Raw genomic sequence first — 144,179 nt, forward strand, 5'->3', positions numbered from 1 at the left:
GGTTTTGCACGTTATGTAAAAAAAAGCTCTAAAAGCTTGTTCATAAAGACGGTAATTAAAGAAACACGTCGGTGTTAAGTGCCTTTTTCACTATCATTTATGAGTTCTAACAATGTGGCTATATGACTGCAATTGAAACAAGTCCAAAAGTTGTTAAATACATAATAAATACCGCAAACTAAACAAAAAAAAATGTCAATGGACACTTTGTGCACGTGTTCAAATATCCTTTCCTTTCGGTAAACGCATACATGCGTCGTGCTTCCACTCTCCCGTGTAGCGAAAACGTGTTTGTTTGGCTCGATACAATAATAGAAGCATGTTTCACACCTGAACTTTGCCGTTCACAGAGAGTAGCACTTGCGTTGTGACCACAGTTAAATCGAATTTCGATTCGCTTGAACACTTCCTGGTCGATTTGTGCTCTCCACGCACCCACTGAGATAGCGCCAGTTGTTTGTAAAACCGCAGTTCAAATTGGCATGGGTCGTCAGATTTCCGTTTTAAAACCTTGTTTTTTATTGAAATAGAAAATAAACGAAGCAGTTGTCACCGTTACCTGGCGACGGATACCCCTTTCCACTTGAATGTTAGAAATGAAGAGTAATAAAACAAAACAAAATATTATACGTAGCATATATACAGTCCTAAATAGGACTGTATATATGGTTACTGCAGATCCGGAACGAGGTCACCTCCACCACCCTCTCAGCTCGTGAAGAAGTTTATGCCTCTTGTCCTCAGCACAGGGACCTCAGCAACCCATTCTCCCCACCCTCATCGATACTGCAGTCAGTTTCCATCTCACGCTGAGGTCAAAGTATCAGTTACGGCATTATTGAAGACAGCTGCTTGTTAAGCCATGCCTGCTAAGCCAGCTGTCCGAGTGAGTTTGAAATTGAGCGTTTAAAACAGTGCAATATAGGCACGAACACATTGCTCTAAAAATGTCAGGATGCTTATATATAACAAAGCGTTGGCTTAGAACTTACGGGCCATACAGCTCACCTCTGTGACTTCGTAATTTCAAGGCGCATGAACCAGCCCCGATGGGTCTCACCCTAATTTCAAACGGCCTGTTTTGAAGCTATTTGCATAAATCTGGTTGATTATTTCCGAATATCAACGAAAACGCCTATAGTTAAGTGTGAAAGCTTCACTAAAGATAAGTGATACTGCCTAATGTGAATTCCGACCAACGTTTACATGACTGCGGTTAAAGTTATTGCTATCCGTACATCAGGCATTGGCAGGGAACGAGTGCTTTAGCGAATAATCCGCTCATTTTCCACACTTTTCTCGCCTTTGTCTGGCCGAATATTTCGAATACAGTTTTTTCTAACCTACAAAGAATAGTGCCGGACTTAGTCGTTAACAATAGGCACCTTCCTTTTACTAGAAAGTGGAGAAAGAGTTTTCCCTTATTGCGACACAAGTAAAACAACATTGGCAGATCCCGCGTACAGTGGGAATGGATGATATGCGAAGCACGGATGTTGAAGGTTGATACGTCGCTTTAAAATCAGTATAACGTTACGAGGCGGAGGTAAATTATGCCGTACAATACATGTCATGATTATCCCATTCGGACGTGTCATTTACCTCCATCATCTATACACATCACCCGATACACAATTTTGTATATGATGAGCAAGCGAAACGGCCGCAAGCGTGCTACGAGCGTAGCATTAGTGATGTTAACCATGACACGCATACCATGATTACCATGTTTGTACCTGTCACTTACACTCGCCGCCCATTCACGTCGCGTAATACCAAATTTGGTATTTGTGGAGCTAGCGAAACGGCCGCGAGCACGTCATGAGCGTGGTGTGTTGTAAGGTTCTTACATGGCACGCGTGTCATGATTATCATGTTTGCACCAATCCAAAGCTTTCGTCATCTACTCACGATACGTAACATCAAATTTGGTACATGTAGAACTAGCGAAATGGCCCAATATATTCTGACGTAACTTTGACGCGCGCGCATGCTGGGCGCAGCGACGCTACGCAAGCAACAGACGTGACCGGCGCGACCAGCGTCCGTCGACTCAACCCGGCGGCAACCGGTGCGAAATGCAGCATGCTACATTTTTCGCCGATGACGTTACCCAGCAATACCCAGACAGCACTGCGTCACAGAACACCTGACTGCGTCTACCTCTCCTCGTGATGGAGGGACGCCGGCCCCGCTCAAACACGCATGCGTCAAAGCAACGCAACGGCACGGCGCGCGCCTGCGAGCATATGGCATATGCCACGCCAGGCACCGATCTTGGTGCCTGGCGTGGCATCACCAGCGTGACGCGACGAAACGAACGCCGGTGTACACGCGCGCCGGGTCACGTCGAAGTGTATTGGCGCCTTGAGTGTGGCATGTGCTCATGTTCGTACATCACACGCATCTCATGATTATCATATTTCCACCTACCACATACCTAGAAATCTATTCACGAGACGTAAAAGCAAATTTTGCATTGGTGAAGATAGTGAGACGGCCGCGAGCGCATCATGAGTGGGGCATGTAGTCATGTTCTTACATTACGCGCATGCGATGATTACCATGTCTATTGTATTTCGGGGTGCATGTATTTCGGTGTGCAGTGGTGGAACAACAAAGTTCCAGGCACACGGTCGTGGTCTGTTTCTTACTCAAACAGTATAGTTTTATTCATTTTGTATGTATGTTTCTCGACTATTTGCTCATAACCGACGACACCCATGTCGACACCAGGTTTTTGCGAAACGAGCTGGTTGATTCTATCGTGTAATTCGATGTTTGTTTAACCAATTTATACACTTACTGATGTTCTGTGCTACATTATATATCTGCCGGTAATAAAGCGCCGTGTACAGCATCACCGAGGCAAGTGCTAATGTATCTGGGGCTCTCTTGTTTTTGTTTCTCTGTAGCCTATATGACTTGTTGCTCTCCCATAGTAGAGTACAAATGGCACTCTAAATCACTTACTGCTTGTTCCAGAGATGGTTTGTGCACCATGAAGCAGGGGGTTACTTCTCTTGTATATATAGTAGACAAATAAATACAACGAATCGTGGTTATATTAAGTTCGTCGACATCTCTCAGCTGACCAAACAAATATACCATACATCCGTCTGCTCCTTTGTGATGGAAGATGGTCGCAATAAAGAAATTAAAGCACAAAATCAAATAATGTTTCTCGACGGCGCTCATGTTTGATCAAAGACCATTACACTCTGAAGGCGTGTGTTTTAACCACTCATTTAAGCATTCATACATCCAGAACGGAAGTGAATTCGAGCCGTGAATACGTTGTACAGGTAATACAAAAATATTAACTACAAGCAAAGCTCTGGTATCTAATAAAAGCAAAGCGTCTCTCCTGCTAGCTTTCTTGAGAAGTGAAAACCTACTCATGGGCACAAAAAAAACAGTGATAAAAAAAAAGACAAGAATGGAGGCCACGCGCACAAGTCCGGCTTCTAGTGGTGGGCGGAAATTGGTGTCAAGTGCGAACTCTTCTATTCTTAGAATCTTTAGAACGCTAAACCTAGCAGATGGCGGTGATCTTCGGGCCACGTTTGGAAATCTGTACTCCCTGGCCGGAAATTAACGACTGCGTACAGAGAATGACGTGGGATGGCTATAGTTCATTCGGAAGGTCTTGTCTTGTATTCGAGGACGATAGCCAAACGTTTGTTTGCTGCCCTCCGTAGAGTTGCTTGACATTTTTGACAGCTTTGGTTGTGCGTGTCTTATTACGCGGGCCCATTTAATTTTGACCCTGTTACCAGGCAAAAGGCTTAGGAGCTTTTGTTACTGAAATTTTTATTTTCATTTTGTACGAGCAGTGTTCTACCACATCGAATATGAAAAGATTCATTTCAACTTGATGCGTGTCAGACGATGATAGTGTCGAAAATGGCAAGATATGATAACATTATGAATGGTGATATTTAAGATAGAAAAATGGCAAATTATGCATACGTTTCTCTGCTGGTGCGGGTGTCTGTCGGTGGCAGTGACATCTCACTTGTCCATGAAATTTACCTTTCAGTTCAATACATTCTTTAGGCCACATGAATCATATCTAGCATCTTTAAAAAGCCGTGAATTAGCACAAGAAAATTATCAAAGATAATTTGACGTCACCCACAAATATATATATATATATATATATATATATATATATATATATATATATATATATATATATATATATATATATATAGTCAAGTAGATCCTCCGTGAGCGGTCACAAAGTGGTTTATTTCGGCGTTTCGGCTAATATATATATATATATATATATATATATATATATATATATATATATATATATAAATTCTAACGGGCTAGTAAAAGGCAGAAAAGAGAAGGAGAGGAGAACGAAGGGTCTTGGCAAGATCGCAGTGCGCTGCCGCGAACGACCATCGCTCACCTCTTGCAAATAAAGCATTTCATCACAGCTCGCTGTAACACTATATATATATATATATATATATATATATATATATATATATATATATATATATATATATATATATATATATATATATATATATATATATATATATATATATATATATATATATATATATATATATATATACGTGCACCTGCAACAGCAAGCGTGCGGCGTTTTGACTAGCATATGAGGAGCTATAAACGTCATCCGTCATCCTCGATTCGTAGTCCACGCAATTGAACCATTCATCCAGGGCGATAACAGATACATTCACTCATATCCTGGGTAGTCCCGCGTTGCTTCATTACGTTAGACCCCGAAACGCGCAGTAGCGATTCTAAGACTAGTCTGTTTTGTTGCACTCAAGCGCGTCAGCTTACATCGGACACAACTCAACTCAGTAATAACGCTGATCGTCAAACACGCTTATGCACGCAGCGAGAGGCATTTTTGAGTCAAGGCTTCACATGCGTTAAGCCTCTAAGAGAGTCAGATTTCGGCATGTAACGTGAAATCGCAGCATTCCGTCTTTCTTTCCCTGGAACTTTTTGACATCATCTGCATTTCTTTTTTAACGTTAGGGCCCTGTGTACTTGCACGCGGGTGCTATATTACCAAAAAGATAATAAAACTGTTGTTGCACTCACTGGTATGTAAAAACTACAGACAGTTAATAAATTTGGGAAAGTTACAATTGTTCAACGACCACTGGAATTCATAGCTTCAGATATTTAACGTAGTAGTTAAAAAATTGGATTTTTCGCCGCAATGATAATAAAATGTCTTTCACTGTAAGCTGAGACTTGAAGGAATCCTTGCGTTACTTAGCTAAGCTAAAAACAGTGCGATGAAATTGCATATACATTGGTAAATACTTTGCTGGTAATACATAGCATTTAACCGGAGCATACCAGATAACCTCCTTACAATTGTCTTCTTCTTTGATGAACTTTAGTTGCATTCGCTTCCATGTTCGTGAGAATCGACAGGTAAGTGGCGTAAGCGGAAACATCGTGATTGATGCAACCAGTGACTCCCCATCATGTATCGGAAAAGTAATTAGGAGCCAAAGATAAGAAGCTGGTACTTCGATCCTACGCTATCTTTGTGTACATGATTGATTTCCGTTGTGACGACTATTCGGTTCGCCGTTATACTGAACATTTTGTGCGGCATAGGCCAATAGGCTTTAGAACTGGATGCTATAACTCTAGATAAACTCTTTCCTTTCACTCGTTCTATTATCTCACTCTTTCTGTTTTTCTACCTTATCATTCTTCTCTAGAATATTTGACTCGGTCTTCAAATATGTTTTTATTACTATACTATGGTAACATAAAACAAATGTTATTGCTCTTCGTCATAATTTAGTAACACTTCCAGCTCTTCATATTGGGCTGTCTTTCATTCCACGCTGTCGCCATGCACCGCTGTAGGCACATGAAGCAAAGGCTCTCATGTACTCCCACTGTGTGCGCTATTACACCAACTGGCTATGATTGTGTGTACGTGCTCTCGGTATTCTCATCTTTCCAACTACACCAGGGCGTCAATCGTTGTTCTGTCCTGGGGTCCTTCAGACATTCGCGGCTTCTGGCTGCAGACCCCTAAACCCGTAGCTCGAGAGGCGGCTCTATATGTACCAACGCATTTGCAAAGTCCATAATTGGTAAACTAGACCTTTCTTTCTTTCTTTCTTTCTTTCTTTCTTTCTTTCTTTCTTTCTTTCTTTCTTTCTTTCTTTCTTTCTTTCTTTCTTTCTGTCTGTCTTTCTTTCTTTCTTTCTTTCTCTCTTTCTTTCTTTCTTTCTTTCTTTCCTTCTTACTTCCTTCCTTCTTTCTTTCTTTCTTTCTTTCTTTCTTTCTTTTCTTCTTTCTTTCTTTGCCGTTGTGCAGTTGCGCATCCTCGTGAAAGAGTTTAGTTTTATTAAAGCAAAAACTCTCGTAAGATCGCAACTTCCATTTTGGTGTCGTATTTGTGCGCCGCCACAAGGCGTCCGTAGTTTTTTTTAGTAATTCTATAAAATACCAATTTTAAAAATAGATATGTTCCTATAACTTTTTTAATAGACTCAGGTCAGCATAGGAATGTTTTTTCAAAGACACGCGCTACGTTTTGTCACCAGCCATCGCGCAACGAATGTCCCATAGGCTTAATCTGACATGCACACCTAACATTGCAATTCGGCCATCTCAAAACTTAAGTATTCTGAGACTGCTAAATCCACTGTACTTCAAAATCATCATTCAAAAAATGGCAGCGTTGGGATGGGCAAAACAGCTGCGTATAAAAAAGTGATCGTTTCAAATAACTGAAATATTTTGCAAAGTTCCAGAGGAGCTAAATCAAAGAACGTCATCCTGCATGCACTGGACACGAAAATAAGTTGACGATGGGGATCATCACCAGATAACGTCTAGACGGTGTGAAGGGTGGCAAGACGTTGGTATTTTTATGGTTCCTTATAAGTTAGGGGGCCAACAATAACTGGTCAATTAAATTTGTCTTGACTGGTTGAGATAATTCATTCATTTGACTGAACTAAGGTTGGTCATTTACTGTCAAGTTATGATCAGGAGTCTCGATGCAAGACCGTTGCGACGCGGATTTACAAATGTTTTCTCAGATATGCTTCTTTCAAGCACAAAAAAAAAGGCTTCTTAGCTTCACGGTGACGTACTGCTACCTTGAAGATGGAAAGCTTACACTTCTTCACTACATGCGAAGCGCCTACTTGTGAACGACTGCTGTCGTCATGCTGTGTGATGTAGTCATGGTCTGTCATAAAAGTGCGTATGTGTCGAAACGGGTGAGTCCCAGCACTCGCTACTGATTCACTAAAAATAAGGAAGGCAACAGCTCTAGCCCAATGAGAAGCCGAAGACTTTAGAGTAACAGAAACACCCTTCCTTGCAGGCTATTGAAAATTAAACCAGCCGTACAGGTAAGAAGAACAAAAAGAAAAAGAGCAAGGAGAACAAACAGCATCTTGGGGTAAGCTGCATTCTGACACTCTTTCCCAACGACGTTAGTGGAGAGGAAGCACTCTTCGCTAGATGACTGGTTTCACGTTTGACACCACCATTCCTCCATCAATCATATCCTTTTTCGAAAAACTGCATGTTTAGCCGCTCGGCAAGTTTCATGGTGTCAAGCTGTAACTCCCATCCGGACATACTTCACCCCTCTCCCGTTTTCTTATGGACAGCTACCATAACGCACACGCATACGGCTGTAGAAATTATTTGGACCTTGGCCTGAACAGTATCTTCTGTTAAAGGCGAACAGCTTCTCAAGACTTCTCAGGGGACACTAAACCAGATAAGCGTTTGCAATGGGCAAATATGTGTTTTGCTATATACGGAATAACGTGTTAAATCATTCTCGGTGTAGAGTTAAAAATGCGTTCATGTTTGGTTGAGGCAAAGAAGTTACGCGAAGAAGATGACAAAAAGGGGAACAAAACAGGGTCTGCTCCTTTTTTTTTTGCCATCCTTGTCCCGTGTGCTCTACTTCAATGAAAGAATAACGCCCACATCACTCAAGTTTCTGCTATTATGTACAAATGCACTATATATATATATATATATATATATATATATAACACGAACAAACGAGCCCTTAAATATACACTTCTTTCCTTAATTCATTAACGAGGGTCTCATACTGGCAGACATAGTGCCTTTAGGTTGTATACGAGGGACTATTGGTCAGCTGCCTGCTCGTAATAAGTTCACGTGCTACGTGACGCCAAACAGGCTCAAAAGAGTGTACCACACTCGCCGCCATGGCTAATGGCGCTGACTAACACTCCCATGTTTAAATTCACATACAAACCCAATAAAGTGGCTTGGGGATAGCTGCCGTGGTAGCTCAGTGGTAGAGCATCGAATGCGTCATTCGAAGGTCGCAGGCTCGGATCCTGCCCATGGCAAGTTATCTTTTCACCCACTTTTCTTTCTTCATATTTACCTTACGATTCGGTCTAACATCTTCCCCTAAATTTTCCTTGGTATTATTGTCTTTTATATCTCACTAATTCTGTGTAAAAACGCGAAAAAACGAGCCCTTAAGTATACACTTCTTTCCTTATTATATATATATATATATATATATATATATATATATATATATATATATATATATATATATATATATATATATATATATATATATATATATATATATATATATACATAGTGTATGAGCCTATGGCCCATGCAAAATAGAATTAATCTGTTTAGTGTGCTAGTGTATCATTCTTATACTCCGACAAACCATTACATGCCAGCAGGTCCCTTAGTTCTCCGCAGTAGAAAACATAATTTCAGAGTGGAACTTTCTATAGTTGGTTTATTGCACACGAAAAGGTGCTTCCGAAGAAAATACTTGGAAAATGCCGACATCTTAATGTGTTGGCGCATATTTTTGAATGTATCATTTTATTTATTTGATCTTGAGGTGAAGCCATTGAACGAGAAGTGTTTCTTATAAATGCCAACATAGGGTTTCATGATGTCGCACGAAATCTCGTCAGTCTCGTCGGGTCTCAAAAAATTTCGCAAGATCTTCACTTTACCTTAAAAAACCAAGAGCTATCATATGTACTGCGTGTCCATTCATTCTTAGTCATCTTATTTTATTAACGCTTTTATTATTGCAATATAGAACTTCTACTCCTCCATCAAATGTCAGCCTGTCATGGGGCTTGTTGCCAGTGGAAGTATATTATGTAAGGATAAGAAGGGGCTCCTTCGCACGGCATTGAAAAACTTTTGACATGCGCATTTTTCGAAAGCCAACCTTAATATGACTTCGAAAGTTCGATCGCTCTTCGCCACACGTGGAGTGATGTCAGCTGACAGGCGTGTCTGACGTCATAGACAAAAATGACCACTTGAAGCCTATTGTATGGTCTTGACAGGAGCCATTCTTTGTTACATACCTCCATTGCCGCCATATATTCGCTTTCGGTCTACTGTTACCTTTTGTGTACTACATTCGCTCTCACTGTTACAGACACCTGACCTCTGACACAATGTTGCGCAAAGGTTTTGCGACTTTATATGGATATTTGTTGGAAAAAGACTTGCGTTATATAAAGGTGATTGGGTGCGGCAAAGTTCAGACATTGATTCGAGAAAGCAATTTCATTACTTCGTCACTAATATTATCACGTCACACGCCTCACCTTATATGAATCAGATTTTGTGACGGCATGACTTTGTTCTACTCATTTCATGCATTACTATAAATGAGAATTTCTGATTTATGTGACCATTTTTTTGCTGTATACGAACTGGATCTTTGCGTATTAGCAACACGAGAAGCTGATACGAAGCGCCGATGCTCACGAAGATGCTGGCCCTAGACACTTCTACACAAATCAACTTCAGCGCATGACAACTAAACACAATTGACGTTAACCCGACGTGAAGGCTGTATCAAAGGAGTCCATATGCAATGTTTATAGAATTGCGTAGGCAGCACTGCAACCCGTATCACGAATATTTGCCACTTCACGAATATTTGCGTCTTTTTGAAAAGTAGTTTCGAGACCTGGCATAGCTTTGTTGTAGAATGCTTGGCTTCCACGCAGAATGCTTGGGTTCGATTCCTGCTGGGACCTTGAAATTTATTATTTGCATTCGTCGGGGCATCAATGCTGCATATATGTCCGGTTTCCTTAACGTAGATTTGTTCTATGATTTCGTTGGGTCAACACTACTTATGTCGGGTATTGCTTAGCGCTCACGTGTTAAAACTGTCCATGTGCGTTCTCGTCGTTACTGGGTAGATAATCAGTGTCAACACCTGTGGCACATACCCACATACAAGCTGCACATACCAGACCATGGGTATGTACCACTGTCCGGCGGGAAGTGTTTGACGGTTACGCGACGGGATTGGGAAAATATTCATGTCTTGACCAGCGCGTTATGTTCGTCAAACCATCTTACCCTCCCATGCTAATTTCGGTTCACGCCAAGTTAATGAAGTGGCCATAAGAGCACCCAAACCTAAGCAGATAGATAGATACGCTCAAAGTCATTGAAGTTCGCATTTCAAAGATAGTTTTTCCAAGAGTGCTTATCGATTCACTCTATCCGCAAAGCCATGCCTCAGAGCGTGGTGCAGATACCACTTGCTAGCACAAAGAACCCTGTTGCCTGTCCTGTCAGACAATCATTACACAACACAGGAATCACCTTTGATGAGGATGCACCGGAAGTTTCAAGCTTATATAATGCGAAGCCGTCAGATCTTACCACGGCTGATTGAAAAGCGTCCCTCTCAATTAATACGTTCCCACTTATGAGCCCTGCTTACAATCCTTTCAATTTTTGGATTATTGAAGGACGTTACCTAACACTCTACAGGATTTGAAAGTACTGACTTTGAAAGCATTCGCATGGTGGTGTGGAAAAAATCTCGACATCTGGCGAATGCATCTGTAATAAGTAGTGTGGGCTTCACGTGTTTGTAAGCATGAATTTACGGAGCACCTGTACTGCGTGAGTATGATTTCTTCGAATACCGGCTGCGGCGGCTGCATTTCAGATGGAGGTGCAAATGCTGTAGGCCCGTGTCCTCAGATTCGGGTTCACGTTAAAGAACATCAGGTGGTCAAAATTTCCGGAGCACTCCGCTAATCATATGGTGGTTTAGGGAAGCGAAACCCCAGATATCAACCAATCAATCAGTAGGATTTCTGCGGGATTTAGTTGCAGCAAAGCTATAACATACATTATTGCTTTATATAAGCCTTGTTAGCATGCCTTGTGCTGTTGTTCATTAGAAAATAATGGAAATTTGAGACCTCGTCAAATTGAGCAAGCCAGGTTGAGCTGCATATGAACGTCAAAAAGTAAGGCTACTTCTCATCAAGAGATATACGGAGCCCAATAGATTACAAGATACGTTTGTGCTACTGGAATGACTTGAAGTGCATATGAGAAAGTTTGAAAACAAACAATGAGCTTTGGTGCTTTGTTCACTTCAAGCTAGGGGTTAGTAAAAAATTATTATGCTTGCAGTGAAACGTGATCTTGCAAAGAATCCACGTGATATTTCTGAAGAAACACTAAGACTGCCTTCAAAAGCTTCTCAGACCATTTAAATATTACACGTGCACCTAAATTGGTGTTTGAAATATTCGCTCTGGATTGTATTGCCCAGTTCAGTTTTCTTAGGGCTGCAGGGTGCTCCAACAGTGGTGTTATTTACAGCATTTCTTATTTTTCATCTTGGATCTACTTTTGTTTCTCACTGGCGTATCAGTGTTTGTGACTACGGCTCCATTACTATTCCCACGTTTTTTCATTGTGTATTCCTGCTTTGGACAGTTAATTAACAATAATTGTATTTCAACGAGCCAGAATTACCATAGCCCAGGGAAGTGGAAAGAATTCTTCGCTTCTAAAGAATTACATAACTAAAAGGGGGGGCTTATGTGATTTTAAAATCCTAAATCCCGATGGAAAATTGAGTGAACAGCTTAGCAGGTGACACGGGATTAACCCTTGTCAGACCGGAGTGCACTTACGGGCACTTCAATTTAAGACACTCACATCACCATGTGGGATAACCAATAACTCAACAGTGTCTAAAAAAATATTTGCACAAGCACGCGCATGTTCTTGCATAGTAAAATATCGAGTACTCTAAATCGTTAAATACTCACACGCTTGAATGTTTCGTAAATGCATGATTATCTCGACATATATGCTAACATTGGCTTGTGCAGTGTTCACTTAAAAGTGCTAACTCAGCGTCAAAAAAAACTATGCTGCACTGCGTAAAAATTGAGCGTTGCGAATAGAATTCTGTTGTATCGACAAAGAATCAGATGGTAATTGTAGATTTTAAATTATGAAACACTAAATAACGGAGTAATTATGAATGGATCAGTTCTGTTTTTATTTTGCGCACGAGTTACTTGTCTGATGACTGGATTTTCAAACTTGTTTCAGAATACCTTTTGTCTTCTTGCACATTGTGGAATAGCAGTCATTGTAGACTATGCTATTTATAGTGTGCAATGACTGCCGCCACACAACACAAGATTATAGCAATGCAAACACTCTCGAGTTTGTTAGTTTGACACCCAGGTGGCTAAGTTGCGATGACACTCTAAAAAGTAATATAGCGCACGATCCGCTTAAATTGTGTGCATCTTCAAATCAAGTCGACTTGCCACAGTACAGGCCTTGTACTTTTTATTCTTAATGCACACCACCTTCGGCACGTGGTAAAATGGCTGCTTCGACGAATGCCCCTTCATTACACCTGTACGTATCCTGTGGCCTCGCAATTCACTTCTCGCTCTAGTACGTGGCTCGCGTCCGATCCAGCAATGCATTCCGTCAGCGAGATTTTCCTCGGTAGTTTATTCTTGTTCATTCTAGCACGAGAGAAGCTCCCACCGTGGGCCTCAATTCACTTCGGGAAATCTTCTTTCGCGATACGGTCAGCCTCATTCGATCTCCTCGTTTGAGTGCTCATCTGTCTCGCGCATTTCCACGCTCGCGCTGAGAGCAGACCTCTTCGCCTCCCAACAATCCTGTTTCTCCGTCTATAGGCTGCACACGTGTTCCCGGTAATGGCTGTTCCGAACGTGGTCGTTGGAAGCGGAATATTGCCCTAGAGATGATGCCAAGTGGACCGCACCTTCAATATTCCTATTGGAAACGAATTCCTAGAAATTCTGTATCAGGCTTTTCTTGAGTCACACACACGTTTCCTAGAAACGTTTCATAATCGTAAATGTCCCCTTCATGTTTTTTTCCTACGTAAGTGGCTATAGATGAATAGATCTTTATTTAAAACATTTATTAAGTGTGATCGGGCCTCTACACGTTTCTGACTTTCCTGGTAGAGATCTTTTGGCACGCCCGGTGAGCCAGCCACATGTGCTTATCCGAAACAGTGGTTCAAAGTGTGGCTTCCGACGAGATAAGGAAAAGAGTGGCAGCAGGGAATGGCACCAGGGGCTTCGGGAAGCTGCTCAAACAGTTATAAAATGTTGAAAAGGGCATGGCGTGGTAAAAGAGTGAACGACAGAATTAGGTGAATCCCTTCAAAGATTGCGTTGAATCTGCTTGCTGTCCTCGAGAGGATAGTAAAGGTATAGTGATTATAAGTTCTACGCAACCAACCGTAACTGCATGCACACACGAAGAATGCTGTATGTCCCCCGAAATACGACGGTTGATGATTTACCAGTGACTATTTAGAATGCGGCAGATAACTATGCGACATGAAATTCCTGCTTGTACTTCAAAAGTACATATACCTAGCCAAAGATCTCTTTAACACATCTTATTTTGGTGCTTATAACCCTGAACATCCACTAGCGGGACTATCAAGAAATGCAACCAGCAAGGCTAACTTTTATCATGCCATTAAGTGCCTCCCTCACTCGGTGTTTTTCTCTCTCGCTTAGGCAGGCCTGTTGTGGAAGATGATGATCTTGCTATCACTAAGTCAAAACATAAACTATCCGAGTTTAGCATACAGGATGTTTCGTGAATTGTGTCCAATATTATTTGAAAATTGCAGAAAAGAGGTATCTGAGTGCAACTTGTAACGTTGTCTCTCTTGTGACAGAAGGCGCCTTCAGATACGCGCAAACATAAATTAAGATGGTGAGTATAGAAATAGACACAATTAACTTTATAACCAGTGGTAATAGCCTGTTGAGTCACACGGGAGAATTCAAGCCTTTCCTTCGAATAGTCCATTGCCACTTTGAAACATTGTAGAGGTGGTTACTGGTGATCACTGCCGAGCAATGTAATCTGGCTAATTTAGCAGGTGAAACCGAAACCCACACACCAACTGCGCATCTACAATTCACTTCGCCAACGCCTTCAATGACCCCCCTTTTTACCTCACCGTTATCAACCACCGACCTAGACACCTCACTTTATGGCCGCTTACCGACGCTCGCTGAATATTCTCCCCCAACGCATTTATAATTATAAACTCCGTGAATTACGCCTTAGAGAGCGGAACGTGGGAGCTCGAAAAGTATTTGTTGCCGTTCACGAGTGTATAGGCTAGATCTATGTCATTGATCGCTCGTAAAGGTTGTTTGTACAGCAACTAGGCATCTCACTGGGAATACATCGATCGAATATTTCTACGCTTGTTTGGTTCACTTGTCGGGCTGTCACGTGGAATGGCTAGGTACGCAAGAACAACGTGTATATGCCGCAGTCACATTCGTTAATAACTGTGTCAAGTGTGTATATTACTGTGTTCTGTGCCCATCACACTACTTGCTTTGCGACCGAAGTTCCCCACCTGACACCGCACACCACCTTGCCCTTGCTGAACGAGGTTTTTGTGAAGATACCCGAATCATGCAAGCGCCCGAGTAAAGAGGGCGTTAACATAACGTTTGCCCAACGCGCATCGATACATTTCCGATGAGCAGAGACAGGGGTTGTTCTTGGTAAGTGTAGCGTGAGTTACCGAGCATTCCTACCTAAAAGTAATTTACCAGAGTGAACGTGGAGCACGAAACAAATCTCACTGTAATAAGATAAGTCATCTGATTGACCAGTGACCAGTGCATGGTGCGGTCGAATTGTGAACGAATGTTTCCAATGGGGGGGGGGGGGGGGTTAGAAAAAGTGGGTAACGATTTAGAGTACAGAGTACTCTACTATGGGAGAGCTTAAAGCCGTCCCGCGGAGATTTTGATCCCAATGCGCGAAAATTCTTGCCAGAATTTAACGGTGTATAATTGACATTTTTCTCGCGTGTAGAAGGCACAAAGTTAATTTCTATGACTCCTTGTTGGGCGTCTTTCTTGCTTCCTTTCTTTTTGTAATGTTTAATGTCAGTGATGCTGAAGAGGCCCAAAATCTTTCAGGAGATGAATATTTTGTTCATACAAGGATCTTTTTTTTTAAATTCTGTTTACTATGTTCAGCCAATGCTGCCCATGCTATTTTTATCTAGTAAGATTCCGGAACCAGACCATTCCCAGTCCTCTTCTTCGTCGCCCAGATTTCATCACCCTTATGTGATTCTTGAAAAAATGGCAGCATAACGACGGAGTGAATGATGGGGAGGGGGGCGAAGCATTCGTCCGTCCATTCGTTCTTGCTTCCGTGCGTCCATCCGCCCGTCCGTTCGTGCGTCTGTTCGTGCGTCCGCCCCTGCGTTCATCCATGCATCCGCCCCTGCGTCCGTTCATGCGTCAATCCATGCATCTGTCTGTGTGTCCGTCCGTCTATCTATTCAACACTCAAAGTACCACCATCTCGCATCTTTTCATCATATATTCCCCATATAGAAGCACCACCACCCAGTGGACAATCCAAGAACTAAACGAGAGGTGGCACACGCACACTTTCTTACGGCTTGCGCTTCGGGTCTGCTTCCCACCTTTAACCAACTAGAGTTCATGGTCTATACTAGTTCACTGTATTCATGGGACTGCGGCCCAACGCTCGCTAAACCTTTATAAAACCAAGGAGGCTACGCCCAGCGAGTATAACGTAGCAACCTTTGCCTGTCAGATAGTGCTGAATGTGCATGCCAAAGGCTGCTAATGGGAAATGAAAGACAGGAGAATTCAGCTTTTACTTTCTTACGGCTTGCGCTTCGCATCTACTTCCCACTTTTAACCTACCTCGAGTTCATGGTATATACTAGTTCATTGTATTCATGGTACTGTGGCTCAACGTTCGCTAAACCTTTCTTAAACTAAGGAGGTTACAACAAAGGAGGATTAAGGAGGATCCTCCTTGGTGACACCCAGTGAGTATAACGTAGCAACCCTTTCTTGTTAGATAGTGCTCAATAAACATGCCAATGGCTGCTAATGGGGATCGCAGCATGCGCGTCAACTAAAAGCCGAATGCTCCTGTCTCTCATTCCCCCTTAGCAGCCATTGGAATGTACATTGAGCACTACCTTTTAATGTTCAACAACGCACAGAAAAAACATCTCACCGGCACCACCTTGGAGGTCAAAATGTTACACTTGTTACACACTACAACGGCTACGAGGGACGAACAAGTGTTGTTATAAGGAGTTTCGCCCCTAAAAGATAAGAAGAGAAATGTGAACCCCGTAACTGTCTGCATCAGAGTGCGACACCTCAACAGTAGCTCATAGGGGATGGGGGTGAGGAGGGATTAAAAGGATAGGATTAAAAGGTAAATAGATAGAAGAAGGACAGAGTGAGGCGCAGGGGCAGCGAACGACAGAAAACGACTGAAGTAATGAGGAGACAGGAAAGATGGACATGGTCGCAGCAGTCCAAAGACAGTGCACCACTCAGCGAGAGCTGTTGTCGGCGTCAGGAGATGGCATAGGGCGAGCCAGTCAGCCAGAGCTGCACTGTCGTCGGATATCGCGGGGGCACAACCGGTCGGCACGAAATCGAGAGAGCGAGAGGTTTCATTACTCGTTCGCGCACGCGTGTGGAAACGAAGTATTCGCCGCACAAGTAAGCCAATGAATCAGTTTCGATTTATGATTTGTACTCGGGAACTTTGATGCTGTTAATTTTATTATTATAGGTTTATTATCAGAGAAGCTCATCAGGGACCAAGTTCCATGTTTAAATATCGCGTTGAAATCTCAATGCCTTGCGTCCCCAATTTCTCCAGGGTTTCCTTTGTATTTCGGCATTTTTAGCTGAGCTAAGCTTCCTAATACATCGTATGCTAAGTCCATGACCACCCTCCGAGAATGATGCACGACATCTTCGCCGACTACGGGCTACGCAGTACTTATAAAACGTCGTCGAAATTTATGAAGCCATTACATTTGCTCCGGAAATTCATGATGGCGTCACCACTAGTATTTCGTTTATTCGCGTTTACTCCTTTACCTAACAACTTTTGGCGTATGTGGAATAGTAATTTGGTAACATGAGAAAAAAGCATTTTAACCGGTAGCGTAAACATTCATTTCGCAGAAATTGTGGTGTCGGTGTGCTCTGGTGGGAGCGAGAAATCACCATCCTGTCTGTCACCAGAAAGTTGACATATATGCAAAGAAAATTGAAAAAAAAAAAATAAGGTGCTGATTTCGCGTGTGAATGGAACACAGGTCGTCTGCATAAAAAAGAGTGGTCTTACCACGCATCCACGCTCTTGCTCGGGATTGTTTCGAAAGAAAACCAACAATAATATATGATTTTTATGTAGATGGAATAAATAAATAATATTACAATATACTGAAGGGAAATCTTAAGTCATAAATTTTCGGTTTGAGTGAAAATCGAACCTAGGTCTTCGTGGCAAGTAGGCGTTGTACTATGGATCCACGCCTGCTTCTAAAAAAAGTAAATAGGTTTATGAATGTCATGTAGTGAAAAGAGTCTCTTTAATGCATGTACTATCGTAGGGAAGATGCATTGAATCACGCCAGCCATCAAAAAAATGTCAATTGCAACGAGTGGGTCTCCTAAAGGCCCCCCCATTACAAAGTGCCCAGGTATTTCCTCGTGACCAAGTGCGAAAATATCAATGAAGTGAGCAGCAACGTACTTTCGCCTGTTGTCTTAACGACGCGCAGTGGGTCCCTCACTTATTCGCGAACAGAAGAATTAGGGCGTAGTGGGCACCTAACTAGTCTACTTGCAGTAGGCATTGATTTCATACTCTGACAGCCATTCAGTTCCTCGCAGCGCTGTTGAGGCTTGCATCGAAAACCGAAGACCACCTGACATTGAAAAGGGGATGCGCAGGGCGCCTGATTAGGTTATTACGTTCAACTCTTGAATGAGAAGTTGAAGCATTCTTTCTATTTTAGGGACGATGCTCCTCGTGCTTCTCCCGTATGTAATAGCTGATTCTTGTTATAGTCCTTCGAATGTCCGATGGATGGTGGCACTTGTATATAATGAGTATATAATGATAAATATATGCGAGACGGTGGTACTAGGAGTGTTCACTAGATAGATGGAGGGACGGACATACAGACAGACGGACAGACGGATTGAGGAACATACATAGAGACAGACAGACGTACGGACGGACGGACGGAGGACAGACAGACAGACTAATGGGCGGACATGGTCAGCGAATGATTCACGGTTCGCCGATAAAACCTTTCAAAGCTTCGACCCACTCATCACCAATCACTACGTGAATATGGTGTCATTTTTTTTCTCTTCAGTGTCTCTTTATCGTTATGAAGGATAACTGAGCTTGCTTGAAGGCGGTAGTGTGGCAGGTTACACTTGCGGATCTCATGTACATTAATGCGTTGATCGGATTATCTTGCCAGAAAAACATCTCGATAGTGCAACATGACACAAACAGGAATTCGTGCTGTTTACACGTGGTGGACAACACGTGCTGTAAAGCCAGAATACGAAGATATTCAAGGAAAGAAATGGCAGGCACAAAAGTGAGTGGGAGCATCAAGTCTATCCCAGGAATTATGGACCTCGCTATGGCATGCTGTTGCAAACGTCGACAACAAGAGTACTGCGTTGACCGAAGAGGCGGTCATGCTCTTCAGGTCACTGGACCGCACACGTGCTTCAAGCTTTCTTGAACAAGGACAACAGCGACAAAAAAACCACGTAAGTAGAAGTGACCGCGCAGACTATACAAGGGATATACACACGCTTGGCAGTGTCGAGCAAGTGAACCGACACAATCGTATTATGTGTATAGGCGCACGTGTTCTCAATCGCTGCCCGCCTCGGTGAGTCGAAACTCATGAGCTGTATCAAATTGAAACCTGAGGCCCCATTCTCGAAACAGTGCCCAACTATTGTGTCTGGCCAACAAATTTCGTTTGCGTTCACAGAGAATGCTCTGTTTCTCTCTTTCCAATCTCGGTTCCAATAAATCTTCTTCTCGTCGTTGTTTATTTACAGTATACTTCTGAATTCCCCTTATTCTTGTATCTGGAACGACGATATGTTGTTTTTTGTTTTGCATTTTAGGTAAAAATATTGCTGAAGGGGAGGCAGGGGGCTGCTTAGAACTGTCCTTGCTGGATTTATTACTATAATTCTGTGGTGCATCAGACCTAGCCAAAACCAAGCGAATTCAAAGCTGCTTGGCATCACAAGTGCGTGTTCAAATTTGTATTCGTAGACGTCCCTGAGAAAAAGAAGGAAACTACGTTAGGCCAGGAGTAATAGTGAATGTCTATTTGTTTGCGGACCAAATGCATTACCAACGCATTTTTTTTTGACATTTGAAGACTGAAGGGTGTTTTGACGGGCCAGTTGGTTTATGATACTGAGGGGGGAAACAACATAAAACGGAATGAAGAAGAAAAGACCACACAACACAGTGCACTTGTGTTTTGCGGGTCATTTTCTCTTCGTTCTGTTTTGGTGCTGTTTCCCCCTCGAATGAAGGCTCTTCTCGAGACACGCTTTCCTATTTTTTTTTTGCATAGCAGTAATAACCGTTACCTTTTTTCTTTATGCCCAGGGAGCCCATAGTGTATCGCATCTCCCTTCAACGCTTCCATAGAAGAAAACGGCAGAGTGGCAATGTTGTTAATTTCAACTGCCCTAGTTGGCGCCGATATCTTCCTGCCGGCAATTCTATATACGAAGAACTCGAGGAATATTCTAATATAACCTGGGCTACGCAATTCCGAGTTGCCAAAATTAAAGTGGAAAGGCTCTACTTGAAAGAAAATATAGCTTTGTAGGTGTGAACAATTTACAAAAGAAAAAAGAAATGGTGTTTCTCTAGAGTAACAAATACCCAATGTTTTACGTGAAACACAATATAAACACGTTTTACTATAGACAAGAAGTATTTTATTCAGCTGTCATTATCTATAGAACAAGCCTTTTCACTATGGCAAGGTTTTTAATTTGTGAGTTATCATCCACGCTGCTCGATGAAAAAACTAACTGTTTGAGCAGAATATCAAACTTCCGTGGCATAAAAACTCCTCAGGAGGGTACTTGAACGAGTATTTTTCAACATTACTACTATAGCTCAACCTTCAACCACTACATAAGCGGCATTCCATTGATCTCCAAAGTTTGAAGCTGGCATGAGTCGTGCGAAGCCCTGTGACAAAACCATCGTTTTGGTGGCCTTACTAATGAAGCGTAAAACCTCTTTGGGCTTTCCTTCTCAGTCTGAGATACATTTATGTGAATAAATATGTGCTGTTATTTTTTGGCAGCTACCAGACAGATTCTCCGGAATAAATATGAAATTTTAAATATTAATGGGCACAAAAATGTTGTGCTGGTAATCAATCAATCAATCAATCAATCAATCAATCAATCAATCAATCAATCAATCAATCAATCAACCATTTTATTTCCTTTAGATAAGGTGGAGTACAGGACTAAACGCTCAAGAGCTTGACGAGGTCCTGACCCCGTTCACAAGTTGACAAAGCAGCAGGAATGGCAGTCAATCATGTACAACAAATATGAAATAAACATACAGGTATAACATCACAAAAAATTAATACAAAAAGTTTATGAAAACAGTGCTAAGATAAAAAGAGAGTAGTTCAAATGTATGGTCATGAAGTGGCATGAACATGAAAAGCAATAATAAAAAGGAAAGAATGGGCATAAATTCTGAGAGATGTATCATTGAGTCTGTAGGACAATGATTGTTTCGGTCATAAAAGGTTCTTGGGGTGGGTACAGTTCAAACTTCTTTGTGCCTGGTGAGTCGAACACTTGTGTTTACGCTAAGTTTAGCAAGATGTATTGTGGTATTGGTACAATGTTTGACAAACTCTTTATAGCACAACATCAGCCTGTAGTTGTACAAAAATAAAACTGGAAGAATATCATATTTTAGAAAAAGAAGTTTTGTAGAGGACAGATAGTGTTCAGCCGCAGTATGTCGGTCGTATGGCCCTTTTCTGTAGTAAGTGCAACTTGCGCAAATTCGTCACACCGGTTGTGCACCACACTGAGCTACAGTACTGTAACAAAGATGATACCAGTGCATTGTATATCATAATTTTCACCTTAGTGGGAAGAAGAGATCGCATACGTGCAAGGACACCAGTGGCCGATGACATCTTAGAGTTTAGAAAACATAATGTATGTTTTTGGTGCAGATTAATAATGCCGCATGGTAGAAAATTGTCAGTTATTACCCTCGCACCTACCTTACTCATCACCTTCCCACATTATTCAATTATTCATCCTAGTTAAGAAGATGAATGGCCAGCGCGAGACTGCTCGGTCCTAAAATGTTCGAAAAAAATCATCTTTAGGCCACTTTACGTGAGACGGACAAGGAGTACACATAAATGAGTTCAAGGTCTTATATTGCAGGTTAAGTCGGTTCACTCTTTCAGTTTTAAAACAAACTATTCTAATTGATAGTCTTACTTGTAGAACAATTTTAATGAGCTAAATAAATGTGTTAACTTCAGGTAAAACGATCCTGTCAATTCCTTACTAATGTGTCTGCAATAATAATAATAATAATAATAATAATAATAATAATAATAATAATAATAATAATAATAATAATAATAATAATAATAATAATAATAATAATAATAATAATAATAATAATAATAATAATAATAATAATAATAATAATAATAATAGCAATAATAATAATAATAATAATAATAATAATAATAACAATAATAATATTATACGTTCCAATGCTTTTATGAAGTGCACATTAAAAATAGATTCAAACAAATATATGAACCTATAGCTTTATGCCTCTGTATCATAATTAATATATTCGTTAAATACGCTATGTACTTGACTGCGCACTGCATCGTCAATTACCGCCGTGCCAAGAAAGAGAGAGCTAAAGGAACAATGAAACCCTAAACAAGCTAAGGGAACAATGAAACCCTAAACACAGAGTGTGTACACTAGCTTAAACAATAATGAGTTAAACGTTCTAAAAAAGGCATTTGCAGTTTGAATGTGATCGTGGGTCACTGCTAAACTTTAGCCTTTTACAAGAACAAAATGTCCCGCCTAACTATACCAGATATTCTTATCAATGTGTACATTCACTAATCAGCATTGCTTGCCAGTGCAGTTGTCATTTTCCACTTGTAAAAAGAAGACCGTAGAATACTCGCCAGCTGTTTTGTGGTCTTGAAAGTAGTAAAAGGCCGAGTGGTCAGTAATCTCGAAAGGTTTCTTTCTCTTTTTTTTTTGCATAGTATATTTAGCACTGTCCGGACTGAAATGAGCGTTTTCTATGTCTCAAGTGTCCTTGTGTTGAGTGTATGAAGTGCAATGGCTAAAGGGTGCTGTCTCTTTAATTCGACGTTCGCTCAATTTAGCGTATAGAGATTCGTATAGGGCTCTCTCGACAGCAGAGGTCAGCGTCTTCTGTCGGTCTATTTCGTGCTTTGTTTATATGCGTTTACGTCATGTACATTTTTAGTATCAAGTGAAAACAATTACGTCCTCTCAAATCTTGCTCAATGGAGAGGTCTGGTAAGGAATAGTTAAAATCAAGCTCGGGCTCATAAAGTACGAGTTCGGAGCCTGCTATTTCTGTGACCAACGTATCGTAAGTTTCAGCGAGCCCACTGCCGAACAGGCTCATTTTTCAAAGCTTGAATTTTCGGAACCCGGCGATGTCTCTGAAGAAAAGCAGAGATGACTTTAGCTCCTTCTTTTAAATGCGAAGCATTTCTTAGCAAAGTTTGGCGACTATGAGCGCATCTAATCTATCTATCTATCAATCTATCTATCTATCTATCTATCTATCTATCTATCTATCTATCTATCTATCTATCTATCTATCTATCTATCTATCTATCTATCTAATTTATCTAGCCACCTACGGCTTTTAGCTCTCCTGGCTGTCTGAATAATGGTATCAATACCAAACTTGGTGTAACATAGCATGACTCTATGACGAGCATATTTGACTTGTCATAACATGAAAATTATGATATGTATGTCATGAATGTCATGATTTACTAGTCATAGCCCTTCAGTTCTTGCGGTGGTTTCGTTTGTATCGCATATTGCAAAACTGGTAAGGTATGACATGATTGCATCGCGAACCCAAGCGGCAGACCCTAACATGAAAATTATGACATGCATGTCATGTAACAACATGACTACATGCCACGCTCATGATGCGCTCGCGGCCGTTTCGCTAGCGTCCCATATGTCAAATTTGGTATTACAGTACGTGAATGAATGACGAAGGTATGTGACTCGTGCTAACATGATAATCAAGAGATGCATGTCATGTAACATGACTACATGCCACAATCATGATGCACTGGCTGCCGTTTCACTAGCTTCACTTATACCGAATTTGGTATTACGGGACGTGAATGGATGACGAAGGTATGATACTGGTCCAAACATGATTAACGTGACATGCGTGTCATGTAACTACATCACCACATGCCACACTGATGATGCGCTCGCGGTAATTTCGTTAGCGTCACATATACGAAGTTTGACATCACGGTACGTGAATAGATGACGAAGATATGTGAATGGTGCAAACATTATAACCATGAGATGCGCCTCATGTAACAACTTGACTACATGCCACGCTTATGATGCACTGGCGGCCGTTTCGCTAGCTTCATTTATACCTAATTTGGTATAATGGGACGCCAATTGATGACGAAGGTATGAAACTGGTGCAAACATGATTAACGTGACATGCGTGTCATGTGCAAACATGACTACATGCCACGCTCATGATGCGCTCGCGGTCATTACCTTAGCGTCACATATACAAAATTTGGTATTAAGGTACGTGAATGGACGACATAGGTAAATGACAGATCCAAACATAATAATCACGACATTCATCTTGATTATCACAACTTGACTTTATGCCACTGACTGAACGTGACTACATGCCACACTCCTGATAAGATCGCCGCCATTTTGCTAGCTTCACATATGCCAAATTTGGTATTACGTGACGTCAGTGGATAACGAGGGTATGTGACTGGTGCGAACATGGTAGTCAAGAGATGGTTGTCATGTGAAAACATGACTACATTACCGTCAAGGCGCCAATACATTTTGACGTGACACGGTGCACGTGCTCACTGGCGTTCATTTTGTCGCGTTACGCCGGCGTTACCATGCCAGACGCGTGTCCTGCTATATACTCGCAGGCGCGCGCCGGGCTGCGTTGCTCTTACGCATGAGCGTATCAGCGCGTCCAGCGCCCCTTCGTCCCGAATAGAGGGAGGCGCAGTGTTGTCTGGGCAACGCATCGGCTCAAAATGCAGCATGTCGCATTTCGCGCTTGTTGCCGTCGGACCGCGCCGACGGACGTGGGTCACGCCTGGCGTCAGACTATAGAGTGCTCGCGTTTTGCTAACGTAGCGTCACTGTGCCCAGCGTGCGCGCGCGTCCACGCTACATTGTAGAATACCGGACCCTTCATGATGCGCTCGCAGCCGTTTTGCCAGCTTCACATATACCAAATTTGGTGTTATGTGACATCAATTGATAAAAAAATATATGACTGGTGCAAACATGATAATCCTGACATGCTTGTCATGTAAGAACGTGACATCCCACGCTCATAGCGTGCTTGCGGCCGTTCCGCTAGCTCCACATATACCAAATTTGGTATCATGGGACGTGAATTGATGAAGAAGGTAAACGACACATCCAACCATGATAATCATGACACGGAAGTCATGTTCGGCATAACTTACCTATACCTCGTAATGTTCTGCTGATTTTAAAGTGACATATCAACATTTCTTACTCGTGCTTCCCATATCATCGATTTCCACTGTACGTGGGATCTGCCATTTTTTCAATTGATTTATTTATTGAAGTGTCCGCTACGGATCTGCAATGCAATACGCGTACCTTTGCAGATGGACAGTTTTTTGCCGATGTGGCTGATGATGATTACAATTATGATGGTGGTCAATTGTATATGAGCATCTTGTAATGGGTGGGTTTTATTCCATTCATATGTTGCGCAGTTCACGTGCCGTAATACGCGGTGTGATTCTACTCTATTACAACAAGTTACAGACCTTGTAAACGGGACTCCTGCACTGTAGAGCACCTGTATAGGTCATCTGTACGTGTCATGACGGAAGAAGCTGGTGGAGAGGCTAAAAGGCATCTCAGTGCGAACACTTGCTGAAAATTATAATATCATGACAATGTTAAAGAGTTTGTATTGGAGAAACATTGCTGTGGTGGTATAGGTGGCGTAGTAGTTGTATCTCAACAAGAAGACGACTAAGTGCAAACTCTGAGTGAATGAAAACTCAAGAATGAATGTAAATGACTGAAAAGAAATATTTCCACTCCAATTGAGCATAAAAGACAAGCTTCTGCTTGGCAGGCAGGGGTACTACCTCAGAGCCCCGCCACGGCATCAAAGTACGCACACACACACACACACACACACACACACACACACACACACACACACACACACACACACACACACACACACACACACACACACACACACACACACACACACACACACACACACACACACACACACACACACACACACACACACACACACACACACAAGCACACACACACACACACACACACACACAAACACACACACTTGCTCTGCGCAGACATACATACTAACACAAGTGCGCGCGCGCACACAAGCAAGCGCAAAGCGATGAGCCCAAGCTGTCGTAATAAATGACGGTTGCCTTCAATTTGCGTCTATTGCCTCTTTTGTGTTTTTAAATGCGAAGAATTTCTTAGCGAATTTCTGCGTCTTTGAGCATATCTAACTAGCCGCCTACGACTTTTAGCTCTCCTGGCTGTTTAGATAATGGTATCAACCCAAAACTTGGTATGGCAAACATGACTGTATGAAGAGCATATATGACTAGTCATAACATGAAAATCATGACATGCATGTCATGAATGTAATGATTTACGTTTCATGACCTTGCTGCTATTGCGGTGGTTTCATTCACATGTCATGTTGGAAACTGGTATGGTATGACATGATTGCATGGCGAACACAATCTACGGACCCTAATATGAAAATTATGACATGCGTGTCATGTAACGACATGACTACATGCCACGCTTATGATGTGCTCATAGCCATTTCATTAGCGTCATATATACGAAATTTTGTTACGGTACGTGAATGGATGACGATGGTATGTGACTGGTGCAAACATTATAATCATAAGATGCGTGTAATGTAATAACATGGCTACATGCCACGCTCATGACGCGCTGGCGGCCGTTTCGCTAACGTCATTTATACCGAATTTGGTATAACGGGACGTAAATGGATGACGAAGATACGAGATTGGTGTAAACACGATTAACATGACATGCGTGTCATGTAACAGTATGACTACATGCCACACTCATTATGCCCTCGCATCCAATTCGTTGGCGTCACATGTACGAAATTTGGTATTACAGTACGTGAATGGACGACATAGGTAAGTGACACATCCAAACATGATAATCAGGACATGCGTGTCATAGCAACATGACTACATGCAACACTGATGTTACACTCGCGGCCGTTTCGCTAGCTTCAGATATGCCAAATTTGGTATTGCGTGAAGCCAATGGATGACGAAGGTACGTGACTGGTGCAAACATGATAATCATGAGATGCGTCTCATGTGAGAACATGACTATGTGAGAACATGATGCGTTCATGTGAGAACATGAATGCCGGCGAGCACCGCGTCGCGACGCGGTGCTCGCCGGCATTAATTTTGTCGCGTCACGCTGGCGTTGCCACGCCAGGCACCGGTCCTGCCATATACTCGCTGGCACACGCCACGCTGCGTTGCTTTGACGCATGCGCGTTTCAGCGCGTCCGGCGTTCCTCCGTCACGAAAAGAGGGATATGCAGTGTTGTCTGGGTAACGCATCGGCGTGAAATGCAGCGCCGTTTGCGGTATGGCCGCGCCGACGGACGCTGGCCGCGTCTGGCGTCGGACTGTAGAGTGCTGCGTTTTGCTAACGTAGCGTCGCTGTGCCCAGCGTGCGCGTGTCAATGTTACGTTGGAGTATATTGGGCCCTTCATAGTGCACTCTAGGCCGTCTCGCTAGCCCCACATATACCAAATATGGTGTTACGTGGCGTCAATGGATGACGAAGGTAAATGACTGGTGCAAACTTGAAAATCATGACACGCGTGTCGTGTAGGAACATGACAACATACCACGTTCATAGAGTGCTCGTGGTGGTTTCGCTAGCTTCACATATACTAACTTTGGCATGACGTGACGTGAATAATTGACGAAGGTAAACGGCACATCCAAACATAATAATCAAGACACGGAAGTCGTGTACGGCATAATTTACCTCCTTTCTGTAACTTTGTGGTGATTTTAGAGTGACATATCGACCTTTCTCATTCGTGCCTGGCATATTGATTCCCACTATATGTAGGATCTGCCCATTTGTTTTGTGCGTGTGCCCTTGTAGTAGGGGCAAAACGATATTAGACATATCTTCAACGGTAGGTTAAACTACAGCAGCTCATAATATTCATGTTAAAATTCCAACAAAATATACGGCAGCTCGCTGCCGCAACCAGATGTACAAATAGTCTCGGCATAAACTTTCTGTGAAAAACAAAATCTATAAGAAGGAACAAGAAGAACGGGCACTTGGGCAGTAAAATTCAACAACAAAAAAAAGAAGGTGTGCTATGTAAAAAGCTTGCGATTTCATAAAAAAAAAAGACGGCGTTCAAGTGTGCCTACGCGTTATTAGAATGCATGCGCACATCTGCGCCACCTCCCATCTCACTCCTGTTCTTTTTCTTCTTTTTTTCGCAGGGTCAGCCAATACCGAATTTCACAGTTTGTGGACACAAATGCTGCGCTCATTCATCGGCACTGCTGCAAGAGAAGGTGCAGAATTTTCACGGGTGCAGGTAAGGACGAGAAGCAAAACGAAGTGTAACAAAACCGGCTCGGCTATGCATACCCCCTGATTGGCAAACATATCTGCAAAAGTGCGAAAAAAAAAGTCTTTTGCCTAGTACATGCCACCATCGCCTGCACGTCCCACTCTTTTGAAACTTGAGTTGCAGAAACCCCGTTGCGCAAGGAGGCCGAGTGGAACTTTGTTCACCATATAGAAGAAAAAAGAAAACGTTCACGTGTTCACAATCTGTGAAAGGCGTTGACGCAGAAACACTGCACGGCGTATGCAGGCGCAGTAAAAAGCCAACGATAAGTACGCACGTTTCTGCAAACGTGACTGCATAGCTAGATAGCAACAATACTTCGGTGCCGAGGGCAGGGCATTGCTTGTTTTTTCATTATTTCAAGATTAAATTTTGTCCACACAAACATTATTGTATAACAAGCTCTGTTTTGTTTTATTTCTACAACAGCAGAAACTCTTATTCCTATTTTCGGGCGTTATAGGTACCAAATATAAGACATGACTACAAATATTGCCGCAGTAAGGGCTCTATAGAATAAATTTTAGCCATCCATGGCTTCTTATCGTGGACCCAATTCTGTGCACACGTGCGCTTTCCAATTTCACTCCCTTCGAGATGTGTTCGCCAAGACGGGGAATCGAAGCCGTGTCTTCGGGCTTATCAGCGCCGCACCTTACCAGTAAAGCTGTCATCACGGGCATGATATGAAATGTGAATGTATAAAAAAAAACTGGAAGAAATAAATAAATCAAAAAGCTAGGCCGACTATAAATGAACGATAGAAAATATATTAACGTTAGTCACGTACGAACTTTTGAGATGCTACACGTACTAAATGTTGAAGCAGGAAGCCAATATTATGGCAGTGACGTATTTCTGAAGCAATGTATTTGTTAAGTAATTTGTAAAATTTGTAAAGCAACCAGTAGTATAGAGAACGTAATTACATTAAAAGTGACAGAAGCATGTTTAAGTATGTCAATTAGCGTGACATATCGGACTACCAAGGCACGATCCGTCCGTTAAGAAACATTAAAAAAGAAACACACTTTCTACACTGGCTGCGCTGACTAGTGGCAATCGAAAGTACGGAGGTCAGCTATTTATCACTTCGAAAAGTGATAATGTTTTTGTAATGATATTAAAAAATCGCAAGCTCACTGCTCAAGATGCGTAAGAATTGTATACAATATTTTTAAACGTGCTTATAATGCACGCTTTAATTGTTCTTTTGAAAGCTCTAAGAGAAGCTATCTCTTGGCAGTAATGATTCTCAGTTTATCTGTATGCGCACTGCCCATAGATGGAAAATGCAATGGTTGACGCGGTAACCGCGCTTGAACAGAGCCCAAAAACGCGAAGAGAACGCTTGAAATCAAGCTACAATTCAACCGAGGAGTGCAGCAATTATAATGCGTTGCCATTTAATCTTCAAAATGAAATTTAGTTCGTCAGCGAAAAGTTATCATGTCAAACATCTGCAAGAAAATAGGCTGGTTTCACATTTGCGTGCTCCCTGCATCCGGCTCGTATGTCCTCAAATGCACGTTAGATGCGTGATATATATATCAGTTTTTTTTGACGTCATTCACACCGGAGCCGACGTATTGTATGCAAGAAAAAGACGATGAAATTTTCACGGAAGTTTCTTAACGTTGTCAGATGGTGGACCAGCCTTCGTCAGAGCCCTCTGACATAGAACGTTTTTCCAAAGGGCCAGGCATACTTGCGAAGAGAAGAGACACAAATTAGTGGTTCTCTTGATTTTATTTCCAATGATTTCGTCCGAAAGACTTGTCCACCATGAGAAACCGTTGAAAGTAAAATCATGACAACCACAAAGTTGTGTCAGTTCTCTCTCTCTCTCTCTCTCTCTCTCTCTCTCTCTCTCTCTCTCTCTATATATATATATATATATATATATATATATATATATATATATATATATATATATATATATATATATATATATATATTAAAATAGAGGTGTTGTACGTCGAGAAGGGTTCAGACGTAGCTTGGCAAAATGTCCTTTATCAGGCAGGTCTGGCTAATGGCGAGCGGCGTGCGCGAGCTACTACTGCAGCCACCGATCATCATCGTCTTCTTCGTTGCCAGCAGAGCGTCCGTTACTCAGATTCATTAATTCATTACAATTACTCCCCGCGAAATAAGGAGCCATCCTGGCGACCTATGGACATGTAAACACGGGAGGGTCGTAGCAGGGCTTAAGTCTCGAGACGTGGACAATTTCCTGGCCACGACGACGTTGGTCAGAAGATGGTTCCAGTGGCTCGATGAGGTAATTCACCGGTGACGTTTTTTGTAGCACACGATATGGGCCGTGATACTTGGGGACCAACTTGGTAGAAAGGCCAGGTGTAGCAGAAGGAACATGCAGCCAGACGAGTGAACCTGGATCGTAGGAAGTAGTGTTATTTGATGCGTCATGGTGGTGCTTTTGGCGTCCTTGGTCTTGGGTTGTGAATGATCTTGCCAGTTGGCGGCATTCCTCAGCGTATGTAGCGGCTTGAGACAAAGTCGTGGACTCTGAGGAGTCAGGTTTGTACGAAAGAATGGTGTCCATAGTGCAAGAAGGTTCGCGTCCGTAAAGGAGGAAAAAAGGAGAGAACCCAGTAGTGCTTTGAATGGCGGTATTATAAGCGAACGTGATAAACGGGAGCACTCGGTCCCAATTGGAGTGGTCTGACGAGATATACATAGACAGCATGTCGCCAAGGGTGCGGTTGAAGCGCTCTGTCATTCCATTGGTCTGGGGATGATAGGCGCTTGTAGTGCGGTGAACGACGTGGCACTCACGCAGCAATGCTGTGATGACGTCTGACAAGAATACGCGACCACGATCGCTCAGTAACTCCCGAGGTGCTCCATGACGTAACACGATGTTGTGAAGAACGAAAGTCGCAACGTCTTTTGCTGTAGACGAGGGAAGGGATGAAGTTTCGGCATACCGCGTGAGATGGTCGACGGCAACTATGATCCAGCGGTTACCGTCAGCAGTGTTGGGAAGGGGACCATAGATATCGATGCCGACGCGGTCGAATGGTCGGGATGGGCATGGTAAGGGTAGCAAGGTACCGCTGGCGTGACAAGGGGGAGTTTTTCGTCTCTGGCACGTCGAGCAGGCCCGGACGTATTGTCGTATAAAACGGTACATGCCACGCCAGTAATATCGGAGACGTATGCGAGAATAAGTCTTCAGGAAACCTGCGTGGCCACATTGGGGGTCGTCATGAAACGTGGAACAAATTTCGGATCGCAGATGACGTGGAATCACGAGTAGCCACTGACGTCCACCGGGTGCGTAGTTGCGTCGGTACAGCACGTCGTCGCGAGTGGCGAAGTGCTCCACTTGCCGACGCAACGTGCGAGAAGGGGGGGAAGCCGTCCGCCCAGCCAGGATGTCTAGAATCGAAGCAACCCAAGGGTCCTTGCGTTGCTCAGATGGCATGTCGGCGATGGTGACGGCAGTGGCATCACAGGTTAGACTTTCGCAGCAGTCCGGGTCAGGGGGTAGAGGCGAACAGGATAGGGCGTCTGCGTCCGAATGTTTCCGGCCGGAGCGATAGACCACGCGAATATTATATTCTTGGAGGCGTAATGCCCATCGGGCGAGGCGACCGCTCGGATCCTTCAATGACGACAACCAGCAGAGGGCGTGGTGGTCAGTCACGACGTCAAAAGGGCGCCCGTACACGTAAGGTCGAAATTTTTCTATCGCCCAAATAATGGCAAGGCATTCCTTTTCAGTGACAGAATAGTTGCTTTCGGCCTTGCTAAGAGTTCGGCTTGCGTAGGCAACCACGTACTCTTGGAAGCCGTCTTTCTTTTGTGCAAGAATAGCGCCTAGCCCGACACCACTAGCGTCGGTGTGGATCTCTGTGGGTGCCGATGGGTCGTAGTGTCGCAGAATAGGCGGCGACGTGAGGAGGCGGCGCAGTTCATTGAAAGAGTCGTCACAGGTGGCAGACCAGGCTGAAAGGTCTCTGGAGCCGGCGAGGAGCTTGGTCAAAGGAGCGATGATCGTCGCGAAATTGCGGACGAAGCGCCGGAAGTAAGAGCAAAGGCCTATGAAGCTTCGGAGCTCTTTCATGGTGGTCGGTTTGGGAAACGCTGAAACTGCTGTAAGTTTGGCAGGGTCAGGAAGAATGCCGTCTTTTGAAACCACGTGGCCAAGGATCGTAAGCTTTCGAGCGGCGAAATTGCACTTCTTCAGATTCAGTTGCAGCCCCGCGGCAGAAATACACGCGAGGACTTTCTCGAGGCGGGTTAAATGGGTTGCAAAATCAGCTGAAAATACGACAATATCATCTAAATAACAAAGGCAAACGTTCCATTTGAGGCCTCGAAGGATAGAGTCCATCATCCGCTCGAAAGTAGCTGGCGCGTTGCAGAGGCCGAAGGGCATGACTGTGAATTCGTAAAGCCCGTCGGGCGTGATGAAAGCAGTTTTTTCGCGATCGGCCTCTGCCATGGGTACCTGCCAGTATCCAGAGCGGAGATCTAAAGAAGAGAAAAATTCGGCTCCCTGTAGGCAGTCCAAGGCATCGTCAATGCGTGGCAGCGGATAAACATCCTTGCGCGTGATTCGGTTGAGACGCCGGTAGTCCACGCAAAACCTGATGGATCCGTCCTTCTTCTTCACCAACACAACTGGAGAGGCCCAGGGACTGCTTGACGGTTCTATTATGCTACGTGTCAGCATGTCGTCAACCTGTTCATTGATGGCACGGCGTTCAGTAGTTGACACACGATATGGACGCTGCCGTAATGGCGTCTCTTGACCGGTATCTATACGGTGAACAACAGATGACGCTCGACCTAAGGAAGGCTGATTGTGGTCAAACGAGGCTCGAAAACGCTGTAGGAGCTTGATCAGCTGTTTCTGCTGCCCAGGCGTGAGGTTACAATCGATGGACTTGCGGAATACATCCATAGGTTCATTAGCGTCAGTTGCGGGTGTAATGGCACAAGTCGGTAGAAATGGCTTGTCTGGATAGATCGGGTCTTCGAAAATACAATTTAAGGTCTCGAGGCTTCCCAGACACTCACCGCGTAGCAGGATGTACGGGCAAGCAGAAACGTTGCACGCATAAAGTACCGCCGAACCATTGGAAAAGTTGATGACGGCAAACGGGAGGACGATGGTTCGGTGTTGCACCCTAGCTATAGTTGGTTGGAACAGGAGCGTCGAGTTAGTGGCAGCAGGGGAAAACACAGGCACTAGGACGGCGGACAACGGCGCGATGCGGACGTCAGCTGCGGCAAACACTTTCGAGGGACTGTGGTGGTCGATATCAAGGCACGGATTCGTCAACGTGAGTTCAGCACGAGCGCAGTCGACGAGGGCCTGATGGGTAGAAAGGAAATCCCATCCTAGTATGACGTCGTAAGATGAACGTGGGAGAACAACAGAGTTGACGGCGTACCAAACATCTTGAATAAGAACGCGTGCTGTGCACTGAGCTGTCGGCGCGATGAAATGGGAGGTGGCTGTACGCAGAGCAAGATTCGTAAGCGGCGTTGTAACTTTTCTCAAATCGCGACACAGTTTTTCACTAATTACAGAAACGACGGCGCCTGTGTCGACAAGTGCACGTACAGCAACACCTTCTACTAGCACATCAATTTCGTTGGTCGGACAAAGAGGAGGCCTTAGAAAGTTCGACGACGACGCAGTTCTTGCCTCCGGAACTGCGGCTGTCAGTTTTCCTCTCGAGCGGGGCTCGTGCGCCGAAGCATCGGGGAGACAGATCGGCGACGGGGTGGTAATGACCGGCGAGAATCGACGGGGCGTCGTGGGGACAATGAGTCGGTGATAGAAAAAGATGGTCGCGGGGGATTCTGGGCAGCCTGGTAATTTGCAGAATTCCCATGGTCTGGAGGCTGGAAGTTGCGACGGCGACAGTAGCGTGCTATATGTCCCACGAAACCGCATGCGAAACAGATGGGTCGATTATCCGAGGTGCGCCATGGGTTAACGACAGAAGGTGCAGGGGGCGAAACGGGATGGGGTGCCGTGTATGTAGGCAGCGTCGTAGGGTAGGAGGACCCGGTGCCCCGGTATGCGCCAGAGACAGGTGGGGCTGGGGGTCTAGCAACGACGGCAGCGTAGGTCAGCGGCGTAGGGACAGGTGGCGATGGAGGCAGTGCTTGCGTGACCTGTGTCTCAATGACCTGGCGTAGACGTGGGTCTAACGAGGTCACAGGCGCGGATGCTTCGGCCACAAGAGAAAGCTGACGCGCAACTTCCTCACGAATGAATTGTTTGATTTGGGGCAGTAAGACGGTGTGATCAGCAGCGACGTCATGTACGAGGGCGGAAACTTCAGCCGTATCTTCTGCGGCCCTGCGCGTCGAGACACGCTGCTTACGCAACTCGTCGTACTCCTGACAGAGCTGGACAACATCGGTGACGGTCTGTGGATTCCTGGCGACGAGCATCTGGAAGGTGTCGTCGTCAACTCCTTTGATGATGTGCTTGATTTTGTCGCGTTCGGTTAGAGATTCATCGACGCGCTTGCAAAGGGACAAGACATCTTCAATGTAACTCGTAAAGGTCTCGTCCCTGCGCTGGACTCGACTACGGAGACGCTGTTCCGCGCGAAGCCGGCGCACGGCGGGACGGCCGAAGACCGCGGAGATGGTGGTCTTGAAGGCGGACCAGTTGGTAATTTCGCCTTCGTGGTTCTTGAACCAGAGGCTGGCCACATCATCGAGGTAAAAGCGCACGTTTGTGAGCTGGTCGCAGGCGTTCCACTTGTTGGAAGCGCTTACGATTTCTTACTCGACGAGCCAGTCCTCGACGTCTTGTTCATCGTTGCCGCGAAAAATTGGTGGGTCGCGTTGCCGAGGCGCGCCAGTACAGTAGACTGTCGTTGGTAAGGCAGCTTGAGAAGGGCCAGGAGCAGTCATGGTGAACGGTGAGGGTAGCGTCCGATTGCGAAGTTCCAGGTTGATGGGAACCCCGGCTCCTCCACCACTTAAAATAGAGGTGTTGTACGTCGAGAAGGGTTCAGACGTAGCTTGGCAAAATGTCCTTTATCAGGCAGGTCTGGCTAATGGCGAGCGGCGTGCGCGAGCTACTACTGCAGCCACCGATCATCATCGTCTTCTTCGTTGCCAGCAGAGCGTCCGTTACTCAGATTCATTAATTCATTACAATATATATATATATATATATATATATATATATATATAGGTATGGGATATGGCACAACGGGAGCGTTGTCAACAAGAATAAATATATTTATTTACCAACAGTTTCGGGAGGGGTCCTCCCTTCATCAGGGGATGAGTATAACTCATCCCCTGATGAAGGGAGGACCTTTCCCGAAACTGTTGGGAAATAAATATATTTTTATTACTCCCACTATATATATATATATATATATATATATATATATATATATATATATATATATATATATATATATATATATATATATATATATAAGAAGTGTATACCTAAGGGCTTGTTTTTCTGTGTTTTTACACAATGTTAATGAGATCTAACAGGCAAGAATGCCAAGGAAAGTATAAGGGAAGATGCTAGACCAAATTGGAATGTAAATATGAAAAGTGGGTGAAAAGATAACTTGCCGAGGGCAGGATCATATATATATATATATATATATATATATATATATATATATATATATATATATATATATATATATATATATATATATATATATATATATATATATTGTTATTCAGTAAAGCGGAGCGCGAGACAATCGGTTTTAGGACAGTACTGTAAAGCGAGAAGTAGCCTCGTCTGCGTGGTCAAATTTTACTGCAACATGCGGCATTGTTTTGCGCAAATAATAGTTGAAAGATAAATGACTTGACTTGTAAGCACGGCGCTGCCTAGACTCCACAGGCAGTGTATAAAAAGAAAGTGCACAGAAAGGTGGCGAGAAGTCTCTTCACTGGTCCGTTCATCCGGCATTCATTCTAAACTTATCTGATTATTTATTCAAAATTTTTTTGAAAACGCGTATAAAAGTGCGTTAGGTTCTGATCATATGAGTTAGAATTACCGTGCTGACAATAATTATGATTTGGGCATTACTACCTCAAAAAATTTACTGTATTTTTTTCATTAAACACTTCAGCGTGATTTCATTCTTCAATAAACAAGTTGCTTATTCAATTTAGCTTCTCAATTTCCAACAGCGTAACACAAGCTCAGCTGAGGAGCTGGAATGAAATGGTAGGAAAGAAAGAGCTCGTGACTGTCAGTTACAATTATCTAGCGTAGCGAACATCGACAGCTGGACTACGTAAAGAACATCTAACTAGGCCCTAGACGATAGCAATTAGCAGTAAAATTTGATTTCAAAATATTCTGTCTACTTCGGTGTGCAACATGCGCTCAGTATACACGACAGCAGATTTCATCTCTTCAAGTATACATTTGAACTGTTCCGACTCCATTTCAAACGGAAGCACTGATGGGGCCATTAGTTAACTTCCTATACGTAACTCATACCATTGCCGTGTGGCGAGACAGGTTGCACTCCGTATTTTTAGAGTGCACCTGACTTTCTTCGCGTTCGCTGCATTGCCAGGTCAAGTGAATCGTGGCTGGGTCTCGACCAGTCCACGCTTTCGGCAGCTGCTATTCCGGACATCGTCAAACTCTACCATATTGTCGATTTCGACCCTTTGTCATTTCAGATCGGTCCTTCCGTGGCCACTTTTATTTCGGAGCGCTAACAAAAAAGAAATTGACATCGTCGCACATTTCCTAATGTGTCTGGGATATCTAAGCCCTACCTGATTCAAGCCATAGGCTTTCCTGACTGTCGACAAAGAGATGGCTAAAGCCGCTAAGTAGAAATAAGAGTGGTGTCATGACACTGTGCGTCACTTGGCAATATACATCACCTCCTTTGAGGTAGAAAATTAAAGTGTAATATAGTTCCTTTTTATTTCATTTTTGTACACAGGTTGCCCAAGCTATCTCCAGCCACAGCTTAAAAATACGCTTACTATCCATGTGACATCGTGATCGAGTGCACGGGGCAGGGTATAACTTCAAGCGCCTAACCTATTTTGTTAATGAGAGCTCTAGTTCTCGTTAATATTGTATCTGACAACGAAAAGGAGCCTTTAAATCTACACTTCTTTTTTCGCCTATGTTGAGCTCCTAATTTCTTAGTTAAACAAGCTTAGTGGATAAATTTCTTGAGCAACGATGTTGGGCCAAACTTCCACTGACAAAGTTGTTCATCGATAAACAGAACGTTTGATTCGATGGTTTTTAGGTGTCTGTTTATTAGGCGCTCATATTCTTATGAATACTACAGATGCCCCCGAAATATAAAAAAAAAGATATGCCACGTGAGATACCCGCCATTGCTTCATGAGCTAGAGATGATTCCTAGCGTTTAGCGTACAAATGATGTGCTTTCCTAGTCGTGATTTATGATAGTGAAAGCAGGTGCAGTGGTTATCGCTTGTGTGGCCGCAAGCAACAGGTGCACTATCGCCGAACCACCGCCATCATCGCCGCCCAGCCGCTCATCCATCAAAATGCTACGGGTGTTATTGTGGTTATTTGCACGTGAAGCATTAGACCCTACTAAAATCACTGCGGTGATAAGCGCAAGTGGGCCTACCACGTGATATATATCGGTATTTCAAGCGCATTTGCAATAGGCGGAAAACAATAATATTTAATAAATAGTTCGCAAAAGTGTAATTAGACGTCTTGCAAACCAACCAACAACTTAGCAAATGGAAGTATTGACCAGCTTCGTTGCTTTAATGGTTCAATAACTAACGCTTAATAATTAATCAATTAGGCAGAGAGCTAGAACATTGCTGTGGCTTAGTCCGTAGCATAGTGAGCAACATTAAGTTGGTCGCGTTGTCGGGAACTTTATTGGCGTATTTAAAATATGTACTAAAGTGAGGAAGGCACTTTGTATAGTTGTCTCAGGGAATATAGAAGACACAAAAAACGCCAGGCCTGCGCCCAAGGCGCAGCACAGTCACAGCAAAAGCTAGAAGAGCGGCAATTCAGGGCCTTTTCTAAACACTCATTAGGTAACTGGTGCAAGAACACTTGCTGATGCCCACTACGGCTATAATAAAAAATTTTAGGTTAGGAGGCTCGAATTTACTATGCTATTTTCCGTAATTCCTCTGAGAAGCTTGGTATCCCCTAAACTATTGCGAGGGACTTGGTGCCACTTGTTAATGCAGTGGCTGACGACGATGAGGAATTATGCATGATGTGGGTATGTGCCGCAGTTAATAGAGGAACAAAAACAAGATTTTGTGGTGAGTTGGAGCTTTAGACGACCTAATTATTACGCTATTCGAATTGTGGGATGACTGCTTGTTCTTTCGTTATATTAAAACGCTTTATAAGTCGCATTAACGCGATTGCTTTCCTGACATCAAGCCTTCCTAAGGCAAGTGTGCTAACAAGTCCCAATACAGAAAGAAAAAAGCACTATTGTGGCTCAGTGGTAAAATCCTAGACTGGCACGCAGTGAACCCGCGTTTGAGCCCCACTGTGTCATTAATGCTAGTTTTTTTTTTCTAATATCACGCGTTGTGGGTACGGACACCGGTGGCGGTAGCGGCGGACAAATATGGCACTGCGTGATACCCAAGTTGTGATTTCTTAATAGCTTTCGCTGCAAAATTACAACATTTAAATTCGACACAAGAGAAAAGTAGGTAGGCATTTGCCAACCATTTATTGTCCTTCACAAGACACCTGATACCTGTTTCTCTTCAGTGCGAACCACTGGGCAGCAAGCAAACAAATCACCACGTGACAAAAAAAAAACGGTGTATAATTATGAAGTGGGAGACATACGAACCAAATAAAACAAACTTTCTGAAACTACAAGAGCGTGTCAGAGTCCTCAAATAAAAATGCAACATTATAGTGACTTTCAAGCCTCGGCGGTTTTTTTCTCATCTTCCTTCAGTTCTGATAGATGGCGCCAGCTGGTGAGTCGGCTTTTCTAACCGGCAGCTCGGACCCCGGACGCGTCGCCGTGGCAACGGGCCGGTCTCCGGTCCATCCCGGGACGGGAGAGGGGTCCTGAGCGTATAAGACTTGCACTCGGGTTGAGAGCACTTTTTCTGAACGCGTTCGGGACGAGCGGACGCACCGCACGCGTCTCTATGGAACTTCGGTTTTCCGCTAGACCAGAGTTTCCAGAAAGCGGCACTGAAAGCCGTGCGTCTATGCCAATACTAGCCGAGTTACAAAAGAATCGGTGATTATATTTTTCAGTGAAAAACGTCCCAATCTTCATGCTGTAGAGTATTACCCCGATACTTTGTCTTTTCTCCCTATATGTCACTGCCCACGTTTTTGCGGCATTTGCCGAGTCAGTCTACAACACCACAATGGCACTCGCGCAATGCAGGGCGACTGCCCCACAATTTCCCCATATTTTCAGGCCTTCTAACTTTGCAGTGGCCGAGTAGTTAAATTTTAACTGAGCCGTAGAGTGGCATGAAAGGGACAATATTACGCCTCGGACATTTTTGTCGATTCGCCGGACTCCGGAAATGAGACCAACGAAATAACACAGGTCAAAATTGTCTTCAAGAATTTTGAGGAAGTTTTGGTGATCACTTGTGAGCGTTTGTTGACTGAGACATTTGCAACGCCACGTGTCCGTGGGCCCGTGCACAAGGAGATCGTCACGGTTCTTTGAAGTTCTGACAGGTAAGAGTGTTGTGTTCTTAGAGTGCTGTGTTTTTCTTTCGCCTAATTATATTTTTAAATATCTTGCTACTATCTTACCTTTAGCTGAAACGTTCTGTTCAACTACGCACGTAATATCCTTTAGTTAGCCGTAAGAAAAAAAAAGAAAGTAAAGCTGAAAGTGTTTACTCAAGGGTATCATCGGAAATATGTATACGTGAGACCAGAAGAGCAAAGGACAAGTAATGTTTTATTTTTTTTCGATAGCAGAGTATATATATATATATATATATATATATATATATATATATATATATATATATATATATATATATATATATATATATATGTATATATATATATATATATATTGGCATATTGGCCTGATTGGCCAGTATATACATATATATATTGACTGATTGGCCCATTGTTTTAAAATATTCTTAAAAGGTCCGAAAAAAACAAAAAAACAAGTCATCAGCTGCAATTTACGTAGTGCAAAAAATCTACGTGAATAAGTTTTTGACTCACAATGCTATCATATATATTTAGAAGCTGTTAGTTATCAAAATAAAAAACAAAAAAAACTTTTGAAAAGACAGCCACAAAATGACGAATGTTCTAAATGATAGAGTATTATATTTAATCGAGTTTCCACATATCTGTGTTTCCATTTTTTAGGCTTTGTCTTTGTTAATTGAAAACAAAACTTTTCAAATGAAGTGGTTTCAACGAGGGCAACAAGACAATTCCCATTACAAATCCTAAAGAATTGAAATATTATAGAGAATACATGGTCCATATAAATACTGCTCTTCTTCGCACCCCTTGAACACTAAAAACCCAAGTTTTGCTCACACAGCCACTCCTGAAGGTGTCTATACTATACGAACTTGTCTAATATTTTAATGACATCATCACCCTTAACCATTAAGTTCTGCATGCCAGCCAGCTTTTGGACATGCTTGCTACAAATTGAGATGAAACCAAACTGCTAAGTTTACATGCATATCTTCCTCCTTCGAGAGTATTTATCAGTAAGAGTTTTCGCCCCAGAGATATTACCCTCTTTTCGCTCTCTCTTTTGTCCCCTGTTGTCGTTTGCGCTGATGTGCACTGTTAATCATAATGTAGCAACGCACGCACTCTTACTGTCTTCTAAATACCCATTCCCCTCCTTTCTAGTGGCCGGAAAAAATTGTTATATTTCCTTTTTTATAGACAAAATTTCATTTTGCCAGAGGTGAACCAATAAGCTATTCGCAATTTGACTCTGACTGATTGGCCCGTTGTTTTAAAATACTCTTCGTTTTTGATCAGTTTCCAAGTGTGCTTGCGCGATACACCTTTTTTATGAGACAGTGTTTACTTTACTACGAGTAATAAAACAAAATAAAAAATGTTTATATTGATAACAGTCACACAGTTTTAGTATCTAGGAAGGATCAACCATTATGGCTTATAAAGGAAAAAGTCACAGCTTTGCCGCAAAGACAAAACAATGACCGCGGTAGCAACAAAATGGAAGGTTACGCAAAGAATGGCAAGTAGATCGAAACGTGCCCCGCGTTTCTCACGCACAAATTACGCACAAAACGTAATCGCAGGTACAGATGAACGCGAACAACTTATGACAAATGCCACAGAACCTTCAAAACGTGCATAGCCGCTTGATACCTAGCTGTGTCTCAAGAAGCTTTCTCGGTGGCTTTGTGTACTCGTGCATTTGCTGTCACGTGCAGTTCGCGAATGTGGCAGGCATGATGGCACAAAATCAGTTTCGCCAAAAAGGTGAAGCAATGAATGTGATAACGACAAAGCACAATGTTATACAAAGTGAGGTTGGCGGTAAACTAGTTCAGATTCGATATAGCTCTACAAAACGCTGGTGCAAGAGAACACGGCTGCTCCAGGTACACTCTTGGCACCATTTTTCGTGTCGAGAGTTCAGCCCCTAGAAGCTCCCGCCTGCTGCGGCGCACAAGGCGAGCGGTGACTGTTGCCAAGATAGCGCGGCAATCATAAGCGCCCCCCCCCCCCCCCATCACTGTTCGCCCATGAGACAAGCGCGCGTACAGACGGCCGCGGCCAGACAGGATGTTCGATCCCCAGAAAGACGAGGCTACCGCGTCCTTCCCCGTATATGTATACACATATACATATACGGGAATGATGGCGGCGGTGGCAAAAAACCAGCCGAAACTGTCCATATGATTGCTATCGCAATAATATGAATGGAGGTAATGAACTGGCTTCATACACAAGCTTTAGTTTACTTGTGATATTTTCTGCCTTCTGAAGGCAGAAGAGCCAGATAGAACGCAAAAGAACGCAAAAGAAAAATGCAAAAGGCGCATACATGCAGTAATACCGTAATGGATTGACAAAAGAACGTAGCCGTTCATTGCAGGTTCACATACATTATAGCATTCTTAATTGCGTCTGTCAGAGCCAGGGGTAATGACTAGTGCATGCTTAACAGTGGCCGCTGGAATTTTTAAGCAGTGTGCTTGGCAAACGCGTCAGGTCATGAACCCGAGCAGAGCTAAATGATTGAAGAGAAACTAAGAATGCAGCAAGAAATAGAGAGCGAGAGCCTCGGAATATTAAGGTTGCATGCTGAGGGGCAAATGCGAAATGCAAACACAAAATGCCCAACTGCTCTAAGTATATACCCTTTGCAGCAATCATGATATGAGGTACTGCACCACGTGCGCTGCCCTCTTGATGCATGTGTCAGATCCACAAAACACCCTTTCCCATATGAATCATTGTGACTCCTCATCAGGTGGTTTTTTTTCTCACACTTACATATGGTGAGCGCCTGTGAAGGGGGCGAATAAAGAAGGATATAGTCATTTATTATTGTCACTTTCGTCTGAAAAGGGGTATTCTTGTAGAAACGTTAAACATGCATTTGTGCTCCCGCTGAAGTGAAAGCGAACCATTCGCTTTGCGGAAACGAGCCATAAATCCCGTAAAAAATTTAAGCATGAAAGAAAGGCAAGGATCAGTTCACTCTTTGTAATGATCAGTCTGACAGCTGCATAATCATGGTGCCCAAGACTCGCACAAAGAGTCCTAATGCTGAGCTAAAATGAGTGTTGCACGTATGTATATTGTAACAACGGGGATGACAGAGGCAGCACAGGTCAGTTTAGAAAGCCAAAAACGCTGTTTTTGTTTTTAATTTCAGCAAGGAGGTGACGGCTACTTGAAAGACTTCTGCAGGTTCTCGTTTGCCGTTGTTTATAAGCGAATCTGGTTCGCATGAATTCATTGCGTTAAACCTGGACAATCGATCTTCGCTACCTAAACTGTTATGTGTAGAAAACGATATAATCTGTTTATTCTCTCAGATTCTAGCCAAACAGAAATGGTTCGCTTTATATATTGCGCAATTTGATAGAAGCAAAAATAAATAAAATATGCGGCTTAGTATGGTTAATGCGTAAAAATAAATGAAGTGAACAGCCTTGACCTCGCAGCTGGCTTTGAACATCTATATTTACCGGTGTAGACGTGAAAAAAAGAAATTACACCATATGCGGGCTGCTCCGTGGCTGTCATAGTCGAAACCTTTAGAAAAACACATGCAGTACTGTAACAAGACATACCGTCTTGTCTATTTAATCCCAGTAAAAAAGAGCGACCAAATCGTGACATCGTGATTTCGAATCAAAAGACAAATGGTTGCGTGGTCCACGGCTCACTGCTATGTAGTATGGTATACAAATTTTTCAGCGAAACAGACTCGGTTTTCAAAGAGATTAGAGTGTAAAGAGGTTGTCATAGCACTTACACTAGGAGAGTGAGCTTCCCCTTGCAGAGCTGCTGTAGCGTCATCTTTGTTGTCGCACCTGCTTTGTGGACGCCGTTTCGGTACACTTTATCTTTGTTGGCACGAGGGGTCAAAATGCTCGTTGTGTTCATAAAGGCATCACCACTGAATACCATAAACTTGAAAGCTAACTGTGTGACAAAGCCAAAAAAATATTTCGGGTTGGGGTGACCGTGTATGCCCCGTTCTGTTGCAGGAAGTATATCACGCACACGAATCGTCCAGCGTGATCCGTTTACGCGTCGAGTAAGTAAATAAAAACATGACTGGTACGAAATTTTAAACAATGACTAAAATATGATAGGTGATGAAGCTAAAAAGACTGCGACGTATCACGTTTTTCCCCGCGGCGCAGGGGCAAAACACAGGGCAAGCGCGGAGGCCTTGTTTAAAGCAAAACGATGGCGCAAAGGACGGCGCCTGTAAGCTGTAGAGCTCCTGGGCTGCTTAAAGGCAACAGAATCGATTGACCATGGCGTGATCTCGGCAATCTATCAGGCATTGTCTCACCGAACGCATCTAAAAGCGGGGGCTGTTTACTTCGCAGACGACCTTGAGGAACGGGATGCCTTTTTCCAGATACAGCTTCTGGCTCCCATGTCAGTCGTTTCTACATATCAGTCGTAAGAGAAACAAAAAAAAAAAGAAGCGAAAGTGTTTTCTTTTTTTGTGGGTATTTTGGCCTTTGTTGGCTTTCTTTTTTCCTTCTGCAAGTAAAGTCACTTTTGTGCATATTCTTCAATTATTGAGCCCTGGGAACGTTGTTTACTTGTAATTTTATTTCTTTCATGAGTGCTACCAGTCAGTCATTACTCATCTTCGCCTTTAAAATGCTACTGTTTTTTGTAAAGACGTTCGCAATATCACTTACATCAACTGCGCTTTGTTGAATGGTTCGTATTTCTTTACACATTGTAATGTTCGCAGTTCCTTCGAGTGCGTCTTGAGAATTTTCAAAGGTGTTTCAGAGTTCTAAATTTAAGCGTCATTTCTTTTTATTATCGTGCTGCTGTTCGCATGCTTATCAACAAACTTTTGTTTACCAGTCAAAGTTTCTGAAGCATTTTGTTTCTCTAAAAATATGTTTACTGCAGAAGATAAAATTCTTTACGCATGAAAAACTTTGTGCAATAATGTAACATTTAATGCTTTCTTGTACGTTGGCGACATAGTGATCCCAGAAAAAGGTGTGTATGCAACAAAACGACAACAAATTAATTCACTTAAGTCCTTCTGCTATATTTTGTTTGGTGCACTCGTTTAGTATGTTTCCTCGGCTACTAAATTCTATCACAAAACATGACATCGGAGAACGAATCTATGTTCGCACTATTTATAGAATATGCACATTGCAAGGACACACCTAGACTCCCGTAAATATATTTATGCTATCACTTCACGCAGCATAATTTCGGTTACATAACCGCACCTGTAATCAAAAAAGACCAGGCGTCGAATAACACCCTGAGTGTTTACTCTTGAGCGGCTATGATAATGCACTGCCATAAGGGCAATGATATTACGTACGTAAGCTTTCATCATACCTAATCTTTAAAATAATGTTATGATAGAGACTGCAGGAACACGTCAGATGATAAGATGGAAATAGCAGCAAATGAGAAGCTGTTGTTCCTAAACTAACAACGAGGTTAACACGCGACCTGAAGTATGTGCTGGAATGACCACAATTAAGCAAACAACTAAAACAAGTTTCGGGTTCAACTAAAGTAAACGCATCGTGCTATAGCATTCGCCTCTTTGTTTATACTGTTCCCCAAACCACGTTTTTTACTGACTGTATAGCGTACGGTTTTTGCAGGCTGTTTAGCGTACCGACGTTTAGCGTTGCTGTTTGCAAGCGTTAACATGATGATGAACTCGTCAGAAATATCCCTTCGTTGCCAGTTTGGTCAGTGACGCAAAGGTAACCTCGCCCGACCTTGTTGAAAAAAAAAAAAACAGTCCTCTAGCTGTTGCTTGCGGTTTGGCTGAGTCCCCATGCCTTTCAAACATTTTTTTTTTCATACGAAGACATGGTAAATCAATTAAGTTCAGACGAAGAATGTGTTTACTGTGGCGGTTACAGGGTTTGAAGTTTTAAAGCTGACAAGTTGGAAATATAGACGCTGGTTCACATGTCGGCATTTGCACCACTTGCTTGCCTTCAGTTTATTGTAGTATTTTCGTGTGCCCAGAACGAACTATTCAGTGACATCACGACATAAATACCAGTTAGCGAGCAGCGAATTGAAAGCAGCCTGCATGCCTGACTAAATCATGCTTTATATAAAGAACTGCTGTATTACTCCGAATACGTGGTGTTCGCTTTTCCGCTAATGATTTATTTGAACGATATTCAGCCCAAGCCTTCCCCATAATTCAGGGTATATTTAGAAAGAATATATAATACAGCTACTGACGCTACTGCTGATGCTCCTACTATTGCTGCTAGCGCTTTTACTGCTCACAATCTTGGCAAAAATATTTTAAGTTCACGTGAGTTCTTGGGCTAGCTCCAAGTATAATCACTCGACTGTGGGCCAGAATATACTGATTATTCAAATGTTCCCAGTGTATATGACGCATGATGAAGTAGCAGTAATCATAAGAGAGAACCAAGGAACAACTTTTATCTGCCACATCAATGCTCCAAGCATTGTGCACTTGTTATGGCGCCGATTTTCCCTTGTTTTTGTGTTGAGCCAAACACACGGCCTCTTTCTGAGAGTAGTACATTGACAAGGGGTGATGGTTGTGTTCACCTCTTGCCATTTAGGTACAATAAATCAATGAATTTTTCAATAAACAAACATTTAGTATGTCATTCAATCAGTAGATCAATACATATTAGTGCTTCTTATGAAATGTATAAATGCAAAAAACTGAAGATCAAAAGCAAAAGCTGCGTCAGTAAGACAAAACTTTTATCTAATAGAACGATGAATGGCATTGCACATTAAAGCGGAGTGAAAAAAATTCACAGATCCCACGTACAGTGGGAATCGATCATATGCAAAGCACGAGGCACCAAGGTTTATATGTCATTCTAAAATTAGCACAACGTTAGAAGGCAGATGTAAACAATGCCGTACATCGCTTACAACGTCATCATTATGGTGTTTGCGCGGGGCATTTGTGTTCCTTGTCCACTCACGTCATATAAAACCACATTTGGTATATGTGAAGCTAGCGAAAGGACCACGAGCACGCTACGAGCGTAGCATGCAGTCACTTTTTACACAACACGTATGTCATGACATTGTGTTTGAACGTCTCATTTACCATTGTCGTCTATTCATGTAACGTGATACCAAATTTTGTATATTTAAAGCAAGTGAAATGACCCCAAGCATGCTATGAGTGTGTCTAGTCATGTTTTACATGACACACATTAAGTGATCGTCATATTTGCACCAATCATATACCTTCGCCATCCATTCACGTCACGTAACACCAAACATGGTATACGTGAAGCTAGTGAAACTGCCGCGAGCGCACTATAAGAGTAGCATATTGTCATATTTTACATAACACGCATGTTATGATTACCTTGCTTGGACGTGTCATTTTCGTTAGTCGTTCGTTCGCGTCACGTAACACCAAATTTGTTATATGTGAAGCTAGAAAAACGGCCGCGAGTGCATAATGAACATCCCACGTAGTCATGTTTTACATGGCCCGCATGTCATGGTTATCATGTTTGGACGTGTCATTTTATCTTCGCCAGCAATTCACGTCACGTAATACCAAATGTGGTATATGTGAAGCTAGCAAAACGGCCATCAGCGCATCATGAGCGTGGCATGTAGTCATGTCGCTACATGACCCACATCTCATGATTATCATGTTTGCACCAGTCATACACCTTCGTCAATGTTATGTGAACTAACCCATCGCAAGAGTAGCAAGGCCAAAAAATGAAAATCATGACATTCATAACATACCTGTCATGATTTTCATGTTACGGCTAGTTACTTACGCTCGCCATGCAGTTATGTTATGGCATGCCAGTTTTAATATAAATACCATTATCGAAACGGCCAGGAGAGCGAAACGTCGTAGGCGGCTAGATAGATAGATAGATAGATAGATAGATAGATAGATAGATAGATAGATAGATAGATAGATAGATAGATAGATAGATAGATAGATAGATAGATACGATCAAACTCGCTGAGGTTCTCTAAGAAATGCTTTGCAATTAAGGGTAAATACCTTTTAAGAGTTTAGCAAAAGGACTTTCTAATCATTTACATGTGCGCAATTTCAGGCTTTTAGAAAATTAAGGACGCTGCTGATTAAAAAAACAGAAACATCAATAAAACTTCTTTCTGGCATGCTAAATATATAACGTACTTGTAATTCATTGATAAATTCTTAGCTGGAAGTTTAAAATGCCGCCTTTTCCGCTAACTTATAAACTCTTTAGGAAATAAAAAAATCTTCCATGATAGTTTAAATTGAGAAATGTCAATGAAAGATGCCCCCTTGTGTCACCTGTGAAGACAAATTGTGCAGCAAACCCCCAATTCATAGATGGAACCTTGTCCCCACCATGTCCAAGTCCCTCAACAAAATGCTGCCACAACATCGAAGTCAAAGAAACCGATAACGGTTCTTGTCGCAGTGTCTGTAACGTAAGCAGTAATGCACGGCTATAAGAATTCCGCAGTTATGGGCGTCAAAGGCAGTGTTATCTAGACTGAGATCTTAAATCTCGCAACCCCCTTTCTCTTTGCTGAGATAAAAATAAAGTTTGATTTGATTGATTTGATTTGAACATTACTGACTAATATAAAGGACTTGACACAAATCCCTCAAAGAAACATTGCTTCGTAAACGATGCTTACAATCTGAAAGTGTAACTTTTGAGCGATTATCTTGTAATGTACAGACTGGCAGTGAATGTTCGCATGTCATCTCAAGGGCCTTCAGAATTAGAGCAGCACGTCGCATACATTTTTGCGCGATAATAATGAGCCCCATGTTACCGCTATGTATAAAAATGTCATGAAGTAAATGCGTTAAGGTGGAGGCACCGCGCCATCTTTGCACCCATTTCGAAGCTCATCGAAATTCAATTTTTTTCGACAAAAAACTCTGATGTCACGTGGTGGATTGCCAAACACAATTCATTCCGCCTACAGACATGATGACCTTCATAACTGAGCCGTTGAACTCATCAAAACGTTGCTCGAAAAATGGCTATCTGTACCCTCGTCAGTTTATTACGAGAGGACTGTCTTTATTGAAATGGCCCTCTTTGTGACACCCTCTCTGAGGGATTTCAGAGTTACCTTTAAATAAAAAAAAGCGAGATGTTTGCTTGCAAGGGATTTCGCAGGGGGTTGCGTACCGATGTTGCAGCAAAGTACGACGCTTGCTCAAGCCTTCAGATTATGGCAGAAACTAATAAATTTTACTTTGCGATTCAGCGGCTATAAAAATGGTTAGGTCCCCGAGACAGTGTTTGGCATTTATGTTAAGATGCGGCTCTTATCGTCTGCCGCGGCATCCCCAACTGACAAAAACTTACATTAGCCTGACCTTTACAGCACTACCATTATCCACGGCCAGACGATGAATCTATTTATTGGAATTATTTCCAAAGAAGCCAGAAATAATAAAGACCAAAAAAATTATCCCGACACCGACAAGACGAACAGGCTTGCTTTTATGTCTTTTATATTCAACCACAATAGGACGGGGATTAAGCCATTACGGAGGTAATTGCGGGTTTTACATTGTAGGCGTGTATAAGTCGTCTTTCTCGCAGGTCACGTGATGACTATTGTATGTATGTATGTATGTATGTATGTATGTATGTATGTATGTATGTATGTATGTATGTATGTATGTATGTATGTATGTATGTATGTATGTATGTATGTATGTATGTATGTATGTATGTATGTATGCAGATCACCTATTAGCCTAGATTCTCAAATGAAGTCATGATTTAGTGAACATTTTATGGCAACAAACTGCCAACAAAAGTTTCCAACCTATTATTTACAAGCCAAAATGCATTTTGCAAAATTTTCAGTTTTTTTTTCATTTCTACACTAAAATACTTCCCTCAGAAAGAGCAAAGGCAACAAGGGTGCTATTTCGAAGCAATAAACATTGTTACAACTCGCCCCGCCGCCGACACTGTTGCGTAGTGCGCCGAAGTCACGGGCCGCCAAGGTTGTTTTGTAGCGCGTTTCTCAGCTCGCGGTGGCATCTGCGCAGAGCGAATAGACGAGCGGACAAGACGATGGTGAGTTAGGGCAATGTTTATGTACAGCATAGAAATAGACACGTTACATATTCGGAACTGGGGCCGACAGCTTAAGGACTTGATGAGCCCAAACGTCTTCTTTCTGACGCATCAGTCCGCTCCCTGTCGACGCAGCGCTTGCCTTGTTTTATAGGCACCGGGTGTTCCTTACGTCATCAACGTCCAATCAGAAGCGCCGATGGTAGTGATGTCAGATTCCTTCAGTCAGGAACCGCCGCTGGGTTGAACCTATGGACGAGTGACGGTTCCACGCATTGCGTAAGACTCGCCAGACTGGATGGCGCCGATTGCTTCATCGGGCTGCTATCGGGCCCGTCGGCTGAGGGAGCTCGCCGTGCGTTGCGTAAGACAGACCGGCACCGCCGGGCTAGATGACGTCGTTGAGGGGGATGGTGTCAGACAGGCTCATTCGCTGGCCTTGACACAGATTGCCTTTGCAGAAGCAATGACGTTCGGTCTGGACTCCCAGGCGTAACAACATATGCTTCTTGACAGGCGTTTTTTTTTCTTTTGCTTCTGTTTCCAGCTTCTCTGGATGCTCACTGGGCAGGTTTGAAACTTACATAAGAATAAAGAAGTAAATGTGTTTGTTCCAAGAAAGAGAGAGAGAGAGAAAGATGCAAGGAAAGGCAGGGAGGTTAACCAGACGCACATCCGGTTTGCTACCCTGCACTGGGGAAGGAATAAAGGGGAGAAAAGAGGTTGCAGAGAGATGAGAAGGTACACACAATCACGAGCACACTCAGGGAGCACACACAGTCTACAGGCGGTCGCTCAGGTTTGTTGACTTTAGGTAAAGTAGTAGTGCTTTAGTTGCTCTCTGCGCAACTGAGGCAGATGCCCAAGGTCCTAGTATCTTCTGCACACAAAATGGTCCGGGGTCAAGTTGATTCAAAACCATCCGGAGCTGGCATCGCTGTGTGTCGTAGCAAGCACAGCTGCACAGGACGTGTTCGATGGTCTCTTCAGCTCCGCAGTAGTCGCATGTAGGAGTGTCTGCCATACCAATGCGAAAGGAGTACACCTTTGTAAATACAACACCCAACCAAAGGCGGCATAACAGTGTCGCATCGGAGCGGGAAAGTTGTGATGGTAGCTTTAGCTTGAGCGAAGGATCCAGTTAATAAAATTGACACATTTGGAAGCTGGTAGACGACCAGAACGTGCGTGTGAGATCTCGAGCCAGCAGGTAAAGTTGTCTTGCTGCATCATTCCTTGATAGAGGAATCGGGACTACACGGGTTCCTTCATGGGCTGAGCGGGCTGCATCATCGGCTAATTGATTTCCGGTAATACCGATGTGTCTAGGCAGCCATTGACACATGATATCATGCCCTCGTGTAGAGCTTCATGATGGCAATGTCTTATTTCTTGTACTAATTGGTCAGGACTCCTCCTACGCATGGCAGATTGCAAACTCTGAAGCGCTGCCTTCGAATCACAGAATATAACCCATTTTCTTGGACGTTCTTGAACGAGATACTGTGAAGCAGCCCTTATGCAGCAAGCTCTGATGCCGTAGATGTAGTCATATGCGACAACTTAAACTTGATTGTCATTGCTGCAGCCGGAATTATCGCGGCACCTGATGAGCTGCTGTACGAGACGGACCCATCAGTGTATATCTGCGTTCGGTCTAAGTACAACTCATGTAATAATAGCAGTATTGCTTGCTTCAATGCTACTCTGGATTTATTGCTTTTCTTTTTGATTCCCGGAATTTCTAGACGTACTTGCGGCTGGTCGAGGCACCACAAAGGACATGCCATTCTCGCAGCTGGCGTATATTCTGATGGAATGCTGTTTAGGTGCTTGCCTATGACGTCTGAAAACGTAGCACGTGGCCTTCCGGAAGGTAGAAGGGCCAAGTGGTGGTCGGGGACACGTCTAGCATGTCGAATGTGCGCTCTTAGGCAATCCACAACTCTATATGTCCTGACCGGATGGTCTTTGGCAAGCATGATTGTGGCATAAGTAGAAGGGCATCGGGGCAGTCCTAGGCAGATACACAGTGCCTGACCCTGCAAACTCTCCAATGAATGAGTATTCGATTTTCAAGTGTTAGTCAGTACCGGCAAGCTGTAGCGCAATAGACCCAGAAATAGGGCCTTGTACAGCTGTAGCATGGAGGCCACAGAAGTTCCCCATGCTTTCCCGCACATGAATTTAATTATATGCACAATAGATAGCAGTCTCTTCTTCAAGTACGCACAATGTGGGCTCCACGAAAGACTTCTGTCGATTATTATGCGCAGGAAACGATGCGTCCGTGCATATTTGACACTCTGCCCATTGATGTAAACAGGGTATGGCGTCATTGGTTTGCGTGTAAACGCCATCAACGCGCATTTCACAGTTTATATAGTTACGCCTTGTTTCTGAAGGTAGGCTGTTGTGAGGGTTGGAAATTTTTAACATTATACATAAGCTGCTACAGAATTTACTTATGCCTGTTATTACGTGTGCGCCGAAATAAAACTATGCAAGCATTCTGTAACGCTCTATAGAAAAACAAATTAAGTAACTTCCCCTTCGTTCAGCATTTGGTACACCAAAAGTCATCGGTAAGCTTGAGTGAACGGTCATCAAATGTCTGGGAAATTACTAATTCAATAAAATGGCAAGAGGGGAAAATAGAAGCTTGCAATGAGAAAATTGTAAACAGAGGGTGAGAGCTAGGTCTGACGTTTAGGCAAGTAAAGTTGTCTTTTTCAGCAATGCAGCCTTGTAAAAAAAGTAATTTTCAGTGAGACGATAAGACAAATATGAAGCTGAACCACGAGTGCCCTTTGCAAAAAAAAAAAAGTGAGCACTAAGAGGGCACTGGTGTTTCTCCCATCGCTATAAGAGAGATAAGAAAAATAAGTGAACTAAGGTGGTTAAGAAAAATATGTACATTTTGATAGCCCGGTAGTTATAGATATGAGGAGAGAAATGAGAGAGTGCATTTTATACAGCTATAAATAGTGCTTTTTACGATGCGAAACAAAACAAAAACGCATGAGCATAGCTGCCCTTATTAACAATTTTGCTGTGTCCCCTAACTTCATTCGGTGAGCACTTACAGGAGTTTATATTTTAAGGTTGAACAGAAGCTGCGTCGTTAATTCCAGACCAACTGCTCCCAGCTTTACAACCAGCCCCTCATCACCCCCTTACCACAACCTTCAACTGCACCCCCTCGCCACTCTTAAAAAAAGTAGTTTAGTTTTTGGTTGCTTCGGTTTTAGGAGCCACACAAAATCCCCAAAACTTCTATTGTACGCACAACGTACTTCCCCCATTCCGAAAACCTCCGGTGCACCACCTCCAGGTTGCGGAAAGTTCGCAGTTTTCGTCAATTTAGGGGTTTATGATCCCATTCGGGATCCCATTCGGGATATTCGCGGTGCAGTGCTTCGCTAATACATCCGTTCCAGATCATAAACTCCCACAAGAAGCTTCCTAGCGTGGTGCATGCCTGCGGCGATTCAGCTTGTTCTGACAGGACTCGTGAGGTTTTATTGGACCTGCTGCTCTTACCATCCCGCAGGGATGAGAGCCAAGCCACTGATTACTGTAGCCACCGATTATCGTAACCTAGTTACGTCGAAACTAACGCACCGAGTGCATTAGTTTTGACGCACTTGGCTGGGTTTGACGCACTCGGTGCGTTAGTTTCGGTTTCTACGGCACCGTGGCCTGGAAGTTCGACGATGAATCTATGAATTCACGTGTGATATTTTTAACTTTCAAAATTTAAACTTGCTATATTATGTCACGTAGAGCAACTTTGCCATATAAAAAACCAACCAAAAATTTATATAAAAGTTATTTCAAATATTTTATCAAATATTCATTTTAAGTGATCCAATTAGTGCACAGTATTTCCCCCTGAGCCTGATAATTGGCTAAGAAGACGGCAAGTGCCTACCTTTTGTAGTTTTCAAGGAAAAAAAATCTGTAATATTTAAAAAAAAGACACCCTGTATATATACAGAAGAAATAAAGAGCTACTGTGTCCCGTGCAATGACGAAAAAGTAAATCAGACGCATGTGCGAAGCAGCTTTATTGACGTTTTGCTCGGGGTCTGAGCTTCATTCTGACGAGGCCCGGACGCTGACCGATATGTCAGCGCGTCTCAATGACGTTTCGGAGGATATATATATATATATATATATATATATATATATATATATATATATATATATATATATATATATATATATATATATATATATATGCTATACCATGCAATGCCTTGCGGGACGAGTGGAGTGATGTGGTGGTAAAAACGTTTATTTAACAAAAAATAACAAAAAAGGCAGATCCAACGTACAGCGGGAATCGATGATATGCGAAGCAGGATTGCAGAAGGTTGATATGTCAAATTAAAACCACCACAACGGTACGAGGTGAGTCTAAATTATGCCGTACATGACTTCCGTGTCATGATTATCATGTTTGGATGCGTCGTTTACCTTCGTCATCTATTCACGTCACGTGATGCCAAATTTAGTATATGTGAAGCTAGCGAAACAGCCGCGAGCAGGCTATGGACGTGGTATGTTGTCATGTTGTTACATGACACGCGTGTCGTGATTATCACATTTGCACCAGTCATATACTTTCGTCATCCATTGACATCACGTAGCACCAAGTTTGGTACATGTGGAGCTAGCGAAACGGCCGCGAGTGCATCATAAAAGGCCTAATAAACACCAACGTAACGTTGACGCGCACGCACGTTGGGCACAGAGACACTACACGTTAGCAAAACGTGAGAACTCCGAACGCCTCCTTGGAGGCGTTGGAAATCCATAGTCTTACGCCAGGCGCGACCGGGCGACCTGCGTCCGTCGGCGAGGCCCAACATCAACCGGCGCGACATACATGCTGCATTTCGCACCGATGCGTTACCCAGGCAGCACTGCGTCTGCCTCTTCTCGTGACGGAGGGATGCCGGACGCGCTGAAACGTGCACGCATTAAAGCAGTGCAGCGCGGCGCACGCCTGCGAGTTTATGGCAGGCGTGGCAACGCCAGCGTGACGCGACTGAACAAACGCTGGCGCGCACGCGCACCGTGTCACGTCGAAGTGTATCGGCACCTTGACTGTGGCAGGTAGCCATGTAGTCACATGACACGAATCTCATGATTATCATGTTTGCACCGATCGCATAGCTTCACCATCCATTGGCGCCACGTAATACCAAATTGGGCATATGTGAAACTAGCAGAACGGCCACGAGCGCATCATGAGCGTGGTAATTAGTCATGTTGTTACATGACACGCATGTCATTATTATCATGTTTTGATGTGTCATCTACCTATGTCACTCGTTCACATCACGTAATACCAAAACTTCGTATAGGTTCATAGTTCTTGTAAGGGCAGCAGCATAAAATAAGCTGAGGAGATAGGTGAAACAAAGATATAGAATCGCAGAAAATCAAGCTTGCAAATCTGCCATGACTTTTATCAGCGTGGTAAACTTTTTTTTTGCCAAGAGCATGAACTAACGATTGCTGAGTCATAAAAATCGCAACAGAGTATTGAAAACATGGCGTAAGGCCATGCCAGGAGTGCTCCATTCTCAAAGCCACGTCTACCATGTAAGCTTTGTGTTAAATATTTGAACACTGATAAGTTCTCCTTCTCTTGTTCATCAACGTTCCAGCAGTGCAAAATCATACACTGCGTGAAAGGAAGTCCATGGCTAACAGAAGAGAAATAGGAAGGACGCGCAAAATAGGTGACACTAAAATATTATTTCTCGTGTAAAAATGACTATATATGGAGTAGAAAAAAAAGGAAGACAGAAAGCTAAGAGAAAAATAATTTAAAATAACCGAGGACACAAAGAAGCAAGCAAGCACAATATTAGTATAGATTTACGATCGATTTGTGGGATTTAACGTCCCAAGACCACCAAATGATTAGGAGAGACGCAGGTAGAGCTTTACGAGGATCATCATAGAACACACAGCACCGAGTTCATTTTGATGCCACATCTAAGGTACGCATCTCAGTGTGGTCCAGTTACGCCTATCGATGTCGTTATACGCGAAGTAAAAAAATAAATGAACAGGGTCTGTAAGGTTGCAAAGGTAAATCGCTGTCTTTTTTACTGCTGCTTCAAGCAACGCGGTGAGAGCATGGTAGAAGTAATAAGGTTCTCACTGGCGACATCTCAAATTAACTGGCGCGGTAGCAATTTAGTGAGGGTTGCTGCTTAGTATCTAACACCTTGTTATGTTTAACGTACTACATGCGAAACAAAATAGGGCGCACGAGGGCTCTGTAGTCTGGATTGCTACTCCTTTAAGAATAAAGTGTGCCCTAAGGCACCGTAACGAATGCTTTGTGTCACTGTGCCCCGTATAGAAGTTCTCGAATTGAACCCGCAATACATTGCGTAGGGGAAGAATTTCGTAGATACAATGCCACTGCCCCAGATAGTTAGTGATCTCTGCTGAAGCAACTTAACAAATCGCTCTCTGTTGTAAAATATTTTCTAGTACTTTGAGGATGTGGGCTTTATCTCCTCGTTTCACACAAGCGGCGTCCATGGGAGGTGTTTTAGCGGCAGAAAAAGATTGATTTGCACTGTAAGAAGTTACTTTACACAGACATCATTGCTCGCAATTGTTTTTAAGAATATACAAAAAAGTCTGGTTTGCGGTGAGGATATATAAACTAAACAAGAAACATATGTCTAATATGGCGGTTGGGACCTCACCGATCGCCATTGCGAAATAAGGCGAGACATTCATCGGAGCGCTTTTCAATATATTATTACTCAATCGATCAAATGATAACACCAAAATTTCTAAAAGCACAACAAATATGATTTGAACACAGGAAAACCAGTTTTAGCAGCTGTAAAGATTTGAAGATGATGATGACATATTCGTTTTCCTACAATAACACAGCCTTTCTCGGAGGTCATATCACCGGTTGTTCAGTCCTTACTTTCTTTAGCTTCACCTCGGCATGCACAGATTCGTCCAAGATCGCATGAAGATATCCGCCGCAGTATCGTGCAGAGCCGGCTTCGTATGTTTCCCGAGAGAGCTTCAACGCATTGTTATTCGTGGTACAACGGCAAAACTCGCCATTGTCAGCGAATCAGAACAGCCCCCTCGAGGCCAACTGAGTTTTCGACGCATATCAGATTGCCCGTTGTCCGATATATGCAGGAATGACCAAGCAAAAAAAAAATAATAATATTTCAAGCAACATTCGAGCGAGAGTTTGATGGCCTGAGGCCATCCGAAATACTATATTCTAGTGAAACATGATAGTTCCTTCTGCTCTCGACAGTCACTCAGTATTCAGAAAGATTCGCATCAATCGATCAATCGATTTTGATGTTTAAAGGCAGCTGACTGGCTCCATCAGTCTGATGGTGGCATGCCTTAGCGGTGCCTTATAAATGGCCCCTAGGATAGTAATGAAAACAAAAAGTGTGAGCACTGCATTATCTCTTTGTGCGTTCTGTTCTTTCGACAAAATTCGAGAAGCTATAGCCTTCTGCTCGCGTGACGTCATGAGGTAATAAGATCCCACGTGGGTCAAGTGCGAAACATATTGGTTATTTATTGTTTCCTTTTCTTGCTTTGCAATGCAGTCGTACGCCCATTCTGATATGTCTCGCATGACCCTCATGCGCGCTCGACCGGCATTACTTCGCGTTGGCTATTTTCGACTACAGAAGCGGCTATATTGAGTGAACGGTAAGCGTGAAACCTTGATAGACTCAATGCTTAGCGTTGACATTATTGTCACAGAACGAGCGCTAAACAAGAGCGCGCCGCCAAATCCTTGCGACAACGGGCGGCAGAAACGCCGCGAGGTAAAAAGAAAAAAAAAGAAAGAAAGCAAACATCCAGGGCTCCCGGGCGCGCGCTCTCCCCGCAGAAGCACGGCTTCGCAGACGATCCTCCTCACCCCACATCGGCGGCCCAGCAAGACCGCGATTTTTCTCGAACGAACGGGGCGGGGTCAGACCGAGCTGAGTCATCCGACGCGGAGGGCAGACAAACCGTCTCGCCTCTCCCCAGCCTTCGCTGCGTATCCCGCCGACGAAATGACGAGAAAGATCTGGAAAGTCGCGCGCAAGGTATTTAACCGAGCAGCCGAGACGAGAAATCAGGAGAAGACGGAAAAGTTAGCGCCGGAGCGCGTAGGAATTCCGCCGTGTAGTCGGCGAAGGTTCTGCCCGTAGTGACAGAACAGGAGGAGACGGAAGTGAGCGCCAGAGTGCGGAGAGAGTCCGCCGTGTAGTCGGCGAAGTTTGTGGTCCGTAGGGACGGCTCGAGCTACAGGCAAGAGCGTGGGTTTTCCGCTATCGAGCGAAGACGCGGGCAACAGCTGCGTGTGTGAAGCCGACGGATTTCCGGCGAAGAAGTTGAAGTTGGAAGAGTGGCCAATTGAAGACGGGAGGTTTCCTGGGAGAGAACTTCGAGAGCTGCGGAACGACAACAACGCTGGACTTTGAATGAGTGATTCTCGGAAGAGTATCATTCAGACTTTTGTTCCAAGGACTTTGGACTGAATAGGTTTTATATCTCTTTAGTCTTTAAGTGTCTTGGTTGTTCAATGCATGCGACTGCATTGTAGTGCGTATTGTTGTCTGTGTCCGTTGTTTCAAGTGTGGTTGATTGTACTGTGTAGTACATTGTCTGTTTGGTGACGTATTGTATGTAACTATTGTGGAGTGTGCATACGTGTGTATTGTTTTTGATCTGCCGTTAATGAGAATATAATTTTGTTTGTTTATCAACTCTCGGCTCTGTCTTGTTCTTTGGGCCACAGCCGGCGTCCGCTGGCGCACCAATAAGGACCACTTCTAAATTGTCCACGCTTTCGTGGTGCGGTTCGGGGGGCCGATACTTCGGCTCTTGGAATTAGCCCGGCGATTGCCTCCCTAATAAACGGGACAGGTGTGACAATTAATCTGGCGTCCGCGAAACAGGACCTTTTGGTGCACAGTGTGTCCAAAGTAGTGAGAAAGAGCCTCGAGTTGTTGATACTGCTATCGGAACGATTTTGTGTGTTGTGCAGTGTTCTCGTTAACGAGTGCAGGGGAGTGTTCCGATAGACTGATTTAGGCAGATACTTTTCGCACGCGGCAAGGTTTTAGTTGCGAGTTGCGAGACACAATGGATCTCGAAAAGTTAGTTGCTCTTGGTGAAAAGATGGGTCTTTCTGGCGTCGAACTACGGAAGTGGGTCACCCAGAGGGAAAAAGAAGAAAAAGAGAGAGCCAAAGAAGAAAAAGCAGCCGAGCTGGAAAAAGAGAGGTTGGCGGTCGAAAGAGCCAAAGCGGAAAAAGAAGCTGAGGTGGAGAGAGAGAGGTTGGCGGCAGAGAGGGCCAAGGAAGAAAAGGCAGCTGAGTTGGAGAGAGAAAGGCTGGCCGCTGAAAGGGCGAGAGAAGAAAGAGAAGTAAAGGAGCGACAGCTGAAAGAAGAAAGAGAGGCAAAAGAGCGACAGCTGAAGGAAGAAAGAGAGCAGCAATTGAAGTTGGAGCTGGAGAGAGAGAAGTTGGCAGCCGAAAGGGCGAGAGAAGAAAGAGAAGCGAGGGAGCGCCAGCTGAAAGAAGAAAGAGAAGCGGAGATGGCTGAAAGGGAACGGCAGCGGCAGCACGAAATTGAACTCGAGCGGCTCCGTTTGCAACAGCGAAGCGAAACTCCCGTCCAAGCTAGAGTTGAAAGCAGCGAACGGGAAGATCACGGCTTCCGCTTGAACCCAAGCAAGCTGCTCGTAGCGTTTGATGAAAGGAAGGACGACCTAGACGCGTACCTCCACAGATTTGAGACGATTGCGAGGAGCCAGAATTGGCCGGAACATCAATGGGCAACTGCTTTGAGTACTTGCTTGAGTGGTGAAGCGCTCAGTGTGTACGGTAGGCTGACGCCGACCGATGCAGCCAACTATGCAAAGGTGAAAGCTGCTTTGCTGAAGCGATTTAGATTCACTGTAGAAGGTTTCCGGGACAGATTTCGAACAGGAAAGCCAGCTGATGGTGAGACGGCTACGCAGTATGCCGCCCGACTTTGTCATTATTTCGACAGATGGATTGAACTTTCAGGGACAGCGCAGGAGTACGATGAACTTAGAGAGCTCCTAATTAGAGAACAATTTCTTACTAGTTGCCACCCAAGCCTGTCACTGTATTTGAAAGAGAGGAAGGCTGAGTCACTTGAAGGAATGCTTGAATTGGCTGATCAATTCTTGGAAGCGCAAGGTGGCACTAATTTGGCCAAGGTAAAGAAGGAGTGCCCCGATGATTCGAAGAAATTGGCTCCCGAAGAAAAGAAGCGTGCACCAGAGAGCATTCAGCGATGCTTTCTGTGTAACCGAGTGGGTCATCGCGCGAAAAACTGTCGAACGATCTTTACGAGCCCTACGGTAGTGAAATGTTTTAAGTGTGGTCAGACTGGGCATAAAGCAGATGCATGTCGGAACGGAGTGAGCCAAACTCACCAGGTATCCTGTGTGCAAGCAGCACCGAAATCTGATAATAATGCCGTCACCGACGGATTCGTAGAATTGAAAAATGGGGAGAAAATTCCGATTGTGGGTGCTGTAATGTCAAAACAGCCAACCGGTGTTACGAAGGGAATGCCAACGCTTCCTGGAAAGATTGCAGGCAAGAAGATTACGGTCCTAAGAGACACCGGTAGCTCCACGGTTATCGTGCGGAGAAATTTGGTACGGGAAAGTGAGTTGACAGGCAGAACGAAACCGGTTTGCCTAATTGACCGTACGGTCCGGATGCTTCCCGAAGCAGAAATTGAGGTTGAAACCCCGTACTTCAACGGGAAGGTTACTGCTTTATTTATTTATTTATTTATTTATTTATTGGTACCCTCAGGGCTTACAAGAAGCATTGTAGAGGGGAGGGGCTGAAGTAAATGAAAACACTATAAGGAATACACAGAAAAAGTGGCACTAAGAGATAGAGCACAAAAGGAAACAAACTAGATAAGTTTATACATGAACTAACAAAAGAAAATAGGACGAAAAAATACACTTTGACGTCGCAATCACAGTGAATGTCAGTGCATGTTGCACAAAAAATAATCGACTGATGCCTTTTCAATACACATGTTCAAAAAAAAAAAAAAAAAAAATGATACATGAAAAAGCAAATTTTATCGAGTTACACACACAAAAAGAAAACATCAGTGCAAGGCAAAAAAAAAAAAAAAAATTTGTTGAGATCAAGACCTGTACAGAGATAGGTGGTAAAGAAGTAAATTGCAGTTTCAGTGTGTTGTAAATGCATTTGTGAACGTGATGCAGCTTTATAGCGTGTTCGTTAATGCTTTCCGGAAACGGTCAGGGTCTCTGATTGCGACTAGTGACGCAGGCAGGTGATTCCATTCATAAGATGTTTTTGGCAAGAATGAATATGAGTAGGTGACTGTGCGCTGTGATGGTACGTGAACTTTGAAAGGGTGGTCGACACGTGGGGAGATATAGGATGCGGATGTGATGTATCGGGACTTCAACTCATTGTTATGATAATATATTTTATGAAAAAGGCAAAGACGGGATAACCTCCTACGAGAAGAAAGAAGGGGAATGCCAAGTGTTCGTTTCATGTCAGTGACACTGGCAGTTCGATGGTAGTTGTGAAGGATGAAACGGACCGCTCGATTTTGCACATTTTCAATTATGTTTGTCAGACTAGCATGACCAGGATCCCATATGGAGCATGCGTATTCAAGGTTAGACCTAAACATAAGTAATGTACAGCTGTTGCTTTAACTTCGGGGGAGCTAAGGAAAAATTACGTTTTAAATAACCAAGCATGCGGTTAGCTTTCGATGTAATGTATTCTATGTGTCTTTTCCATGAGAGATTGTTAGTAATATGCACACCAAGATATTTATAGGATATTACTTGATCAAGTGAAGTATTATTCAGTAAATAATTAGGGCATGCTGAAATACTACGGGAAATTCTCATTGTTTTGCATTTAGACGTGTTAAGGTCCATAACCCAGAGCTTACACCATGTCGAAATGTTATTAAGATCATTCTGCAGTGTTAGGGTATCATTAGGGCCTTCAATCTTGCGATATAAAACACAATCATCGGCAAATAAACAGATGGAACTTGTGATTTGGTTAGGAAGATCATTGATGTATATTAAAAAAAGTAATGGTGCTAAAACAGAGCCCTGAGGTACGCCTGAGTCAACCGGTACTTCAGGAGAGTTTTTATCATTAATGCTGACATATTGCGTTCGGTTGGATAGAAACTCTCGAATCCAATTGAAAACCAGGGGATCAATGCTTAACTGGCTGAGTTTAAATAAGAGTAAGCGGTGACTGACGCGGTCAAAAGCCTTGGCGAAATCTAAAAATATGCAGTCTACTGTAAAACCATTGTCTAGAAATGCGTGAAGATCATTGCAAAATGTTGCTAGCTGTGTTTCGCATGAGAATGTCTTACGAAACCCATGCTGACTACTATGAAAGAACTTATTCGATTCTAAAAAATTGACCAGATGGGAGAAAATGACGTGTTCGAAAATCTTACAAGGAATTGAAGTCAGGGAAATAGGTCTATAGTTTTGAGGGTTGTGTGTGTCACCGGATTTATGAAGTGGTATCACCTTGCCTGTTTTCCAGTCTTTAGGTAAGGAACTACTGTTCAGTGATTTCGTGAAAATAAGGTTTAGTAGGATGGAACTATATTCGGCGGTAGCCTGCAAAAATTTCGACGTGATGCCATCAATACCGCACGAGGACGATCTCTTTAAATTGTTAATGATGGAGCGGATACCAGACGAGTCAAGTAAAATGGGTTCCATGGGAACGTAGCTAGGCGCAGTGAAACGTGGACAGATGTCAGGGTGAGTAGCACAAAATGAACGGGCAAAAACAGTGTTAAGTGTGGAAGCGCACTGGCTGCTTGGGATTGACTCGCCAGATTTATCAGTAAGAGCTATAGTTAGATTATCCCGGTTTCTCACGACATTCCAAAAGCGTTTTGGGTTGCTTTGGAGCAATGACGGAAGTGTATTATTATAAAATTTAAACTTAGTTTCTTTTAATGCACTGGAGTATGCTTTTGCCGCGGTTGTATAAGTGGACCACTTATCAGCAGATGACGATTTCTTGGCGGCACGAAAGAGCCTTTTTTTTTTGTTAGACAGCCGGTTGAGGTACCTTGAATACCATGGCGCGTTGGATGAATGATAAACCTTCCTTACAGGGATATGCTTTTTTATTAGATGCAGTGCTTTGTCTTTGAAACACGTCCATATTTTCTCGACCGTAGCATCATTGTAAGAAAGACAAAAGCTGTCGAGAAATGAGGAAAGCTCGGTGTTGATAGCCTCAAAGTTGGTCTTATTGTAATCCTTTATAAGTTTAAAGCGATTGCTCCTTCTATTCCTCGGTACAGAAATGGAAAAATGTAGCACGTCATGGTCACTCAACCCTGGCAAGTGAGTTATTTCAGATGCAATATCTGGTGATGAGGTGAGTATCAAATCTAGTAGGTGTGATGTGCTAGGAGTAACACGGGTGGGAATACGCACTAATTGAGATAGATTGTAATCCAAACAAGTGGTTAGGAAATAACTCGTTTCAGCTGAAGCAGGCTCTGCAAACGGGCATGGATGAGACCATTGGATTGATGGAAAATTAAAATCTCCTAGAAGAAAAACTGGAATACCGGGAGTTAATGCCGAAATATGACTTAGGCAATCATGTAATTCTTCGCAGAAAGAGCCGTTGGAATTAGGCGGGCGATAGCAAATGCCAAAAACAATTTTTTGAAAACAAATCGTCACGTAGCACCAGACAATTTCTAATCTACAAGGGATTTTCAGAAGTGTACATTGAAAACACTCATTCACAGCAATAAGGACCCCACCACCCCTTCTTTCGGAGCGATCACATCGATGTACAGTGAAAGTTTTGTGGCACTGAAAAAGCTCACTTGTTGCAATTTGATCGGAAAGCCAGGTTTCAGACAAAAGAATTATGTCAGCATCCGTGTCATTAATTAAAGCACTTAGGCGGTCTCTTTTCGGAATAAGGCTGCGAATATTAGCATACAGGATTGAAAGCTCCGATGGTGAAGATGAGCCACCACCCCTCACACTGTCCTAGCTAGTGTTAGAATAAGGACGACCTGATCTGGTCGCCCTAGGGCTAGAGAAAACGGCAACTTGTGGGGAAGGTGCCTCGCAGACGACGTTGGTGCGAGCATCATACACATAGCATTTATTTTGTGCATATAATTTTTTGTACCGCAACTTAAACGGTTTTTTTAAAGCAATGCCAAACTCTGTCAGCTTTTTACGAGCTTCACGAGTTGATACAGAGAAGTCTTCAGAAAGGCCAATGCCACTACCTCGTAAAATAGATTTCTTAGACAGTAGTAGCATTTTTGACTTGGAATTTGAAAATTTAGCAATGAGGGGTCTATTTTTACCTGCCAAGTATCTGCCTATTCGGTGTGCTCGTGCTATGTCATCGGGTGATAAGCGAACATCCAACCTGTCACGGGCCATCGTGATAATTTTTTCTTCTGACTGGTGCGCTTTCTCGTCTGGCACGTCAGGTAAGCCATAAAATAGCACATTATCACGTCGAGACCGATCTTCAGCCTCGTCAAGCCGGGCTTGTAGATCAATTGTCTCTTGTTCCACGCGAATTAGTGATTGGCGCGTGATAGATAGTTCTTGCTGTACATTTGGAAGATCGCTAATCCGTTTTTCTACTGTTTGTAGCCGTACGGTAATGTCAGCCACAGCAGTTGCAACTGTCTCATGGGAAACCTTAAGATCAGACAATGCCTGTGACATGCTCGATTGGTTAGTCTCGATTCTAATACAACGCTCATTTGTCTCTTTAACCAACTGAATTAGTTCCGTTAGGGTCTTGTCAGGCCCAGGGTTTTCCTCAATGTCCCCACAAAGCATAAGCAGCAAAGAAGAAAAAGGTTCAAGCAATGCTTGACGACCCCCCTGTATGACCTTGTCATCGGAAACATCGACGGGGCGCGAGGGCCAAGTGATCCAGAATGTTTGGGAGAAGACCCGAAGATAGAGCCCTCGCCAACACAGCGACTGCGAGATACAGTGGAGGAGCATCCCGTGGCGGATCTTACTAGAGCCCAAGGTGAAGCTGCGGTGCAAGAGACAGCGAAGGAGAAGACGATCGTGTCGAATAAGTTCACGGGCCGAGCAACCGGACTTACGTCGGCACGACCTCAACCGACCGACAGTGTAAAGGAGACGGGGTTGGCCAGCCGGGCAAAATGTAGAGGCATTATCAAGCGGGTAAATAAACAGACAGGACCCGTCGAACGTAATGACGCGTTAACGGTGTCGGAAGAGACAACGATGGCTGAGACGACGCCCCAGATATCGTCGTTGGAAAGGGCTCGCCGAAAGGGAACGTGGAAAAACAAGAAGTCGAGCGAGCACCGCAAAAAGGGGCGCAAGCGCTGTTCGAAGTATTCAGGATAAGTGCTGAGGTCGAATCAGAATGTGTTGGGCAGTGCTGAGTGCCATATGTTGTGTTATTGTTCTTGTTATCCTGTGTCTCAAGTGTATGTCGAGCGAGTCAGTGTTCTGTGCGATGGTGTGATGTATAGTGTTGTATAATTGTTGGATAGACAGAACTTTGTACGTTTGTATTGTTTAGAATGTGTGATGAAGTGTTGTAGGCATGTACCTGTGGCTATATTTCATGTGTTGTGGAATTGAACTACAATGTACGATTGTATTGAGAGATATATTGTGAATGTGAAGTGTCATGAGCGACGGATTGTGTTACAGTCTGTGAGAATGTGTGGTGACTGTTCGCGCTCGTTTGTGTGGTTTTGAATATTATGAGATAATATTCTTAAAGTGGGGGGCAGTGTCACAGAACGAGCGCTAAACAAGAGCGCGCCGCCAAATCCTTGCGACAACGGGCGGCAGAAACGCCGCGAGGTAAAAAGAAAAAAAAAAGAAAGAAAGCAAACATCCAGGGCTCCCGGGCGCGCGCTCTCCCCGCAGAAGCACGGCTTCGCAGACGATCCTCCTCACCCCACATCGGCGGCCCAGCAAGACCGCGATTTTTCTCGAACGAACGGGGCGGGGTCAGACCGAGCTGAGTCATCCGACGCGGAGGGCAGACAAACCGTCTCGCCTCTCCCCAGCCTTCGCTGCGTATCGCGCCGACGAAATGACGAGGAAGATCTGGAAAGTCGCGCGCAAGGTATTTAACCGAGCAGCCGAGACGAGAAATCAGGAGAAGACGGAAAAGTTAGCGCCGGAGCGCGTAGGAATTCCGCCGTGTAGTCGGCGAAGGTTCTGCCCGTAGTGACAGAACAGGAGGAGACGGAAGTGAGCGCCAGAGTGCGGAGAGAGTCCGCCGTGTAGTCGGCGAAGTTTGTGGTCCGTAGGGACGGCTCGAGCTACAGGCAAGAGCGTGGGTTTTCCGCTATCGAGCGAAGACGCGGGCAACAGCTGCGTGTGTGAAGCCGACGGATTTCCGGCGAAGAAGTTGAAGTTGGAAGAGTGGCCAATTGAAGACGGGAGGTTTCCTGGGAGAGAACTTCGAGAGCTGCGGAACGACAACAACGCTGGACTTTGAGTGAGTGATTCTCGGAAGAGTATCATTCAGACTTTTGTTCCAAGGACTTTGGACTGAATAGGTTTTATATCTCTTTAGTCTTTAAGTGTCTTGGTTGTTCAATGCATGCGACTGCATTGTAGTGCGTATTGTTGTCTGTGTCCGTTGTTTCAAGTGTGGTTGATTGTACTGTGTAGTACATTGTCTGTTTGGTGACGTATTGTATGTAACTATTGTGGAGTGTGCATACGTGTGTATTGTTTTTGATCTGCCGTTAATGAGAATATAATTTTGTTTGTTTATCAACTCTCGGCTCTGTCTTGTTCTTTGGGCCACAGCCGGCGTCCGCTGGCGCACCAATAAGGACCACTTCTAAATTGTCCACGCTTTCGTGGTGCGGTTCGGGGGGCCGATACTTCGGCTCTTGGAATTAGCCCGGCGATTTCCTCCCTAATAAACGGGACAGGTGTGACAATTATACACGTGTAAATTGAAGAGGTGAGGGGGGGGGTATCGCCTTATTATGAGCAGTACCAATTTCAAGAAAGATGCTGTGTGACCCTTGTACTCGGAGTGGTTTGGGTGTTCTGTAAGCTAGTTCCATGAAGTCTCTTTGATGATAATAAATTCTGTGGTTTCACGGGTCGGAAAGCTATACAATATTAAGAGGTCTGCCCTACCGGGTTAATTTTTAACCACGTGAGGGTTCCTTAACGTTCACCATATTATCCAAGGAGACCGATGTTCTTGTATTCAGATCCGCCAAATTGCAGCTACTCTGGTCGGGTATACAACGCGCATCCTCGAGCTCAACACTGTGAGGCCTTAGCTCAAAAAATACCAGTTTGTGCGATTCCTTAAAACCGATTCTCAGAGAATCGAAGGGTCTTCATTTGCTACGAGAATTGTTTGCTTGGTTGTGTGTCAGCGGGTACAGCAGCTGCGACATCATCATCGAACAATAAGAGATGACGTTTATTTGAGCCCCAGTGGATGTACCCCGATGGCCGTAAAATAAATTATATTACAATTACCGCGGAAGTAAATTCCGTCAAAGAACAGCAAGATTTTGTAAAATAACACCCACAGACAAAGTTAAAAACTAAATAAATTTGCGGTGACCTAATTCCAGTCGCAAAGCCCGTTAGCTGAAGCACTTATAACCTCGGTAAAGCTTTAGTTTGAGCTGTACAGGCACGGAGAATTTCGCGGAGAAATGTAATTGGCGGTCGTAATCGAATTAAGACAGGACATCGGGTATTTTCTCAATTCGGCTGCGCTAAAGATTCTCGACTCCAGTATGCAGAAAATTTACTAAGAACACCTTGAAAACTACAGGAACTTCCCTTTTTAGGAACCTTAATGGTTAAGAAATTATAAGCAGCTTCTAGATGCCCCTTTCAGCCACAAGGGCACTGAAATTATTAAGAGATAGTGACTGAGGGGTTCATGGCTGCCTTACGTACGTGTCCCAGAAAAAAAAGTAACAGATAAAGCTTCAAACCTAATAATGTACAACCGTCAACACCTTTAACTCGAACGCTGCGGCACGTGGGCTCGGCTCCTCGGACTGAGGTCAGCGCCACCAAGCGCTGAAAAAGATATGCTTGCTGCAGTTAAAGGTAGATGTAGCACGCGTCTCTTTCCACTAGAAAATTTCTGTTTTCAGTCTGCCTAACTGGCGGGTCAAATGCACTCACTTAGCATCCCGTTTTCGCCATGTTTCGCTCGTGGCTACGTTATCGCGCGCACCCATGGCGTTCGTTGTCTTATACATATCTCGACAATGAACCATTGCATGCGACAGCTTACGCACCCTTCAGGTTTGAATTCGCAGCTGCTGCTCAAAAGGAATCAGATGTGTAAAAAGCAGAGCAAACGCACCTTGAAGGCGCTTGTAAAAGTTGCACAATAAATCTAAAACGCAGTGGCATTGTTCTTGTTCCGATTAAATATTTTAAAGACCGCATGAATGGAACTGTTGTCACAGTTTAGAGTGTGCCTTCCTGTTCGGTTTGCGCTGCAAAGAAAATTTCTTTGAGCGCAAAATTTGTGCGGGCAATATTATCTCGGGTTTATTGTCGCAGAAGCACAATTTGATTATAAGATAAGATAGCAGTTTAAGTTTTCATGCGATAACTACGCACGAAAACTGCTTAGTTCGCGTTGTATCCATGTGTCTTTCTTGCTGAGAACAGGCACAAACACTGCGCTCTAAGATGACATCTTCCGTGTTGCGCGAACCAAACAAAAAGGCACACTCAAAGTTGCGAGAACAATTAAAATGACGCTGTCTGAAAATTATTGAATCAGAACATGAACAATGCCGCCGCATTTGAGATTTATTTATTGTGCAACTTTTACAAACGCCATGAAGATGCGTTTGCTCTACTTTTTATACATGTGATTCCTTGCTGTGAATCCAAACTCGTGAGAGTCGTAAGCTATCGCACGCAATGATTCGTTGTCGAGATAAGTATATAGATTCGAACAGATAAGAATACAGTCGAGCAATAATACATGCCACCAGCACGGCACGTGCCAATGCCACTTGGAAGATTATAGGCCTGTTCACTGCTGCCGTGACGTCACTGGTTTTGCCCGAGCGAACGGGCGTACAGCCGTCTGTGAATTTATTCCCACAATCGCCTCCCTTTAACCGATAAAGCGTTTGTCTCCCTTTAACCGTAAATCGTCTCCCTTTAACCGGCAAGCCTTTGCATGCTTAGTAGCTTTAATCTGCCTTGTTGGTCAAAGAGGCACTGGATTAAGTAATCCATTCCGATTTAAAGCTTTTGAAGACTCACCTCTGAGCCATTTATTCCAATAAAAAGCCAAAGATTGACGCTATTGAGCGTGTGGCCGATCTATAAGAGCAAATTTTGATGGACCAACAAAGTGACAAAACAATAATGGTCAATTTTATTCGTTTTTTTATTTATTTACGCACGTACGCACGCGTGCACTACCTAAAGCATGCAGAGAAACTGTTCCTTACTCATTAGCAAAGTTTGCACAGTTTTATGTTTACTCTTTCGAACATCTGTCTTCATAGACACGCAATTATTAAGGAGAGTGTATGCTGCTGCTACAAGAATGTTATTCAACACAATATCAGGGCGACGATTTTTGCAAGAGAAAACAAAATCTCTCGTTTCATAAAAATTTTTTGTGACCGACACAAGAAGCAGCGTTTCCTCTTTTGCTCGGCCAACCTCGCGCAGTGGTGCGTAGTCGGTCATATAACTTAGGACCTGGAAAAACTGTTAGTACTGGGCCTGTATTAAAACATGTAGCACTCGTAGGCTCTTTTACCGAACTGCCGATTCTTGGATTGGTATTGTTTTAGCAGTGGTTCTTAATTATTCTATAGCTTGAGTAGATATTACACACCTGAAAACCAATTAGGAAAGTGCTTTACCATAGGCGACTGCATGCATATAAATTTCAAGGAATTATGTTAGCTAAATGTGATGACCACAATAATACTGAAATAACATGATATGAACACCGGCAAGAAAATACTATGCAGAAAACTGAGGCACTAAGTAATGCGAAAGCATTCCTTCCGTTTTAATCACCCACATCAGCAGAGGTAGTACAAGTTAGCGGCGCTAATCGCCAGTTGCAAATTGTTTACCGACACTGGAGGAAGAAAGCCTGCTCTAAAGATGTTTTCCTACGCACATTTATTATTCATTACCAGGGCCTACGCCAACAAGTCAGGAGCACACATGACACCTTTATTTTGCAGCAAGAACAGAACATGGTGGTGACGGGGCCATTGGAACAGCTTAAATATATGTAGCGCGGACACACGTACCTTCTGGTCACGAAAAAAACGGATGTCGGCGTCGGCTTGTCGAACGGCACACTGCCATTATGTTCTTCGGTGGTCCTTAGGAAACGAGAACACTCACCGCATCGGTCCTTCCGCCTCGACAATTCGCCACACAACGTACCCCAACTGTTCGAATTTCCAGCCGTACAGATTGCGAACATCCACTGCCAAAACCCGTCACATATCCATGCTGCAGTTCATGAAGAAAGAAAAAGATTGCTTTCTCAAGGCGCCAACAAAAACACTAGCACGCCACAAAAACTTTCGTCGGGCTTGGCAATCCATGTGTGTTGGGTGACGAGAGCAAGCGTAGGCATGTCTGTGCAGCTAGACACACTGGTCAAAATGAAGTGACGTCAGAGCCCGTGGCCGACACAGTGAGTAAGCCTGAAGTAATCTAGGTGCATTGCACGTGCACAGCGCTTCGGCAGTCGGACATGGCGCGATAACGTTGCCACGAGCAAAACGTGGCGAAAACGGGATGCGAAGTGAGTGCATTCGACCCGCCGGTCAGACAGACTGGAGACAGAAATTCGCTAGTGAAACCGGCACGTGCTACATCAATTGTTAACCGCAGCAAGCATATCACGTTCAACGCTTGGTGGCGCTGACCTCTGTTCAAGCGAGCCGAAGCCACGCATCGGAGGGTTTGAGTTAATGCTGCTGATGGCTGTACAGTGCCAAATTTAGGGGCGAAGCTCCTTATAGCGGCACCTCTTTGTCCCTCGTAGTAGTAGTCGTAGTCGTAGTGTGTAACCAGTCTTAGATTTTGACCTGAAAGATGGTGGCGGTGGGAGATTTCTTCTGTGCGTTGTTGAACAATAAGAAAATCGCAGCATGCGCGTTAACTAAAAGACGAATTCCCCGGTCCCTCATTACCCCTTAGCAGCCATTAGCATGTACATCACTATCTGACAAGAAAGGGTTGCTACGTTATACTCGCTGGGTGTAACCTCCTTGGTTTTAGAAAGGTTTAGCTAGCGTTTGGCCGCAGTGCCATGAATACAGTGAACTAGCATATATCATGAACTCGAGATGGTTAAAAGTGGGAAGTAGACACGAAGCGCAAGCCGTAAGAAAGTGTGCGTGTGCCTCCTCTCGTGCAGTTCTTGGAATGTCCGCTGGATGACGGTGCTTCTATATGAGGAATATATGATGAAAAGATGCGATATGGTAGTACTGGGAGTGTTGAATAGGTGGACGAACGGACACACAGACAGATGCATGGACGAACTCACGGATGGCTGCACCGATGGATGGACGCATGGACGCACGCAGGGGCGGATGCATGGACGAACGCAGGGACGGACGCACCGATGGACGTGCGGACACACGAACTGACGCACGCACTGACGGGCGAATGGACGCACGGACGGTCACACAGACGGACGCATGTACGGACGGAAGCAAGAACGAACAAACGGACGGATGCTTCGCCCCACTCTTCATCATTCACTCCGTGGATATGCTGCCATTTTTTTTTATGAAAGAGAACATGGGAGCGCGTGGCCTGTGCGCTCCGGTGGCTGCTGGCATCGCGTTCAAGTGGGAGCAAGAGCAACTACAGTCTTTTCGCGTCGTATCGCGGTGAGCAAAACAACCATTCGTTGCTGATATGGAACCAGCGGCAAAATTTCGGTGCCCTACCCATTCAAGGCGATTACACGAGAGCCAGTAATCGCCATGAAGGGGGAGTAGTTGCAATCTTGCCGTTCTATATCAATAACCAAGGGTTGTTTTGCTCACCGTGAGGTGAAGCGAAAAGAGACTGTGGTTGCTCTTGCTCCCACCTGAACGCGCTACCAGCAGCCGCTGGAGTGCACAGGCCACGCCTCACCATGTTTCCTTTCATAAAAATTGACACTCTACGCACATGAGAGACTTACACCATCCTTCCTTATTCCAGGCTGCGAATGTTCACCCCTTGTTTCCGCGATTCACTTAAAATAAAATCTTGGGAGTAATTCCGACTGAGGCCCAGTTTCTCTGTTTCATTTTGGCTTTGCCTTTTGTTTGTCTTGAAGTGGCGTCTGGGAAGCAAAACTGACGTGAAACAATGTTTCTTATCTGTGCCGCGAAGCACGGACGACGTAATAAATTTATTTGTTCCCCACCACACGTCATTATAGCTTTCTAGACAGGTTCTTTGCTCCTCGCGCTACCAGAACACTGTGTTATATGGCTCGCCTTGACATGCCAGCATATTTCGCTCCACCACCACTCCTTGTTACTCTTTGTTACAAAGGACCGTGGTGGTTTTTGCTCCTTGTCGGCTATTGCGTTCGCCTTATTAGGAGTCCTCGCTCCCGGTGCTCGTTCCGTTGCTCGAGCTCTTTAGTTATGTGCAGCGATGGGGAAGCTTACATGACCACGCTCTCGCTGATGACTTTCCATGAGACTGCCAGCGGTAATGAATAATAGCAATGAGATGAAGCCACACACATGAACAACTATGCTTCAAGTATACTCGAGTGTGCTAGCAAAGGTCAATTAAATTGAGCTCAATTCCTGTCGACGTGTGTACATGCTGAAGCAGTTCTGTACTCTCAAGTGTATGCTAGATTTTGCCCGTGTTGATAGAAAACTGAGCTGTAACTACTGCATCAAACATGTCATTACCAAAGATGGCAAGCCAGGCACGTGTATCACTTGCGAACTATAAGCCACTTCAGTTTTACCTCTTGCAATGATTAGGCAAGAACTGCCCAAAACAATATCCGCTAAAAAATAATGCCACAACGTTCCCATTCACACGTTGTCTCCGTATAAAAATAGCTGAACACATCATCATTCTTTGTCGTCTGACAACTGTTTTCGAAAAGAAAAAGCAGGAAAAGCTCCGTATTGTACTATCTCAGCTGGTGTAACGCTGCATGAAGGAAGGGGAGGGTAAACCACAAGAGGGAAGGCAGGGAGGTTAACCAGGCACATGCCCGGTTCGCTACCCGCTGCATGAAAATATTAGGAAAGGTCAGTAGGCTGTCTTCTACAACATAGAAGATATGGGACGACGGGCACCGACAAGGAAATTGCAAAAGGAATGAAAAAATAGTTAGGTAGATATGTAAATTTAAAGAATTGTGCGCAGAAAAAAAAGCGAGCAACAAAAATCTAAATTTTATCGCTTCCGTGTTTGACCAAATTCACAAATCGTTTGTTCGAAAAAAAAAAAAACGTGAGCACTTTTTTGCGAACTTCGGCGACTTTGAGCGTATCTATCTATCTATCTATCTATCTATCTATCTATCTATCTATCTATCTATCTATCTATCTATCTATCTATCTATCTATCTATCTATCTATCTATCTATCTATCTATCTATCTATCTATCTATCTATCTATCTATCTATCTATCTATCTATCTATCTATCTATCTATCTATCTATCTATCTATCTATCTATCTATCTATCTATCTATCTATCTATCTAGCAGCCTACGACTACGACTTCTAGCCCTCCAAGCTGTTTCGATAATGGTATCGATACCAAACTTGGTATGGCATAACATGACTGTAAAAAAAACATGTTTCACTAGTCATAACATGAAAATGACATGTGTGTCATGAATGTAATGATATACATTTCATGGTCCTGCAGCTCTTGCGGTCGTTTCGTTCACATGGCATGCTGCAAAACTGTTATGGTATGACTTGATTGGATGGCGAAAACAAGCAACACACCCTAACACAAAATTCATGACATGCGTGTCATGTAACAACAAGACTACATGCCACACTCATGATGCGCTCCCGGCCGTTTCGCTAGCTTCACATATGCCAAATTTGGTATTACCTGACGCCAATAGATGACGACGTTATGTGACTGGTGCAAACATGATAATCATGAGATGGGTGTCATGTGAGAACATGACTGCATGGCACAGTCAAGGCGCCAATACATTTCGACGCCACGCGGTGTTCGTGCTCGCGGGCGTTCATTTCGTCGCGTTACGCCGGCGTGGCCACGCCAGGCGCCGGTCCTGCCATATACTCGCAGGCACGCGCCGCGCTGCGTTGCTTTTATGCCTGCGCGTTTCAGCGCGTACGGCGTCCCTGCGCCACGAAACGATGGAGACGCAGTGTTGTCTGTGTACGCATCGGCGCGAAGTGCAGCATGTCGCAGTTCACGCCAGTTGCCGTCAAGCCGCGCCGACGGATGCTGGCGGCGTTTGGGGTCAGACTGCAGAGTGCTCGTATTTTGCAAACGTATAGCGTCACTGTGCCCAGCGCGCGCGCGCGTCGACGCTACATTGGAGTATGCTGGGCTCTTCATGATCCGCTCACGGCCGTTTCGCTAGCTTCACATATACCGAATTCAATGTTACGTGACGTCAATGGATGACGAAACATATGACTGGTGCAAACATGATAATCTTGACACGCGTGTGATGTAAGAACATCACAGCATACCACGCTCATAGCGTGCTCGTGGCCGTTTCGCTAGCTCCACCTATACTAAATTTGGTATCACGTGACGTGAGTCTAATACGAAGGTAAACGACACATCGCAACACGATAATCATGACACGGAAGACGTGTGTTGCATCATTTACCTCCATCTCGTAACGTTGTGCTGATTTTAAAGTGACAAATCAACATTTCTCATTCGTGCTTCGCATATCTGGGATTTCCACTGTACGTGGGATCCACCATTTTTTTCATTGCGCAATATATTTTCACCAGAAGCAGATTTCTCTAGACGGCACGTACTTTGCTGTTCAAGTAATTCGCTCGATGGCATCAATGCAGTGTCGTAAAAAAAGCCAAATTGTTTAATCATCGTGAAACACCTAGCCACACTGAAGAGTCTGTAGCGCCGTGTGATTAAGGTACATACATAAGACGAACAAAACATTTGTTGTGTCTGTTATGCATACATAAAAAATGCTTACCTGTTGATTTTCTTCGAAAGCTCTTTAACGTTTAGCGCGTCGGCATTCTAGGCAAGATTCGAAAAACAGTTCTAATCAAGATATCGGCATTCAAACAAATACTAATATATCATCACGTGATGCTGTGCTCCACGTGACTCTGTCACTACTCGTCTTAGCAGAAATGTCCACTATGGTTCATTGTTAGAAGTTTTGTCATAGGAAAGATATAATTGTAACTTGTGATTTTTTGTTTTTTTATCTTTAGAGATATATTTGTGGTCACTGTGTTCAGCCTTTTATGAAAGGAGCGCGAGCATACACTTGAAATATTCAAGCTGATTGGCAGCAGAAATCAGTATTATCGCTACCGACATAAGAAAGACATGCTACGTTTTGCCTCAAGCTCCCTGTGTCAATTTTCTCTGGGCGAGAAATGCGAGATTTGTTTCACAGGACTCATTATTATCCACGCTTTTAGCACTGCAGTCTTGCGTATATGACGTGAATAGTTTTCTGGACACGTGTTGTAATAAAAACAAAAGAAAGTAATAACTTCCCTTGCTATTGTGTGCAATCTGTATGACGAGTGCATCCTAATTACTAACCACTGCCAATCACTAGCGAATTGAGGGAAGGATAAAGGAATGGTGGATGTCTGTGGAGCCATTGCCAAAGAGAAAGCGAAAGATTTGCAAGTAGATTGCTGTTTTATGTTTGAGGTTGTTATACGTTTAATAATAGATAAGTACGAATGTTAAGTTTATTAGGTTTCAGACCCTAGATGGCACGATTGAGCACTGTCATACAATCAGCTAAATTATTTTTGCTTCTATTCTATGCGAAGAGATTTATTAAATTCTGGTTTACAAATAAAAAATTGTTCAGAAGAACACACGAAAATAAAACTCGTAACAAGCCTTAGAATCCAAAAAAAAAAACACTGCGGAATTGTACCTTCGAGTGGATATAAAGATTACTTGTACATGTTTTTAATTGAGTTTGATATGCTGCTAAGCAGCGTGCACTAGAGGCTCACGGTAAAGCAATTCAGTTACTTCAACTGATGCAATTACACCTCGAGGACCATTTCAGATTCCCAGACATTTGAATGTCCTTGAAAAACAGACGCATTCATGCTAAAAACGCAATGGCTGCTACACACGCTTAAAAATAATAATTTGTCAGCCATTAATTTTTGCAGTCATTTCTATTTTGGAATGTTCAGTTTATAGGTTTTCAAAAACTTTGTTCGGAACTTCCTCTCTAATTTACTTATTTATATGCAATTTTTTATCTTTATGTTACAAACAGTGTGACTACAATGCGTCACTTGCTCAATTGTATGAAACAGTGAACTTTTTTTCTGTTGTTTGCAGGGGCCTCTATACCTCACCTTCATGATTAACGGATGCCATGGATCTGAGGGTTGACGAAGACACATCTGCCGGAACTCCACGAGTGGCACCTGTGAGCCGCATTTTCATTGCCCCGAATGAAACTACAGCCATCGCAAATACCAGCATTCCTCACGAGGTCCTAGGTATCCGGCACTTCGCACTACCTGGCGACGTCACTCCAAAAGCACCAACTCCCGTGGAAGTCCCAGCAGACCAGTTATCATCCTTCAGCTACATCAGCGTCGAAGTTCACTACACACTCATCTTGTTCATCATAGTTTCAAGTGTCGCCATCAACGGGCTCGTATTTTTTCTGTTCTGCCAACGCCCATCAGTGCGCATGCCATCTAACAAGTTTGTACTCAATATGGCCATCGTACACCTCCTGCAGACATTCATCGTGCTTCCATTTGTCTTCGTGTCCATACTATTCCAAGAATGGATATTTGGTGACGTTTTTTGCAAGATACAGGGCACACTGTCCATATGCCTTACCATGGCTAATGTATTTTCTATTCTACTCATAGCCGTCGACCGTAACTGTGCCGTAAACAGCCCACTGCACTACTCAATGACCATCACCAAAAAGCGAACGAACGCCCTAATTTTGTCGACATGGGTAATTGCGATAACAGTCTCAGTGCCACCACTTGCGGGTGTTTCAGATTTGCAGTACCAGAAGAGTTGGGCGATGTGCACTGTCACCTGGTACGACTCGGGTCTACTTACCCTGGCTTATTCCTGCGTCCTGTGTGTTCTTGGCTTTATGCTACCTTTCATTCGAATCACATGGATCTACACGTCTATGTTCAAAGCAGCTCGGCGAAACAGTGCTTGCACCCGAATCCACAACGTCAAAAGTGAAAGCAATGACATCAGCCCGCCACCATCGGCAGGACTGGACGGCGGGAATGACGTGTCTGTTTGCCTGAGTCGCAAGTCGGCATGGTCTAAACGAAGCACTTCCAGCCAAACGTCTTCTTTATTCGGCGACAAGTTGAAGGCTGTGCGCACGGGCATTTTTGTGGTCGTCTCGTTCACGGCCTGCTTCCTTCCTTTCTTCGCCATGACAGTTGTCGAGCCACATGCGAAGACGTTCAACACTCCTTTGCAAAATCTTCCAGCCGTTGCCATGCTACTCCTGTTTTCGTCGTCACTCGTAAATCCATATCTGTACGTCATGAGGAACAAAACTACGCGTAAGCATATACGTAAGATGTTCCACAGCCTTACGCGCAAGCCTAGCTTCTTCTCGCCGCAAGGTTACCACCATAGCCACCAGAGCCCGCTGCAAGAGCCAAAGTGTTCGGAAGGTACTAGAGTGCTCGAGAGTACTCCTTCTTTGCGTTCAGGTGGGAGTGAAGAACACCAAAGAACCTGGATGAGGCAATCTCTATGCCAGAATAATTCTGGTGAATGGAATATCGTAGCCGTCACAACTGACCAGAATGCGTCCCAATCCAGGCGTTCCTCTATACTAGTGCACCACCAATGTTACGTTGGTGAGATGGAAGAACTGTTTGAGCAAGACTCCTCATACCATCACAATAAATACATGCGTGCACGGTGCGGTGCCTCTGCAAGAAAAAGTATCTACCGAAGAGCATCCCTGGACAGCGGAAAAGCACCATGTGAACAGTTTGTGAAAATTTCTGGGAAACGTTTCAAACGCACATCTACGACCGAGGGCTTATCAGGGGATTGTAGCAAGTCCTTCCGCATCCGCGGTCGTTATGCAAACAAAAAGAAACTTTCACTGGAAAGTGACCCACCATGTAATATCAACGTCAGCCATGAAGAGTGGCGGCGTTGGCTCAGTGAGTCTTGCCATCGTTGTCCTGGAAACAACGCTAGGCATGGTTCACGTAGCTACGCTTCTGTACTCACCCATTGTGCTGAAGTCCAGCGGGCGGTGCCACACTGTGCCACCAGCGCGCCACGTGCACAACGCTTCGGCAGTCTGCCATCCGACTCTCACTCGTGCGAAGCGGCCGGACATGCGTGTCTACCGGTGCTGGTGCGTGGCAGATCATTAGGTATGGAGGAGAACGAGATGAGCGTGGTCAATCTTGCGCACGCAATATCTAGGTCTGGAGGCCTCAGAAAGACACAGTTCACTATGGGGAAGCGATCCCCGAAGCAATCTTCCAGCGAAACAAATACCACCACATTGGAATCTCTGACGTCGACAGAGTCGCAAGAACCCCCCACCATTGCTTCACCACGCACCTTGTCACCCACGTCCGTGACGCCTTTCCGCTACTCACACGTTCAGACGCAGCAACAGCATCGCCAGCAGTGCTGGAGACAACACGGTCACAGTTCTCTTCCTACGACGGCCACCATTTTGTCTCAGCAGCTACATCAGTCTACCGAGGTGCCTGAAGATTGTCACGACAGAAGGGATTCTGGTTTTGAAGACACCATGCTCGAAAGATCTGACCTATGCTGGACAATTGTAAGCGAACATGATTCTATCAAAGCGATAAAGTTCACAGAACATGTGTAAATATTCAGCAGATTTTACCATCTACCAGATGGAGGACCAAGGCTTGTGCGGTGTTCGTGGACTTCTGATAGGGCATTTGAAGATATGTCTTTGTTTGATGGCATAACGCGATCAACTAGCCAATGTGCAGAATTATTTTCATCAGTGGAGTACTAACATGCCTAGATTAAAGCGTGAGGGGTCACTCAATCAGTCGACTTCTTCAAATTTCAAACCACCCAGATTGTTTTGCTGGCAAAAGGGGTAGCACTTACGAGTGTCTAAACTTTAGTTAAGTGGTAGCCTGCTATCGACCTGGTAGCATAGCAATTGTATTACATGCATAAAAGGTGTTGGAAAAGAATTATACATTTCATTATTTTTACTCGTAACGTATCAGAAAAGTCCCTTTGTATTTGTCCCTTTGTGTGTATTTTGAAGCGCAAGTTATAGTACTTTGACCTGAATTAATATTTTGCTGTGATATTATAGGTCCCACCTGTATGTGTTTTCACCACTTTTAATGCACGGCTGGCATTCAAACATTGGGGTTGTTGCTGTGTATTTTGTTTGTGAGTGTCCCACTATATGCGTATTCAATGTATTGGCATGCGCCACTGCCAGACTATGAATTGTGTTGCATTGTTTTTTGTACTGTTTTACCTCTTGTGTATAAGTGTGCGTGAAAAATTACCTGAGTGTCAGCTTGCAAATTCTAACGTTTTGATTTCCTTTGAAGCTTGACGTATTAAATCTGCTGGTTTCCATTTACGGGAAGTTTCCGGCAACCATTAATTTTCATTTCCCATTAGGGAAAGTATTGTTGCATGTGATGTTGTCTACAGAATAGCTGCCTTTTGGGAGCGACCACTTTGTTGCATTGGTGTCTTTTTCGTACAATTTTGAACACTGCTGAAGTATAGAAAACACAGCAATCACCAAAACGTCGTTTGATATACCTGTTTGGCTATATACGGACTTACTGGATTTGCTAACAATATGTACAACACAAACCGTGCCTTAATTTTAAATCACTTACGTCTAGTAACATACCCGTGAGGGGTCATCTTATATCACAACCTGAAACCTTGGACTCAGTTTCTGCAGTAACTATCGAGTCTCGTTAACAGGCTCACGACAGTAGCAATATATTATCATAGACAGTCCTGAAAAGCGCACATTAGAGATGCCAAGAAACCTAGCGAACGGTGATAGCACACAGGGATTTTTTTTCCTGCGCCTTCTCTCCGCCTGTAAAAACTTGTATTTTGGTACATAACCAACTAATAGCTCCGCATTAAAAAGCTTCTCTCAGAACATATAAAGTGACGCCAAAATGCTCTTGTTGGCGCTTCTCGCTATGTAAAAATGTGTGTTGTGCGTAGAACAACAAGCTCTGACCATCCATGCGTTATATTTAGGATTTATCCGAGAACTTTCACCATGTCTCTTGTTGATATCATTCCACTCAATTTATGTCGAGAGTCTTGTTCATCACTGGCACCTGCTATTGTACATAACGCAACGTAGTGTGTTACCAGTAAATCTCTTTATATGTATACAGTTATATGGCGTCGCGTAAGTGTAATATTTAGGAATGTCTGTGTTATTGGAACCGTGACGTTAGCTAACCACTATATTACCTTGGCCTTCATTTGAATTCTTGTTGCTAGTTTGCTTGCCCAGCAGTATTTTCATAGCTTCTCCACTTGCATAGATCGACATGCGAATGTCTACACACTGACAGATCCATAGTCTGATCCTTCACGATGCTTCACGTTCTGATGTACTTTAAGCGGCCCAATTATGCTGTTTTCTCATGACAATACCCATCTTGTGTTGTGCTACCACAATTATCACTGCCTTCAAACCAACCTGCCATTTTAATGCAAGCAAACACATTTGTGAAGATGAGCATCTACACTTCAAAACACTTTTTAGGCCTTAATTCTTCGCGTGATAACATTGCTTATACAAAGTTTTCTTTAAGGTGAGTATGAAGACCGGAAATAGAAACGCGTCCAAATATGAGGCGCATTCTGCACCGATAGGCCTTCGGTGCAGTTGATTAGATGCTTGCGTAAAGGGAGAAAAACGGAAGCACGCGGGTGCACTGGCTTTCGCGTAGATACTAAGAATTGTTAGCTATTTTTACAGTTACTTACGAGACTGACTGGAAGACTCGGCAGTGTGTTATTGAGTGTACTCGCATTCCGTTACGGGGACAATGTGATCCTGTACTTTCATTGAAAAATACTCAATATTTTCATGCTCGCTGTAATGAATAAAAGCTTATACCTCGTCCCAAGTGACTCCATCTCTGACTATGCATGCATAGACTGAAGGAATGCCATTGAAAGTATGCATTGTTAGCTCTACGGGAGCAAGCTGTCATTAGAAAAGGCTGGTGGCTTGCGTCCGCAAAGCTGCTGTGGACACCCAACATAAACAGTCCAGTTATGTACAGCACGAGAACGTTAACAGGCTTGTGACCTGTGGCGCGCATATTGCGCTACACAGTACAAGTCACGGCGATATTTGACTTTTCGTTTAATAATTGATAATTCGAGCTTACTTATAACGACCATGCCTTCCACCATTCACCTTTTTTCGAACTTGTGGCGTTCGATACACAACACAACCACATGGCTGCGTATAAATGTCACACAAAATACCTGCAATGACATCAGGGGCTAAAATATAGTCACTCTTTAAAGCTCTTAAAATGTATATGATATTGCCACAGCTCGACCATCGCAGAAGACGCGTACCACAATTCGCGTTCGTAAAAGCCGTCAAGCAAGTAGCAAGAAAGCCGCGCCATGGAACGCCGTCCTGCACGCGCCACGATGCTACGCCATGGAACTGGCACGAGACTCGAGGGGCAGAGGAAGAGACCGACGAAGTTAGAGTCAGCGAGCACAGACATCTTTTGGCTGACCATTTTTAGCTTTGAGTTTACGGGCACAAGTTCGCCCTAAATAAAGTGTTTATATAGTACCACGTGCTATATTTATTCGTAACAATCTGGTGGACGTGCTGGGTATGATTCCAAGCCCACCACAGGCAAGGAGAAGCCCAAATCCCAAAAGATTGGAGCCAGCAGAATTGACACCTGTGCACCAACGCACGAGTCGCCGACTACGTGGTGAGCAGCCCGAGTTTGGCCCCCCTAATTGACTCATCAAGACCTGTCGAGACCTCAAGCACAAGCGTCACTGCGATGGCCACCCAGTCAATGCCATCTCCATCTCACCTCATTGTGGATTCGCCACGTACACCAGAGGTCTTCCACGGTGAGACCTTTGAAGACGCCGAGGACTGGCTTGAAGGCTTCGAGCGCGTTGCACGTTTGAATGGTTGGGACGAAGCCCGAAAACTTCGTTACGTTTACGTCGCCCTGCAAGATTCGGCACGTACGTGGTTTGAGAACCACGAAGCGTCCTTGCTGTCATGGGACGACTTCCGACGAGAGCTAATCGCAACCTATCCGAACACGGACCGCAAAGAGAAGGCAGAGGCTGCTCTTCAGGCGAGGAACCAGTGGAATAACGAGAGCGTGGCCATGTACATAGAAGACATGTCAAGGCTATTCCACCGAGCCGACCAAAACATGGCCGAGGAGAAGAAGTTGCGGCACCTAATGCGCGTAGTAAAGGAAGAAATTTTTGCAGGCCTGGTGCGTAATCCACCGCGAACTGTGGTGGAGTTCCGGTCCGAGGCGACGACCATGGAAAGGACACTACAACAACGTGCGCGACTGTACAACAGAGACTTCAGCGTCTCTTCTGTCAGGGTGGAGTCAACAACCCTCCGCACCAACGTTGACGTCCTCCGGGAAATGGTGAGGGCTATTGTTAAGGAGGAGCTCCAAAAACTGCAACTCTCCCAAAGTCTTTCAGCGATGCCCTCAATCGCGGACGTTGTGCGTGAAGAAGTGCGGCAAGCAATTATTCAACCACAGCCTCAGGTGCCACACCACACGCAACCGGAACCTCAGCTACAGCTGTCGTACGTGCAAGTCGTACGGCAAGACATGAGACGCCCGAGCTTTGCACAAGCTCCCGTTATGCCACCGACCTTTCCTCGCAGTACTCCAGCGCCGATGCCAGAAGCAAGACCCCGCAAAAGTGATGTATGGCGCACGGCAGACCGGCGGCCCCTCTGCTACCACTGTGGGGAGGCAGGTCATTTTTATCGGACATGCCACTACCGTCGGGTCGGGCTACGTGCCTTCCCAGTGAATGCGCCCTGCCCTCATAACGGTGAGCGCCCTTACGAAATCGAAGAATATTTATCTTCGCGCTCTGCCTATCCAAACACTCAGCGACATGAATCGCGGTCGATTGCACCAATGCGCAATAGGTCGCCGAGTCCACACCCATCATCTACTTTCCCGAGGCGTCGTTCACCAAGCCCGCGACGGGAAAACTAGAACCGGCGACCTGTGGAGGCAGGGCCGCTGATTTTCGAAAAACTGAAAACCCTCCATCGCTAACCGGATCAGACGACGACACTGACACAACGACGGACAAGCGCAGTAATAGTGACGTGACATCCGAGCTACAAGTCAGAATAGACGACGTCGAAACCATAGCGTTAATAGACACAGGTGCGGACTACTCAGTAATAAGTAGCATGCTCGCAAAGAAGCTGAAGAAAGTGCTCACTCATTGGACCGGACCGCAGATACGCACCGCCGGCGGGCACTTAGTCAGCCCCGTAGGATTGTGCACAGTGAGAGTGGGAATAAGAGACCATGTGTATGTCTGCAGTTTTATTGTTCTCCCTGAATGTTCCCGTGAGGCAATTCTGGGCATGGACTTTCTGCAAGCAAACAGTGCCATCATCGACTTGCAGAAATCCCAAGTTTCTTTCTCTACAGAGAACGCTGTTGCCGTGTGTCATGCGGAGCAACCAATTGTTTCGTCTCTTCGTATTGTGGATGAAGGTGTGACAGTGCCGCCACGTAGCAGCGTGACAGTTTCTGTGAAAAGCGACGTTTTTCGTGAATATGCCGGACTAGCTGATGGAAATGTCGAACTGCTGCTCACAAAGGGGATACGCGTGGCGAGAGGTCTAGTGAACCTGCGGAACGGATATACTGATGTGCTATTAACTAACTTTACCAACGAGGTACAGCATGTGGCGAAGGGAGCAGCCATAGCATCACTTCATGACTACGTACAAGTCTCAGATGTTTGCACCATAGAAAAGGTACCTACAACGCCCTCAACAGTGGACAGTGTCCTCGAGAAAATAGATATTCACCGAGAGCTTTCATCTCTGCAGAGAGACCAGATTGTGGAGTTGATCAAGGAATTCGCAGAGTGTTTTTCCTCTTCTTCGAAAGTCGGACGTACGCCTGTAGCAAAGCACCGCATTGTAATCGAAGGGCATGTTAGACCAGTATGTCAGCATTCATACCGAGTAGCTCCAAAAGAAAGGGAGGCGATAAAGAAGCAAGTACAGGAGATGCTCGACGACGATGTCATACAGTCCTCCAAAAGCCCATGGGCATCGCCGGTAGTACTGGTGAAGAAGAAGGACAACACCATGCGGTTCTGTGTTGATTACAGAAAACTCAACCTCGTCACGAAGCGAGACGTGTACCCCCTCCCACGAGTCGACGATACGTTGGATAAACTGCGCAATGCTCACTTTTTTTCACCGTTGGATCTAAAGAGCGGGTACTGGCAAATAGAAGTCGACGAACGAGATCGGGAAAAGACGGCGTTTGTGACACCCGACGGACTCTACGAGTTCAAAGTACTCCCATTTGGTTTGTGTTCTGCTCCCGCTACCTTCCAGAGGATGATGGACACTGTGCTCTCCGGCCTCAAATGGCAGTCATGTCTTGTCTATCTGGATGACGTAGTAATTTTTTCCACTACGTTCGAGCAGCATGTACAGAGATTGAGAACGGTACTGGACGCTATTCGTATGGCTGCACTTACGATCAAACCCGAAAAGTGCCACTTTGGGTTCCGGGAGCTTCGGTTCCTCGGGCACATTGTCAGTTCTCACGGTGTCCGCCCAGATCCGGATAAGATCACTGCGGTTGAAAATTTCCCAAGGCCAAGAGAGAAGAAAGCTATGCGACGTTTCCTGGGGCTTTGTGCCTACTATAGGCGCTTTGTTGAAAATTTCTCCAAGATTGCGGAACCACTGACACGGCTTACGAAGGAAGGTGTGCCATTCATCTGGCACCAAGAGCAAGAAGACGCCTTCTCTGAGTTACGACGGCGTTTGCAGTCACCTCCCATACTTGCTCATTTTGACGAAGATGCCAAAACAGACATTCATACGGACGCCAGCAACGTTGGCCTCGGTGCTATTCTTGTTCAATGGCAGAACGGGGAAGAAAAAGTTATTGCTAATGCAAGCCGCACTCTGTCAAAAGCTGAGTATAATTATTCAGCTACGGAAAAGGAATGTCTCGCAGTTATATGGGCCATAAGTAAGTTCCGTCCATATTTATACGGTAGACCATTCCGAGCCATCAGTGATCATCATTCATTGCGAACCTCAAGGATCCTTCCGGAAGACTCGCTAGATGGAGCCTACGTCTACAAGAATATGACATCACCGTAGTCTACAAGTCTGGCCACAAGCACAATGACGCGGACTGCTTGTCACGAGCACCAATCCAGAACTCGTCTCCTGAGCATGAACAAGACTCCGCATTTCTTGGAGCTGTGAATGTGTCGGAGATGGCTCATGACCAACGAATGGACCCAGAATTACTTCTGCTCATTCAATACTTAGAGGGGCAGCAAGTCGAAGTACCGCGAGTTTTCGTCCGTGGACTACGTTCCTACGTCCTCCGCAACAACGTTCTCTACAAGAGAAACTTTCAACACACCGGTGAAACGTTCCTACTGCTCATACCATCATCACTGCGAGCGGAAATTTTAGAAGCGTGTCATGATGACCCATCGGCAGGTCACTTGGGCATTAGTAGGACTTTGGAAAAAATCCGCCGGAGATATTACTGGCCAAAATTGATGGATTCAGTACAGCATTACGTAAGATCATGTCGAGAATGCCAAAGACGCAAAGTACCACCCCTAAAACCAGCATATCTTTTGAAACCGATAGAGCCACCGAAAGTCCCGTTTGAGCAGGTCGGAATGGATTTGCTAGGTCCATTTCCTATGTCATCGTTTGGGAAGCGCTGGATAGTTGTAGCAACCGACTACATGACCCGGTATGCCGAGACGTCATCTCTCACAAAAGGAACGGCAAATGAAGTGGCTCAGTTTTTTGTGAACCAGATAGTGCTGCGAGATGGCGCACCTAAAGTTCTTATAACTGACAAAGGAACTGCGTTCACTGCCAGGCTAGTAAAGTCTGTCATGAAACTAACGCACACCGACCACAGAAGAACTACCGCATACCATCCGCAAACTAACGGGTTAACTGAAAGGCTGAACAGGACGCTGGCTGACATGATCGCGATGTATGTGGACGTCGAGCATCGGACTTGGGACACCATATTACCGTATGCTACATTTGCATACAATACCGCAGTACAAGAGACAACCCACTTCACGCCATTTCAACTTGTTTATGGTCGGGCAGTAATAACGACATTAGACGCGATGCTGCCTTTCAACAGCACGAATGAAGAGGACCCTGACATAAGCGAATATGTAGAAAGGGCAGAAGAGGCGCGACAACTAGCACGGAACCGCATCATTCAACAGCAGAACGTCGACGCGCACCGTTACAATCTAAGACGAAGGGACGTTCAGTACTCCCCTGGAGACCAAGTGTGGGTCTGGACGCCTGTACGTGCACGTGGCCTATCAGAAAAGCTTATGCGGCGCTCTTTTGGCCCTTACAGGGTTCTTCGTCAGCTAGGCCCATTAAACTACGAAGTGATCCCTGAAGGTCAAGTATGCACAACACGACGCAGGAATCTCCCGGAAGTTGTACATGTAGTACGTATGAAACCGTACTACGACAGGAACTGAACGTCGTCTAACACAAGGACAAGTCCTATTGTTTAGAAACGGTCAGCCGGCTCTACGCATCGGGGCGATGCGTGCTAGGAGGGGGACTAATGCCACAGCTCGACCATCGCAGAAGACGCGTACCACAATTCGCGTTCGTAAAAGCCGTCAAGCAAGTAGCAAGAAAGCCGCGCCATGGAACGCCGTCCTGCACGCGCCACGATGCTACGCCATGGGACTGGCACGAGACTCGAGGGGCAGAGGAAGAGACCGACGAAGTTAGAGTCAGCGAGCACAGACATCTTTTGGCTGACCATTTTTAGCTTTGAGTTTACGGGCACAAGTTCGCCCTAAATAAAGAGTATATATAGTACCAGGTGCTATATTTATTCGTAACAATATCATCAGTCATGCAAAGTGTTATGTCCGGTGTTGTCGTCGGCACATAGACGTACGCGTTGGTCGCGGTAGTCCAAAAAGTTAAGACAGCCTGGAACGGTTAAACACAAGTTTATTCCTATTCGGATGGAGGCGACGGCCGAACAGCCGGGGGAAACGAACGGTGGCTCGTTTGCGCCGAGCGGGGGAAGGGGAGGAGTCAACATCTGGAAGCAGTTTCAGCATCCGGTCCTTCGCGGGTTCGGAGGCTCGCTCGTGATACAGGGGTGCTTGGAACACAACATCTCCTCCCTCCCTAGATTGTCGCTTGGAAGCGATCTGGGGGCCGCCGTGGGCGCGTGGACGCTCTGGACGCACTAGGAAGAGAAGCCTCCGCTCGCTGGGTGTCGTTTCTCTTGTGTTCACAGCCGGCGGGTGGCGGCGCCGATTCATCTGGTGCGAGATGCCAGGCTAAGTGGAACGAAGCTGCCGTCGAGGTGGCTGCTTGAATGGGAGGTTCCCTTGGCAAATTACCTGAACGGCGTAGCTGATTAAGGTGGCGGCGTGTGGCCTTTCCACCAATGTCGACGAGTCATGACCGCAAACCTATGCGTTTGAGTGCCGTCGCTTCAGCCCAGCCGGGCTTTCTGTGGAACTGGCGGGCGTATATGCGCTGTCCACTTTCGATTCTCCTGCTATGCGGGAGCTTTTCTTCCTCCCACGGTGCTTTCGCTGAGGGCTCCGGGACAATTGCTGTCAGCTGGGTTCTCATTTCTCGTCCGAACATCAATTTCGCTGGCGTTTGATCAGTAGTGCTTTGAACAGAGTTGTGCTGTCTGAAGAGAAAACGCGCGATGCGGCGTTGCATTGTGCCCGTCTGGTCTTTAGTAAGGGCGCGCTTTAGCTCAGCCACGTAGCGCTCGGCTTGTTCGTTCATAGCCGGGTGGTAAGGAGCTGATGTAACAGACGAGACGCCGTTGTCGCTGTAAAACTTGAGAATCTCCGTGGACACAAACGGAGTGCCGTTGTCCAAGACCACCTTGCGCGGTAGGCCAAACGTTGCAAACAACGACCGCAGAGTGTCGATAACTGCCGCCGATGTCGTTGTAGCCATTTGTTTTACCTCCAGCCACTTGGTGTATGCGTCTACAACCCACAGGAACGAACACCCTTCGATAGGTCCAGCAAAATCAATGTGCAGGGTGTGCCAAGGCGTGTCTGGTCTTTCCCATTCAGGAATAGGGGCTCTTGGCGGGCTTCTGTGGTTGCATTGGCAAGGCTGGCAATCGGGAACTGTTAATTCTATATCATGGTCGATACCAGGCCACCACATATAACTTCTGGCGCACTTTTTCATGGCAACAATGCCTCGATGACCTGCGTGAACAAGCGACATGGCCTGTTCGCGAAGTGCCGCTGGAATTACAACTCTTGATCCCAAGGTGACGCAACCGGGATGAGAGCTCGACTCCGCAGCTCGCTTGCGGTAAGCGTTGAAGTGTTCACCCTTTAGCTTCTGCACGTTGCCTTCTTGTATAGCTGCGTAGACTTCTTTCAAGACAGTCCACTCCTGGGTTGATGCTGCTACCGTGTCAGCTTTAGCGGAGGGTTCGGCAGTGCCTCGAACATGAGTATATCACCCGGCGGGGGTGGTTCATCTATTGTGGTGTCTAGCGGCAGGCGGCTTAGTGCGTCGGCGTTCTGGTGTTTCTTCCTAGTGCGATGGACGAGTTTGTAATCGTGTGCCGACATCTTGATGCACCATCCTGTCATTCGCGGTGACAGTGTCTGTGGCATTGGCTTCTGGGGACCCATAATACCCAATGAGGGCCGGTGATTTGTTATGAAAGTCACTTTCCTGCCGGTAATGTACTGCCGAAAGTGATCTGCTGCGTAGACGTTGGCAAGTCCCTCTTTATCTAGCTGGAAATAATTCCTCTCTGCCTGCAATAGGGTGCGCGAAGCAAAAGAGATCGGGGCTTCCCGTCCCTGGTCGTCAACTTGGGAGAGGACTGCTCCCACTCCGTATGGTGATGCGTCACAGGCTAGCAGTAGGGGTCTCCTTTCGTCATAGTGTCGCAGAACAGTAGACTTGCGAAGTAGTTGCTTAAAGGCAACAAATGACTCTTGGTGGCGTGGCGACCAAGTTCATGGGACTTCTTTCTGCAGGAGCTGATATAGATCGTTGGCCACTGTAGCTCGATGTTCTAAGAACCGGTCGTAGAACGTCAATAGCCCCAAAAACTACTGCAGTTCTTGCTTGTTAGTACGCGCTCGTGCTTCGGTGATTGCACGCACTTTGTCTTCAGTGGGATGGATACCCTGCGCGTCAATTTGATGTCCAAGAAACTTCACTTCAGGCACCTCAAAAACATATTTTTCTTTACTGATGCGCAAATTAGCATTTGCTAGCCTTTCCAAAATGAGCTCCAAGCGTTCTGTGTGCTCTTCATTGGAGGCGCCACCGACAATAACATCGTCCAAGTAGACGCAAACACCTGGGATCCCGCTAAGTGTAGACTCCATAAATTTCTGGAAGATTGCTGGCGCTGCAGATATTCCGAATGGTAGCCTTTTAACTTTGTAAAGACCCTTAATAGTGTTTATCGTGAGCAGTTCAGACGTTGATTCGATCACCTTCAGCTGCTGGTAGGCTTGTGTCAACTCCAAGGTGCTGAAGATTTTTCCACCGCGAAGCGTGCTAAAAACCTCTTCCGGTATCGGCAGTGGGCAGGAGGATGCTTTTGTCGCCAGGTTGACAGTGCTCCGGTAGTCTCCGCAGAGGCGTAGGGTACCGTTCTTCTTTCGGACGACAACGAGTGGCGTAGCCCATTCCGAATGTTGCATCGGTTCGATGATCCCTTGTTCCTGCATTCGGTCAAGCTCATTCTCGACTGAAGTTCGTAGGGCGAAAGGCACCGACCTAGCTTTCAAAAATTTCGGCGTCGCATCCTCCCGCAGCTCCAGTGTGACTGGAGGTCCGTTGTTTCCTGGTATTTCTTCGGAAAACCGCTTTGTACTTATCTTGGGATGGATACCCTGCGCGTCAATTTGTAGAAGAACGTAGAAGCTGCTCCACTGACGGATAACTGGGTGTGTGGTGAACTCCACCAATGACCACTCCAAGGGGGGTGAACCAATTTCGTCCTAAAAGGCTTGATCCAGAACCGTAGACGACTAGCAAGGGGAGCTGATGGTTCTGCCCGTTGTCGTACACGTCTACGTTGGCACAGCCCAGCAGTGGAAGGGAATGTCCGGACCACGTTCTCAGCTGCGTGTCGTCTTGCTGGAGAGCTGGCGCGTTCTCACGCCAAGTAGCGCGAAAAGTGTCTTCGCTGATGAGCGTACATGCTGCTCCGGAATCCACCTCAAACCTGATAGGGCGCCGGTGTACCATAATTTCAGTTGTAATCTTCGGTCTCGTTCCGAGGTTCACAACGGCGTTTAAGTCCTATAGTGCCGATGACGTTAGTGCTGTTCGGCTTGTATCTTGCGTCTGGCCCTCCTGTGCGTCGACATTGTTGTTCCGTTGCACTGAAGTCTTCGGTCCGAGCTGTTTGCGCTTCGAGCTTATGCCTTTTCAATGTGTCCCAGTTTTTGGCAAAAATTGCAGGTCGCTGTCTTGTATCGACATACCTGGGGATCGTGCCTGTCGTCGCATCGCCAACAGCGCTGTGTCTTTCTGCTTGATTTCGCCTTAGACGTGGAATGACCTGACTGCTGACTGGTGTGATGCACCGGCTCGACATTCCGTCGAATATCCCTCTGCTGGTGACCGGCGCTCTCCGCTCGTTGGGCGATGTCGTAGGCTTTGGAGAAGGAGAGACCCGTCTCCGCGAATAGGCGTTGTTGTAGGCCTGCGTCATGCAGTCCGCACACAAAACGGTCACGCAACATAACGTCCAAGGGGAGCATAGTGGTGTTAGCAGGTGTGGCAGTCGATCCTCCCTCCTGCGCAGTAGCTGCAGTTGTCGCGGTCAACGTCCCGAAATTGCAGTCAGCAGCAAGCTTTTTGAGACCCGCTCCGTATTCGGCCACTTTTTCGCCTTCCAGTTGGTCTCGCCGTTGGAAGCGGGCTCGACAGTAGACCTCCGATGGCCTTGGGTCATAGTGCTCTTGTAGCGCTGCTACGATGTCGTCGTAGTCAACGGCTGCTGGAGTGCGTGGCTAAATCAGGGCACAGACTGTGTCGTATGTCTGCTCCCCACACAGCGTTAGCAGGTTGGCCCTCTTCATTGCTGCATCAGTGATGTTGTTAGCCTCGAAGTAAAATTGCAGGCGTCCAAACCACGATGACCATGATGAGCCGTTGAAGCCGGGTAGCCTATTTGGGAGCCCGTGCGTAGCCATAGCTTGTAGCTTGTCAATATCGTTGCGTAGCGTTGGTCCAAATCCACTTCCTCGTCGCCACTGTTATAACCGGTGTTGTAGAAGACAACACAAAGCTTTCTTTGTGTTGTCGTCGGCCCATAGACGTACGCGTTGGTCGCGGTAGTCCAAAAAGCTCAGACAGCCTCGAACGGTTAAACACAAGTTTATTCCTATTCGGATGGAGGCGGCGGCCGAACTGCCGGGGGAAACCAACGGTGGCTCGTTTGCGCCGAGCGGGGGAAGGGGAGGAGTCAACATCTGGAAGCAGTTTCAGCATCCGGTCCTTCGCGGGTTCGGAGGCTCGCTCGTGACACAGGGGTGCTTGGAGCACAACACAAAGAAAGCTTGTCTGTGATGTAATATTCACCTTCTAAAATGTACACAAGTCCCTGTTCCATTAAAAGTGATCTATGCTTATGCCTCACTACAGGGAAAGAAATCGAGCATACGGAGTGCATTTCTGCCACGGAATACGCAACTTTTGGCTTGCCCGTGTTTGCAATTTCTAGAAGGAGGTCTCTTGACTTGTTAGGATTACTACGGCATCTTGTAAGGAAGGCATGTACGTGCTGCAAGCAACCTTTTGGAACTTCACACCTGCGGCCCAAAACTTTTGAATCCGTAAAGAATTCAAACAGCTTCAAGTCGTTACCATCAGGTGGGCTCACTGTCAGGGCGCGAATGTTTGATTGGTGCGCGAGATTGTGTGGTGTCGTAAATACACCGCGTAATCTGAAATTCGCGAGCTAGCATTGGATTGAGCGAAAGCGAGACCACGTGATTTGCTGGCTCAGGCCGTTGCGTTTCAGGGAGCAGGCTATGCCAAGTGAATTCAAGCGACATCACGTCATCGGCCAGCCCTGGTGAGGGCGTGTCGGAGAACACCTCGCATCACAGCATGTGCCGACGACGCAGTTGGGATCCTTCCATGTGGGCGCCCCCTGTATTGTGCGTGGCCCCCTTACGCACCCAACTGCCTCGAACTTTCATTGTAAATATTGTGAGTACATAATTATTGTATTGTATGAAAGGGCAAAATAAATAAATTTCCTGGTATTTTGTACCTAATCTCATCATCATCATAATTTTGTTTCAATAATTATTCACTCCTTCTCTTGTTACGGTACCTCCTTGACCCTTACTACTACTACTACTATTATTACTTATATTATTATAATTATTATTATTATTATTATTATTATTGTTGTTGTTGCTGTTGTTGTTATTGTTATTATCATTATTTTTAATATTCTGCATAACGTTGTACAGGGCCCGTCAGTAGCACTGACATATCAAACGCCCACGTATCCATGACGCCCTATTTTAGGTACACTAATATGCATACCCCACGTAAGGCTTAACTACGTATGACGCTCACACTGTTATATTGCATCAAAACTGTGGAACACGTTACCTTGTACCGTCTCAGCATCCTCATCATTTGACCAGTATAAAAAAAATTTCTTCACGATCACCTACAAAACTATAACCGTCATACTAACATTCATGAATATTATTCTGATTTGTTGTATTGAATTGCTATGTAACTATTGTTTGTATTTCATTGCACTTGTATCCAATACTTTTCGTGTAGCTCAGATAACTACAACTGTTAAAAAACGGACTCCTGCAACTGCCCTTCAATGGGCTCTGGAGTCCTACCTGTATAATATTAACAAACAATTTGATGTATTTTACTCGCAATAAACTGATTGATTGATTGATTGATTGATTGAATAATAATAATAATAATAATAATAAGAATATTATAATTCACGGGGACGGCGATGATGGCCGCAAAAGTTTGATGGAGACATAGTCCCGATAAATAAACACTATATTCAAACACATCACATCGTGAATAACACAGCGCCAGCTATATAATTCACCCATTTTACCAAGGAAAATATATATTCACTGAAATGGTTTTTTAGAGTTATGCAAGTGGTTCAGCTACAAATGGAATTGAATATTTGACACCACACTTGAATTGAAGCTCTATTGCATGAATGGAGCTACAGTGATCAAAACTTACCCTCCTCCCAGAAAACACTTTTCCTCCTCACCTTCTCCGCTTGGCAGGAGAGGCCAAACACCACCTTCAGCGAGCATTCGATGCTACATGGAAGATCACGCAAGCCCTGCTCTGTATTCGTCTAGTTGGTCTCTGCACCACCAGGCGTCCCCACAAACCCTCATGTTTTCCCGTCAGTGCAATCTGTAAGCACCCAGACGAATTCATCAAACCGGTGACGTCGCAAAACCATGATTCGTGCTCAAATACAATGAAAGGAAATAGAAATGCAGAAGGCTGAGAAAATAGCCACAGTAACGTCCCGTTTGCTCCCGGATGTCGAGAGGTGGAAACTGAAAGAGGAGAACAGAAAAGTAAAGAGAGAGGAATTTACTGATGAGTACGCGGCTGAAAATACGGTGGGGCGCAACCATGGCACTCTGCGACAATGTACGCATTTAAAGCATTTTAGGACATTGGATACATTAGATAGCTAACAAATTATAGTGCTAATTATTTTATTTCATTTTATTTACCCACAAGGACAAGTGGTATTATAGAGGGTAGTGGTTAAAAGTAGACAAGAAATAAAATACAGCATAAAAATAACTTAGTCAACAAACTAAAATTCCTGATTATTTAATGCTAGCTGCTTAAGGACCACATTTCGAATACATTATGAACACAATATTTCAATACTTATTATATCAACATTATAATTCGAAGGGCTTGCGCTACACAATTCCTTCGTGCACAATAATCCAAACGGTTTTATGGTCATTTTAATTGAACATGCAAAAGGCAGCTAACACGCTCACCCTGGCATTGTGCAACATGTCAAGAGGAAATAATTGTTGACGTTCGGCCTCCGAAAACATCAATATGACTATGAAAAACACGGGCCACCCAAATTTCAACGCAAGATATGTTTTTTTTTGTCGCTAAGAAAATGCTGTCACCACGGGGTTTCAAATCGATCCAGCGACCGTGGAGTCAGTAGTTGGGCACAATAACGACTATAGCCTGGTTAATCTAGATGAAAGTGTGAAGAAAGAGCCCGAATGTAGACTTTCGAAAATAAAATACATTACGACAGCCTGGCGCCAGATGACGCGGCGTGTCTAAAGGGACGCCAAATGAAGTGGTTTTTACGACAAATGTACAGCGCCAATTTTTATGTTAAGGAACACGGAAACGCGTGGCCTGTGAGCTCCGGCGGCTGCTGACAGCGCGTTCCAATGTTCCTTTTCATAAAAATTGACACTGTACATGCAAACAAAAAGACCCGGTTGAAAGTTCTCATCATTATGATTACAGGTAACATAATCAGAAGTGAAGCCATCCAGTAAACGAAAGAGTGCCGCCATCTCCACGAAGTAAATGATGATGAGTGGGCGAAGCTCCGGAGGTAAACCTGGTAAACCATGAATTCTCCATACATTTTGCCCACTTGATTTAATTACAACGCTCCCCCTAGCATACGTCGCTGCACTGAATTGAACGATTGCCCCCAGCAATGACACGCGCCATATGTGACATCATTCCTATTTTATAACATCTTGCATCTTCTCATCATCAGCAACAAGTACCACCATCTAGTGAAAACTGCAAGAACTAAACGAGAGGAGGCTACATACAGGGGACGCACAGCCCACGCCTTAAGGAGCTTCGCCCTTATAAAACATAATCAGATCCTTCTAAGATTTCTCAACGTTTTATAGCGAGTAAATAAGAACTTCACAAGACTGCATACATACTTCTTGAAAGCTTCTTGCATATAATACATTTATTCGACCCCGTCTAGAGTACGCATGCGTAGCCTGGGACCCGTATTTTAAAAAGGATGTTTATAAACTTGAAATGGTCCAGAGGAGAGCGGTAAGATTCATCTATAATGCCTATCACAATCTTGATTCACCTTCGTCACTTATGGCTATCAACAACATTCCGCTCTTGAAACAGCGTAGAACTATCGCCAGACTCAAGTTTCTTTTCCTGCTCGTAATCATCAGTTTAATATTGATCCCAGTAAATACATCTCTCCCTCTTCTTCCAGGAAAACCAGGCATGCTCACAATCTTGATCTGACACCTTACTTTGCACGTACTAACCTTTTCAAACATTCTTTCTTTCCGAGAACCATTAGCGAATGGAATGCACTGCCTTCAAATGTTTTTCCTGAACGTGGCATTCCCGACTTTGAAAACTACATGCATCTTTTGTGTAATCAACACTGTTGATATTTCAATGCTAGATTACCTCATCTTATTATTTCAACTGTGTAGTTTACTTTTTTGTGCTTGAAACTATTTCTAGAAGTTTTTTCGCTTTTTTTTCTAGATATGTATAACTAAGCATTCTATTTAGTATCACTTGTTTTTCAGTAGCCTTGTGTATTCTAACTTGCTGTATAACTTGTTCGTTTTTTTCCGCTATGCTCCCTGTTTGTGCCCCTCCTGCTTGGTCTACGGACTGCAGTATGTAATAAATAAAATAAAAAAAAACATCTTTTTTAACTTACGTTCGGTAAGATTTTCCAGTGATTCTATGTCTTTGCCAAGACATCGGTGCCCGCTGGAACACCCCAACATGAAAATACCTCACTGGGGTAATCGGCAAGCATTTGAACTGGCATTATCACATTGAAACTCTTTCTCGAGGCTCCCGAGATCTGTTTTTTTTTCTGGCGCTAGATCATTTTGAAGTAAACATTCGTCACGTCTTGTATTCTCCATTCATTCGTGCTCTTAGACCTTTGCAACGCACCTATAGAGCCTATTCGGTGCCAACAGCTACCTACTGTACCGTCACTACTGCTACCACGCATACATTATGATGGTTACCGATAAGATTTATTAAAAACGTTCCTGTAGTTTCTGATACATCAAGTGCATATGCAATACAAGGCAATAAACTGGCAAAAACGGCAACCTGGAAAAGTGCTTCTCTCTGACCACAAGAAAAAACACGAGAAGTACTAACGACCAAACTGAAGCCATAAGACCGCGTGATGTACCTTATCTCAATTTTTTTTTCACCATGTTGCCCCCTCTCAGTGACATGCATAGACTTGATTTTCAGGCATTGAGCGTCATTCTTGGCATCGTAGAAGGCAATTTTTTTTTGATTAACGTGAAACGTTAAGTAATTTTCTGCATTAAAGTGCACCATTATGTAATCGAGGTGCAGCGATGGCGTAGTGGTTAGAGCATCCGCCTTGCATGCAAGAGGTTCGTGGCTCAAATTCCGGTGCCGCGTAGTTCCCAACCGGATTAAAAAAAATGGCAGCATATCCACGGAGTGAATGATGGGGAGTGGGGCGAAGCATTCGTCCGTCCATTAGTTCTTGCTTCCGTACGTTCCTGCGTACGTCTGTGTAGCCGTCCATGCGTCCATACACCCGTCCGTGCGTGCGTCTGTTCGTGCGTCCATCCCTGCGTTCGTCCATGCATCCGCGCCTGCGTCCGTTCATGCGCCTATCCATGCATCTGTCTGTGTGTCCGTTCGTCCATCTATTCAGCACTCCAAGTACCACCACCTCGCATCTTTTCATCATATATTCTCCATATAGAAGCACCGCCATCCAGCGGACATTTCAAGGACTAAACGGGAGGTGGCACATGCACACTTTCTTACGGCTTGCGCTTCGGGTCTACTTCCCACCTTTAACCACCTCGAGTTCATGGTATATACTAGTTCACTGTATTCATGGCTATGCGGCCAAACGCTCGCTAAACCTTTCTAAAACCAAGGAGGTTACACCCAGCGAGTATAACGTAGCAACCCTTTCTTGTCAGATCGTGCTCAATGTACATGCCAATAGCTGCTAATGAGGATCGCAGCGTGCGCGTTATTTAAAGGTCGAATGCTCCTGTCTCTCAGTTCCCCTTAGCAGCCATTAACATGTGCATTGAGCACTATTTTTTATTGTTCAACAACGCACAGAAGAAATCTCTCACCAGAACCACCTTGGAGGTCAAAATCGTAAGGACCGCTATTTCGGGTATGTGCAACTGGTGGTTACGTACTACGAGGGCACTTGAAGCACTTGAAGTTGTAAAAGGCTATGTCTACTTAGGACAGGTAATAACCGCAGAGCCGAACCACGAGATTGAAGTAACTAGAAGAATAAGAATAGGGTGGAGCACATTCGGCAAGCACTCTCAAATTATGACAGGTAGATTGCCACTATCCGTCAAGAGGAAGATATATAACAGCTGTATCTTGCCGGTACTTAGCTACGGAGCAAAAACCTGGAGACTTACAAAGAGGGTTCAGCTTAAATTGAGGACGATGCAGCGAGCAATGAAAAGAAAAATGGTAGGTGTAACCTTAAGAGACAAGAAGAGAGCAGAGTGGATTAGGGGACAAACTGGGGTAAAGGATATCATATTTGTAATAAAGAAGAGGAAATGGACATGGGCCGGGCATGTAGCGCGTAGACAGGATAACCGCTGGTCATTAAGGGTAACTAACTGGATTCCCAGAGAAGGGAAGCGGGTTAGGGGAAGACAGAAGGTTAGGTGGGCAGATGAGATTAAGAAGTTTGCGGGTATAAATTGGCAGCAGCAAGCACACGAGCGGGTTAACTGGCGGAACATGGGAGAGGCCTTTTTACTGCAGTGGACGTAGTCAGGCTGATGATGATGATGATAATGATGATGATGATGACGATGATGTAATCACCGTGAATGCGTCATAGACCGTGGGGCTCTGAGTTGCTTAGGATTGCACATACAAAACTGCATACTATATATACTAATCAATGCTCATGCGTATAAGCAAATGAACATCCAGTCCCAACGTTGATAGTGCTTCATGCCTTGAGCTACCGATTCTTGTTAGTGTTCTAGTGTCATGGTTGTTTACATAGCATCTCAAGATTTGTTTCCATGGAAGGAAAAAGATTGAGAAAAAGAGGGGACAAAAGTGACGAAATGATGACGCAGCTCTTGCAAACCCTCCATAGAGGATCGGTGCCCTTCAAACTAGGAATATTGTCATCATCCTGGTCGTTTATATTTGGCCCGGCGAAATGGCAAATCAGCAGCGTCTTCGTTATTATTCCACACGACCGTGCATAAGGATGAATCTTATGAAAGATTTCGAGATATTTTTGTTAAGCTCCTGCTTAACCTTGCCGCACGCGGCCGAAGTTAATTAGGAGTGCGTATTTATGTTAGCAACACAGCAATCGCTCATTTGTTTGCGTTAACGCATACAGTGAGCATCTTCAGAAGGGTCAAACGAAATCTAATAAAAAAGTATGGGTCCAAGGCCGGTGATGATATTTTCAGTGTGATTTCAAGACCGAATATTGAAACCTTCTAAAAGCAGAAAGCTTATGCAATGTCAGTAGGGTCGCAAGAAGGCAGATTGTTACGTCACGCTTTAGAAGGCTCTCGTAGTGGGCACAATCTCATTACTTTTTTGTGTGTGGTAATGAATAGATTTAAGGAGGGAAGTCACACATTAGGCAAAGTGTAGAGGGTACCTCTCACACTAACAGAAAAAAATTAATAGCCGTTGTACGTAAACATGAAAGACACTGCGCTGCGTTGAACTCTGATCAGACCTTTAGGCCCAGCAGGCCTTGGTCCAGAGAGCCAGGGCAGCAGCTTCAACCAATGGGGTACAGAATAGAGACTACACTTAGTCTTTAGAGACCTCAAAAGAGCTACTACACTTCTCTTTTCTAATTAAATAATTTTGCCACACCACGTACGTTGAACTGACACTGCTTTAATAAAATTTAAAATTTTAGAATAACAAGACTGCAGTGTACTTCGTGACACAGAAACACATGAATTAATTTTTAAAAACAGGGTGGCACTGGAGCGAATGTTCAAACTGGCATACCTGCCTTCTTGCCAATTCAGAGTTACAGCCTTGAAGCAGACGAGACAAGTTTTCAAAACATCAGCTCCAGTGGCACAAGCTTCCATGTTAACCGAAGCTTCTGCCTTTTATGAACGCCCCGCCGTGGTGGTCTAGTAGCTAAGGTACTCGGCTGCTGACCCGCAGGTCGCGGGATTGAATCCCGGCTGCGGCAGCTGCATTTCCGATGGAGGCGGAAATGTTGTAGGCCCGTGTGCTCAGATTTGGGTGCACTCTAAAGAACCCCAGGTGGTCAAAGTTTCCGGAGTCCCCCACAACGGCGTCTCTCATAATCATATGGTGGTTTTGGGACGTTAAACTCCGCATATCAATCAATAAATCTGCCTTTAATGAATGAGGTCTAGTTACATCAACATTACACTGGCCGGAATTACGATGGTATGAAGTTCAAAGCATTAGGCGTTCTTCACCAATGTTACAGCAGTATTCTTCATACACCTCATTAGAATATCTCCACGTTAAGAACACGTCTCCAAAATATGGGGTCATTAAATTCCTTTTACCGACTTCATTCACACATTGTGTTATAGTTCCAACGAATAATAATGTACTATACTTACATACATGCATGGTAACCTGAAGTTTCTCAAGTGCAACTACCCCTTTCCTCGTCGGGGTTACTGACCGAAGAGAGGTAAATCGAGTGGCGCAAAGGCGCCTGCGACAAGAAGAAAATGAGAGAAACGAACAATCTTTACGAACAGTGATGACCGGAAAAGGGAAACCAGAAAACATGAGCACGGATACGAAACCTCGGACACAAAAATTCCAACGAAAGATGACTTCGTATCAAAAGCCCTTTATAGTGCGGTGAAGACACTGTCCATCTCAACCAACCGAAACGAGAGAAGGCTAGCAACAGTTACGGAAGAAAGTTGTACCTTTTGCAAATCTTCACATTTCTTTAGCGTCTCGCAGAAAACGGCAATGACGAAAAACTTTACGGAAGTATTCTTTCCCCTGGTTCGTGTAGGTTTTTCGATGGCTGGCATGACTCGACCTACGCTGCGCTGCAGGCATTTACGGAGGTTGTATGTGTAGGCGGCAGTCAAAACACCGGTGATCTGACGCTCGATTCTCTTTTGCTCACACCACTACCTTCACAAGGCGTCGCATCTGAAGTATTGTGATTCGTGGCTTTAATATCACCGAATATGACGACGGTGATGATGCCCCGTGGTGTTGTCATTATTTCCTTCTCATACGAGGTTGAGCTCAAAGGCGACCCATGGCATTGACCCTGTCGGGACCCAGGCTGCGGCTTTTGCAATGATAAAAGCCCAGAAATTTATCGATCCGTGATAACCAGAAACGACGGGTGACACGGGGTAATAAATAAAAGAGCCGCCAACACCTTCCCGCGGGGGGAACTCGAATAAATGCGTCGCAGAAGGGGGGGGGGTCACGTGAATGTTGCGTAATTAGGTGTGGTCTGGGAATGTTTATATGTTATATCGTCTTTATTATTTTTATTTATTGAATGAAAGAGAAGCATTGCCTTCAACGAGTGGTGGGACGCTGATGTTGCGTTGTGCCCCACTGCCGGTTCGAGGTACTGTTGGCTCCAACGCATATACTCGAGTCAAGCAAAGGGTCATGTCAAGCGAAAGCCAAGTTAAGACGCCCTTCTGAACACCGAACGTGCCATCCACTGCGTACATATAATGAGTGGCCAGTGAATGGTTGTGCAGCGCGAGCAGTTGGTTGAATGGGCGAAGCTCCTTAGGCCATGGGTCGTTCTGTCCTATGTAGTCGTAGTAGTTGTAGTAGTATGAAGCCGCCTCTAGTTCATGAGCTGCTCAATAGATGGCGTTGTAATGTGTCTTTGGAAATAATACAGCTAGATGACCTTAGTGGTTTTCACAGCGTATGCACAGAGTGAATGATGATGAATGGAGTGAAGCCCCCGTCCTTCTGACAACCCGTCCTTGCTTCCGTACGTCCATCTTCCCATCCATGCTTTCGTCCGTCTGTCCATGCGTACGTGTTTCTGCGCAACCGTCGGTCTATCGGTCCGTCCGTGCGTCCGGAAGGATGGACGCTTCGCCCCACGCGTCATCATTTACTTCGTGAATATGCTGTGAATTTTTACTAGTACACGCTGGCCGCGTCTGCGCGCGTTTACACTTATTTCACCATAAACCAAGCAAATGTTTTACCAAGATCATACAGACACAATACCTGTAAAAGCCTGATTATACACCAAAGACATCTTTGCGTCTTCAATGAACTGCTACCTCCGTGAATTTCCAGAACTAATAGAACATTGATTTATTAGTTGTACGGATGCCATCTTCTCTTGAAACGTCCAGCAGTGGACTAAAAATTCTCATGGTATCTGTTATCTTGTACCTCCCAAATATAATGCCAGTTGACATGCTGTTGATCATGGGCATTTAGAGTTTATAGAAAATTTGCTTGTTGAACAAGCATGTAGAACCAATAGGTCTATTTGATTCACTCTAGGTTCTCTGCACCTTCCGCACCTTTTCACGGTGCGCTGCACCTCGCTCCTCGATTCTCCAAGGTACAGCGGTGCCCCCTGGACCACCGTCCTCGATTGCACAGGGTGTTGGTTAGGTGTCGCCGTGGTGCCGTGAACCCTTGCACATTCTAGCGCGAGGGTGCAGCATTTTGGTGCAGCCTGGCGCATTCCTGTCGCGCACTGGAAGACAACACCTTGAGACGTGCCTGTAGTCGTAGACATCGATGGTGTACCGACAAAAAGTTTTCCGATTGTGGACGATCTTGGCGTCATACTCCTAGACGGCGACGCCGAACTCAACGCTACTGCAAGTAATTGTGCAGACGCGATAGCATTCTTGAGAAGTCTGCTCAGATGCACGACGGTGACATTTTTTCATTATCTATTGTATTCTTTTTTTTCAAATGAGAGAACATTGCGGGTTAGAGGCGCGTCGGGTCAACATGCCACCACTGTCTCGACAAACGGGCGTGATACGCCTACAACGCCGCAAGACCACATGATGCCGACGACGCAAGCGGCTACTGCAGCAGCTGCCGTGCTTCTTCAGAGCGCTAACCAAAGTCCTGCACGTTGCGACGACCCTGAAAAAGTGCTGTGGAGTGGAATAAAGACGAGATTCCTTATTGGTATATATAAAGAGAATTTCAGCAATACTAGCAAAAAGGCACTTGAACTCGTAGCCAAAATAACGGACCACAACTTCCTCATAGTACCTAGGTGTGCGGTTACGATTTCTGCGCACCAGTTGACTGAGCACCGATTTGACACAGCCTTGCGTCCAGTTCTTTGTCTTTGCTGTCGGATTCGGCTATTTCCATAACAATGAGGAATTCCTCCATGCTGACAAAGTAGGAGCTGCAAAGCCGTGGGCGCACAACACACACGACGACTTACGTAGCCGAGCAGCACAGGACAGGTGTTCTCTGCTTGCACCTCAACATTCGATTGACACTAAGCGGTTGCGCTGCTGATGCGTTGCATTTGCACCGACAAACGAGTGCCGAGACACCTAGCTACGCCTGCTGCACCAGGTGTCGGCACCGGCTGCACCTTTTTGTATGCGGTTCTGTGCACTTTTTTTTTAATCGAATAGACCTAACGGTGTCATCGCGATGCCACTTTGTTCGTATGAGTGCGCAAATGAGACTTTTATGATCTACTGCCGGTCCAGCTGGACTAGTATACAGAGTTCAGAAAGTATGCTGCTACAACACCCTGTATAGACATTGTGTTGTAGGGGATTTACTTTGTAATGTCTACTGTATATTTGTCGGAGTGGTCTTATGTTTGTTGTGCGCTATCTGTAAAGGTAAAGCGCATTTGTATAGAATACCATGTAAGAAGAAAAAAGAGGTGTGGCTGTGTGGTAGAAAAACCGCTCTTCAGGAAAACGACCTTTTTGGTCGAACCCCACACAGACCCGGAATTCTCATTATTCATTTCATTTGAATATTTCTAAGATTTTTAGCCACGCGAATTTGGCTCACCTTTTCGTCACGCAAAGACGACAATTTTTTCGCTCCCAACCTTCGACACCGACGCCGACACCAGAATTTCCGCGAAACAAGCTCATTAACGTTATCGCGTTAAAAAGGCAAATGCTATATGCTTTGACCATTCATATCTACAGGACTGTTTTGATATAAAACAAGATTTAAAAAAAAACGTAGGAAAAGAAGTTTGCTATACAGTGTATGTATCAGATATTGTATTGTTAAGTCAAGTCCAAGGGCTCGAAAATCAAACTAGCGCGTAGATGCGAGAAATTGGGAATAATTGGATAAAGAAAAATTCTAAATAATAGTAAAGATTGTTTCACTTATTTCCCTCCACTGAGGGCGAAATTCTTGCTCACAGGCCCCTGAGCTGACACAAGTTGCGAGAAGATGTGGCGCAACTTATGTGCATGATTCATAAACTGTCTCTTTTATAGAAATAAAAATAAACAAAGGAGGATAGTAGTCATCATTACTTGTGGATGGCTGCCCCTTTCCACTTGATTGATACAACCAAAGAATTAAAAAAAGCAAAATAGCTTATGGGGATAAACAGTGCTATATAGGTGGGTTGAAAAGTTCTATAACAGGCAGAACAAACAGCTGCCTTGTTTAATGAATCACGTCCATGCGGTTAGATCAATTTTTGTGGCTGCTAAATCGTAATAGTGCGATGATATTCTGCACAAAATTGTAATAAGAGTATGACAAAATCAGCGGTGAATATCAGCGCTTCGAAGGCAACTTACAGGCTCTCTCGGCGACACATGTCAAAACAGGCTTTACCTCAGCAAGGTGCATTATAAATACAGGGGAATGGGGACGTGGTTATTTGAAATCTAATGGATCATATTTGGGGAAGTTCGTCGCACTGAAAATTAGCAAGTTATCATCTGCAATTAACAAGAAACAAACGTTTGCTTGGAATAATCAATTGGGACAGAAAAAACTTGCTGAAGCATGCTAAATTAGGAAATAAACGAACGCATTTAGTTTATTACTATACGCCTCTATCATAAATGCACAATTACGATTTTGTAAATTCGCCTGCTTAACTTTGGAGGAAAGCTGTGTTGGGTGGTTCATATTTATTGAATATGCACGAAAAAAAACCAAATTACGTAAGTTGGAACCAACTTATCGAAAATAAACGCTTGCTTGATCCGGTGCAATATGGGCTTTCTTTTCTTGTTGTTGTTGTTGTTGTTGCTGTTGTTGTTGTTGTTGTTGTTGTTGTTGTTGTTGTTGTTGTTGTTGTTGTGTTTAGTTTTTCACTCCGGGTATAATATACGGCCTTACTAGTTGTATAGTCGTGCGCAATATGAGGTGGAAAACTGAAATAACTTCTGAAAGGTCATAGCCGCTAAACGCAGTTAGCAAGCGCGAAACTTGGAGGACGCTTGAGATAGAACGTAACAACGTTACGAGGCCCCATGTTCACCGCCTTCTCAATTGTTAGCCTAGATTCGCTTCTCGGTGCATGCCTCAACCATGCCGCGAAAAAATGAAGTGCTCTGCGCGTCACGCCACTGCCTGTTTCAGCCAATCTTAAAATGCCTACTCCAAGTGCAGCCGCCAATTGCCCAATACGTTATTATTATTCATTTTACTAAGCAATGAAGGACCCTCTGCGTGTTCGTATGGCAACAAGTGAGCCTACAAACTTGTTTCATTTTGTTGGTGCTTTGGCAGATGACGATTAAGTACGTCAATGCCTTGCGATGGGTGAGCCCCTGGAACATCTACTTACTGCAGCTCATATGTTTCTTACTGCAGCTCATATCAGGAACTCCGTCCACTATATGATATTCGTACGTTCTTTTTCTCATTATTTTTGTCGCAACCTTTTGAAGCATTATTGTGGTTCTATGGTAGAACACCGCCTTTCCGCGCAGACAGCCTGGGTTTGGTTCACATTTGAACCGACTACTTACCATTTACTCTGTTCGCATCTTTTTTCATTCTTTTCGTCTCAGACAAGATGACAGTTTGCCGTTGACAAGCAGCGATGCCGACACTAGAATTTCGGCGGGAAAAGCTGTTTAACGCTTTCCTCTTAAAAGTGTCCATGACAGAATGCTGAAGCGGAAAGGTATATATGCCATTCAGCACATCAATCATGTAAATACATTACAAGTAATCGCAGAATATATACGAATTTTGTGTTCTAGCTGACATTTCCTACCATGCACTGTACATGAGCCGAAAAGTTTCACCACTCACAACAATATCGCGCTATACCTTGCGAAGCGTTTTATCGGATGCTATAATAGCGAGTGCATGCAAGAAAAATAAAGTGATATATTATTCATAACCAAATGTCCATGTTATAGTCATTCGTAGAGAATGCTAGAAAGAACAAGAGACATCACTAGACAGAAAAAAAAAATACCTCACTTGCGATAAGGAATAATTAAGGGACGTCACTTATAGAGAGAGAGAAAATTTAATGCGGAAAGGCAGGGAGGTTAACCAGAAAACATATCCGGTTTGCTACCCTGCACTGGGGAAGGGGTAAGGGGAAAAAAAAAGGGGGAAAGGGAGGAAGAGAAGCACAAACACACACACACACACTCGCACACAGTAGTGTCACAATCGTTCAACGAGGCGGGTCGCTCGCAGAAACTTCATCAGTGCCTTCGTTGCTTTCTGGCGTGAGGCTCGATCTTTCCGACATTCCAAGATTGACTGCTCAGAAAATGGCTGGTCGTCGAGGCGAGCAAACACTGCTGAGAGGGACTGTCGCTTAGAGCTGTACTGGGGGCACTGACATAAAATATGTTCAATTGTTTCGTCATTGTCGCAATGGTCGCATGTAGCGCTGTCTCTCATTCCGATGCGGCAGGCAAAAGCGTTCGTGAAAGACACCCCAAGCCACATACGGCAGAGAAGGGTCGTCTCGGATCGGGGTAGGCCAGATGGAATAGTAAGTCGTAGGCATGGGTCCAGGCGGTGAAGACGGGTGTGGAGAAAACCGGGCGTATTCCGCATAGACCTTGCGACATCCTGCGCAAGCGTATTAATCTTTGCTGCTGCGTCGCTTCTTGATAGTGGAATAGGTTCCATCACTCCATTTTCGTGAGCATTCTTAGCTGCATTGTCGGCATGTTCGTTACCGATGATGCCGCAATGGCCTGGTAACCACTGAAAAGATATGTCATGTCCTTCGTCTATTAGGTGATGGTACAGTTGTCGTATTTCGAGCGCCAATTGGTCTTGAGGTCCACGACGTAGAGCATTGTGTAGACTTATAAGCTTCAATGGAGTGATGCCTGTAAGAGCGACCGTGATCGTCCCAACCGTTATCTGAGACATTTACTCTAATGGCATTATCTTCGACTGCACTAATGCAAAAATAAGAGCTTTAGAGGCATAGCACGCTGGTAAAGTTTTGCGCGCGCCACTGTGCCGGTGCCTGGCTCGCTTTGTCGTGAGCCGGGTCGATCACGAGTGCAGGAGGAAGAAAGTTTAAGCGGAAAGACAGGGAGGTTAGCCAGTTCTTAGACCGGCTGACTACCCTGTGCTGGGGAAAGGGGTGAGGGGAATGAAAGATGTTAAAAAGAAATGTTACGAAGAGAGGGAGAAATCACAAAAAAAATTGCGACAGAGGAAAGGCAACATCAAAGAGTATAAGACACTAAAGTGCAGTTCGCTTCTACGCTACTTGGGCAGGCAAACCGCACCTTTATGTGCTTACGGTATGACGTCATGTTGCTCAGAATACATCGTTTGTGGCGGCGTCCCTGTGTAGACAAACGTGTGTGATCAGAAAGCCCACAAACCAAGACACGGTTGCACGTGTGGTTGCGTTCTCTGATTCTGCGTTGATTTTCCGCGATCATCCTGCTGCTATGGCTAGCTTCCTTAGGTCTTCACCTCTAACTCATTAGAGATAAAAATTATAGGTGATTTGCTTCCTTATTCTAAGAAACAGGGTGAGACAAGGAGAGATGGAGACGAAGGAAATGAAAAAAAAATAAGTGTCACCTTTATGGTTTGAACGCGATGGCAATATTCTGTCCCCAATGCGTGCTTCGACCACTTAGTGCATACTTTTCATTTTGTCATGTTACACGAGAAGCTTGAATTGTGGATTCCTACAATGTAATCGATAAAAGTGAAAGTAACTTGTGTCGGTGAATCTTTTGTATATGCATCATTGCATCCCATATACGAGTGAAATGTTTTAAAACACAAGCAATTATTAGCGTTCAACCGTGTTCTTTAAACACTTAATGCATGAAATCTTTCCGAACTTGCTACGCACTCACTACGTGGTTTTAAGAGAAAGCGCGCAGTAATGTGTGCTCCTTTTAAAATAGGTGGCCGGATTCACATGTTCTGACGCCTGATGTCAAAGTCTGCCTGTACACGGCAATATATTGCAATAGTACACGCTGTATTGTGAACCCTGTATATAGGACACGTGTGTTGGTGAAACAGGAACGTTGTTTTCACTGCATTATTTCTAAGCAGAGGAACCTATTTTAGCTGTTTTTTATACAGACGCGTGGATGTGTGGTGGAACCCTTGCTTACCACGTAAACGCCTTCGTTCTTACTCTCACTCAAACCGCGAAAATTTTTGATAGTTATCTTATTTGTATCTTTGTCAATTTTCAAATCACGCACAAGATGATTTTTCCCTCACAATCAGCGACGCCCACACCGACAGCAGAAATTCTGCAATACGATGCTCTTTTGCGCTTTAACGCTATCGCATTAAAAGTAATATAGACCTGAGAATTAACTTTCTGTGCTGGCATATACCAAAACAACAAAAACACACAAGAGGACGTATATATCCATGTATTTACCATTTACGTAATGTAGAGTTAAGGAATCGGGGATGCCAGTGAAAGAAAGAATATCGCAGAAGAAATTCACGAAACAACATTGCGATCGGCTGCTCGACATGCATTAGTGAACACAACCTGTCACAAAAAAAAATTATGGACATTACATGTATTCGCGACTTGTACCTGTGAAGATAAAAATAGTTCTTGACACAGTTTAATAATCCTGTCGAATATTTCGGGGATCTTATCACTAATCAATAGCAGTTAAATAAACTATTACAATAAGCACGTCGCAGTGCATTCAGTGGCACCCCCACCAGCGTGTAGGGGTGACACTAACATCCGGCAGTCTTATACAGGCATCATTCTTCAACATGAAATTTCATGTGGTTTGAAATTAGTAAGAACAAATCGTCGTCTTATTTATGGCGTATAGCCCACTCAGCATATCGTGATATTCCCCATGGATAATGTACGACACAAAGTTATGGACGCATGGAGTGTGAAAAACGACTTCCCGTGACCTGCACTTGGCGAAATATTTCGTAGGAAGACGAGGACTGCGGAAGTGGGGACAATGTTTATTTGCGCGCCCAACGCGCGAAGGTATTTGTCTCCCTGAGTCGTTATTCATACGTTTATCTTAAGAGGAAGTCTTTCGTGTTTTGTAGCTATTTTGTGCTAAGGACGCACCCGCTCACCATGGCCAGTGAGAGCAAGCCATTTGTCATGACTCGCGAAGCTCTGAAACGTGTGCTGCACCTAGCATAAATCATAAATTCGCAGACGTCCTGCATGTTTTATGAACTCGAGCGAAACGTGAGCGTTCTTGCAGTGCTACCGCAACCGCGAAAGCGACCTCTTGCTCCGCGACAGTATGCTTTAAACAGTACACCATATACCTGCTAACAAACAAGACAAGTTACTTGGGTGGTAGTGGTTCGCGAAACGATGCCGCTGTAGCGGTAGGAAGGATCAGCGTATTGGGCTACGTCCATGATTTTCACTATTGTACTTAGTTTTTATTGCACCTTTAGTAGCTGTCATTTTGTTTTCTATTTTTTTTTGTCTGCTATACACATTGGACACAAAACGTGTACAATGTAATTTCGAAAGCTCCACACAACATAGTACCGTCAGTAAGCCCACAGTGCTTTTGGCAGCAAGGAGGAGTCACAGTGCAAGCTGGAGTTGGAGAAACCCGTTTATTTCGTCATACAAGAGGTGTTCAAAAAAAAAAAGCTACAAAACGTCGTAACAACACGGCCATTAACAAGGAAGGCTATGCCGCTATGAGAGAGCGTAGGAAGACATCTCAGATTGTGGTCGAAGCATGTCGGGACGCCCACATGCGACAGAGACAGCAGTGCTTCTTACATAAGAGCACAGTCGAATCGACGTACGATGGCAGTGCGTGTGGGGACAATATGGCGTTCGAATGCGCAAAAATCCAACGGTTTAGGAGTGGTGTGGCGTTGTAATCGGATTTGTGGCAGTGAAAGGTGTTAAAACAGCCACCATTCGTGTTAAAAGTGAATGATTTATGGTTTTCTGTATTCTACGACGCACAGCTGTAAGCAACTTTCCCTAATATTTTCCATAGCTGAGATGTTCAGGCTCAGATTAACTCAACAAATAGTGGGCGAAAAGTATCATCATCACGAAACGGTCATTGATCTCTTCATATTCAACAAGTGCGCCCAATTGTTCAGTATAGAATTCAATAACTCTCACGAGCGAGAGTACGAGAATAGGGAAATAGAGGAAAAAGAGAGACATACACAAAGAAACACACAGAGAAAAAGAGAAGGAGGGAAACCCTTGACGGCAAAAATAATGAGGTGGGTGGGAGACAAAAAGGCATGTGCCCCTAATCCAAAGGTGAGTAACTAAAGCCACTCTTTTATCCAGACACGCAAGCATCATCGAGAAATATACTATCTAGCATAGCATAACAAAGTTTTGCGTATTACGTAAAGTATGCCAAAGGAGTGGGAAAGAGAAGTGAACGTGAGGGCAAAAGCCGTGAGGGTTTGTAGGTGTGAATGAGGGAGAGAGTAAAGTATATAATAGAAGAAACGAGAAAAAGAGCAATAAAGATATTCAAGCAGAGAGAAAGAAAGAGGGAGATAGAGCGAAAAAAATAACTAAATTCACAAAGAGGAAAAATTAGAAATACACATTATGGGGTATTTATGTGCACTCAACTCTTTCTAGTTTAATGTGCATAAATACTCGATTAAATGAAAGGGGGTATAGCCGCCATGTTTGCTCAGTAGGTAGAGCATCAGTCTCTATAATCGAAGGTCGTCGGTTCGGTCCATGCTCACGGCAAGGGTACCGTTTTGTCAATTTTTGTTTCTTCAGATTAACCACACAAATGCAACTAATAACATCTCTTGTATTTTTCTCGGCAACATCGTCTGTCAGTTCTCATTATTATTGTGGCTAACAAACAACGAACCCTTAAATGTTCACTCCTTTCCTGGTTTCGGCTAAGTATATAATTTAAAATTTTTTTGGTAAATATCGTCGGGTATCCTGACATTACTGCTAAGCCAACGATAATAAGTCAGGCCGTAACGATGAGTATTTAACTCATTATTATTCACTGTGTGGACCGGTAGCGAGTGCGTAGTGGGATAGTACGCAATATTTTTTACCCAATAACCGTTTATGATGGATCATGACGTCGACAAGAGAAGCCCACAAGGCCCGACCTTGAGGGGCTTCGTCCCCGAAGCAAACAAGGCCGTCCAGCTCGGCACAACACAACACTATAGTGCGAAGCTACCGTGGTTTCACTTGTTTGAAAAAAAAAATGAAGGTGACTTGGAGCATGATACACTCTGCCATTAAAGAGTAGCCTCATGACAGCCACATACGATCGTTCTACTAATTTCGCAGGGTTCTCCTCCACGCCCCGTTGAGCGTAGTTTGTCTTCGGTATAAAATACCTTCCACATAACGAATGCATGTCGTACTGCGCGTTTATAAAAAAGATGTTGAATGATTTCAAGTACTTCGCACTCACTAATGGAGAGGAGAAGGGATTATAAATGAAAACAAGAAAAAAGTGAGCCCCAAACTATCTCTCAGGAAAAGGATACCTGAACAGTAGCTCACGATGGATGGGAGGAGAGAAGGGAGTAAAAGGATAGGATTAAAAGGTAAAGAGAGCGAGAGAGAGAGAGAGAGAGAGAAAGGAGAGCGAGGCGCAGGGACAGGGAGCGACGGAAGTAAGGAGAAGACAGGAAAGATGGACACGGTTGCAGGAATCCGAGGACGGGGCACCACTGTCACGTGAGAGCTCTTGTCGGCGACAGGAGATGGAGTAGGGCTGATCCAGTCGGCCAGAGCTACGCTGTTGTCGTCGTTGGGTACCGGTGTCAGGAGGTGGCATAGGACCAACCCAGTCGGCCAGAGCTGCACTGTCCTCGGAGATCGCGAAGGCACAACTGGTCGGCACGGAATCTAACAACCGAGCTAAGGGAGAAGTGAGCCGTCAAAACGCTTGCTAGTGCTGTGTATTTAGAACAAATATGCGACGTTTCATAGTATGAAGTACTCAACTACGGGAGAGTGTGTTTAGTATTAGTGGTTAGTCATTTGGAGGACTTGGTACTCGACTATAGGCGATCTTAAAGCCATCCCTTGGAGTTTCTGTTTAGAAAAACTGATTAACGATTTAGAGTACTAGGTACTGTGCGTAGCAAAAAACGTTGAACGATTTCGAGAACTTCGTACTCTACTTTGGGGGAGCAGTGTGCTTCAAATTTTCCGACGAAAAATTCTATGTCAGTGCTGTTTTGAAAATGCCCATTGTGTACTGGTTTGGTTGTAAGTGCTCGTCTTTGACTTCCTGGTTTCAGGATGAAACCTTTAATGTCAAGGCCTATTCTTGTAAAGGCAAACTAAGCAATGTTCTATTATAAAATTAACATTTCAAGCATAATATGCAGCCTTTATTATGTTATATGCAGTAGCAGAAATTCAAAATTCTTCAGCAAGATGTTCGTGCGTAATTTTATTTGAAGCAGGCATTTTCTTTTGTTTCGATTCAACAAACGTTTTCGTAAACGCACACGGAGAAACACAGTGACCCTGCAGACATGACACGCGAGGAATGGAAGTGGACGCAACTTAATCGCTACGCCATGCTACGCTAAAAAATACTGATTTTAGAATGATATACAGCGTTCCATCTTACGCTGCCTGCACAAGCGTTGCGCGCACGCAAATTCTAAAGTCGTATCAACCGTAAGGTGCATTCACAGTCAAATTGAATGCTTGCGTGAATAATGAATGATTTCGTTCGGATATACGTTTTGGGACGATAGAAATGATGAACGTGCACGTTCTGGTTGGGTTTTTCCCGATTTTAAACGTATCGCAAGTTCTTTCAGAAGATTAATTTGGTGGCTACAAATATACATCGCTCATTATCTAAGTTTTGTTATTATACATCTCGTAATAAAGCTGTACCGTTTTTACTCGTATGATTTGCGCCATCGCATAATTTGCTCACTCCTAATATTTTGTCAGCTTTACGAAAAAACAATATTTACTCGCATGTTTGGCGCTTTCAAACCTGGCTAAGCCAATGCGCCAGCGTGCGTGCGCAGAGACTGTTCCCGCCAATCAGGCGAGAACAGTCAAACGGGCAGCGAGTACGAAGTCACTTTTTCCGAAGACTTCCTCCGAACTATAGGGTCCTTAGAATACCGCAGTTCCCTAGAGTACCATGCACGAACACTCAAACCAGTTGGCGGGTCGATGCAGCTGTTCAAGCGTATGTCCCCTTATTATCTCTCCATTTCTAGCACAGTGTGAGTGCACGCTCGCGTCAAGGCACGGAAAACTTTCGGCACCGGAGGCGCACGAGGGCGTGTTGGGCCTGTTGCGCAACTTGTTTCCATCGTCTCTGAGTCCGCGCTGCAAAGCATGCTTGGTTGATTTCGGAAGTTTAGGTTGCGCCATCCGTCCTTCGCGTTGTCACTGTTCTCTTGCGGTGGGTCTGTAGTAATTATACATACGGCTACGCGCAAGCTCGCTGTTGTGAAGTTTGCCGAAGAAAAATTGGCAGATTCCACGTACCGTGGGAATCGGTGATAAGCGAAGCACGCATGAGAAATGTTGATATGTCACCGTAAAATGAGCACAACCTTACTAGGTGAAGGTAAATGACGTCGTACATGACTTCCGTGCCATGATTATCATGTTTGAATGTGTCGGTGACTTTCGTCACCTATTCACAGCACGGGATACCTAATTTAGTATATATAGAACTAACGAAATGGCCGCGAGCACACTGTGAGCATGGTATGTTGTCATGTTCTCACATGACACGTGTGTCATGATTATCATCGTTTCACGAGTCATATATTTCGTCATCCATTGACGTCCCGTAACACCAAATTTGGTATATGTGGAGCTAACAAAACGGCCGCGAGCCCATCATGAAAGGCTCAATATACTCCAATGTAGCGATGACGCTCGCGCACGCTCGGCACAGCGATGTTACGTTAGCAAAACGCGAGCACTCTAATAGTCTGACGCCAGGCGCAACCAGCGTCCGTCGGCGTGGCCCGATAGCAAGCAGCGCGAAATGCGACATGCTGCATTTCGCACCGATGCGTTATCCAGACAACACGGCGTCTCCTTCTTTTCGTGACGGAGGGACGCTGGACGCGGTGAAACGCACTTGCGTCAAAGCAACGCAGCACGGCGTGTGCCTGCGAGTATATGGCAGGGCTGGCATGCCGTGGCAACGCCGTCGTGACGCGACGAAATGAACGCCGGCGAGCCCGCACACCGCGTCACGTCAAAATGTATTGGCGCATTGACTTTGGCATGTAGCCATGTTGTCACATGATACGAACCTCATGATTATCATGTTTGCACCAGTCACATACCTTCGTCATCCATGGGGCGTCACTCAATACCTAATTTGACATATGTGGAGCTAGCGAAACGGCCGTGAACGCATCATCAGTGTGACATGATGTCATGGTGTTAGATGAGACGCATGTTGTGATTATTATGTTTGGATGTGTCATTTACCTATGTAATTTGTTCGCGTCGCGTAATACCGAGTTTGGTACATGTGAAGCTAGCAAAGCGCCCACGAGCGCATCATAATAGTAGCATGTAGTCATGTTGTTACATGACACGCATCTTATGTTTATCATAAATGCACCAGTATCATACCTTCGTCATCCATTCACGTCCCGTAACACCAAATTTGGTATAAGTGAAGCAAGCGAAACGGCCGGCAGCGCGTCATCAGCGTGGTGGCATGTAGTCAATTTGTTACATGACATGAATCTCGTGATTATAATGTTTGCACCAGTCACATACCTTCGTTGATTGATTTGTGGGGTTTAACGTCTCAAAACCACCATATGATTATGAGAGACGCCGTAGTGGAGGGCTCCGGAAATTTTGACCACCTGGGGTTCTTTAACGTGCACCCAAATCTGAGCACACGGGCCTCGACATATCCGCCTCCATCGGAAATGCAGCCGCCGCAGCCGGGATTTGAACCCGCGACCTGCGGGTCAGCAGCCGAGTACCTTAGCCACTAGACCACCGCGGCGGGGCCACATACCTTCGTCATCCATTCACGTACTGTAATACCAAATTTGGTGTATGTGACGCTAGCGAAATGGCCGCGAGCGCATCATGAGCGTGGCGTGTAGTCATGCTGTTACATGACACGCATGCCATAATTTTCATGTTAGGGTCTGTCACTTGTGTTCATCATGTAATCATGTCATACCATAACTGTTTTTCAGCATGTCATGTGAACGAAACCACCGCAAAAGCAGCAAGGCCATGACATGTAAATCATGACAATGACAACGTACATGTCATGATTTTCATGTCATGTCTAGTCAAATATGCTCGTCATACAGTCATCTTATGCCATACCAAGCTTGGTATTGATACCATTATCCAAACACCCAGGAGAGCTAAATGTCGTAGGCGGATAGATAGATAGATAGATAGATACATAAGTAGATAGATAGATAGATACGCTCAAAGTCGCTGAAGTTTGATAAGAAATGCTTCGCATTTAAAAATTGCTGGAGTGGAAGCTCCCGCAATGCTTTGCCAGAAGTAGTGAAGCCAGCTTTTGCCCTGCAAAAATCTCAAAAAAGTGCTATTTTTTGGTGGTGCCCATTTACACATCAAGTGGCTTTGATTTGTTAGTATAAAGTATATGTTAATTGTAAATGAAAGATAGTCGTTTTCGAAGAAATAACCATCAGAAACTGGTATCAGGGGCTGACTCTCCAGTAAAACTTGCCTTGAATTCCAGGCTTTCTAAAAAAATGGCAGCATATCCACGGAGTGAATATGGAGAGTGGGGCGAAGAATTCGCCCGTCCATTCGTTCTTGCTTCCGTCCGTCCATGCGTTCATCAGCCCGTCCGTGCGTGCGTCTGTTCGTGCGTCCATCCCTGCGTTCGTCCATGCAGCCGCCCCTGCGTCAATTCATGCGTCCATCCATGCATCTGTTCATGTGTCCGTTCGTCCATCTATTCAACAATCCAAGTACCACCATCTCGCATCTTTTCATCATATATTCCCCATATAGAAGCACCGCCATCCAGCGGACATTCCAAGGACTAAACGAGAGGTGGCACATGCACACTTTTTTACGGCTTGCGCTTCGGGTTCACTTCCCACTTTTAACCATCTCGAGTTCATGATATATGCTAGTTCACTGTATTCATGGCACTGCGGCCAAACGCTCGCTAAACCTTTCGAAAACCAAGGAGGTTACGCCCAGCGAGTATAACGTAACAACCCTTTCTTGTCAGATGCGAGAGCACAGTTCGCAAGGTTATCTACAACACAGTCGTGGAGAATGATCCTGCAGGAGCTGGGCCAACACCCAATGACAATTAGACTCAATTACAGTGATATCCCCGACAACATCAGGGAGAATATCATGTATCTCCTATACCACGAAACATGCATCAAGAACACAACATCAGAAGAAGAGTAATGAGGGGCAGGACTATACTTCGTCAAGTCTCGAACGAGGAACGAGGGGTCGTAATGTTGACGCGGCTTCCTACGCCAATGGGAAAGCGTTTGTGGCTTGATGGACGACTTGATGGACGAACGGATACACAGACAGATGCATGGACTGACGCACAGATGGCTGCACGGAAGGATGGACGCATGGACGAACGCACGAATTGAGGTGCGGATGCGCGAACAGAGGCACGCACGGACGAGCCGATGGACGCACAGACGGTCACACAGACGGACGCATGGATGGACGGAAGAAGAATGAATGGACGGATGGGTGCTTCGCCCCACTCTCCATTATTCACCCCATGGATATGCTGCCATTTTTTTTATTTTAGCAGCTTGCGTTAAGTTACATGCAATGCGTAACGAGTGGAGAGCTGACCGAAAACTTGACTCTCTCCAAGGCACTGAATTTTTCTCCAGCCTCGATTTACTGTCTCGTTATTGGCAAATACCTATGCACTAAGCTAACAAAGAAAAAACTGCCTTTGCAACACCAGACGGGCTGTATGAATTCAACGTCATGCCATTTGGCGTATGTGATGCTCTTGCCACATTTGAACGCATGATCGACACAGTTCTACGCGGCCTAAAATGGAAAACATGTCTCTGTTATCTAGATGACATTATCACTTCCTCCTCTTCTTTTCGTCAGCGTATTTATTGTTTGGACGAAGTTTTGACATGTATTTCTAATGTTGGACTTTAGCTAAACACAAAGAAATGCCATTTTGCCAACAAGAATATCAAGTTGTTGGGCCACCTTGTCAGCAAAGCTGGCGTTCGGCTGGATCCTGACAAGCTTGCTGCCGTGATACGCTTCCCTCGGCCAGAAAATCAGAAACACCTATGAAGATTTCTGGGCCTGGCATCCTACTTCCGCCACTTCGTCAGTCATTTTGCTGCCATCGCGTCGCCACTGGATAAGCTGCTGACATCCGGATCAACTTTCGCTTGGAACGGCGACTGCGAGCGTGCCTTCAAGCCCTCAAGCATGCTTTAACATCCGATCCTGTTCTGTGCTATTTCGGCGAGAACGCACCTACATGTCTGCACACCGACGCAAGTGGCCATGGCATTGGTGCAGTTCTTCTACAGCGGGATGCCACTTCATGGGAAAGAGTTATTGCGTATGCTAGTCGCGCTCTTACGGCTGCTCAACAGAACTACTCCATAACTGAGTAGGAGTGCCTGGCTGTCGTTTGGGCCATACAAAAATTTAGACCGTATCTTTACGGACGCCACTTCACAGTTATTACACACCATCACGCCTTGTGCTGGCTATCGTCACTGACAAACTTGTCTGGTCGCCTCGGTCGTTGGGTGCTCCGCCTACAAAAGTACGATTTTGACGTCATCTATAAGTATGACAAAAGCCACCAAGATGCTGATGCTCTTTCTCGTTGCCTCCTTCCACTGTCATCATCGAGTACGTCAGCTGATTGCTCGTCTGGTGGGCAAGACACTGCGTCCCCCCTCACATTATCACACCTTGCGGTTATCGACACGCCGGCTTCCAATCGCTACATCAAGTTCACCACACGCCAGCGTGATGATCTATATTGCATTAGCATTATTCAATGCCTAAATAGTATATCACCTACTCCTAATGCTGGATTGAGCCGACAACTACGGCAGTTTAAGCTTGATAACAATGTGATCTATCGTTACGTTTACACTACTGATGAACACCGCTGGGTTCCAGTACTTCCGCTTTCTCTGCGTCACCAAGTCCTCGAAGCCTTTCATGAAGACCCATGACTTGGAATTTCACAAAACGCAAAGCCCCATCAGGAGACGTTTCTTCTCGCCTGGCATCTCTACCATTGTGGCGAAGTACGTTGCATCTTACCTACTTCGTCTCCTGCTGGCCTTCCGCAACCCATCCCATGTTCCGAGACTCCTTTCACCATCGTTGGCATAGACATATTCGGACCTCTCCCCATCACGCCAGCATGCAATCGTTGGATTGTGACTGGTGTCGAACACCTGACACGGTACGCAGAGACTGCTGCACAACGCACAAGTTCTACTTCAGACGTCACAGACTCTTTTCTCAACACCACTGTATTGCGTCACAGTGCACCTCGCGTCCTCCTGAGTGATCGCCGCAAGACGTTCCTGTCCACCATAATCGAAACCCTGCTTACAACCTGTGGCACACTACATAAGACGACGTCAGCCTACCACCCCGCAACTAATGGGCTGACAGAGAGATTTCATCGGACACTAACAGACATGCTATCGATGTACATCGCACGAAACCACGACAGCTGGGATACGATTTTGCCTTTTGTGAGGTTTGCCCATAACATCGCTGTTGAAAGAACTATTGGCTACTCGCCTTTCTACCTTGTGTACGGCCGTTCACCGACATTCACCATCGACGTCTGTTTCTTAAATGTTCCAACTGATGCCTCAGCAACTGTACCAGAGCAGTTTATCAAAATGCTCGAGGAATGTCGGCAACGGGCTCGTCTTAATAGAGAAGCGAATCAGCAAGATCGCAAGCAACGCTACGACAGCTCTCATCGCGAGGTCTCCTTCAGTCCAGTGGATGAAGTGTTGCTTTGGACGCCCATTCGCACTCCAGGATTGTGCGACAAGTTTCAGTCATGCTTCATTGGACCCTTGCAACCAATGAACAAACGTCACCAGTGAACTATCGTGTCACTCCCATCGACCTTTCTTCGGATCATCGCTGTCGTGATTCGGAGATTGTCCACGTATCGCGTCTGAAGCCATTCGTTTGACGTTCCGTTCCGTCTAAGATGCGTCCGGGCTGGCCGCTCACGTGTGGGGGAAAAGTGTGAGCGTTATTCATACGCGTCATCTTATGATATGTACATACTCATCATCTTCAGTCTGACCTGTGTTGTGGAGCAGAGGCTCGGGAAGTAAAAAAAGTGTGTTGCAGCCTAAACGTTGCCTTACAACCGTGCCATTAGCTCGAAAGGAAGCGCGGCTACTACAGCGGGCAGGATGGACAAGACTCGAGCATAAGGAGCAAGTGCCTAATATTGTGACCGACAAGTCTAAATGTATTTGTAGGTGCAGCATGTGCGACTTCCAGAAGCCTTACAGTAGAGCACTCGCCAGTCAAACTTTCCCGTAATGGAAACAATAGAATTGTTTATGTTTACGAATGCAGTATAATCCGCAACATTGGCCTATAGACACTACAAAGCATAAAAAGCAATGTTCATAAAGAAATTTAAAAAGCAGGCTAACGTTCATATAATATCAAAAATGCATGTTGGAAATTGGGAGATCAGCATCCCTCATGACTAATTATACTGAAATGACTGATATGTTGGGTTTAACGTCCCCAACCCCCATACGAATATGAGAGATGCCGTTTAGTACAGGGCTCCAAACATTTCTACCAGCTGGGGTTCTTTAACGTGCACCTAAATCTGAGCACACGGGCCAACCGCAACTTCGCCTCCACTTAAAATGCAGCCACCGCTTCCGGGATTCAATCCCGCGACTTGCTGGGTGGCAAGCGGGTACCTCACTCACTAGGCGACCACGGCGGGGCATTTGCACTGGAAAACGCCGAACGGTGAATTGATGGTGTATTCAGGAAACGAGGCATGGTTCATCGAGGTGCTCAATGACTAGCGCTTGACCTAATATATGAGCGAGAAATAAAGGATGCATGAATGACTGTACACATCGAACCTCTTCAACTCTGGCATTTCTAATACGTCATCCCCCATGTGTGCTAATATTTCGTGAACTGAGCGTGAAGAGGCACAAAAATGGTAGTTTTGTGCATAAGCTAAAGGTGGCACTAACATAACTTTGCGGCAAGAAGACAAAAGTTACGAGTTCAAGTGCAATAAATGAAACAACTAAATAGCCCACAGTGGCAACCTAATGAAAATGTGAAATAAATTTCCAGTGGATACCTGGTCCGTGAAACCTTCCACCCGAGGCCGTGTTGCTGCGGAAGAAGCCAGAAAAGCCCACAGGAAAAATGCTACGTATTTTCTACCAATTTCTGAGCATGAGTTTTGCAGAATTATCTCTAACATCTGAAGAAAAAATGTTCTTTATATGCAATATTGCGTGTGTGTATTTGTTGCTGAAGTAATGAACCCTCGTCCAGTTCATACGTCATTCCAAGAAAATAATTTTAGGATAAATATATCAATAACAAAGGAATCAACAACGCGATAAATGTGACAGCCCTGATGGAACTGTCGGAAGCTACACACATGCTTTGTTTGATGTTATATTATACAGCTTTGCACAATGCGTCGGTGTATGTGGTTAAATTTTGTTTTGTTTTTCTTCAACATGAAGAAAATGTTCGGGCCAACCTCACTTATACTCAAGACACATCGAAGAGGGATTTGCATTTACAATACCAAGAAGCCCTTGACCCTGTCCCGGGAATCCCCGCTGGGAAAAGCTGTGGAACTGTTTACTTAGACTTCATTCTTTTTGTTCATCCTGCGCAACGAAGGATCCCCGGGTTTCACACCAATCCCCGGGGCATATTCATCGGTTCCCCATGAACGTGTTTGTTTCGCAGAACCCCCTCTTCCTGATTTTCTCGAAAGTGGTCCAGTCTGTTTATTTCTCTTCGCTTTCTGTCGGAAACTTTTCATTGTGTACTATATGGATACACATTGCGGGTACGCACTTAATGCGACCAACGTTCGCATTTTCTTCCGTCTTAAAGTTCTTGTTTTCCTTTCTAACGGCAGTGTTTACGGCTCCCAAGGCCTAGCTACAGCCTTCCGGGTATGCCGTATCTGTTTTTTTTTTAAATCTTATTTCCCGAGCACGGGAATTCCCTTCGTGTGACCTTTGAATGACAGGTGGCAGCGCGTGCACTCAACGAAAATCCAATTTCTCTCGGGAAACTTCTGCTTCATATTTTGTGCCGAACAGCGATTGTTGTTCAGTTGAAAGGCCCTCGCAGTCGCGAAGCGCACAGCTGTCAGATATTCGTGTTTCTGCATTGAAAGAAGCGATGGAAAAAGAAAACAAAATTGTATGCAGTGCGCAATTCTAACGACTCTAAGAGTTTTCTTGAACTTAATAGATGGATGACTAATTAAGAAAGAGCCAGGCATATTAGGCGTCATTCTCATCTCATTTCATTATTTCATAGCGCAAAAGAGGTTGCACCAAAAAGTTTTGCAGAAACCATGTGCCATAGGAATCGATGCCATGCCGGTCATGCGGAAGGAAAGCGACTGTGGTGTATTTTTCTTCTTTTTTTGATGAGGCAAGCGTTACGAAATGACTCTGAGCACATGAACAAATGATATACGCACTAGTATTATGTTGAAAAGTCGTATATGTTTTATATCAAGAGTTGTTTACAGTTGCGTAGAAATACCTAGAGCAACATGGTATTATTAGATACTAACACTAAAAGCACCAAGCTAAAATGTAGTGCTGGTGCTTGTGATGATAGTACGCCTGGGTAGGGGTACTTAGACCAACTTCAGTGGATAGTGCCTAAGGGCAATGGACGCTGACCTGACGAGACGACTGTATCAGTGGAGTGCATATGTAATGTTCAAAGATTAGATGGGGAGCTCTGTAACCACGTTAGAAGTTCACCAACATTACGCCCCCATGAAACTTCTTCCAAAGCAGCTGAACTCTGTGGTCGAATACTTGACTGTCTCACAGATTGCTTAGGTTCAATTCTCGCTGTTACAGTGATACCTATTCTTTGCATTTGTCAAGTCAACGCTGGTGGTGTCAGTTTTTCTAAACAGTTCCGCATTTAAGTTACCAATGTTTGTTTTCACCGTTCGGTAGATATAAAATGTCGAACATTTATGGCACATACCCGCTTATGGCGGCCCGTGGAATACGGGTTTGTGCAACACGTGTCTCTAAATAAAGGGTGTGGCGTCGCACGCGACGGGATTTACACATCATTCATTCCATGACTACACAGTTATATTGTCAAACCTTGTTGCCCTCTCATACTTATTTCGGGCTACTCTGGTAAGCCTGTGATCACGAAAGAACCCATACGTAGGCGATTAGATAGATAGATAGATAGATGACATGACACGAATGTCAAGATTTTCATGTTGGAGTCTGTCGCTTGTGTTCACCATGCAATCAAGTCATACCATGACAGTTTTGCAACATGCCATGTGAATGAAACAACCGCAAGGGCTGCAGGATCATGACATGTAAATCATTACAATGATGACATACATGTCACAATTTTCATGTTATGACTAGTCAAATACGTTCTTCGTACAGTCATGTTATGTCATACCAAGTTTGGTAGTTATAACATTATCGAAATGACCAGGAGTGCTAAAAGTCGTAGGCGGCTAGATAAATAGATAGATAGATAGATAGATAGATAGATAGATAGATAGATAGATAGATAGATAGATAGATAGATTCTCCTCGGCAGCAGGGACTCCTCGCATAGCATAGGCCTCCTCGGCAGCAATCAAGAATAGTTTACCAAGCAGTAACGCGATAGTAAAATCACATACTCGATGGTCATCACTGTATTATTCATCACGCACGTTCCGCGCTAGTGGTGTTCTCTTTTCTGGAAAATATCAGGCGGTCGCGACCATCACAGAATGTGTGACCACAATTGTCATGGAGCCGAGCACGTTCTTCATAGAAGAAAAGAAAAAAAAAACGGCGAGACATTTGAGCAGCAGGGACAAGGACAAAAAAAAAACGCAAAGAGAACGTCTTCTGACAAAGAACATTTTCGGTATTAATTATTTTGTCGCAAGTTCCTTGTCAACGTGATGGCAGAAGGTCACCGATGAGCAAGGCTAAAAAGGGCAAACAGGGCAGATGGAGGAACGTGTCGTTCGGCAAGCTATAAAATGTCATCAGTCTACAAACAACTAGGATTTATTCGTGCAATTCGAGCTTGTCCCTCTGAAAGGTAGTGTGCCTGACAATTTCATTGTCGCGCTCGCACATTCGATGCCCCAAAATGTCAGCGAAAGGATCACTGTTTCCTGGAGACACAAAGAGAAATGTTTCTATCATCCAAGCGTCACTCTTACCGATCATCTCACGTTGCGGTTTTGCTGCAGAGGAGCGAGACCATACTTTTTTGCAGACTAGTTGGTTCATACTTGAAAAATTGATGAAAGGGCTGTGGTTGTGATACAGGCCAGCAACAGTTCGCAAAGCACAAAAGGAAGGCGAATCAGTTGGCGGAGTTCTTGTGGCAGAACGTCAGGTCGGCGCTCTTTCCTGTCTACCTTGTTTTCCTTCAAGTAGTGTAGCAAATAAATTTTTCAAGAGTGAGACCAGATATTTACGTAATGACTGCTGTTCTGGGGACGTCCTCCAAGGAGCGGTAAGCGTGAAATGCACGTGAGGTATATTTCTAAAGGATTCTGATTTGTAAATCTGGGTGTGAGGCCATTTCTTCTCCCGCTCAGAGTACCTTTCACAGGCCCAGGAGCTGTGTGGAATTCATGTTGTGAACCCGCGTACATAACGGAGACATGACTAACATTTCTGACAATGTTTAGGTGGCCAAACGCTTTCAAATGCGAAATATTTTTAGCCAGATTCGGCGACGTTAGCGTATCTATCTATCTATCTATCTATCTATCTATCTATCTATCTATCTATCTATCTATCTATCTATCTATCTATCTATCTATCTATCTATCTATCTATCTATCTATCTATCTATCTATCTATCTATCTATCTATCTATCTATCTATCTATCTATCTATCTATCTATCTATCTATCTATCTATCTATCTATCTATCTATCTATCTATCTATCTATCTATCTATCTATCTATCTATCTATCTATCTATCTATCTATCTATCTATCTATCTATCTATCTAGCCACCTTTGACTTTCAGCTCTCCTGGCCATTTCGAGTATCGATACTAAAATTGGTGAGACCTAAGATGACGGTTTGATGAGCATATGTGACTAGTCATAACATGGAAAACATGACATGTGTCTGATGATTGTCATGATTTGCCTTTCATTGTCTTGCATCTCTTTCGGTGATTTCGTTCACATTACATATTGCAAAACTGGTATGATATGACATGACCGCATGGTGCACACAACGGACAGCCCCTGACGTGGAAATCATGACATGGATCTCATCTAGGTCATGAATACACGCCGCGCTCATGCTTCCCTCACGGTCGTTTCGCTTGCTCCACATATACCAAACTCGGTGTTATATGACGTCAATGGATGACGAAGGTAAATGGCTGGTGCGAATATGATAACTATGACGTGCATGTTATGTAAGAACATGACAACACACCACGCTCATGATGTGCTCGTGGCCGTTTTGCGAGCTCCACTTATACGAAATTTGGTATCACGTGACTTGAATAGACGACGAAGGTAAGTGACACGTGCAAACATTATAATCAAGACACGCGTGTCATGTAAAACAAGACTCCATGCTACGCGTGCCTGTATCAGAGGCGTGCGCTTCGTCTTCCAAGAAAACTGCCAGATGGCGCTCATGTCTCACGCGTGACGGGACTTGATGCGCTTGTTTGCCTCCGCTGCACGCTTGAGGCACTCTAACACAGCGCTTCCAGAACACCATTCGCCGGTTTTCTTACGCAGAACTTCAAGTAATTGTTTCTTTCTCTCTCCACATGCAAGACTACAGTCTTTTGACGACATTTGCAGATTAAAATGCACGTACGGGGCGGGCCAATTTTTTCTGTAGACATCATTGAGAGGTTGATCTGCGTTGGGTCAAATGTATGGGGTGTCTCACGTGGCCAAAATAAAATTACGCAAGACGTCGCCATAGAGCACCGTGGCTCTGCGCATGCACCCTAGCGGGTCACAAACTTATTTTGTCCCCAAGCTCCTTGGGGCCCCAATTTCGGAACTTTCAAATGCTGGATGCCCATGGGCTTACATTTTACCACACTCATGTTTTAATATCAGGTTGATGTTGGCGGAGCCCTCCTCTAAGCAATCTCATTTAGCAGTGCTTTTGGGAAATAAAATGACGAAAGTGATTTAGACTAAAGGCTCGTATTCTTCCATGAACGCGAAAATGAACCGGCTTCCCACGTCTGCGTTGCCTTTCGGCGGCGTAAACACGACGGATGTAAAATATCATGCTGTGGTGACGCACGGCCGGGCTTCAGAAGGGGCTCGTGCACACTCTCTAGAGAGTGCACGCGTGCCGCTCCTCTAGCACGGCCTTGCATGACGTTACCCTACCATCTCATCATGGGGTCACAAATAGCTAAAACATTTGGCGTTACTGGGCTGTAATTGTGACGCACCACCGGGAGACGACGTAATCATATAACATCGCAGCTTGTAGAAAGGTGTGCCGATTACAAGAGATGAAGAAAACCAGCTTCCATAAAATAATATGTGGGGTTTTACGTCCTTGAAACGACAATATGAATATGTAAAACGCCTCAGTGCAGGGCTTTGGAAAGTTGGACCATATGGTGTTCTTTAATGTGCACACACTTCGCACAGTACAAGGTCCTATACTATTTTGCCAAAATCGAAATGCAACTGCCGCGGTCAGAATCGAACCCGTGACCTTTGTGTCAGAAGCCGAGCACCGCAGCCGCTATTGCGAAGAGGCGGACGGAAAACCAGTGTGGTGCAGATAGCTTTCGGAGGGTAAAGCGGCACGAACAAATTAATCGACTAAGAAAAAAATTGGCAGCTTCTCCACGGAGTGAATCATGGAGAGTGGGGTGAAGCATTCGTCCGCCAATTTGTTCTTGCTTCCGTCCGTCCATGCATTCATCTGTGTAACCGTCCATGCGTCCATCCGCCTGTCCGTGCGTGTGTCTGTTCGTGCGTCCGTGCCTGCGTTCATCCATACATCCGCCCCTGCGTCCGTTCATGCGTCCATCCGGGCATCTGTCTGTGTGTCCGTTTGTTCATCTATTCAACACTCCAAGTACCACCATCTCGCATCTTTTCATCATATATTCCCCATATAGAAGCACCGCCATCCAGCGAACATTCCAAGGACTAAACGAGAGGTGGCACACGCACCCTTTCTTACAGCTTGCGCTTCGTATCTACTTCCCACCTTTAACCACCTCGAGTTCGTGGTATATACTAGTTCGCTGTTTTCATGGCACTGCGGCCCAACGCTTGCTAAACCTTTCTTATACCAAGGAGCTCACGCCCAGCGAATATAACGTAGCAACCTTTTCCTGTCAGATAGGTCTCATTGAACACGCCAATGGCTGCGAATGGGAATTGAGAGACAGGAGAATTCCGCTTTTACTTTCTTACGGCTTGCGCTTCGTATCTACTTCCCACCTTCAACCACCTTGAGTTCATGGTATATAATAGCTCTTTGTATTCGTAGCACTGCGGCTCAACGCTCGCTAAACCTTTATAAAACAAAGGAGGTTACATCCGGCGAGTATAACGTAGCAACCCTTTCTTGACAGATAGTGCTCAATGTACATGCCAATGGTTGATAATGAGGATCGCAGTGTGCGCGTTAACTAAAACCTGAATGCTCCTGTCTTTCATTCCCCATTAGCAGTAATTAGCATGTACATTGAGCGTTATTTTTTATTGTTCAACAACGCACAAAGAAGTCTCTCACCGGCATCACTTTGGAAATCAAAATGTCATACTTGTTGCACACTACAACAGCTACGAGGGACGAACGGGTGCTGCTATAGGGAGCTTCACCCCTAAAAAATTCGGCAGATTCCACGTACCTGGGAATCGACGTTATTCGAAGCATGTGGGGGGAAGGTGTCGGCGTTGCAATTTTTCTATTGAGCGACACAGCATGAAATAACGCTGAATACATGTACAAAAGCAGCACGCACAGATATATGTTGAAGAGTTGCAGATGTTTATATGACCAGTTGTTTGCACTTGTGCAACGATGCCAACTGCAACCTTCGTATTACCAATACCAGAAAATGATATGAAGTGCTGATGCTCGCGAAGATCCTGGCCCTGTACACTGCTACAAAAATCAACTTCAGTGCAACGCAACTAACCACAATTTACGTTAACTCGACGTGACGGCTGTATCAAAAGAGTACATACGTAATGTTTATAAAATTGGTTAGGCAGCACTGCAACTACTGTTGACGTTTCACGAAGATCAGCGCCGGTTTTAAAAGTAGTTCCGACACCTGGCGTAGCTCTGTGGTAAAATGCTTCATTGCCACGCAGAATGCTTGGGTTTGATTCCAGCTTGGACCCTGAAATTTATTCTTTGCAATCATCACGTCGACGCTACCGATGTCGAGTTTTTCTTGCCACTCGCACGTTAAAATAGCCCATGTGTGTTCACGTCGTTCCTGGTAGATACTAAGTGTCAATCGCCTCTGGCACATACCCGCATACCAGTGGCACACACCTGCCCGTGAGTATGTGCCACTATCTGGAGGGAAGTGTTTGATGATGTACGCGATGGCATTGTGACATTATTCATGTCTTGACGAGTGCGTCATATTCGTCAAACCATCTTACCCTCCCATGCTAATTTTGGTTCTTACCAAGTTAAGGGTGTGACCACGAGTGCATCCAAACGTAAGCGGCCGAAGTTCGCTAAGAAATGCTTCGCATTTCAAAAATGGCTTTTACATTCTAATACACTTTCAGTTGAGTGTCCAAGGGTATTTAATGTGCACGCACATCGCACAGTACGAGGGCCTATACTATTTTGCCAAAATTGAAATGCAAGCGCCGCGCTCGGAATCTAACCCCGACCTTTGTGTCAGAAGCCGGGCACCACAGCCACCATTGCAAAGAGGCGGACGAAAAACCAGGTGTGGTGCAGATAGCGTTCGGAGGATAATGCGGCACGACCAATTTCATCGACTAAGAAAAAAAAGGCTTTCACATTTTAGTATATAGTCTTTTAGGTCAGTGTCTAAGAGTTTTTTTATATGTTGGTTTACCAGTAGCTGTGCCGTAAACTGTCATAAGACTAACCATCAATGTAGCAGTGGCTGCTAAACATCCAATCATAGGAGTTAACCAAATTATAAAATTTTGCCTGTCAAAAGCACAGTATGATTATTAGTTACCTATCAGCGATCGATTACGGATAAATGTAGACCATTTGGTCTTTTTAAACGCTTATATAAGTCTCAATGAAAGAACGAGGACTTTACAGGCTCGTTCTTAATGAAACTTGATAAAAAAAACAGACATTGAAACTAAAAAAATATAGCGGACGTTGTTTATACTAATTAATAAATGAATGTGAAGAAGCTAAAGTGGACGAAAAGTAATTTACTTGTTTGGAAATACCCGACAGAGTGGACCAGAAGATGACCGCCGCTGTAATTCTATTGGTACATCATCGTATGCGTTATGCGATGGTGGCAGTTTTGGTCACTGCCAGCGGCAATATCTGTTTTCATTCACCTTAAACTTTGCACATTTCTGTTATAACAGCTGCAAATTACGTCCCTTTTCTTTCCTTAGGCTTCAGTGTCAGTTTGTTTCTATCGTGGCTCTATCTAAATCTTAGCACATAGGAGTCCCTGCATACCACTATCAGAATGTGACAGCTGGATGATCCACTCTGAAATGGATAATCCTTGGGTCATGAAAGGGCGGTCAAATCGCTCTGCGTGTGATAAAACTACAGCCGAAAACTTTTAACGAAAAATTGCCTGAGATTTGAACAGCAGGCCATAGTGACTTCAATCACATGAGCGATTGATCCATTAGCATTGCAGGGGTACGTAGTTCACACTGGAACGTAATCTTGCAATAATATTCCCATTACCTATTCTTTCGTCATTCTTCTCGTTTCCCGCCTATGCTGAGTAAGAGGCAAGAAAAATTGCTTGCTTGGCTGACAGAAGCATGCTTGTTGTCGTATTTATCGCTCTTCTGACGCTCTTTAGTTTTTATTCTTGCCTTGTTTTGATAGCTAAGGTTGTTGCGTTATTGACGTATGTCTACTGGTTATGTTTTGTCATACCAAGTTTGGTAACGCTAACATAATCGAAACGACCAGCAGAGCTAAATGTCGTAGGCGGCTAGATAGAAAGAAAAAAAGAAAGAAAGAAAGATAGATAGATAGATAGATAGATAGATAGATAGATAGATAGATAGATAGATAGATAGATAGATAGATAGACAGATCGATAGATAGATGATAGATAGATAGATAGATAGATAGATAGATAGATAGATAGATAGAACAAAAAAAAACGCTCAAAGTGTCTGCAGTATGCAAAGAAGTGCCTCGCATTTAAAATGAGTCATGTACAAGCGCCTACAATTTCTAGGTATGCTAATATTAGCTTTATAAATTTGCAGTGAAAGGTGTACGAACAAAACTGCCGTCACATAGCCCACATGACACCACTAAATGATAGAATAGGTCACTGGTTGGTACGAAGTGCAATGATTTCGATCGTTTCAGTTTATCTCAGTTTGAGAAATGTACGTGGGTGAAATGTTTGATGCAAGAGATTTACTGAAAAGGTGTTGTGATATTACAACAACAGATTATTTATTAGCGTCAGAGCAAGTAATTTTTTTGCAGTAGTCGCCCCTAGTGAGCTTACAATGGGCATCAGAAAGGCCGATCTTTTAGCTTTCAGTCTTACTGAACAGCGTGCTCCGCGCATGCGTGGCTTTTTTGAATGCTCACTTTGCTGATTCTTTTCAAATTGAAGTTCACCTTATAGTGTAATTTACTTCACTTTATTTCACTGGAGAAATACGAAGTGCGATAGCTGCCTGGGCCAAAAAGTTTGTAGAAAGACGTGCGACGCTTGCTTTCCTACATCATTGATTTATCCCTGCTCTGGCATCGACGTCCACAGACGCTGTTGTTCTTGCTGGCGTCTTCTGATGCTGATGCTGATGACCTTTGATGGATGGCACTTACCCACAAAGGGGGATGGGCCAAGAACCGGGCGGCAGGATACTTAAATGAAACTAAACTGAAAATGAAGCCAATCTGAAAAAGTAGCTTAAAATAATACTCCCAAAAAACAAAAATGTGTGCTGAGCAAGCGGTCAAACTATCTTTTGTTTTCGAAAGACATAACTACGAATAATAAACTAAAGATCTGAAAAGGTAGTGGTTCACTAGCATGGTAATCTTTTAGTTGCGTGGATGTAATCAAACACAGCGGAGCATACATCCCTGTGGCAGTAACCAAATGAAGTTCCGCCAAGTGATTAAATTACTGGTAAATTTACTTGTATTCCTAGCTTTTGTAATGGGGCTACTAAAAATCTTTTTCTCTGATAGGAATAACGATGACAGAATAAAAAGAAATGCTCAATTGTTTCAATTTTGTTGCACCAAATGCATAGCGGTGACGCCTTGAGCTGAGCTTTATTAAGGTAATAATTTAGTTGTGGAACTGCACAGCGCAATCTGGTATAAGTGACCTCTAACTGGCGAGATACACACCACTGTTTATTCCAGCGATAGCTCAAATGCTCGAAATCTTTAAATTTATCCAAATTACCTTTTCCCCATTGCAGGCAAGCATTTCGGAACCTTAGCGTGGTTACGTAAGCCGTATCTGGCAAAACTGGGATGGTGGGCCCACCCAGGGATACTGCTGCTAAAGAGTCCGCCATTTCGTTCAAATATAATCCGCGGTGGCCTGGTACCCATAGCAAATGCAGTTTTTTTACGTTTTTCGGTACTAAATGCCGAAACGTATTCATCAGCTCTGAATTTACTGCCGTAGAAAGTGCATCACAAACTGATAACGAATCTGTAATGATAACTGCTAATGATTCGCTTGAGGGTAATTTTCGTAGGGCAAGAACAATGGCCAATAATTCTGCCATGAATACCGGGGTATAATCTGGGAGTCGAATCGAAAAAGACCAGTCCAAAGAAGGAGAGAAGATGCCAACCCCAGCCTTTTCTTTTGACACAGATGCATCAGTCGCTATGATATTGCTTATCTCTAGGTGGGCTAGATAATCTGCTAACTGGTTATTTAAATACCTATATGCCAATTGTGATATATTTCCGTTATGAGGAAATATATCATCGAATTGTATGCTAAGCATTGACTTTAGGTTGTGTATTGGACCAATATGTCTAATTTTTACATTCAGTTGCTTTAGTAGCGCTTGTGCAAATACTATTTGCGGGGTGTGTAGTCGCGACCAATGGGTTTTGAAAAATAAAGTCGGTTCTTGAATGAAAGCGTAAAATTAGAGTCTTTGGTGTGAACTGTATATCTTTAAGAATGCTTGCACAGTAAGAATTTTAAACCTATTTAGCAGAGAAGGTAGGCGAGCTTCCATATACAACACGTTATTTGCAACAAACTTTGGTAGACCCAGACTTCTTCTGTCTTCTTCTGTCGTGCTGCCTCGAACACGCGGAGCAGCTGTGGCACAACTTTTTCGTCTTTTCCGAGACGCTGATGGCTTGCCGTAGGGCCCCCCTTCTAGTGAGGTAGCCCGTGAGCGAAGGAGCGAACCCTAAGGGCAGTTTGTAGGTTCTGTTATTGCGAAGTACGTTCGTCTGGTTTTCGTGGTTGGTTTGTAGTCTTCGAGGACGGTGTCAGTGTCGAGGAAAGCCGGCTTTATGCGGTCAAAGAGACACTGTCTTCGCGTCCATTATGCAACAGAACGAAATGCTTCAGGCAACGCTTGACGACCTTAAAGGGTTCGTCGTAAGAAGATTGCAGTGGGGGTATGATTGCGTCATGTCGTACGAAGACGTGGGTGCAGTCGCGGATCGCATGACTGACGAAACTTGGGCGTGAGTGTTGACGTACAGTGATAGGTGACACGTCTCTCATGACATTCTTGAGGCGACTGGCATAATCAGCTACGTCCAATGGTGGTAGCGGTGACGTGTCGAAAAACTGTCTGGGAAGCCTTAGGGTTGTGCCAAATACGAGCTAAGCTGAGGAGCAGGACGCGTCCGTACGTATCGTGCTGCGCAGGGCGAGGAGGACAAGTGGTCGTCGCTCCGTCCAGGGTGTCAACGAGTGCGAGGCCATTACGAAGCTTTGAGTTGGCAGTGAAATCACTCATCCATGCCATTCGACATTGGGTGATAGGCCGTCGTCCTCATGTGGTTGACACCAATCATTCGGGCCAAGGTGTGGAAGAGCGTGGAGTCAAATTGACGACCTTGATCCGTTGTGATGGTCTTGGGAACGCCGTAGCGGCTTATCCACACGATGATGAGTCCGCTGGCGACTGACTCTGCCGTGAAGTCGGTGAGGGGTAAAGTCTCATGCCACCGCATGAACCGGTCTACACAGGTTAGCATATACCGGCTGTTTTGCGATGAAGGCAAAGGGCCTACGAGGTCCAGGTGCACGTGACTGAACCGCGAGTCAGGAGGCGTGAAGGTACCCAGTGGGCTGACTGTGTTGCGCTGGACTTGGGTTGACTGGCACTTCAGACAAGCACGTGTCTCGCGGCGGACGTCGATTTTCATTCGAGGCCCTGTGAGGAGGCGCTGAGTCGCACGTATGCAAGGCGTCGAAGACTCTGTGGTGAAGTGGTGCTTGAACGTAAGGGCGAGGACAACCGGTAGAGGTGTCGCAAACGAGGGGAATCGCGCAGCCTGAAAGTTGTGAACACCTTCGAGCTTGAGGAAGTTCTCTTGGAGTCGCAACAACTGAAACTCACTGTCACTCTGTTGTGCAGTAGCCATGGCTGCAAAATCGATTGGTGGGCGCTAATCCATAGTTGCGTTGATTTATAATTGGGAAAGAGCGTCAGCAACAACGGGGTTGTCTTTGCCGCTGATGTGCCTGATATCACTCGTGAACTCGGATTAAGGCAAGCTGGCGGATCTCACGGGGGGTGTGCGAAGAGTTGGTAGCGGTCGATTGACACGTAAGCGGCTTGTAATTGGTAAGGATATGGAACTGCCAACCTTCTAGGGAGTGCCGAATGTGCTTGACAGCCAAACAGGCCGCGAGCAGTTCCCGACCGAGTCTGCTATAACTACGCTCGGTCCGTGAGAGTTTCCGTCAGAAAAAAGCGACCGGCTGCCAAACTCCGTAGACCAACTGCTGCAAGACTGCTCCTATGGCGATGTCCAAGGCGTCCACAGTGAGTGACGTGATGGCGCCGCCCTTTGAATGCGCGAGGAGCGTTGCGTTAGCCAGAGCTTCCTTGATGGATCTGAAAGCTGTCCCTGCATCGCCAGTCCAGAAGATGGAAGCGTTAGGCTTCGTTTGACCGGATAGAAGTGCGTGGAGTGGCTGAAAGGTGGCAGCGCAACGAGGAATAAACCGCCAGTATTAGTTTTCAAGCCCGAAAAATTCACGTAGTTTATTTGTATTTGTTGGTCGTGGAAACTGCAATATAGCTTCAATACGCGCGGCTGGTGGATAGATCCCACGCGAATCCACGTGATGGCCAAGAAAGTCTAGTGAGGAAACGCCGAACTCGCTCTATGGTCCGTTGACGTCCATATTTGCGGCGTCCTGTGAAAACCTGACGCAGGTGAAGGTCGTGATCTTCACCAGTGGTGCTGAAGACAAGGTTGTCGTCGATGTACGCGAAGCAGAAGGTCAAACCACGAAGTGCCTGGTCCACGAACCATTGAAAGGTTTGTGCGGCATTTCGTAGACCTAAGGGCAAACGCGTGTATTCAAACATGCCAAAAGGTGTTATTATGGCAGTCTTCGGTACGTCGGAAGGCTGGACAGGTATCTGGTGGTATGCCTTTACTAAGTCGAGTTTGCTGAGTACGGTGTAACTATGCAGCAATGTCGTAAAGTGCTGGATGTGTGGTATTGGATAGCGGTCCGGTACCGTCACATTGTTGAGGGCGCGGTAGTCACCGCACAGTCTCCAGTCACCTGAGGTCTTGGGAACCGTGTGTAGCGGTCCCGACCAGACACCGGAAGAGGGGTGGTCGTATTCGAGTTCAAGCATGTGCTCGAATTCTTGGCTTGCAATCTTGTAGCGGTCATTAGCGAGACAACGAGCACGTCCAAACACCAGCGCTCCTACTGTCACTATGTGATGAGTGACATTGTGGCGTAACAGGTCTTCAAGAGATTGAGCACGAAAGAGGTCGGAAAGTGCTTGCAGAAGCGTTGACCATGGCGCGGAGACTTTGGCATGAGCTCGAACGAGACGCAAGGGTGGAAAATTTCATGTCACGCCCTGAACTGTGGGACGGTCTCAGAATCCACAAGACGTCTGTGTCGCAGGTCTATGACAAGCTTAAAATGCCAAAGAAAATCTGCACCGATGGTGGGTACACGGACGTCGGCGAATATTAAGATACACCGAAAACAGCATTCTGTTCGTAGGTTCGTATGGTCGAACTATTGACCGCGGTGACAGCCAGCGAGGTCTTACGTCGTCGGCGGCCCTCCAATGTAGGAGGACCAACACACACTTCGGCACCTGTGTCGGTGAGGTAGCGGACTTTGGTGACGTGGTCCATGACCTGGAATAGGCGGCTGTATGTCGGGCTTGAAACACTGGCCGCCGTCAGAGCGTGGCCCGTGCGTTTCCCGCAAACTGGCATGGCTGTTTGCACTGACCAGCTCGAGCTTCGTATCAGTGGTGGTACCAGCAGACGCTTAAAGGCAGACTTGGCGATCCTTCGCGGCTTTGGCGCCGTTGTTATGACGCGTTGCGGCGGTGGTCCACCACCTTGAGCGCGCTCAGTTCAGTAGCCAACTGATCCTCTCTGTGGTGGAGCTCCTCGTTAGGTTGAAGAAGGCGGCCTGCACCGGTCGTCGCGGACCGGTGCAGAGAGGGTAGATCCACGTGGTCTCTCGATCGCAGATATGAACGGGGCACCAATTAGCTATAATCTTGTCGGCCATCCGCGCTAGTGAGTCTAGGGTTTCTGTAGATGATACACTCAAAACCATTCGCAGCTGCTGTGTCAGTTACTGTAAAAAGAGGGCGCGTCGGATGGATGCGTCCAATGCAGCAGAATAATTCCCGATCAGGTGTCGCATGTGACGCAGAAGCTCCATAGGTGTTCGGTCACCGAGTTCGTCCGAGGTGAGTAGCTGCTACAGCCTATACTGTTCCTACTCAGCTGTCTGTCGTAAGAGCTTGTCTTTAAGGGGGTCGTAAGGGTTGTCAGGGGGTTGAGAACGCAGAATATCTGTTAAGATGGCGATTACAGCAGGTGGTAAAGCACCAATGACGTAATCGTACCTCACTGTTTGCGACGTTACCCGGTGTCGTAAGAGTGACTCGGCGCTCGGAAACCAGAGTTCAGAGTCCACCTGCCAAAACTCCGGGATCCGGAGGGTAGCGACGACAGGGCCAGGTACCGTGGGATTCGGCGTGGCGTCGCTGTTGGGTGTGGTATCTTTGGTCAGCCGAAACGAACGGGGCTGAAGAAGCAGAGTTGGCCGTGACGCTCGGTGCGTTGACGAAAGGTCGAGCAGGTGCACGTTGCCGCTCGAAGTCCGGGACAGCACTTGTAGGAAGACGTGTGGCGTTTGGTTTCCTGCATTATTTATTTATCCCTGCTCTGACATGGACGTCCACAGACGCTGTTGTTCTTGTTGTTGTTGTTCACCTATTGATCGTGGCGCATACCCACTATGGGGTATTGGCCAAGAATTGAGTGGTTTTAAAAATTATTGTTCAGATTTAGAATAATGGAGATATAATGGAAAAATAACCGATAAGCTAGGAAAGTGTGGTGCTTGATGTAACGCATACAATTATTTACATAAGCGAATTTATTCTTAGAGTAGACCAATATAATCTAAATATGGTGGATTGGTCGAGAATTGAGTGGTTTTAAAAATTATTGTTCAGATTTAGAGTAATGGAGATATAATAGAAAGATTACCGTTAACCTAGGAAAGTGTGATGCTTGATGTAATGCATACAAATATTTACATAAACGAATTTATTCTTAGAGTAAAACAATATAATCTTATTTTTATACGCATATTATTTTGTGTACATGTTATGATAATTAAACGGGTTAATTAGACAACCTATTAGTTCATCAATATAGTCCTGGACGGCCGCGAAACTGTCGCATTACAGAACCCAGAAATGGAAGCTCCAAAAGACAAAATGAGAGGCACAGATAAGTCCATACCAATAAAACGTAAAGGTATTTCTAAAAGGGTTTTTCATATTGTGTTAAACCACCTGCAGGTCAAAAAGAAATGATCTATTGTTTCCAGTTCATCACAGAACGCGCGCAGTGGCGAAGGTGCCTGAGCAGACCCGTGTTTATTGAAATTTAGATTCGGTACCCGGCAACGCAGCCTTGTGACAGCTACTTCTTGTTTACAAATACGGCAAAAATCTCTTTGCCAGGGATACAATAAATGGCGATATTCTGTAGAGTTTGTTAGTGCTGTACCTCTAAAGAATTCAATAACCATACGTCTGCGAAATCGAGCAGCAGTCACATAAGCGGATGATGGACAGTACGGTAGAATCGGTTCGCTAATTGTCGACTTACTTAAGGAATCGGCTATTTCATTTAGAAAAAACCTTTATGTGCAGGCACCCTAACTAATCGGACTGTTCTCAAATGCGCAGGCAGTAGTGCACGGAATGCCCCTGTTTCTTGATTATCAGCACCAACACAAAGCGCCTCACAGAAAGATGGGGAGTCTGTTATTATGACAGCTAAAGCAATTGATGTATCTGACTTGCATAAGGCGAGCACTACTGCCAGAAATTCAGCCACAAAAACGGGTATGAAATCGGGTAGTCGAAGGGAATAAATCCAAACTAAAATCGGGCTGAAAATACCAACCCTTAACATTTCGTCACTTGCGATGCGTCTGTAGCAATAACAACGTTCGTTGTTATACTGCGCAGGTGATCTTGTAGTAAAACATCCAACATATTATGGGGAAGTAATTTGGCATTATTGAGAAAAATGTCGTCAAATTGTATTTTCACAGGGTATAATTTCTCACGACTCGGCATGATCGCGCATATACGTACGTTTAGAAGCTCCAGTAAAAAAATTTGTGGGGTGTGAAATCATGGCCATCTAGCACCAAAAATTGATTCCGGGGTGATAATAAAGGTTGTTTCTGAATGTCGTAATGGTGATTCATAAATTCTTAAGAATGTATGAACTGTCAGAAGGCGAATCCTACAAGAAAGCGGAGGGGCCCTCGATTCGAGATACAAGACATTGTTAGCAACTGTTTTGGGCAGGCCAAGGTATAAGCGCAAAGCTTCTCTTTCCAGAAGAATTAGAGGCTGCAACTTGCAAGCTGAAACTCGAGAGAAAAGTACACAACCAAATTTCAAATTAGGACGCACGTACATGCGACATATCATTACCAATGTGTCTCTTTTCATACCTATGCGGTAGTTGCTTAGCCTACGTAATATACCAATGGCCTGCACACATTTCCGGCGATATATTCGATATGAGGTCGCCAGTTAGGCGATGTGTGATAAATTACTCAAAGGTATTTCAAAAATTCCACCTGTGGTATATCCTCATGATGGTAACAAAGAGTGATGTGCACAGGGTTTGGCAGCGGGAAAACAAGGACAGCACATTTACTCGTATTAAGTAGAAAGCAGTTGCCATCGAGCCAGCTCTTGAATTTATTAAGGTAAGTCTGCAGCCGTTCATATAAAGTATGAATGTTACCGGCCATTACAAAAAAAAAACGCGATATCATTTACATAAACATAAGTTGTTATATCCTGTTTACGTGGAATGGTGCTCATTAGTAAATTAAATAGCATCTTGGAAAACACTGAGTCTTGCGGTACTCCCCTCCTATGTGTATGAGTAGATGATTAAAGCTCATCTTTAAAACAATAAAACTTCCTGTCTGCAAGAAAATTGTTAACCCATGGTACTATGTATGATGGAAAATCAAGGTATTCTAATTGATCTATCAAAATACAGTGCTCCACGGTATGATATGCTTTAGCGATGTCTAAGGTAACCAAAGCTGCATATTTGTTATGTAGCCGAGCTGATTGAAGCCGACTTTCTAAATCAACGTGGACATCCTAAACTGAACAACCAGCCCGGAACCCAATTTAACAGGGGCTTAGAATTGACCACAAAGCAATAAGTTCTTTAATTCCTATATTGACGATTTTCTCAACCAATTTCACTAAGTTTTATGTCCGTGCGATTGGCCTTATATTATCCAATATGTATATTTCATTTTCATTTTTGAAGAACAATATAATTTTGGCAAGATTCCATTCTGGAAGTATCCATGCGTTCCCTAACGAATAATTCACTAGTTCTAGCAAACGATAAGGTGATTCTACGAGTAAAAGTTTTAACATAGAGTTCGTTAATTCTGTCTGGTCCGGGAGCTGTCCTCGGTAAGCATAATACCGTCTGACTCAATTCAGCTAAAGAAATTTCTGGAAATTCATGCAATATTTACCACCATGAGCCGAATAGTCAAAAGAGTAGCAGTCAAGCGGCGTTCTAAATCTTGCGCTGTCTTCTAGAGATGTGTTCATTTCTTCCGGCGTCAAGACACACGACTGGGTCGTTAAAAAAGCTGGCTACTTTTCTTGTCCGAAGATGAGCGAACAAAGCACGCTTATTTTTTTATTTAGAAAGCTAATCGAAATGTCTAGTGTCGTATTCTCCTTTCGGCGGTTCACCGTACCCTTAAATACACCAGCAAGGAATTGATAGTCCTTCCAGTTTTGCGGGCTTTGATTATGAAGAAGTTTTTTCAAGCGGCTTTTCGTCTTTTATAATCGCGCGTACACTCATCGTTCTACCAACGAGAGGAGGATTGTTTATTCGATAGAATAGAAAATCCGGATTTTTTTCTAGATCCCTCCAGCATCGAACCAATCGTAGATGCAGTCTCCTTAGTACTGGCATTTCCGAGCTTGGAAATGGCAGAACGGAGGCAGGCTTGAAATTCGGTATGGTTGATGTGTGTGCGTTTTGGCTGATCTTAAGTTATTGTTGGACAAGTAATATAAAAAACTACAGGAAGATGGTTGCTGTTAGTTGCCGAATCTAGAACAGCCCTTGACAAAACTTTGATTGTGCTGGAACAAAACATTAAATCTAATACTGAGCAAGTCTGACCTCTGACCAATGTTACACGACTTTTATTCAAACACGAGAGGTTGTGATCAATAGTCCAATCCCGCAGTCGCCTACCACAATAATCTGTCCTTATATCTCGAGACAAATGATGTGAATTAAAGTCTCCTGTGAGTACCATTCACTTTCTACATGCTACCAAAACACTGTCAAGATAACGCGTACTTTGCACACCAGAGGAGAATTAACAATTTGTAATTAAAAAAAGGTGCTACCTGAGAGACACAAGTCTAATGCTAATATATCACAATTCAAGTCTAACATTCTGAAATAAATTTTCGCCCTATGGCATAGTTTACTTGATACAAGGATCATTAAACCACCACGACGTGATGGGCGATCTAATCGAAAAGAATGAAAACCTGCAAGATGGAAATTTTTATCTGGTGAAAGCCAAGTTTCTTGAAGAATTATAATATAAGGTTAAATTATTGCATAAGTAATGTAAGTCAGTTGAGGCTGAGAATATAGAACGGCAGTTCCACTGTAGTAGCCTCAACTAACCTATGGTGTTGGGTGCACCGCAGAGGTGCATGTCGCGCCTTCTTCTCACGAAATAGCTGATTTATTCCATTTAGATTTGGACTTGAGATCGGCAAAGATAGGAGATATGGTGCGTTTATTAGTTCATATATCGAGTTCCATATCCGTTGCAGCACTTGTGCTCGGCTGAGGCGTACGTCGGTTCAAGTGCACCTGTGTTCCGGACTGCTTAGCCTTGTCTGCAGATGCAGAAAGTTCGTCCAACACAACACTGCGTAGCTGAGTGGCATCGCTGGTAATGTCCGGTACTGCAGGTTCTGTACTAGTCTGTACTCTTTGCTCAATTTCATTTGAAAGAATTAGCACCAAACAGTCGGAAAGGTTAGGTATGAGTTTATAAATAACAGTTTATTACTACTACCACTGCTACTATCCATTACTTTACTCACTGCCTTTTCCACAGCAGTTCCAATAGCATGAAATAGATTTGAGTCTATACTGGAATTGTAGCGCGCTGTATTGCCAGAGTATCCGAAAGCCCCGTCTCTAACTGTGTCAATGGCTTCTCTTCGAGAACAGCGGCGGCAGTCTATAACTTGTAGGCTTTGAACCTCCTGAGAAACAGCGGAACAGTTGGAGTTGTCGGCACAGTGACTCCCCGCACAGAGACAACACTTTTCCGCTGTTGCAGTTCACTTGCTTGAAGGATGGCTCTCTCCGCAGGTGCTACAACGAACGTTAGATTTACATCCTCCCGCGCTGTGGCCAAATCTCCAGCAGTTTTTTGCACTGTATCGGGCGAGAAGCGAAGGGGCTCCATGGACTCAGCTTGGAGTCGACTCCCCGTACAAGCCCTTTGGTACATGCAAGGTGAGGCGGAATGAAATCACTCACCGGGGTAGCAGCAAACGACGTGCATTTGAGAAGATCCTGCACACAGGTCTGATCTGGCGACCTAAACACGATACTTCCTCGCCCAAATGGGCGCACATCTGCGATAATCTGGAAATGATTTGAAATGGTTTTAAGTTCCTTTTGGACCGCCTGAGGGTTCGTAGGTCTGATTAAGCCTCCATTTGTAGGTGCCAGTGGCACGGGAATACTGTCGATACCACTGCGAAAAAAAATGACAGCATAGTCATTGAGTGAATGATGCATAGGGGGGCGCAGCGTCGGTCCGTCCATTCGTTATTGCTTCCTTCCATGCATGCGTGCGTCTGTGTGGCCGTCCGTGCGTGCGTCTGTTCATGCGTCCACACGTTCTTCTGTGCCTCCGTCACTGCTTTCGTCCATGCATCTGCCCTTGCGTCCGTCCCTGCGTCCGTCCGTCCGTGCAGCCATCCGTGCGTCCGTCCATGCATCTGTCTGTGTGTCCATCCACCTATTCAACTCCCCAAGTACCACCATCTCGCATCTTTTCATCATATATTCTTCATATAGAAGCACCATCATCCAGCGGACATTCCAAGGACTGAACGAGAAAAGGCACACGCACACTTTCTTAGGGCTTGCGCTTCGTGTCTACTTCTCACCTTTAACCACCTCGAGTTCATGGCTTATACTAGTTCACTGTATTGGTGGCACTGCGGCCCAACGCTCACTAAACCTTTCTAAAACCTAGGAGATAACGCCCAGCGAGTATAACGTAGCAACCCTTTCTTGTATTCTGTGCGTTGTTGAACAAGAAAAAATTCGCAGCATGCACATTAACCAAAAGCCGAATCCTTCTGTTTCTCATTCCCCCTTAGCAGCCATTGGCATGTACATCGAGCCCTATCTTTTATTGTTCAACAACGCACAGAAGAAATCTCTCACTGACACCACCTTGAAAATGAAAATGTTATACTTGTTGCACACTACTACAACGGCTACGAGGGACGAACGGGTGCCGCTATAAGAAGCTTCGCCCCTAAAAGTAGTCAAGCGGCAATTCTTTAGACGGCAAGGACGCTGACTACGTGGATCGCGCCTGGCCAGGAGAAGTAGTCGACATGAGCACTAGAGATAAACTCAGAAACAGATAAGCTGGAAAATCGGACTCTAAGACGGCAAAGTTAAACGACTCAATCCTCAGCCAAGAACACCCTAGCAGGTTTCGCAGGGGCAAGCTCGAAGGCTCGTCTTCCTGTGCTCCTTCTTCTCTTGTGCTGGCTCGAACACGCGGAGCAGCTGCGGCACAACTTGTTCATCTTCTCCGAGACGCTGACGGCTTGCCATAAGTTTGTTTCCGACAGGTGGTTATCTACAAAACTCCCGAATTTCCTTCGATAAAAGTTGTTTTTTTCCGCATTGGTTAAGGTAACACAGACTACTTCCACCCGTTACGCACGCGTTAGGACTCAGAGTTTCGATCTGATCGTTCGTGCTAACCAGAGCGATTAGCATGGCCAGTTCACTATACATAATAAAAAACGGTGTCATTTCCGAGTCTTGAGCAGCATTTAGCCTCTTTTTCAATGCCTCTGTCAGCAAGACATTACGGACGAACAGCAGTGAGCGTTGCGGAGTCACCTTAGGGAAGGCTCTCAGCTCTCCCATAGTAGAGTACCGAGTGTTCTAAATCGTTAACCACTTTTTCTAAACACACAAACTCAAACTCTTGCAATCATCGAGAGCATACGGGACGGCTTTACGCTCTCCCATAGTAGAGTACCTAGTACTCTAAATCATTACCCACTTTTTCTAAGCAGACCAGCTCTCCCATAGTTAGGTATCATGTACTCTAAATCATTAACCCCCTTATTTTTCTAAACACATTGCTTTCTCTATGGTGCTGAGGTGTGTACGGCACTGGGACGGCTCCATGCTCTTCCATATACTATTCACTCTACATTGTCGAACACTTTTTACGAACTCACTTGCGTCTGGTTCAGGGACAGCTTTCTACTTTTCCATAGTACAGTACTAGGTACTCTGAATGATTTAACACTTTTAGGGGTGAAGCTCCTTATGTTTAGAGAAATTTATTCTCACAGACAGTGAACATCAATTACAATCCAACAGAACATTGCGACAGAACACAACATCCACAGACACACCAAAAGTTGTTACGAAAAGATATCTGTACATATGTAAACAGAACACAACATACACAACTTACCCAACTAAACAGGAATTGTTACAAAAACAATGTCTACATATGCACAATACATGGTAAACGAAGAACACACAAATAAAATGTAGAGATCAATATGTCAGATATTTACATAATATTTACAAGGTGTTTGTATAAGTCTAAACAAAGATTAACCTACCAATACCAGGCAGGCCTGAAAACGAGCCTTACACGTCTCTCACAGACGAACACAAAACCGCAGGACCAGTGTCGAAGGAATTCCTCCTCACCCAGAAAGAAGAGTTCCTCTGACAACGCAGATATTATTTCTTTGTACAGTCGCTCCAAAATCGGGAAGAGAGCACGGCGGCGACGACTTGCTGCAACAGCTTCACAACGGTTACGCCAAAGACAGTAGGCACCAGCAACAATAAGAAGGCAGGCAAAGCGGCCTCGAGAACAACGTCCAGAAGAAACAAAGCGGTTTACTCCGAGGCCACGAAATCCTGCATACACAGCCCTCCAGAAAACACGAGCAACGACACATTGCCTTAACACATGCTGATTTGTTTCCCGTAGGGAGCATGTTGAGTTCTGACATGTTGATGACTGGACCATTCTCCACCTTTCTAGGTGGTAAAGGGTAGGAAGAACGCCCCACCCAAGCCGCCACATGAAATCTCGGAGGTGGCCAGGTAGAAATGATGCCGTCAGCGTGCTCCAAGACACACGACTAGAGCGGGTGCGGCGTGCTGGAGGAACTAACGGGAGCAACAACGTGGCTGTTGTGTCAACGATAGAATTTTCTAACACATCTAAATCAGGGCAAGTCGACTGGATATGAGAAAAAACGCGACAGCTATTGCATAAAACGAAGGAAGTACTAATGATTGTG

General features: G+C 44.6%; 1 protein-coding gene across 1 annotated transcript; it reads left to right on the forward strand.

Annotated features, from left to right (window-relative positions):
• Positions 1-39,891: 39,891 nt before the first annotated feature.
• LOC142803745 (uncharacterized) lies at positions 39,892-79,456 on the forward strand. The gene is made up of 2 exons (XM_075889614.1): positions 39,892-40,028; positions 76,799-79,456. Exon 2 carries the CDS (start codon positions 76,836-76,838, stop codon positions 79,326-79,328), a length of 2,493 nt encoding a protein of 830 aa, XP_075745729.1. The 5' UTR covers positions 39,892-40,028; positions 76,799-76,835; the 3' UTR covers positions 79,329-79,456.
• Positions 79,457-144,179: the final 64,723 nt, after the last annotated feature.

The sequence above is a fragment of the Rhipicephalus microplus genome, chromosome 3 (assembly GCF_043290135.1).
Source record: "Rhipicephalus microplus isolate Deutch F79 chromosome 3, USDA_Rmic, whole genome shotgun sequence".
NCBI lineage: Eukaryota > Metazoa > Arthropoda > Arachnida > Ixodida > Ixodidae > Rhipicephalus > Rhipicephalus microplus.

Coding starts and splice junctions, on each gene's coding strand:
- LOC142803745 (XM_075889614.1), top strand. CDS start 76,836: ATGGATCTGAGGGTTGACGAAGACACATCTGCCGGAACTCCACGAGTG.